Genomic DNA, 144,179 nt, shown 5'->3' on the forward strand with positions numbered 1-144,179 from the left:
ATAATATAATATAATATAATATAATATAATGTAATATAATCCTATCTTAATATGTTGGCCTATTGTTTCATCTGAAATAATATTTATTTTCATTTCATTTTATCCCGGTATATATCTGGCAATGCAGATTTAGAGCATAAAAAATACCTTTTCGTAATTAAATAAGCAAGCATTAGCAAATTCATCAGCATGTCAATGCTACGATTTATATTATTCTATTGATTTATTTATCTGTTTTGATAGCAAGTGTTCAAGCGGATAGATAGATAGATAGATAGATAGATAGATAGATAGATATGTTGTTAATGAGAGTTGCTGTGCATTTTATGTATTTTTTTTATAATTTCCGATGCCCAATTTATGCATCATTGTGCTCCTTTTCTTTTCCTGTTGTAATAATCTACTCTGATCTAATGCTGCACCACCAAACATATTTAAATGTTTAAAAAAATTAAATTAACATATTTTTTTCATCTGAGCTATGATATTCTCACCACTTTCCAACACAAAGTGAAGCCTTTTACCAGCAGATAGGCTAATTTCAGTCTGTCACACTCCCTCCAGTCAGGATTAAATTGAGATTTCACACAATTGTGCGTCGTCAACACTTCACATCATCTCTGACAACATTTTCAGTTATGTTGCAACCATTTGTCAGCACACTAAAGCAGAATAAGGCATGACTTTTGACATGGTTTGCAATTTATTCTTTGTAGAACATGAGACAAACTGTCTATCTATTGGTGTTTTAGGAGATGAAAAACGTAATTAACTGTCTAGAAAACCATAATTGTCTTTACCAAATTATGTGGATAAACACTGAATAGTTTCTGGGTTGCTATCTAAAACAATATAAATAAGAGATTTTAGATAATAATCGCAAAAAAAGAGAGGGAAAGAAAAGCAAGACGTGGCTCAAGTGGGAGTAACACCAGAAAACAAGACCAGGCAACTGGATAATCAGCTAAAGTGAGCGAGCAACCAGGAAATTATTAACCAGTCAATAAATCGGTAAATCCAATCAGCCGGTGACGTCAGAAGTCGCTGATTGAGTCAGTAAATTCAGAATGTCTGAGTGTAAATGGCCTGTGACTGATTACCTGAAAACCTTTTGTTGCTGCTGTGCTCAGTGTGGGGGTGATGTCAGATCTGTAAACACTGCATACTCCAGTGTTTACATGCAATCTGTAGATGATCTATATTGTGTTTGCAGAGGCTCCGTTTGATTAGGACGACAACAGAATAACTGGGAATAATGACTACAATGAGACACAAAATGACCACAGGGACGCCCACAACGAATAGAAAAAGATGCAGAGATGAAAAAGATGCAACACAATGACAAACGGATGCTAAAAGACCACAACGGGACCCAAAGCCACAACAAAGAGATGCGTAACAACTACACAAAGACCACAAGGAGAGCAAAACCTTAATGACGACAGCGAAAACAGCTACAAAAGGATACAAAATGATTACCAAGAGACCCCAAACTACTGCAAAGGAGCACGTAATGAACACAGAGTTATTAGAATTATTACAAAAGGATGCATAACAATGATAAAGGGAAGCAAAAAGACCAAAATGAGACTACAAAGTCGCACAAAACGACCACAGAGAGAACCAAAACGACTAGAAAAAGATACAAAACATTTACCAAGAGACCTGAAATGACTTTAAAAGATGCAAAACTACTACAAAGACATGCTAAAAGATTACACAGACACACAAGGCAGCTACAGGGAAATCTCAACAACAGTGGGTGCTTCAAAACAGCCACAAAGAGACCCCGTTTCCACCAACGTGGAGCTGGTTCTGTTTCGGTTCACACACCTAATTTCGAACTGTTTTGAGCGTTTCCGCCCAAAATAAATTGTAGATTCAAAAAGGTTGTGACCTGAAGTGCTGCTAAACACCCTCCGAGAGGACGCATGAGAGATTGCAATGGCTCCCTTCAAACCTGTTGGAAACGCAGAGAACAACAGGGTTCAAAGGATCTTGAGCTGAATTGGTGTAAATGGGGAGGTAAAAGAAAAAGATTACAGTCTGACAAAAGTACTAAAGAGTTGTTAAAAGACTACAGAGAGATTTATCTTGTATCTTTTAGTGATGTTATGTAGGAGCCGTTGGGGGGTATGTTAGGTTTTTGTAACCCGTCCGTGTGTTTATGGCTAGAAATGTTTATAACGCATCATAAATGAATATATTTCTGACCTGAGCCACAGTATATCTCGGTTTACCCTCCTGTGGTTTGGCTGCAGACGCCTCCAGCAAAATACATTATTAAAGCTCCAGATATCTCTGAACAAAACTCTGACACGGAGCGGCGGAAGGACTGCCGCTGAAATGCATTCTGGAAGTAAGATTTACGATGTTGACAAGCGACACTACAACGCCGCTGTGTGCAAATTCATCAGCAGGCTCCGGCTGAACCCAAAATTGCTGAGCCGGTGCAGGTGCGAGGATTAAAATGGTTTGTTCTCACTCAACTCCCTCACTTTGAAGTCAGACTAGAAGTCTGAACTAATCCAGTCTGAGCATTCATTCATATCTACCGCAGTCAGACTACGTTAACACCAAAAGTTAATCTGTTACCGGCCACTGGGGTTGTGCAACATGTCTTAAAAACCCTTGTCAGTGTACACATGTTTGGTATGAGAGGATTAAATTGGATTATTTAGCGTTGCCAGGATGTGTGCACGTGCTACTATGTATTGTTTCTGTCGGGACGATTGAACGCTGCTTTAATGCCTATTGGAGAAACTCCAATGTTAGACATTACATTTGATTAGATTTAATAAGCTTACTGCACAGACAAAAACCAACACCAGGCTGTGAATCAGCCAGTGCATATAGATAATACGGTAAATAAAGATGGATTATTAAACAGAAATGAACCATCATGTGTGTGTTTTGTACTGTAAAAGAGGTAAAATAAGACTCAAGGCTTCAGCTACAGCTATTCAATCAGATATTAACTCGATAGAAAATTAAACCTGCTCATAAACCTGCACATATTTACCATCCTAATGCATCTTTGTGTCGAAAAGTTTCCTCCAAAGTATCATCGAAGTGTAAAATCACCATTTACAGCAGCTGATCTCTAATATCAGCTGTTGTCATCGTTTCATTCTCAGCACCTTTATCTTCCTCTAAACTCTCCATGTCTGCATCTGCTGTTGTGTCTCCCGTGAGGTTCCTTCTTTTGTCTATTTCCTGATATGCGATACGTTATTTACACCGTCAATGTAATGATTTTGTAGCCTCTGGTAATGTTTGGGCGCACTACAATATTGATCAGCAGCAGGCAGCTGGTTCTGAACACCGTCAGTGTGCAGGAGAAACTTAAAGAGACACCAGACAGATGTTCGTCTTTCATGCCTCTGTCAATAAATGTCAAACTCAGGACATAAGATGGAGTGAAATGATGGTTGTGTTGCACTTGTCTGTGTTTCATTATAGTGTATGTGTATACAGGCAGTGTTGCATGTACCTGCTTATATCTACTGAACTGTTTGTATATTTATGCTGCAGGTCTACAGAAAAATAAAGTCATCTTAACTCTTAAATCTTGAAAGTTATCATGTTTTTATGGACTACTACTGCTGCAGTTATTCCCAAAGTGTGGGCAGCTGCCCCCTGCTGGACGGTGACGGTACTGCAGATGGGCAGAGAGAGGTCATTTTGCAGCAGACCAGTTTGCTGTGTCTCAATTCAGGGTCTGCATCCTTCGAAGGACCCGGCCTTTGCGGTCTTCAAAGGCGAGTCCTTCAGAGAGACCTTGTTAACCGCGTCAGCCGTTGTTAAATGGGACGGTCTCGCCTTTGCAGCATTTCCTGGTGACGATCTACGCCACGCGATGTCACCATTTTCTCTCTTTCTTTCTTCTTTTTCGGGCGCGCAAAGAATCTCGGGATATGTGAGGCCACCAAGGATAGTAGCGGTGCATCCTCCATAAAGAGGGAGAAGAAGGCGGCATTTAGAGGAGCCTTCAGATCGGGACAGCCTTCGTGCGGCATTGTGACGTAATTGGCCTTCAAATCTTCCTCTGAAGGATGCAGACCCTGGATTGAGACAGTGTTTGAGACTTGCTGTCTTTCTTTGTTCTGAGCTGATTTTTCCAAAATCCCTCAGGACTGATTGCGGTGAGGGTAGACTGACTCCTGATTAAGGGTTGGAAGCAGCTTGGGGCTTTTCCCTCTCAGCCAATCACGGTGGGATGACGCCCTTTTTGTGAGGCCTTAAAACACCCTCAGTCTGAATCTGCCTCTGGCCCGTTGAGAACCTCATTCCTCTTTGGCCCTATTAGGTTTTCTCGGGCTGCCCACATCTTTCTAGCGAGGAAACTGTGTTTATCCGGAAACCCCTTTAAAATCCAAGCACCTATACACCTTCAGCTTGACATTTTATTTCCCTGGAGCTTGTAGGAGGCATTTGTTTGTTATTTATTGTCCAAGTAGCGGACACTCGGCATTCCCCCCCGTGAGATTTTCCTGTTTTTTGTTTGTATTTTTATGCAGGTTGGGCTGGCCTGTAAGCAATCTACTGCCAGTACCACCACAATTTAGAATAAATAATTGTGTAGATAAGTTTTAAACCACCATAAGAATATTCAGGATAACATATTCACATTAAAAAAGTCTTCTGAACTGAGGAAAGGGAGTTAACTTGCATCCACTGACACGCTGAAATATTTCATGGCAGTCGTTCCAGCTGTGGTTGAAATAACCGCATGAGGTAAAAAAACATGCAAGTTCACAATTTGTTACATGAGTTTGGATGGATTATTAATTCTCACCGAAGAGTCGCAGGCCTACAGAATCTTTCTGTACATAAAATAGAAATAATCTTAGGGAAATAGTTCATCTTTCAGCGTTAGTATCATGTGTTTGGCCCCAGAAGATTTTCTGAATTCAATCTGGCTTGTTTGGGAACAGCTGCTCTACTGAATATAAAAACTGCAGATCAACAGCTTTAAAATATGTAAATATGTTCCCATTCTGTCCAAACAATATCAGGGGTGGGATTAAAAGAGGCAGGTGGTGTAACACTTGTTTTCTCTTCGCTCCTTTTTACGATTACGGCGTGTGTTTCACTATGTTGCACGTTATTGCTTATATTTTGTGAGCACCAGTATGTGTTGCTGTACCTCTCTCTCTCTCCAGGTGCATGCTGGGAAAATATTCTGCCCCTGAGCATCATAAGTGGTCGAGAAAAAAAGGATGAATGTGAGTCAGAGAATGAAAAAAAGAGCACAATAAAATTACTGACGAAGGAAAAAGAAGGAAATGATCTAACATTCAGTCTCGGTACCTCGCCGTCGCAGCCACTAGATGGCAGCACAGACTGCTGGTAGTTTTAATGTAGTTCAGCTCATCTCTTTAGGCTCCTGCAGTGACTTATTTCATAAAATATTATGTGAAATAATGTTGTGTAGTACATCATATTTATTCTTTATCATTTATTATTTCAGATAAAGTGTAAAATAAGGACTGAGCATACTTTAAATATTCTGTATGTACATGTAGAAACACTAGTCGCCCACAGGATGTTCAGCGTCAGAGTGTTTCATATATATTTATTTCCGTGTGTTCGTCTCTCTCGTCGTTGTACGCTGCAGACTGCAGGCTTCAAAAATCCTCAGCGCAATTCCTCAAAAGTTGAGCTGCTGCTCTCGTTTGAAGTTATGAGTCATCCTCAAACCTTCACTGAGTAAACAGCAACATTTTTGAGGACAGGAAGTTCTTTTTTTTTTTTTTTTTTTTTTTTTTTAAATAGACTATTGATGAATAAATCCAGATCAACCTTTTCCAATCTGGATGTAGAACATCTTGAGATTAAAGACTTCCTGCAGAGGAGGATGATGATGATGATGATGATGATGATCTATATTTAATACACTTCTGGGTCACAGTAAACTGGTTCTGCTGTCAGAGAAAAATGACAAACCAGAACATGTATTTTAGCATCTGCAGAGAAGAAGTGACAATCTAAAGACCTGGTTTATTTTCCACAAATTCTCAAACTTCTTGCTGCTGAATGCGGATCCATCAACCCATGAATCCGCAACCAGTTGAGTTTCAGAAGCTACATCAGCTCTCACACGGACATATAACTTCACATGCAGGTCAGGTTTTAATATGAAAGCTGTTGCACGTGTGCGAGTCTAACATGTCCATCTGACTCCTGAAAACATGTTGGCTGTGACATAAAGAGATTTAACTGATTCGCAACTGTTCAGGTGATTTTAAAATGTGCATAGATACTAAAATGCAGAAAAAGTTCCCCCTCAAATCCTTGTTTACATGATAAAACGCACTCTACGTCGGCCCGGTGTGATGGAAAATGTGCTGAATGGTCTTTACGTCTCTTACGCTACGTTACGTTACATCACGAGACTGAACGCAGTTATTTTAACTAAACGCGTGATCTTTTTCCTCAGCCAAACCAAGAAGACGAACCATTGAAAGAGTCATAATGTCATGATGTTTTTAAAATCTGACTTTTATAAATTTTGTCCAGACTGTCGGTCCGACTCCTGAATACATGCTGGCTGTGACATAAAGAGATTTAACTGTTTCGTCATTGTTCAGGTGATTTTAAAACGTGCATAGATACTAAAATGCAGCAAAAAGCGCCCCCTCGAACGCTTGTGTACATGATAAAATGCTCTCTACGGTGGCCCGGTGAGATGGAAAATGTGCTGAATGGTCCCTCTACTGGAGAAAATGTGATACAGTGCCATAAATAAAACAAAAAGTTTGAATCTATGAGCCTTGAAATGGTTAAATTGTTCCCTGTGCGTCGTTATTACAGAGGTGCAGCAGTCATACTTCAAATCTGAGTCAAGCCAGTGTTTGGACTTATTTGTGTGCTGGTTCTTATTCTTACGCTGTGTCATAGGCTTTTGTACAATGTGTAACAATGTAAATATTTTTGGAGTTTTATTTCGTATTTATATTGTTGTTACTGCATTTGTACTCATTTATTCTTGCTGTTTTATTTGATGCTCTCTATTTGTAGAATAGCTGTAGAAATACAAACCTCTCCACTGTGGGACTTATAAAGGATTATTTTATCTTATCACTCACCATATTGACATTTCTCCCCAAAAAAACAAACAAAAACAAACATGTAATATCACATTTACATCATAAATTATGACCTGACTGTCATATTAACAGATGGAGGGGGTTGTGGCCACTTAACATTTGATTTTTACGGAGCTCTCAGGAAGATTTCCAGCCGTGTTTGTGGTGACAAAGAGCGGATGTTTCCTAAGACCGCAGGATATCTCATGCTGTTTTTGTGGTGATCAAAACAGGTATTTAATCCAAACAATGATCTGTGTTTTTTGTGCCTAAACCCAACCAGATCCAGTCACGTTCTTACTCCCAAAGCGTCAAATACAGCAGCCCGGTCACTTCTTGAAGCACCCGAGTCCAAAATTCAGGGGTTAGTTGGGTCAAATCCTGGACTTTCCCTATGTAGACCGGCGTTCACCTCTCAATTGTGACATTTTTTTTTAGTTACAGTACACAAGACAGGTAATAGATGTTAATAACAGCACTCACGTTATGTCTTTACGTCCCTTAAGCTACGTTACGTTACATCACAGGACTCACACCTCAACCAAACCACACAAGAAGACGACAACCACAGCAGTCTGAGCCATAATGTTATAATATTTCTAAAGTCTAATCGTACGTAACATGTAAAAGTACGAACTCGGTTGCCGGAAGGACGCTGGTGGAATAAGTAGGGCGTCACAGTTTAGATGTCTCCTCCTGCAATGACTGAAGTGTATGACTAAGTGTTTATATATCTGACATTTTACACAGATCACAAAACAAACGTGTGTGTGTGTGTGTGTGAAGACTTGAAACGAGACACCGTACGTCTGCTCCTCAGGTAACCCTGGAGACACGAAATAAGGCGACGACAACACCGAGCTCGACACCTTTCAGGTCACTTAAGCACTTCAGTCACCATCAAACGAACCATTTCAGCCACTGAACACAAGAAGGTTCAGTGAATGGTGGAGACGAGCGGGAGCAGCATTGAAGTGCACGATAACGAGACGGCAGAACGTAACACCGACAACAAGTGATTTATAGAAAGACGCTGAAAGAAAAACAGGAAACACGAACAAATTCAGACGCGTAGAGAGAAGCAGCCGTTTCCAGGGGACATTAAAAAGTGAAACACACTGCACTGATTTTTGTTTTACATATAATTTAGCAAATATTTGACACATTTTAATACGTACATTTTCATTTCCCTGCATTCAACCTGACACATGTGGTTTCTTTGCACTTTGCCAGCTCTGTGGTTGGTGGTCGATCACAGTTAATTAGTTAATGATGGATCCACGGGTGGATTTTGTCCCAGAAGAGTTTGCGCTCGGTACGAAAAGACCCTGATCCTCCTGTTGAGGTTTCACTTCATCCAGGAGAGTGACTGAGAGCTGCCTCGCCTCCACGCGAGAGTCCGGTCTCTGCAGTCCTCAATCAACCTGACAGAGGTTTAATCAATACGTTATGAAGTTCTATAACTCAGGTCTTTGCCGTGGGGCTCCGAGCAGGAGAAAGATCTACTGAAAATCAATGGGGTCACAGTTTCTCTACACAGCCATTCGGTCCGCACGGTGACAGCTCCGGAAAAAATAACGGGGAACCGGAATCGAGAGAGAGAACGTGGAGAGACGCATTTATACAAGCTGTGTGGACACAAGACAACAGACGCAAAGGTTACAAAAAACAAATATAGGTGCTTGTGCTTATGGTCATGTTGGGTTTAGGCATGAAAAACTCTTTGTTAGGGCGAGGGAAACATCATGATTTGGCCTGAAATTACCTGGTGCCACAAACTCGGCTGGATGTTATTCAGACATCTTGGTTTTGGGCTGCAAAATGTCCTGATGTCTAATCAAAAAAGAAATGGTTTTGTCTTCACAAACAAGGCTGAAAAATATACCGAAGTCTCTCTCTGTGCAACTAAACAAATTGTACAGCTAATTTGTTAGCTTTAGATCACCTGTCCAAAGAAAGAGAGATTCTGATAAAAAAAAAAAAAAAAGCAGGAATTAAACACCAAAGACCTGCAGGGCTGAAAAGGATACGAGCCACTTTGGTTCGTACTGTATCTCTATTGTAAAAACAGAGCTCTCGCCTCGGTGTGTTTGCACACGGGTGTGTGTGTGTGCAACGTTGTCAACATGTTAGTTAATGGTCCTCGCCTCTGTGCAGCAGATTGGATCTCTATCGCATGTAGGGAAAAATCCCAGGAGAGCACAGGTTCAATCCCTCATGCCGGTCTTTTGTCAGCACTATCAGTCACTCTGACAGAGAGAGAGTGTGTGTGTGTGTGTGTGTGTGTGAGCGTGTCGGTGTGAAAGAGTGAGTGTGAGACTGTTTTTGACCATGTATGTGTGTTTTCTGTGTGTGTGTACAGATTTTGTGCAGGTGTGTGGTTGAGAGAGAGCACCCGTCTCCTGTCATTCAAGGTCTTTCAAGGTTTGTGTTAAATGTTTATGACAATATTAAACAATGCTACACATTAGCTCTAAGCAGGTGTAGTCAAAAACTGTGAGTGAGTGTGTTGTCGATGTACACAACAAGTTAAAGTCTATTCAAGACACATTTTTGTACAACTGATTTTGTGAAGCAGTTTTTACTGCGACTGTCGTAGTTTGAGTTTGAGTTTGTTATTTCCTGTTTTATTTTGAAGTTGTATCCTCCGGTGTCGTGTCTTGTTTTCCACTTCCTCCCTTTGTTTCCCTCCCTTTCTGCTCCTCACCTGTGATCAGTCTTGTCCTCCCTTCTCTTCGTCTTTTCCTCACGGTCAACCTGCATTTGCTGTCTGTGTCTTCGTGTCGTCCTGATTTGTACTTCATATGATATTTTGCTTTTATTTCCTGGATATCTCTGGTTTTGTTTTTGCCTTTGCCTGTCTTGTCTTTTTTTTTCTTTTTGGATTGAATGTTTTTTGTTTAATTGTTTCTTTTACATTTACATTTAAGGCATTGCTATGCGGGGTCGAGGTGAAGTCTGAACAAATGAGTCTTTTGTGGACATTTTGAGTGACTCTGCTCTCCTGACATTGGTCAAGAGTTCGTTCCACCACTGAGGCGCCAAAACAGAGAAGAGTCGCGACTGAAGCGCTCTTGCTGGGGCGTGAGGTCTGACGGGTGTTTGAAGGCACGCGGGTGCAGTTCTGTTGGCGGCCTTTTTCTGCCTGTCTGTTGTGCGTTTGTTTCCCATTCTGTGTCACCTGACGGCAATGGCTGAGGTTAAATAAAAGACGCAAAACAGCCAATAATACGTCCCAACTTCTCTAAAATCGGGTTTATATCAGTTCATCTGCCAAAGACATCCGAGCAGCATTTCAGTTTAATTTCAGCGTGCAGACTTTTAACTGCATAACTTGAACTGATGCATCAGAAAACATGTCTGGCAGCGATGACAAACCCTGATCAGGTGTCTACATGCTCCTGATTTCTGTGGAGGTCTCCAGGTTAACGTGGACGTGATGCTCCCATGTGCAGACACATACCTGCACGCTCCTAAGAAAACAGAGCATAACCAGAAAACCGCTGTGAGGATGTGAGCGCCGAGGCAAAAAAAAAACACATGTAAGGAATGCAGGAAATGAGCAGAACCTCCAGTGAGGCAGGAAAGTGTCCTTTGAGCAGCCTGTCTCTGTTTTCCCGCTTTGCCTCCTCAGATTAACAAGAACAGAACAGTTATTTATAGAGCATGGAGAACAGGGGATTAGAGCTATTCCTGTTGTGTTTTTGGATGCTTCTTTGATGACTCAAGGTGTGGAAGTGTGTGTCTATGGGCACAAATAAAAACCCTCCCTGCTCCCCACACAGCCCTGCTGTCTGCAGGAATGCAGCGTTTGTGCTTCCCCACCTGTGTGTTTGTGCATCGTGTGTGTATATGTGGTGTGAGAGTACATTTTCTGCTCATAAATGTGTCATCTGCATGTGTGAGAGCTGCATGCGTGTGTTTGAAACTCCCGTCACCATTAACTCCCTTTTTTTTTTTCTTCTTCTGGTGGATGAGTCGGACAAGCAGCAGGTTCCTGTTTATTTTGGGGACTGCTGTATACAGAAACAGGACAGGATCTGAAATAACTCACAGGAGGCTGCTTGTGGTGGAATTACGTGTGTGTGTGTGTGTGTGTGTACGAGTGACGACTGCCAACGTAACGGCATGGACTCAGTTGGCAAAATTCACAACACGTGCAGCAAAACTTTTTTTCTGCCCAAGAGCTAAAAAAAAAAAAAGATACCTGGCTATAAAAAGACTTCAAAGTAAGCAGACCTGTTGGCTTCAACACAAGCACGTCGTGTTGAAGTTTGGCAGGTGAATCTCGGCGGTAGCTGTAAGTAGATAGGCCGCCATCAACAACGTGGCACCCCACTAAAGGATTTCACATTTTTAAACCAGTTTTTATCAAGAAATCTGTCTTATCAGAAATATAAGATGAATACACTTTCACAAATGTCCTAAAATATCCTCACAGCACATTTCTCACGGTGAAACTCGACAGTTTTGTTGGACGTTTGGGTTTGTTAAAGCGGAGTTTTCTCAATTCTTAAAGGGATATTCCGGTGTAAGTTTAATCCATGGTCTAAATCACCGTGAAACTGTGTTAGACTCCCTCTCCAGAGATCAAGTTAGCAGACCGCTAATTTACAGAGTTTTATCAACCTCAGAAACGACCGCACGACAACAATACACTGCAGTAAATGGATCCAAATATAAACCGCCACCAAAAAGCCACAAATAATGTTCAGAACAGCACCAAACTTCAGCAACAGTACAAATAGGGTCTCAGCACATAGTCCGGGACATCTAACCTCCGCTAGCTTAGCTGGATTTCTATTGTGGAGCTAAAAACAGATTTCAACTCTCCTCCATCAGCTTCCGGGTCGGGGAAGTCCCGACGCGACGATTACCGAGTGCGGTTAGAAATGCTCAATTCTGTTCTTTTCCCTGTCCGCTCTCGATAATAACTGTTATAAACTGGCAGGTAAGACACATATGAACTTTGATTGCTTTTCCATGGAGTCATAATCATACATTTTCATCCATGAGCCGCGGAACTCTACTGCACTGCTCTACTGCTCGTCGGGACTTCCCGTCGACAGGAAGCTGCTGCAGAAGAGTGGTAAATTTAGTCAGCTTTTCAGTAGAAATCCAGCTAAGCTAGCGGAGGTTAGATGCCCCGGACTATGTGCTGAGACCCTATTTGTACTGTTGCTGAAGTTTGGTGCTGTTCTGAGCATTATTTGTGGCTTTTTGGTGGCGGTTTATATTTGGATCCATTTACTGCAGTGTGTTGTTGTCGTGCGGTCGTTTCTGAGGTTGATAAAACTCCATAAATTAGCGGTCTGCTAACTTGATCTATCGAGAGGGAGTCTAACACAGTTTCACGGTGATTTAGACCATGGATTAAACTTACGGAGTATCCCTTTAACTTGTAGTCTTCAGCCCCAGTCCACGTTGACTCAAGTTACATCACTTGAGGTCTTTAACACATTTTCCCAATCTCCTTCTGGAGCCAAAAGGCGTTCTACAACGTTTGGTTTGAGATGCGCAGTATTGCTTCCTACAAGCTGTAAAGTGACTGACTCTGACTCTCAGCGCTGCACCCAGGCTGTGACAGAATACGTTACGTCCGTGAAGCCAGTCTTGCTGCTCTGAACATTATTTCGGTCTAACAAGACCAGACCTGTCTCTAGATGAATGTGGAGCGAGCCAGAACTTCAACTTTAATGGTCACCAGGACATCTACTTACGTCTACTGTGTTTGCACACGGTTTCATGAAACTAACTTATTTTCCAGAGTGACACAGCTGCCCGTCCAACCACACGGCTCGAACAACTGCAAGTTTGATGTCTCATGTTTGAATCAACTCACCTTTCTCCCTGTAATCCTGTGCTTTCATGTGATTTCCTCCTCTATAAGAAGAACCACTGGCTGATCTGTTCCCCCGGTCTAAATGTGACAAAGCAGACGATTGGCTTTTGACGGGATGTGTATCATACGAGCACCGTCTCTGGCGTTTTCTATTCAAAATGCTTGAAGTGGTTTGCCTCCCAAAGCAAACATTCACTCTGTCTGTGTGCTATGTTACCACTTCTCCCCGAGGAGCGCCGGATCTCCCGCGGTAGAGCTCCTTAATCTCAGGACGGCGTCAGTGGCCTTCTGGGAAATCTGCAGGGACGAGCGGCGGCAGAACACGGAGCTGACGTCTCGTCGACTCAGCAGAAAACCCAATGAACTCCTGGAGAGGAGGAGCAGATGGAGGAGCGGGACAATCATCTCAACATCGAGTGTGTGTGTGTGTGTGGGTGTGTGTGTGTGGGTGTTTGTTTGTTTACTTGATGCTGATTGGTCGCGGGCATTGACTACACCGCTTACTGCTGCTTTCCAAGGAATTGCATCGTGATCTCCTGCATCAATAATCAGAAACGAGAAGCCGATGCAACAAATCGATTTGTCCGATTTTGGACAGACCTTCATTATTTTGGTCATCTTCTCCTGAACTTGTGTCTCTTTTAAACGACGTAGGAATGTTGAAAAATGTAAAAGACATTTCTGCAAAACGAACCAGGTGCTTGTAAGTAAAATGCAATTCTGCTTTTCAATAAATGTATCTAACAACTATACATAAATCTGCCTGCATAATACTGTAAGTCCTCCCTCTGCCCCATGAAGACTTGGGCACAGAACCTGTGGGGGTGTCCATGGATTGGATCTGTACCTGCCTGTCCCCCCGGATGCTGGATCTGCAGCGGTTCTGAACACCATTCTTTGGGGCTTTGACGCTTCAGTGAGAATTACCTGCGAGTATCTTAAGCTTGAGCGGCGGCCGGGGGGTCGTTACGATACAAAAAGCCATAAAATGTCCGCCAGGCAAAAAAAAATCCAGCTATTGCAGGACGGCTGAGCTGTAACTTTGAGTTTTCAGGTGATTAGCAGAACTCATACCGTAGTAATTTCTGTGATATGTCAGTTTTCCTTTGGCACATCTGACACTCTAATTTCTAATGGTCGTCTTTGAAATTATTCCAGAAGTTTAACTTTTTTTGACTTCTTGCTTTTCTTTGTAACTTGCTGGATTAGTCATTCGCCCCCCCCCCACACAAAAGATCCAGGTCAGACCAGCAATTTGCACGTCAGGACCTCCACCAGAACTTCCTCTGGCTTTCGCCCTGCACAGTTCACGTCTGGTGACTTTAGATGATGCGCGAGACAAAAACACACAGAAGCTGCGAAGCGATCGGTGTCAAGCGGCGTCCATGTGATCATGTGTCCGTGATCAAGCACCTTATTACCGCAGGGTACAAAGTGCTTTTCATCAACACCAGTACAGATGAGAGTGTGTGTGTGTGTGTGTGTGTGTGTGTGTGTGTGAGAGAGAGAAAGGAGGTGATCATTGTGAGTCTGAGCTCTAGTTTCTAGTTTCTATATAAGCTGTCTGTCTGAGGCCGCGGCCCACTTTTTCTCTCCAAACTAGGCTGAAAAGCCCTAAAAGGAAGTGACTGCTGCACTTCAGACACAAGAAGCAAGTTGTTGAGGTTTGACAGTCTGGGACACACACACACACACACACACACACAAACACATTTACACTTTCTATACCTCTAAGAAGCATCGTTGACGTTATACATTCAATAGTCCGTAAAACTATAACTTTCACAATCACAGCTGCACGCGGAATCCCGACTCTTCATATAGGACAAAAACTCAGATTAAGCCCCTTCCTCAGACTGCAGCCTCATGTCAACAAGTCTGCAAAGCCTCATAAGTTTAAGCAATTTAAAACAGAGAAGAGCGTGAGATCAGATTCGGCCTTACACAGGCATTCCCAGCAGCCACACGAGCGTCACTTCCAGGCCGAGCGTGGACGCGCGGAGCCGTGATCTCGCGAAGTCTGATCTCGAGAATCAGATCACAGCAATCAAAACCGAAATAACAAGCGCGGCCGCAGGCGATGACACAGAGCAGCGGCGCGCGAGAGGCCTCGGCTATGAGAGGAATGCATCCTGCAACATCTGCAACGTCTAACCTTTTACGATGGAAATGTCACACCGACAAATGACGACGGCCTGCGAGCTATTTATGGTGCGAAGTCGGAGCCACCTGCATTCTTTCAGCCGCCCGGGGAGGATCATCGCTTCGTCTGAGCAGATATTTACCTTTATATTCACGCTGACATTAACGGAGCTGAGGCTGCAGAAACTCTTGATTGTGGAGTCTCATCTGGTGTAATTAACACAAGTTAGCATGATGTTTATTAGCTCTAAAAAATAAAGTTGTTCCATACGACAAGTGCTGATGGAGTTTTGACCTATTTAGACTTTTTAGCGTCACCAGTCAGCTTTGGAAGTGAGAGAAGTTGTGCATGAAACCCAAAATCTGCTCCTGCAGACGTCAGGTGTCACGGCGCTGCAGCTGTGGTGTGTACGTGTGAGATTTTATGTGATATTTGAAGCTGACTCGCAGGTAAAACTAATTCATAACTGTTTTGTTCAGCTGCAGGTGACGTGTGCTGCACGAGGAGGATGACGATATACATCAAAAACTGCGTCATGAGGATGTTTCACGAGTGTTTTAAGATGCATGTTGTGTATCTGGCTGCGACCGTTTCCCCTTTAGAGGCACAACAAGCTAACTGGAACCACTTTTATACCAAAATATGCATCATATACAGGTTTTCTGAACGCTTGTAAACCTGCTAAAAATAGGGGATTGACTCTTTTCTTTGTGCCGGATAACAGGGCAGCAGATCGTACAAGTCGAGATGAAACAGTCTCACGATTCCTCTGATGCTCATAAATTACCTGTAACAGCAACGAGATTACCAGTGAAAAGACTATTTTTGACGTACTTATTAGCAACGCCTGTGTTCCTTTTCAGTCCGATCACATGTGTCGTACAGCTTTTGTCAACAGGGGCCGCTAGAATCAAGAAAAACTGAGAGTTCCTCGTCGTCACTTGTTTTAAAAGTCTGTATTAAAATCATTCTGAAATAGACACAACGACATCTCACTTCTGTCTGATCTCGGTTGAGTTGTATCGATCAGACAGCTGACTATAATATCTTTAACTTTAGTCTCTCTTTCAACCTCAGCGGTGTCTGAACGATGTTCAAGTGCTGCTTTACGGAGGCGGATAGAAAGATATCAACACGCTAACGGCCTTCACTTCAACATGCATCGTAGCATCACGCCTGCAAAGGAGAGTAAATTAGCGATGTCACCCGGGTCCATCACAGCTGAGCCGAGCCGGAGGTGATAAATACCCGTGATTACTGCCGGGTTAATTGATGTCCCGGTGTCCTGATTGTGCACATTGACATTGCACAGAAAAGCCAGATGTTAGTGGGAGTTGGACAGTATGCAGCGTGTATATGCTAACTGAGCTAGCTAACATTCCAGCTCCTCTGAGGAGGAGGACATTAATGTTTACATCCTCTGCTGTCAGACTTTCCTCTTGGCTGATGCAGAGCGGAAGAAAGAATTAGTTCCTACATGAAACTTCTCACGACGACGTCTGTGCATTATCCTGCGCTAAGTGGGTCATGATTCCTGTTTTTCAAATGCTCCTTTGTTGGTGCTGTGAGCGGCAAAAGTCGAGTGCTGTTGTGTTTGATTATACTGGAGAAGAAGCTGGCGTCTCTGCGGCCGATATCTCCAAACCTCAGCAACTCACATCAGAAGAATCCAGAGGGATTCAGATAAAAGGACAAATAGGAATCTTTGATTTTGGGGTGAACCGTCTCTGTGCTCGTATGTCAAACAGGAGCAGAGCTGGACTCTTACGATAGTGGCGGAGATGTTTGCATCTCCCTGGAGTTGGTTTTTGGATTATTGCAGAAAATAAACTCAGTTACAAACACAAGTTTATAGAAACATTTTGTTCAGCATCCTCACAGATGAACAAATACTTTTGTGATTTTTGAAGACTTTAAAGGACAGTGTGTAATACATCAAGTATTTAGCGCCATCTAGCTGTGAGGTTCTACATTGCAACACTCCTTTGCTCACCCCTCCCGTTCTGAAGACGTTGGAGACGTTCCGGAAGCTACGGTGGCCCTGACGGACAAGAAACTCATTTTCAAAATATGGACTCTTTCCCAACAGCGTCGAGTATTTCTACTGATTCAAGTAATGAGGTGAAGATGTAGTTAGTTATTAAGGCTATAAAACTAGAGGTTCCCTCTCAGTTCCGCAGTCAAGCTAGCTCTGAACAAAAACGCGTTTAGCCTTACTATGTAGTACCACGTAGTGCTTTGTGTCCCTCTCGGCAGTCCATAGTTTTTTTAAAACCGGAAAGACATGGCGGCCTCCATAGAGCTTGCCCGTGCTATGTACTGTATATTCAGATAGGTAATTCTTCGCTCAGGAGGATAAGTCAGATTGTTGGCAGAGGTATTTGTGCACCAATGACGACTTAGTTATGAACAAAGACGTTGATTTGAGTTAATAAATTACTTAAATCGTTACACACTGTCCCTTTAAGGCAAACACCAGAAGTAAAAATTGAATGTTTGGCTATAAACCAACCACATTGTGGTCACATGACGGCAGCGTCAGCACCTCTGAGCTTCCTACCACACTATATTATACACACTTAATTATAAACTGATCGATCTACAAGTTGGAAAGTCGAGTTAGAATAGTTTCAAAATAAAGTCCGCCTGTAAAGACGACCAGTGAGCAGATTTGTCCCGTCTGTAATCTGGACAGCTGTTAGGAACCACATTTATTAAAACACGTAAACGTTAATCACAAGGCAGGTGATCACGAGGCTGCCGGACAAAATGTGAGAAAGTCGCTGCATGCCGACATGTCGTGATGAAGGAGTCGCTTTTCTAACGTGTCACTGAGATGTTAAAGCGTCCTCAGTTCACATTCTGAGACTGAATCTCACATCAACACAACACAGCGCGGCCGTGAGCCTCTCGTAAGCTCCCCGGGATCATCAGTCATCTGCTGCCCGACCTGCACACTTCATGCTCCACACAGACTCAAACTGCAGCCTTCAGCCTTTCTGTGTGTGTGTGTGTGTGTGTGGAGGAAATACACTGAGCTGAATCCAATCCTGCAGATTTATGTCGTGTTAGGAACACTAGATCACAGTAATGCTGCTTACACACACACAAACCGTTCCGGGGTCTTTTTTCTTTTTCCCCTCTGTTTATTATTTCTTATTCGCCCTCTCAACCTTTCTGTCTTCACTCCATCATTCGCGTTGGTTCACTTCGCTCGGACTGTGATGCAAACAGACGCGGCTTTAATCCGCCGAACACTTTATAGTAAAGAGGATACTAATGATGATGATTCGTTTCCCTTTTTTTCTGTGATGTCATCGCGACATGAAAGTCCCGCGACCTTTGCAAAGTCTTTTATTTTACCTAAACTTAACGAAGCCTTCAGTGACATCACATCGTGAGACGTCTCTCTCTCCCTCTCTCGTCATCATTGTCTTCTTCACCGTTTCCCTCGCAGGTTTCCTCTTCACCTCCATCAATCTCTCTCCTTCCTCCTCCAATAACCCGTCTACATCGCTCACTCGCTCATTATCTCGCAAATCTTTTTGATCTCGCCGGTGTGATCGCGTCATTTCTTTCTTTCTTTCTTTCTGTGGAGATGAATTTGCTTCCTCCATTCAGCATTCTCTGCTGTTTCTAGAGAGGTCAGAAAACAGGCTGATATTATAAGAGATACAGTAAAAAAAAATGATTGAAACCTCTAATTAATATAGTAAACAAACAAACGAAAGGTAGGACGAGAAGGAGTGTGTGTGTGTGTGTGTGTGTGTGTGTGTGTGTCGGGGTGATCCAGTGTAAGTGGAACAGTTGGACAACATCTGCGTCCTTGACAAGGCAGTATGTTCCCTCCGACCCGACAGGACCTGCTCTCCCTTTGTACCTGCGGCACAGGACACACACTCATTAAGCGAACAAGAGGACAGACGGACGGACTGACACACACACACACACACACACAAACAGAAACACACACCTGCCTGCTACAGAATGCCGATGGGCGGGTCGTTGAACGTGAAGGTGAATTTTGTTCCAAGGATCTCGTCGTCGTCGTCGTTGTTGTTGGACTTTAGAAATAAACTTAAAGGGCCACGATCACAAACATTTAATAATCTTTCGTCTCTTTTGCCTTTGTAGAAAAATAGTGGATAATATCATCGGTCCAGTCGGTGTTTGCTGCGTTCAGGAGGGAAAATCTGTTTGGATCCTTTGCCAGCTGCAGAATGAGACAATATGATTATAGTCTGCCAAAGCACCAGTGTGGCTGCACGAGACGCTATTAAGGCTTTCTGTCTTCATCATCCTGGAACTCTACATGTTCTGTTTACTCGTGGAAACTAGGAGATGATCATACAAATCCACATCCTGTGCATTTAACTTTTATCGGTTTATCCAACTCTTTTGGTCCAGAGAGTGAATATTATGCTGTTTTTTACGCTAGAACTTTTGGCCAAGCTGAATCAAACCTTGCTTTTCCAGAGTTGAGCCGAGCTGCGCCAGCGACGGCCCTGCTCGGAGTACCGCCCGCCCCGTGCTGACCGCTTGTGACTTCAGGCAACAGGTAACCAGCACCTTGTCTGTGCAGGACACCTGAGAGAAAGACGTTTTTTAAAAGTCAGCGCGTTCAACTCTTGGAGTTCCTAAGTTTCTATCGTCCTGTTTGTGTTTTACAGTTTCATCATGTTCAAATTCAGCGGTCGTGTTTAGTCACTGCTGGTGAAAACACAACATTTCCCGTTATGTTGCTTCACTTTGTTAGCGGTGATTCTTCGACAGTGCCGCAGGGATCGAGACAAACCTGCTGACTGCAGGCCTAGCTAGCTGCCTTTAGCCAGTGAGGAGCCTAAAGCCCGGCACGAAAAGCTCCTTCCCTGACGTCCAATTAGCCTCCATCAGTGGAGCGCCTGTCGTTACCTGATACTATTGCTGTGTCTCAATTCAGGGTCTGCATCTTTTGGAGGAGTAGTTGGAGGGGCAATCTGAAGGCTCCTCCAGATGCTCTTTTCCCTGTTTTTGGAGGATGCACCGCTACTCTCCTTAGTGGCCTCACATATCCCAGGATTCTTTGCGCGCCTGAAAAAGAAGAAAGAAAGAGAGAAAATGGCGACATCGCATAGCGTAGATCGCACTTTCGCGGGCCTGGGCGGCAGAAATCGTGACGTAAGGGTAAAACATCTGGTGACGCAACCAGGAAATGCTCCAAAGGCTAGACCGTCACATTTAACAACAGCTGACGAGGTTAACGAGGTCTCTCTGAAGGACTCGCCTTCGAAGGATGCAGACCCTGAACTGAGACACAGCAGTTGTTGTGCAACTCACAACAGCGATGAAAAGGAGGCAAGATTCAGCTGTTTCCATCATCAGCTCCAGAATAAACAGTGTTTCATTTAGAAAGTTTGAACTCTTACTGTCATATCTTGGAGAAGTTTTTTAGTTAGGTCAGTAGAGATACAGAAAAAAATTCCTTTTGAGATTTCCTCATGTGATCTTCAGAACTGAAATACTTTCGCACACCCGTGAATCGACAGGTGTGTAGGAGATGAACACGGGTCCATAATATTATTTTAGGATAATCGTACGAAGCTCGGTGTACCGAGAAGTTACAGATTAAAAGTCTCTGGCAGGGAAGTGAAGAGGACGGTGTTTTTTCCTCTCGTTTGATCCTCAGAAGGGAACAAAATGAACCGAACGCGCACGAACACGACGCCTCAGATCGAACAGCCTGTCGCAGCCCACACGGCGACTGTATGACATCACCGAGACACCATCGGTGGGCCACGATGTTCGGTCAGGGCCGGTTGATGTGCGAGAGAGATATTTAAAGAGACAAACAGAGTGTGCGGCGTCTCTGTTCCAGTCAGGAGGGAGGAGGAAGGAGGCGCAGGCACAGATGGAGCAGAAGAAGAGAGCAGAGTGTTTGTTTGCTTTGTCTCGTGCCAAAAGCTTTTTTAATTTTTTTGGCAGACGTTAAATACCAACGGACTTTATTAATGATACAAATTCAAGCCAGCGAGCCAACTGTACGACAGCGAGGGAGGCGGCGATGACGCCGCTCTTCACCTGATGTTACCTGACGCCCGGGTAGCATCGGGTCAAACAGGGCGAGAGAAACTGAAGCGGTACGGCTAGAAGCTGCAAAAGTACAGAGAGCTGAAACGTTTTCCTCTCAGGTTTCCTGCACAGACACGAGCTGAGTATCGCTTTCAGGGGGAGACAGGTGTTTGTCAGCGGTTAGCTGCAGACATCCAACATTTTAGGTAACAATCTCGAAGAGTTTCGTGTAGATAAATATCTGTTAGGTCTCTTATCTATCGCCGAATGAGGTAACAGCGGTCGGGCAGCCAGTTTTCATGCAACATAACAGTTTTGTTTGTCCCGGTCTCTGCTAGCATTTATGGCCAAACAAACAAAGAAAAGACGGATAACAACTGACGACGAAACTTTATAAAAAGGTGCAACTCCAAAGAAAAAGAAAGCTATCAGGTAAACGTCTGAATAGGGAAAGCGACACATAAAGAAGGAAAGGGACTGAGGGGAGATTCGGACTGGAAGGTATTGTCAGGCTTGGGGGGGTTAAAGGGGGGACTATGGAAAGGGGAAGGTGGACCCAAATGCAGTTACAAACGAGAGGCAAGGATATGGGGAACAAAAGGCGAGCTTTATTAACAAAAGCTGAATTTCAAAAAAACCAAGGGAGTCAAAAGTCAAAGTAACAAAAGAAAGCAAGGCAAAGTAGCAACAAAAACAGCAAGACAAAGTACAAATCAAAGGCAAAGTTCAAATCAAGAATGCAAATGGCAAAATCCAAAATCCGAAAACACATACCAGAGACGGGAGAACAAGGGACAGACAGGAGCAGGAGCAGGAACATGGACGGGAGCATGGACGAGACAGACGCTGACAAGAACAATGACCAGACAGGGAGTGAAGGGAAACACACAGACTAAGTACACAAACACTGATGACAAGACGAGGAACAGGTGAGGTGGACCAACAGGTGAGATAACGAAGGGGAGGAGCACATGAGAACATGAAGGGACCAGGGCAATGGACAGAGGGAGCCAGAGGGAACATAGGAAAAACACAGGAGAACTTAAAGGACACATGAGGGCATGGGAAAAACAAGACACAAGACAAGATACAGAGACATGGAAATCAAATACAAGAAAACACAAGACAAAACCAGACAAGAACACGACAGACAGATCTACAGTCATGACAGTACCCCCCCCCTCAAGGGACAGCTCCAAGATGTCCCTCAAAACATGAGTCCAAGTGAGGCTGGGAGGGTGGAGGGGGGTCAGGAGGAGGGCCAAGGTCCAAACAAACAGGAGGGTGGAGGCGAGGACTGGAGCCCACTGGAGGCCGGGGGTGTGGACTGGGACCCTCTAGAGGCCGGGGACGTGGACTGGGACCCCCTAGAGGCCGGGGACGTGGACTGGGACCCCCTAGAGGCCGGGGACGTGGCCTGGGACGTGGACTGGGACCCCCTAGAGGCCGGGGACGTGGCCTGGGACGTGGACTGGGACCCCCTAGAGGCCGGCGACGAAGGCGTAGGCGTTCTGGAGGCCGGCGACGAAGTCGAAGGCGAAGGCGCTCTGGAGGCCGGCGACGAAGTCGAAGGCGTAGGCGCTCTGGAGGCCGGCGACGAAGTCGAAGGCGTTCTGGAGGCCGGCGGCGAAGGCGAAGGTGTGGGCTGGCACCCACTGGAGGCCGGCGGCGAAGACGTGGGCTGGGACCCACTGGAGGCCGGCGGCGAAGACGTGGGCTGGGACCCACTGGAGGCCGGCGGCGAAGACGTGGGCTGGGACCCACTGGAGGCCGGCGGCGAAGACGTGGGCTGGGACCCACTGGAGGCCGGCGGCGAAGACGTGGGCTGGGACCCACTGGAGGCCGGCGGCGAAGACGTGGGCTGGGACCCACTGGAGGCCGGCGGCGGAGGCGAAGGCTGAAGCCCTCTTGAGGCCGGATCGCTGACTGGGAAACCCTCCTGGGCCTTGGCCGGACCACCAACAGAGGTTCGCAGGGAGCTGGTGGCCTGTGAGCCAATAAAGGGTCGCTGGCGGCAGACGACCTCGGACTGGCCTCCGACCAAGGAGCTGGCACTGGACTTGGCGTGGGACTCGGCCGGGCCTCCGACCGAGGTGCAGGAACGGGCCTCGGCCGGGCCTCCGACCGAGGTGCAGGAACGGGCCTCGGCCGGGCCTCCGACCGAGGTGCAGGAACGGGCCTCGGCCGGGCCTCCGACCGAGGTGCAGGAACGGGCCTCGGCCGGGCCTCCGACCGAGGTGCAGGAACGGGCCTCGGCCGGGCCTCCGACCGAGGTGCAGGAACGGGCCTCGGCCGGGCCTCCGACCGAGGTGCAGGCGCTGGACTTGGCGTGGGACTCGGCCGGGCCTCCGACCGAGGTGCAGGGACGGGCCTCGGCCGGTCCTCCGACCGAGGCGCTGGGACGGGACTTGGCATGGGCCTCGGCCGGTCCTCCGACCGAGGAGCAGGGACGGGACTTGGCATGGGCCTCGGCCGGTCCTCCGACCGAGGTGCTGGGACAGGACTTGACATGGGCCTCGGACGGTCCTCCGACCGAGGAGCAGGGACGGGCCTCGGCCGGTCCTCCGACCGAGGAGCAGGGACGGGACTTGGCATGGGCCTCGGCCGGTCCTCCGACCGAGGTGCAGGGATGGGCCTCGGCCGGGCCTCCGACCGAGGTGCAGGGACGGGACTTGGCATGGGCCTCGGCCGGTCCTCCGACCGAGGTGCAGGGACGGGACTTGGCATGGGCCTCGGCCGGTCCTCCGACCGAGGAGCAGGGACAGGACTTGGCATGGGCCTCGGCCGGTCCTCCGACCGAGGTGCAGGGATGGGCCTCGGCCGGGCCTCCGACCGAGGTGCAGGGACGGGCCTCGGCCGGGCCTCCGACCGAGGTGCCGGGACGGGCCTCGGCCGGGCCTCCGACTGAGGAGCAGGGACAGGCGCCATCAGGTCCGCTGACTGAAGGCCACAGGCAGGAACAGGCGCCATCAGGTCCGCCGACTGAAGGCCACAGGCAGGAACAGGCGCCATCAGGTCCGCCGACTGGAGGCCACTGGCAGGTGTCGACCGGGCCGCCGACTGAAGGCCACTGGCAGGCGTCGACCGGGCCGCCGACTGAAGGCCACTGGCAGGCGTCGACCGGGCCGCCGACTGAAGGCCACTGGCAGGTGTCGACCGGGCCGCCGACTGAAGGCCACTGGCAGGTGTCGACCGGGCCGCCGACTGAAGGCCACTGGCAGGTGTCGACCGGGCCGCCGACTGAAGGCCACTGGCAGGTGTCGACCGGGCCGCCGACTGAAGGCCAGCTGGCATCGGCTGGGCAGCAAACATAGGAGCTGGGAATCGAGCCGAGGCATGGGCTGGTAGCTGTGCTGTGGCTGAGGCGTGGTCTGTGGCCGGAGCTGAGGCATGGTCTGTGGCCGGAGCCCCAGAACCTGACTTCAGGGAGCCAGGCCGCTGCCGAGAACGTCGCCTTTTAGGTCGGGGAGCCTTGTAGGCCAGGCGGGTTCCCCAGAACGGAGACACTTCAGCTGATGCTGGAGTTGAGACATGGGCTGAGGCATGGACTGAGGCTGGTAGCTTGGCTGTGGTGTGAAAAAAAAGGTTGCTAGCAGCAATCTGACGAGCCCTGCTAGCTGGATTAGTCATAAAGTCTTGGTACCATCGAATTATGGCTAAGCCATCAACTGCTGGGTCTATTTTTGTTCTGGTCATTCTGTCAGGCTTGGGGGGTTAAAGGGGGGACTATGGAAAGGGGAAGGTGGACCCAAATGCAGTTACAAACGAGAGGCAAGGATATGGGGAACAAAAGGCGAGCTTTATTAACAAAAGCTGAATTTCAAAAAAACCAAGGGAGTCAAAAGTCAAAGTAACAAAAGAAAGCAAGGCAAAGTAGCAACAAAAACAGCAAGACAAAGTACAAATCAAAGGCAAAGTTCAAATCAAGAATGCAAATGGCAAAATCCAAAATCCGAAAACACATACCAGAGACGGGAGAACAAGGGACAGACAGGAGCAGGAGCAGGAACATGGACGGGAGCATGGACGAGACAGACGCTGACAAGAACAATGACCAGACAGGGAGTGAAGGGAAACACACAGACTAAGTACACAAACACTGATGACAAGACGAGGAACAGGTGAGGTGGACCAACAGGTGAGATAACGAAGGGGAGGAGCACATGAGAACATGAAGGGACCAGGGCAATGGACAGAGGGAGCCAGAGGGAACATAGGAAAAACACAGGAGAACTTAAAGGACACATGAGGGCATGGGAAAAACAAGACACAAGACAAGATACAGAGACATGGAAATCAAATACAAGAAAACACAAGACAAAACCAGACAAGAACACGACAGACAGATCTACAGTCATGACAGGTATTGCCTAAAGGGATATTCCAGTGTAAGTTTAATCCATGTTCTAACACACCGTGACACCGAGTAGGACCCCCCCTCGAGAGATAAAGGTTGCAGAGCGCTAGCTCACGTAGCTTTAGCATCCTCAGAAACAACCGCATGGCAACAATACACTGCAGTAAATGGATCCAAATATAAACCGCCACCAAAAAGCCACAAATAATGCTCAGAACAGCACCAAACTTCAGCAACAGTACAAATAGGGTCTCAGCACATAGTCCGGGCCATTAAAACTCCGCTAGCTTAGCTGGATTTCTATTGGGAAGAAATCCCAATAAATCCCAATAAATCCCAATTAATGCCCCGGACTATGTGCTGAGACCCTATTTGTACTGTTGCTGAAGTTTGGTGCTGTTCTGAGCATTATTTGTGGCTTTTTGGTGGCGGTTTATATTTGGATCCATTTACTGCAGTGTATTGTTGTCGTGCGGTCGTTTCTGAGGTTGATAAAACTCCGTAAATTAGCGGTCTGCTAACTTGATCTCTCGAGAGGGAGTCTAACACAGTTTCACGGTGATTTAGACCATGGATTAAACTTACACCGGAATATCCCTTTAAATTCATGACGTCAAATCTAAAATCTACTCTACGTAAAAATGGTGGCGCTTGTTTTGAGGTATTATTAGTCACCACACCAACAGGACCGCTCCGTCTACATGTCACACAGTCAGCGGTCGGTACCTCTGCTTAACGCTGAAGAAGGCTGTGATCACAACATTAAGGTAAGCAGATGGTTCCGAGTCCTGTGTTGTGCGTTTCCCAACATGGAGCATATTTAACAGCTCTAATTTAGTTTTATTTTTTTTTCCCTCTCACCAGCTGCCAGCGGCTCTTCAGTTTTCACACTGGAACTGAAGCTCTGCAGGAGAAAATCAGTCAGTTGTTCCTCAGAAAAACGTTTCACCTTTAAAAAATTCAATGCGTTTTTTTTTCTCGTTTCTTCCTCCTTTACTTTGAATCCATCTCTTTCTCTTCCCCCCCCCCTGAAGACACACTCACAGTCGTGGTTGCAAAATCATTATTTAAACACACACACACACACACACACACACACAGATGAAAGGCGAGGAGCGAGGAATTGAACCTGCGCTCTCCTGGGACGCTCCCAACATGTGATTGGGATTCAGCCTGCAGCTCAGAGAGACCAGGAACCATTAACCACCATGTTCTGTTACACTATTCACACACACACTACGGCATTTAGCACATACGGTGTGTGTGTAGAGCTCAGTGAACGGTGTTTGTAGAGCACATTAGAGATGCTGAAGGAATAAATCTGTTTCCTTTCGCAGTTTCTGGGTCAGAGAGGGAGGGCGGGCGGAGAGAAGGAGTCGATGTCCGGCGCAGATACAGTCGTCTTTCTCCACTGAACTGATTTATTAAACCTAATTGGACAGGGGATTAGAGGAGGAGTTATGCTGGACTCTCCGGAGATGGTGATGGAGGACAGGTTCGCTGTATAACTTTGTTAGCATCCTCACACGACCTCATGTGGTGGAGGCATTATTAGAAACGGAGGACTGCAGTTTGAATCTGTGGGGACGTTTCCAAACCACGATGTCCTCAAAACACTAACCAGGTGGTTTTTGTGCCTAAACCTAAACCCAAGCAGAGGATGAGCACTGAGTTGTGACAGAAAATAAAGTTTAACCTGAACAAATGTAAAGTGGCAACATAAACAAGTGTTTTAAGTTATCTCGGGTTTTGCAGAAACTTACTTAGCTGACATCTATTCTGGAGATTGGGTTGTTTGTAGCATCCAAGGACGTCTCCAAAACGAACTAATCTCATTAGTTTATATAAAAGCTGAGACCAAAATGACTCGCCTATCTTCCACATAGCTTCCGATTTGTGTGCACTGGACACTTCTGCTGACCGAGCCGGCTGACTTCCTGTTTAGCGCCCGGCAAACTCGAATTGGGATGAAATAATCGAATCGTCTGGCTCTTCTAGACTTGCCAAATGTCACTGGCTGAATGGATTAAATATGAAAGTGAAACAAGTAATTTCTCGGTGGTTGTGACACTCCAAAAAATGTATCCACTGTTTCAGAAATGCTTTGTGGGACCAGGTGCATCACCTGACGTTGTAATTTCAAGGTTTGGCCACTACGACAGTTGGCGTCAAAGTCTAGCGCTCTTCCTGGTTCAGCTTGGTAGCAACGTGCATATCTACTGTATTCCCACAGAGGAAGCATCACAACTGTGCAAGATGTAGTCAAGAAACTAAAGGTGGAGTTCATCTAAATATTAAAGCTGAGACTGAACATCGATTGAGCATCGTTATCCAACTGCAAGATAGTCTTGATTGATTACAGATTATAGAAATTGTAAACTACCTCAATGTTCACTCTGTCCGTCCGTCTCTTTCTTGACTAAAACTGGAAGCCTACTTTTGTCGATCTGAAATCGAGGACTTACAATGTGTGACTGTGAGAGTCATCAATAGTCAAAACATAATTCCCAACATCAAACCAAATCCGCAGGATAATTACACTTTCCCAAACAATCCCAGCCCCAATAAATAAAACCACCTCCCTCCATCCAGCTGAAAAACAACAGATTCACTCTCCTGCTGCCGCTTCATCCTCCTTCCATCCGACCCGCTGAGGAGGAGCTGTTTCAAAGGGCTGAAGGCAAAATTACGTGTCTAATGTTTCAGCGATCACATCGTGATCAGAGATGAGAGGAAATGAGGATGGACAGAGTGACAGGAGACGGGTGACGACAACGGAGGGAGATGGAAGGTCTGAGGGTGGAGAAAAAGGAGGCGAGGACGAGGTTAGAGGGTTTGAGAAATAAAGACACGGAGCCACACAGGAAGGAACGCCTGATCCTCAAAGACAAATCAATGTCACCACACACACACACACACACACACACACACACGCACACAAAGACAAACAGCTGCAAACATCACGTGCTGGTGCAAACCTGCTGTGGATGAACACTCAATCAGACACACACAGTTTCTCAGTAGGTCACACACACACTCTCTCTCTCTCTTTCTCCTGTCTGTTTTTTTTTGCACTCATTTCTGTTGTGATCACTATTATATAATAGTGGATAAATAGATTCCTGTTAATGTATTTGTGTAAATGTGCATGTACAGATATCTAAGTAATGTGTCAGAGGATCTGCTTTATGTTTTCAGTACGATTATTTTATCATTTTAAGGGAAACTCTGACTTTAAACATTGAATTCTTTGAGCGGATCTTTTCGGGAGAGCTCGTGCTTTTGTAGCTCTGATAAACTGCCTCGGATGATGTCACTCGAGTCAGTGTCGGAAAATTAAACTACTCTAGCGGAAGTGAGGCTGCGAGACGTCTGTAGCCTCGTCACCTCTGCTCGAAGATCTATATGTCCCCTCCTGAGGTCCAGTGTTCCCGGTTCTGGTTAAGGTTCTGACTTGAGCACAATAGGAGGATTAATGTGTTTTAACAGATTATTGAACGGGGGAACATAGCCACACTCCCAGAATGCAACGCTAAATCGATACTGAAGTAGTAATCAGAACTAATTACTTCTGTCTCTCTGAGGGACCAATTTAATTTCCCGTTGTACAAATGTGAATTAATTCTATCCGAGTATCTTCGTTTAAACAAATCTGTAAACTTTTGTGAATAATTTAGCATTTACAGCTGCCGGTGCCGGCAGGATCATTATCAAACCACTTAACAGTCGACAGGATCGTGTTGCAAAGACGAGGATTCAGAGTTTGCTTCCACTTGCAGACGCGCTTGTGAGAAGAAACACACAAAGGCTGCAGATTAACCACAACAACAAAAAAATGGCAACGCAACAAAACTGCTGCTTTAAATGGCACTTAAAGAATCACGAGCGCCGGCTTTCTGATGTAACAAAGATTTGTTCTTTCACTTTGTGTGTGTGTGTAGATAGATGTGCCCTGACTGAGCCTACAATGACACACACACACACACACACACACACACACACACAGCTACCTGGTGATCCATCATGACACGGTTATATAAGACATTTATCTGTCCCCCTCCCTACGACTGCCCATGAACACACAGAGAGAAAATCATGGTGTCACAGAAGGACGAGCATAAATAAAGTAAAGCTCTTTGTGTGTCTTTATCAAACACACACACACACACACACACACACACACTGTGGTTGCTCAGTGGAGGTCTTTACCTCTGGCTGCTCAGCCTTCTGTCTCTTCCTGGATGGACCCCAGAGACACAGCAAGACTGACAGACTGACGTCAGCGTGTGTGTGTCAGTGTGTGTGTGTGTGTGTGTGTGTGTGTGTGTGTGTGTGCGACAGCATAACTGAGAAGCACCAGATTCCTGCCCGGTGCACGATCTGAAGCGTACTCCGCTGCCTGCTAGTCTTCAGATCAAATACCTGGTCTTTCATGAACTCGTGTTTGCAACCAAGGACAAAAATCTAATATCAACTTTGAAGGGGACTTAAAATGTTTTCAAGAGCAGCAGCTGAAGGGGAAACCTCACGCACTGCTGTAATTCTGTGAATGAACGCTCGGCCTGACAGCTTAGAACATTTTGAAAAATGATTTATACACGTATATAAAGATAATCTTCACATTAACTGCGAACAAAACAAAAAATGAGCCACCAGGATAAATGACGATCCGCTGAAATCCTTAAATTCCGATTCTGGACTTCATCATCGTCACCAGCTTAATAATAAGCAACGTTGGTTCACGTGCTGTTTTGTTTTCATGTTTCTTGAAATGCAAACATGTATCATTGTATGGTTATACAACATTGGTCAAACAGGGAGAATATAGAGAATATTAGTAAGATATTTAAAAGAAATACAGAAAAACTTGACAGATAAGGGATTTAAAAACCATTCCTACAAGTAGAATGGCATTCAGAAGAGCACATACCTCTGCAAGGGTCCGGCAGTCCCCTTTTTGTACTCACTCATAGATGTTAACTTCCTAAATATGCCTGATTTTTCAACGAGATACGTGCGTTACTCCCCGAGAAGTTGCCAAAAGTGCTGAAAGGCGACCGTTTCTCACAACGTTAAAGAAAGTGACCCTGGATCTCATCCTGTATCCGGATCCTTGATCCAAGTTTCGTTGAAATCTGACAAACCAACCAACAAATGGAAATGATAAAATGTAAAAATTGAACCTCCTTAGCAGAGATACGAGTTGTTTAGTTACTTTAAACTGAAAATGTGACTTAAATTCAAATGTTAGAGAGAAAAATTAAAAAAAGGAAACAAGACTTTCACCACAATTAAAACAATTTTTCACAACAAAAACAATAGAAATTGATAAATATGTATGAAAACAAATGATTTAATGTCCTGCATATATCTACAGGATCATACAACTAGCAAAGCTCAACTATAAAACGGTTTCCTCCCTAAATATTTATTGTCCTGATTTTTAGTCAGCTGCTTGACCTGCTTTGTTAATGTGAATAAAAACCTTCTTAAATCAAATATGATGCTGTTCTGTCAGTTTCTGATGTTACTGGTTCTTTCAACAAAGATATTTATGGACTTAACTCCAATGCAGTCCACTGAGAAGAGACTGGAAGTGTAAAGAAGTAAAAATAACAGATGTGGATGCAGATGAATGTTAAAGTCTCCTAGCTTTCATGTTGCTATCAGAACGAGTCTGCTCCAGATTTAATGTCACGGTCAACCTTAAGAATCTTCTTCTGGATGTTGACTGAAGTAATATCAACGCGTTCTCCAATGTTTTCACTTTTCCACTTAAGATAATCTCACAGAAAGTAAAGTTTTGTAAGCGACCAGGTGAATAAATTAAGTTTCTGAGTTTGTAAATGATTAATTCTGAGTGTGTGTGTGTGTGTGTGTGTGTGTGTGTGAGAGAGCGAGAAAAGATGAAGGCGATAAAGAAAATGAGAGAAAGAATAAGAAGAACACTTTTGACCTGCTCTACTCATAAAAGTTTCAATGTTAATGCTCAGCCAGGCAGGATTATGATGGAATAACACACATTCAGTTGCATAATCTCAGTGGACTACATGGCTGTGTGTGTGTGTGTGTGTGTGTGTGTGTGTGTGAGCTTAGGGGTTGGAGTGATTTGGAAACTGATTTGAGCGCTGACGAGCACCTCTGCACGTTATCTTCCATCTCCCCTCTTCTGTCCGTCTCACGCCATCGGTTTCCGTCTCGCAGCGCGTCATTTTGAATCTCCGTCATTAGAAAAATGTCCTCAAGTCTGTTGCCTTAATTATTTCTTTTTCCCTTCCCATCCACTCTCTCTCTCTCTCTCTCTGTTCCTCTCTGGGTGGTCTTGTCATCTCACATCAGTGTCAGCTGATCCTGACGTCGCTGCTTTGCAACTTGCAGTTGCCAAGACAACGCCGGGGATCGGTGGCGGGAGGGCGGGCGGGCAGCCGAGCAGGCGGGCAGACGTGACCTTTATGCCCCAAACCTGATCACACTCTCCAGGTCGGGGTTCAGTCAGGATGAATTTTATTCCCGTGGTATAAATAGGATCCGAGCCACCTGGAAAACCTGATCGTGGCAGACTGGAAGACAACGAAACAAACGTGGACGTACAGGCGGAGAATTCACTTTTAAAGGTGCAATCATATAAACTGATTCTCTGGCGAACGCGAACAGACGTGTTTTGTAACTTGGTTTCTGGGCTGACAGTCGCTTTTACTGAATACATCCGGAGAAGTCTGCCTGGAGTAGCTCCTAAACGACCTGAAGTAGCACTGTGACATTTCCATATAAATAAATGTCAGTTGTGCTGCTCTCTACACCTGCAGTTAATACAGCAGAACATTGTTTTGACCTACTGTTCTCAGACTCTGGGCGCACGCACACAGTTTGATTTTGTGCCAAGCTGTGTTTCATCCTAAAGGAAATGTTGCTCTCGTTGTTGTTTTCGATGCTTTCTAGGTAATTTCTGCAAAACGTTCATGACCGAACAAAAACTCAAACTTAAACCTGCAGACGTAAAACCTCTGTGCGGTCAAAAATAAGGTCTACATGTTGTTTTTTTATTAATAGTTTTGTTGTCCACTGGGAAATATCAGAAGGCTGCTTGTCATCTCAGCTGGCTGGAGGGGCGTGTCAGCGTCAGTGTTTAATGGAGAGCAGCTGGCAGGCTGAGCACCTGCAGGGGAGCGAGAGACAAAACATCAAACTTCTGCTGCTTCGCCTTCAAACTGGTGCAGGTAGCTTGCTGTTAACAGTCGTTTTAAGGAGTGAAGGAGCACACCAGCATCTAAATGGACCAAAGTGGTATTTGGAGGTATGTTTACATCATGTTTAATGAGCTGCAGCTGAGCAGCTAATTAGCTGTATGGCCTGCAAACCTAAGTGTTGTTTGTTCGGTAGCTTGTTCAACAAGATAAGGTGCCAACCCGATTGCCAGGATCAATAAAACCTTAAAACCTCACATCTATTTCTGTTGCAGCTTAACTTCAGTTCCAAAAAATATGTTGTGACAATCCTGTGCTTGAGTTTGGTTAGATTTAGGCACAAAAAACACTTGGTAAAGGTTAGAAAATGATCTTGTTTTGGCTTAAAGGCACAGTGTGCGACGATTTAAGTATTTTATTAACTCAAATCAACGTCTTCGTTCATAAGTAAGTCCTCATTGGTGTACAATTACCTCTGCCAACAATCTGACTTATCCTCCTGAGCGAAGATTTACCTATCTGAATATACAGTACATAGCACGGGCAAGCTCTATGGAGGCCGCCATGTCTTTCCGGTTTTAAAAAAACTATGGACTGCCGAGAGGGACACAAAGCACTATGTGGTACTACGTATTAAGGCTAAACGCGTTTTCGCTCCAAGCTAGCTTGACTGCGGAACTGAGAGGGAACCTCTAGTTTTATAGCCTTAATAACTAACTACATCTTTACCTCATTACTTGAATCAGTAGAAATACTCGACGCTGTTGGGAAAGAGTCCATATTTTGAAAATGAGTTTCTTGTCCGTCAGGGCCACCATAGCTTCCGGAACGTCTCCAACGTCTTCAGAACGGGTGGGGTGAGCAAAGGAGTGTTGCAATGTAGAACCTCACAGCTAGATGGCGCTAAATACTTGATATATTACACACTGTCCCTTTAAATGTCACCAGAAACACGGCTGTAGATATCTCAATGGTTCGTCAAACACACAAATTTGCTGAGGCTGGAGGTGTGCTGACATTTCGTCCAAAATGTCCAGTTTTACAGCCTGAATTGTCCTGAGGTCTCCTTAGAAATATCCAGTGGTCAAATGTTATTATAACATTGTGGAATCCATTTACCACAGGAGTCTGGCTCAGTGTCATCATCTGCTTAACACTGGATAACACAGAGATAACTGCTTTACGCAAATATGGTTTAAAGTCAAACATTTTGATTGGCTGTGCGGAAACAAGTATATTCAGTTGATTCTGATTTTAGACACATGGGTGATTGTGACGGTGGGAAAAGACGGGAAATAAAATTCAGACAGTGAAGGGGGGGAAAGTGTAGCGTGACTGTCAAGTAGACAAATTAACACAAGCAGACGCGTAAGGACAGCTGATGATAGCAGAAAGAAGACAAATGGAGACGCGAAAGAAGAAGACGGATAGTCTGACAGAGGAGCAGATGGAGGCAGAGAGACAGGCAGGGACATGAAAAAGGCGGAGACGGAGACGGAGGCAGGTACTTGTAGTAAAAGGTCAATGCTCCTGTGATAAGGTGTGCTTGGACAGCATGCTCACAGCGAGCGGCCGAACGCTTGTCAACACGATACCAGTGCACTTCACTGGCCACAGTAGACTCAGCAGAGCACACAAGGACGGAAGCATCGCAGTGTAAAGAGCCTTTTACAAAGGCTGCCGACTGAAAGTTACACAAACACGAACACTGGGAGGCCAAAATAAGACAACCATGATATAAAAAGGCCAGTGAGTAAAAGGTTTTACAGTCCCAGAGCAAAAAAAAAGGATGTTTGTACAGGGTTGAACAGGTAGTTTTAACAAATAACAGGATTCATTTGCTGCTTAATATTTCTGAATTGTTGCCTCGATATGTTTTTTTCTTTTTCGGTATTTGCTGAATGGAATACGTGGAGTAAGAAAAAATGCAACAACAATAGTGCTTCATGGTTTCAGTGCAAAGTTTTATGGCTCTACAGTGATGTCAGTCTCCTGGTCGGTCGAACACTGTGACCAAAACATCATGGCGACTCACCTGTCAGGCTGGGTATCGTTAAAAAAAATGTATTCCGGCACCAACACCTTACCTTCGATTACCAATTTCATGCTTAGTGTTTCTCCTACATGCCTTGAGACAGCCGATCACCAGCACCATTAGATCTTGGCACGACAAGCATGCTGCCAAGTGAAAAGACATCTTTGACATTTGATAGTTTCTAAGCAAAACCATTTGCAAGGTGCAGCAACACACCAACATCAGACAGTTGTAGCTAAATGTGGCAACTGTGGAATAATGAGTGAACTGAAATAATTACTCACACGTGTAGATATGAGGCAATTTTATTCTTCTTAAAGTGAAACTCTCGCCAAAAAGCAACAGAGGCTGTATTTGTGATTGAATATGAGACCTTTGTTTAAAGGCATAATTACAACGAAAGAGGCACTTTTAAGATTTACCGTAGTTTCGTTTTGGGCAAGCTAATTTTCAATGGGAGTGCTACGGGCACTTTTTACGCTAGCATCAAAATTGTTTGTTTATGCAGAAAATTGTTTGTGTATGTAGAGTTTACTAAAAATAAAGTTTTTGAACTTCTCACCGTAGGAGCTGGATCTCCGGCGCGTTACCATCATGGCAGACAAAAAGTGTCGATCCCTGAGTGCGGCCTAACAGGCAGGCTTGAGGTGTGGTCCACCATGACTCTCCTGACTGTTAGGTTGCACTCGGGGATCGACACTTTTTGTCTGCCATGATGGTAACGCGCCGGAGATCCAGCTCCTACGGTGAGAAGTTCAAAAACTTTATTTTTAGTAAACTCTGCGTACACAAGCAAAGTTCTCAATGCTCGTGTTCATGTGTAGAGACCCTGGTGATACTACGAGCAAAGTTTCATGTTGTGTCGAGCCTTCTTAGTGTTTTAAAAAAAGTGCCCGTAGCACTCCCATTGAAAATTACTTGCCCGAAAACGAAACTACGGTAAATCTTAAAAGTGCCTCTTTCGTCGTAAATATGCTTTTACACAAAGGTTTGACTCATATTCAATCGCAAATAAAACCTTGGTTGCTTTTTGGTGAGAGTTTCACTTGAAGTTAGCTTTTTTGATGTTGATTATTGTTGATGTGTTGTATTGAGAAGTTAACGTTAACGGTATTAAACTAACGTTATATCAGTCCTGTATAGCCACAGCACCGTGTCAGCTCTGGAGAAAAGTCTGTTTTTTTTACCGATTCTCATTCTGGTATCAAGGAAAAGAAAATCCCTCAGTCTTGTTTGCATGTCCTAATTGTTTGAGCCGTCGTTTCACGATGGTGCCCCCACCGATGAAGAAGTGGGAAACCTGGTTCACACACAGGCCGCTGTGATCCCTGCAAATAATAGGTAACAGCTGCTAGCTTGTTATGTTCGTACCATTAGCGAACAGTTTAGTGTTAGAGCAACTTACCAGTTTCAGCGTGAAGGTTTGGAGCTTGGAGGTTGTTGTTTCAGTGGCCAAGCGGAAGAAATTAGCTAATCGACGCCCAGTGACCGGTTTCATACCAACAGTCTACATCCGGTAAGTTAAACTAACATGTTAATGGACGAGAAAATGTTTTATTATTTAATTAAATTGTTAAGAGTTCAGCTGTAGGTTAATGTCACTGATAAGGCGGTAATGTTATTGGTGTTAACTGTAAAACATTAACAGGTAAGAGACTAATTGCCTGTTATGGTGCAGATTATTCCAAGATGGTGAACACAGTAAACATTACATCAGCACTTTATTTTGCCATGTTGATAGTGTTAGCATGTTGACGGCCCACTGTGACATTCACAGAGCTGCTCGCACGGCTGTTGACTCCTGTTAAACGTGGTAGCGCCGTGATAAGACAACTTTACTCTGCACATGTGTCTCAACCTGTGCAGTGTGTTTGTTTTCATTATGTGTGTGTCTGTGTGTGTGTCCCCTATGGCTTCTATCTATAGAAGCAGAGAGATGAATGGAGCCCTGTGAAGCTCCGGTGATTACACAGCCCATCTCCTCTCTGCTTCTCCTCTCTGCTTCACTGAAAAACAAGACGCAGAAGAACAGAGGGAGAGGAGTGCACAACGTGGCGACAAAGACGTGAAGAGACGCGAGGATGACGAGGTGAGAACGAGGGAGGGAATGAAAGAGTAAAATCACACGCGTACATACGAGCTTGAATAAAAGGTGAAAGAAAAAAATACCGTCAGTGTGTTCGTAGTGAATCTGTTAAGTCATTTTTCACCAGTCAGATCCGAATCCTCTCCCGTAGATGAACGAGGGTTTTATTTGCTGGCTCCTTGTCCACGCATACATGGGTATTGGCGCCACAACCGACTCTACGTCGACTTGGAAAGGCTTGAGCCGAAAGTGGCTAGGTGGCTTTACGGCGACACCCTGCCCTGACCTCGCCGTTTCCCGGGAAGCGGCGAGGTCAGGGCAGGGTGCAACTGTCGGACCGGTGCTTGACTGACTGCGTTTGTGTTTTCATACCGTTGGTGTAGACTGGTGTACGTAGAAAAAGGGTGAGATAACAGACAAAGGGAGGAGGTGGAAATTAAACCTTGACACATGAGGAGAGAACTACAAATTAAAACAGGAAATAACTCAACCAAAAACATCAACGTTTTATGACCTTAGAAGAAAAAAACCCAACTGTATTCAGCTAAAATGTGGTATTTGGCACAAGAGGTAAGACGCCACTTACTCTTTTTAAGTTGAAAGAAATCTAAATCGACAATTTGAGACATGGTCGATAAAATGTGAAAACTGATGTATGTACTTTATTCCCTCTGGGGCTCCTGTGAAGTGAAACATCTACAGGCAGCCGCTCAGAAAAACACAGATATCCTGCTGTTTAAACACGATGTGAAGTTTCTTGCAAAGATTGATGAAAACTCCCCAGATTCACGGCAGGATATCTGTTTTCACTGCGGGCATACGGAGCTGCAGCAGGTGTAAAGGGGGGAAATAATCAATACACAAAAAATAATGTTTTTGTTGTAAACTTCTCATGCAGCTCGTGTAAAAACAGTGTCAGTCGATTGAATCTCTGCCATCACTCAGATTTGTAAAGAGATCCCGACTAAGTACTGCATCACAGTTGTGAGGTATTACAAAAAACAACTGGTTGGTTGATAAAGTATGATGCATTGTTGTGTCGTAACTATCAAATGCACGTAAATTATTTAAAATAACACTCACACTTGCCGTCAGCTACAACATTAAAAATGCATCAGGGATCATCATCAAATTACAAAACAGTGACGAGAAGTGATTGTGCTGCATGGCTACTTGTTTACATTTAATAGGTAATACTTTTACTTCTTAATGCACATTAAGCAATTTAATCTTCTCAAGTCTCTCAATCAAAACAAAGAAAATAAGAGGCGTAGTTTGATGACATCATGAAGTAGCGTAGGATCGTCGGAGATGAACGATAACCACGTATGTCCAGCAAAAAATGTTTACAGACAAGGTATCAACGTTTTAATTCACGTTATATTTTGGTTATGTTCGCCTACATCATCTGGTGTTTCTCTGCAAGTTAAAGCGATACGCGACCACACGAAACGCACCGTCACCTTAAATTAAATTACAGATTTCTCTTGGTTTGAATATTGTTTGAAACATTTAGGATAATATGTACACAACTCCACAAATGTGTAACAAAGGTTTTAGTAATTTCTAGGAATTTTAATGCAGAAATGTTACATTTTAATTTCAGTATTTTTTCGCGGTGGTATGACCTATGATACGATGGATCTGAACACTTCCACCACTTTATGCTCTTAACTGTAGTTAGTTAAAACCAGCAGACATTCAACATGTCATGAACGAGTAAACGTCATGTTGTTGGATGGAAAACCACTAATGCTGCTTCCCAAAATTTTATTATGGCAGCTTGTTGCCACCACGACACTGGTCTGCCAACACAAACGTTGCTACCTCCGATCTCTTTTATAGATCTCTCTTTTCTCATACATCGCCAGTCATTTTGTCTTTGCCTCTCCTTTTTAGTCATTGCTTTAGTTTCACCCCGACAAAACACAACCAGTCAAATATTCCACCTCCCAACAAAAATACAGAAGGGGCGTCATCCAACATTGGATCACCTCTCCTTCTAGACTTTGATCCATGCATTTCTGATCATGTGTTGATGTTTGAGACACACAAGGAGGAAGAGAGAGAGAGAGAGAGAGAGATGGAGAGAGAGAGGCTGCAAACTTATCCTGCGTTGCATTACCTCCACTCTCCCCCCAAATCACGCCCATATTCCCTCATCCGCGTTGTGATTGGTCGGGCTGCCAGCAACAGTCTGCTCTCCATCCCCTCTGTTCCCCCTCCTCCCTCTCTTTCCCCCCTGCTCTCTCCCTCGCTCGCTCTCCCTGCAGCTCGTCAGTGAATGAGTTCAGTCAGACACAAGCTGTTAAACAGCACAGCCTCTCTCTCTCTCTCTCTCTCTCTCGCTCTCTGTGATTCTCTCTCATCATCTCTCTCTCGCTCTCTCGCTCTCCGTCCTCTCCCGTCTCAGGAGCAGACAGCCAGTGGAGCATCTGCACGGCAACGCAGCGGACACAGGACCGACGGAGGACGAGAGACGAATCCTCACAGCATCACAGCATCACAACGTTGCAGAACATTAACAGTGATACAGTTCAGATCAATGCAGAAGCAACAGATTGCCGCCCCCCCGCCACCACCACAGTCGAAATTGCTGCTGCAACTGATGCTCTCCCAGCTGATCTGGGCTCGGAAACGAAGCTGATTGCAGCCGACGTCTCCTGGGTTTTGAAACTCAGTTTATCTGGGTGAAAGAGAGGAAAAGCTTTTTGCTCTGTCAGAGCACCGGGGGGACATGACAGCGCTGAGCAGCAGAGGCGAAAAGCTTTGATTCAGTCGTGGGAAAAAGCAACACGTTTCAAGCTGGGCGTCAACATCACCCCGACCACCAGCGTCTCCTCCCATCCTCCTTCCTCCACCGGGATCGGAAGAAGAAGAAGAGGAAGAAGGAGACCAGGTAATTCGAGCTGTGAATGCACAAGCAGGAGGAGGATGTCAGATTGACATGCACGGTGCAGAGTTCAGGGAGTTTTTCTTTTGTCGTTCTGTGAAACAAACTGTGTGAGATCAAGTTTTATCAGCGTGAAGACTCACAACCAGACAACAACAGGTCCATCAGACTGTCACGTGGACTTCTGAGGACAAAAGGGGGATGAAGAGGAGGATGTACACCAGCTTCTTCTGCCTCGGAATGGAAGCAAAACAAGGATCCAGAAACTAGAGCAGAAATGACAGGAAGAGAGAGATTCGACTCTTCTACGCACCACCACAGATAGACGTTCAGTCATTGAGAAAGCATAAACAAAGGTATTATTTATAAGGACACTTAACCTCATCAAACGTGAGCAACCAAACGAGAGATATCTCACTTCACAAGGATGATATCGCACCGCTGGAGCTTTCATTTTGTCTAACAAACACAAACAAAGCAACACTCCTGCTGCCACTTGCTGAAAGTAAGTTGTTGCACCGATTTCCTTCGGTGTGTGCACCTCGGGGGTTCTTGCTCTACTCTTCTTTTTTCGGGGTGAGGTGGATCTGCCTCGGGGGCAGCTGACAGCCATCCAAGACGCCGCGAGCCGTACTCCGCGTGAAGAATGCCCAGCCGCGCTTGGCCAAGCCGGCCGACCCGGGCCCGACGGCGGGCCTGTACATGGAGAGATCGCAGAGCCGCATCAGCCTGTCGGCGTCCTTCGAGGCCCTCGCCATCTACTTCCCCTGCATGAACTCCTTCGATGAGGATGATGGAGGTAAGTGGGAATGACACACACACACTCACAGACACAGTAAGATTGATTGGGACACATGTTGTTTGTCACCTGTCTGCTGGAAAACTGATGTTTCCATCCACACGTCAGTCAGTCAGTCAGTCAGTGTGTTATGTAAATCTGTGCTGGCTCAGAGGAGCGACTCAGTGAATCACCCTCCAACATGTGCAAGCCTCTGTCACTGTTTACGTTTGTTAATGTAATAAATGCACATTTTAAATTATATTAAACATTGAATAATAAAATGTTAGCTCCAGTCTGATCCTGTGGTTTAACTAGTCCATCTAATAAATGATTCTACCATTCAGTCAACGTTTATCATAATCGATCAATGGTTTAAAAGTCATTTATCAACTAAGAATACCAAATATTCTCTTGGTTCAGCTTCTCAGATGTGATCACTGCTGCCTTTATGTCATTTAAGTTTAAAATGCTTGGTATTTAGACTGTTGGTTGAATTGTTATTGTCCTTTTCAGCCCTCTCCAATTTTTCTATAGTGAATGATTTATCCAGTATTTGAAAATGAACTAGACATATATTGAATGATAGTGGAAATATTTTGCTAGCTGCAGCCTTGATAACACTGCCGACATTTACGTATCCCTCTGATAAACATCACAGGGCTGATGTCCAAATGGTTAAATCCATCCAGTCCATTATATACTGCATGTGCTGTATTTAGTCTGAGAGGGATTTTGGTTATAAACAGTCAGTGACGAGAGTTTTAGTTTGATGCCAGTGTCCGTTTCACATCTGAAACAACAATTGATCCGAGCAGACTCAGTGGCTGAAGAAGTGATCCAGTAAAAATCTCCAGTAAAGACTCGATGTCCCAGAACTTCATGATGCCCAATAAACTAAGAAACTGAGGTGGCTCCTTTTTGCCCTTCTTAATCCACAAACACCAAAAAAACCTTGGGATGAGTTTCGATTCTGCATTTTAAGTTGACAAAGATTGAAAGCCCTTGATTCTGAAAAGGTAACCTGCACCTCCCACCTCAGCTACTGTACGTCTGCAGGTAACTACCGTCTGCTGTTCTGTTGACCTCGTTTTCTTCTACCTTTGTTTGTAAAGCAACTTGAGGCTGTGGTAGAAATACACATGACTTCACTACTACAGTGTACATATTTAAACAAAGTAAAATAGAGTAGTATTTACAAAAATTGGCCCATTTTGTGAAATTACGGAGCCTTTTCTTGCTGTTCTGAAAGATGACCTATTTTATTTTGTTAATCCTGTACACACAAGTTATCGTCACATGCGACACGATAAGATCTTTCCATGACTTCGGGGGATCTCATGTGAGTTTTCAGAATGAGATCATTGTTCGTGATGGCCTCCTTTTTAAAATCCAAGTGGAGCTTTACACATTTATAACCTGAGTTGGTGTCAGCAACGAAACTGAAAACATCTGTGAACATCTGTGGGGACTTTTATGATATTTAATAAGCTAATCATGTATTTTGTATTTAAAATCAAAGTGGAAAGAACAAGATTAGACTGAGATTGATGCATGTTTTTTTTATATGTGATGTTAATGTAGATGAGAGAGAACCTGTGCTCACCTGTGTGGTTACGTCAGGTGTTCATATGATGAGATTGTCAGTTGGATCGGATACATGAGATGATGTAATTCACGTTATTGCTACATTCCTCCTGATTTCGCACTAATCTCGTCTGGAAAACCGTAGCGCTGGATTGATTTTTCCATAGTTCAAAAGAAGGTTTATTGGAAGGATAAAGGTAGACTGACTTTTTAAATAAGAGGATCTCTGGAACGTGTTAGCTAGTGTTAAATAGGTCACAATCTTCTGAACAGATTGATTCAGATGTCTGAAGCCAGCTAACATGACAAATGGCAGCTAGTACAGGTAATAACACTTACCTGGACTACACAACATGTGGGTTCAACTTGTTAAAAATTATCTGATCCTACAGAATCTTTTAGGGTGGGCCTAAAGGAAACATAACTGCGCACACAGACATGTTGTTAGAGAGCTCATATCATGCACTTTACATACTTAATTTTCCAAAAAACACATTCTTTTTATATTCATTTTATCTTGTACACTCTGCTTTAACGACAGAGTGAGACTTCCTGTCTCTGCTCAACCTTTTGTTAAGAGTTGCGCAAGAAAGGTAGTGTGATCTAAAATAACGTGGCCACAGCAGTAGCAATTGTTTATCTGCTGGCTGACTGGAGTCTATAATAAACATATAAAAATATATATTTCTGCGATACCTGTTGCATAGTGACATACATACTTTATGGAAGTAAAAGGCTCAACTCCAAACCAGGCGTTTCAGACATTGTAGAAGCAGAGTTTTCTCCCTTTGGTGTGGACTTTTGACCTTTTACGTGCACCAAAATGCTTCATAACACAATAAAGGACAGGCAAAAACCCAAAAAGTGAAGTTGGCTGAACAGTTTTTTTTTACCCTTTGCACCCTCACAAATCAACTTAGTCATGGCTTCTTGGGTTATATCGAAAACCTTCACCCTTTAGGACATTTTTACTGTAATATCAGGAGTTTAAATGCTGCTCTACATTTTGTTATTATCAGTATAAAAAGGGAGCAAACAGCTGCAGCGTGGTCCGTCATGTCTCTTGGGATGTCTTTCACATAGTTGGAGCTTGTTGGAACAGCTGGGACATTATACCATGATACTAAATTGTTTGCTTGGCAGAAACAACCTGCTGTAGTTATTGTTACAGCAAATAAAAGTTAATCCAATCCAACACTTGCAGCCGCTTAATCTCAACTTCTGAGACGGCAGCTCATTTTTAGAAATACCTTGCACACCGTTTCTACCTGCTGCTTCACAGCTAGACACACGGTCGTGAGAAACTAATTGCTTTTGTGAAATCAGACAAAAAGCTAAGAAAGGAAGAATTTGAGGAGAAAACACTGAAGTGTGACCTGTTTTTTAAGCACATTAGTGTTGACACATTGACGTGTGTTAACAGATTATTCGTCCTGTACTCTCATCGACGGCCTGTAACGATCACAGATAACACTGCTGCTTGATTCACCCTGGTGAAAGTCAATATCTTACCTGTGCCATTTAAAAGCTCTTCCCTCCACATAATGCAGACTTCCCTGGGGTTAAGGTGCTCCGAAAAACCACAGGCTGACAGCTCTGTAATCTTCAGCTCTCACTGAGTTGTCCTTTCTGCGCTCTGGTGGCCGAGGAGTTTAATCACCAAGCGTGAACAGCCGCCTCCTGGTTCACATCCCACCAGGGACCTTTGCTGCATGACATTCCTCATCTCTGTCTTCTCTCATTCTCTCTCCTCTCTCCTGCACTTATGTAAGAAAGTCATAAAAATGCCCACAAGATTATTACTATGCGTGTAGCGACCATCAATTATTATTATTACTCGTGGCTTTTAGCAGCAAGTGGTGCTCACTGGTCCTATAAGGTCTGATGGAGTTTGTGTTACATGTTTGCAGCTCCTTCACTGTAGATGCTTGTTTCCGAACGTAAGGCTGCATTTAGACAGAATCAGGCATCGCAGTAGTTAGCTGCTGAGTTATAGCAAAAGGAGAAGCTGCTCTGTCTAAAAAAACAGGATATGAGGGACATCATTACGTCGGTTTTAAACTGCAGTACTAGACTAAAACTGAGTGATTTCAAATGTTGTGTTCTCCTCTGTTAGCAATGATATTGGTGCCCCGTGCGCGGCTCATGCGTCTGCTAGTGTACTGCAGGTTAAGCGTGCCGGGTCCACAGTGATTGTGGTGCACAAAGCCAAACTGAGCGAATACTCGTGGCACATTATATTGACAGCTTACGTAATTGGCAAACACAACGAGATGTCAGGTTGCATTTCCTGTTATTTTCAGCACCACTGCAGCCAAAACGTACCACTTTCATTCAGACGTTTGGGAGGACGTGCATTTGATCTGAATGTGGTCTAATGTACAGTAACAGCGGTGAAATCTTCTCTCTCTCGTTTCTTTATTATAAACCAGGAGAACGTCTCCCTCTGACTTTTCTTTGTAGCTCCACCATGAGGTCATATTTTTTTCATGATAAATGTATCCGCTGAGCTCCCAGACAACACTGTGCTTAATTTCAGTTAAAATAAACAACTATTATGGGTGCAGACTCTTAAGTTTTATTAAATGAGAAATCAAATCTTCTTTAAACAGCTTGATTTGACTTCTGAGGAGCTCAGTTTCAATATTTTAAATGTAAAATTCACCTTAAAATGTTGATAAAAAAGTAGCTACGTTTTGTTTCTACTTCGCTGAATAGATGCATCTGGAATAGAGACGCATATTATAAAGTATTGGGTCTGTTATCATACAGCATGTTTGTGAATTTAACAAACTTTCTGGAAAATTCCAGTGGCGTTTTAGGGGCACTTGAAATTCATACAGATCCTCACCTAGTTCACACAATCACCTGCTTCCAACGTGTGTGTGTGTGTGTGTGTGTGTGTGAATGACGCCAACCAAGAACATTGTGATGAAGGGCAGCATGCTGGGAACATCACCTGTGTGAAGGTGTGAATTTGTTTACATCCAGAAAACAGATTTCCAACCTGCTCTTTTGTTCCCCCTTTGACATCTTCTGTGAGAAAACACACCATCCCACATTCACCTGTGACGGCAGTGTGAACTGTACTGTACACCTGCTTTCACACGGAGAAGAAATATTTGTGTGAGCACTCATGCATTCAGAAATATAGGTTTTTCCCACTTGCACTTTTATACACACACACACTCTGATAGATACGAAGGCAGTGTGTGAGGTAATCAGAGCGAAGCGGCAGGCCGTGGTTTGTGGCTCTCAGTCTAATTAAATGCTAATATGGCTGCTGATTGTGGCTGACTGCAGCTAAATAGAGGCCTGATTGCAGGTTAATTCTCTCTCTCTCTCTCCCCTTTTCGTCTCAATGTCTCTCCATCAGGCTCTCGCTCTCTCTCTTCGACCCCGCTGTTTTTACAATCCTGTTTGCAGGTTAACTCTGCCTTTCCACCTTAAATTGTCTTTTAATCGTTTTCCATGCTGTTTTCACTCTCTCTCTCTTTTGTCCCGCCCACCTCGCTCTCTTTGTTTCATTCTTTCACTTCCAGTTTAATTCGGTATGTTTCACTGACAGAGCAGGGAGGCAGCAAAGCATCAAGTGAAGCAATACAAATAGAAAGTAGAGCACTTATGCCGCTTTTCCACCAAAATTAGCAGTTTTATGTGTTTTTTTTTAAACACGAGAATTGAAAATGACTCGTTTCAGTGTCACAATTTGAGCCATTCAGTCCAATAACATTTGGAAAGTCTACAAGAGAGGCACGATTAAATTATTTCGTCCCCATTCAGTTGGAAGTTAGCCGGCTCGCTTGGTGATCTGAGTGTTTTCAAAGCCGGGAAGACGAGCTTTTTGGGCTCCAGAACACCACAGAGCAGCTTTCATAGGAATGAACCGGACTCCCTCTACTGAATATTAACCACTCTGAATATTTTATAAAAGAAAAAGTGATATTGCTGTATGATATGAGAATAAAGGACATTATATCTGCAGTAGAAGGTTACTCCTTTAAGACAAATGTATGTTTACGGCGATAAGATGGGAGAATCGATGAGTCACCGTGCGAGCATCTTATTTTTCATGTTTTACATTCGCTGTTTAATGCAGAAGAATCGGCGCTCAGCTGTCAGTCTGCCACCACGAGCAGCGAAATATGACACCTGAGCTGCTAGATAACACATACATAAGTGTGTGTGTGTGTGTGTGTGTGTGTGTGTGTGTCCTGTCTGCTTCATCTGGGGAGACATGAGAACAGAGAAGAATAACAAAAAAATCGAAATTCAGGTCAAAGAGAAAGAAATGCTTTTTCTACCAATCAGACAGTAAAGAGTAAAAATCTGCTGACCTCACCTCACCTGCCTCTGGATTTTAAAAGGTTACTTACCTTTGAAGGTGGACATATATCTTTACAATATACAATCACTGCCGTTCACTAACCACAATGAAACGCAGATGTCAGTTTATTATTCCAACGGTTTCATAATTAAGATGACGAATCATCCGTCTGTTAAAGCCGAAAGCCGAATCAGGGCTGCGAGAAATGAGGTACGCTTCAGATCGTTCTGCACGTGAGAAATTTCAATCTAAGTGGGTAAAAAAACAAAAAACAATATGTATTGAATATTTCACAATGTAGGGTTCTGTATCACAGTCGGTGCTTACGATAAAATGATTAAAATTGACTATCTTTGGACACACTGGGCTCTAATGACAGTTGATTTCCTTGAAGGGCACGTCTCACCGCTGCTGCTGTTTTGAGATGAGCGTCATTGTCTCAGTTCAGCTGAACCTGTTGACCCGCTCAGATCGACTGCCAGCGCACTGATTTGTGTCACTTAACGTACTTGCTGAGGAGTCGGTCCTCTCGCTGTGTTTACACAGTGATTTATGCGGTTCATCAACCCTCCGTGTACCGCTGGCTGCTGCAGACTTCATGCACCGATGCCGCCGGCAGGATAAATGTTGTATGCATGGTAGCTTCCTGCAAACTGTGGATGAATGTTGGAACTTTATTTTTCTTTATGTTCATTGTTATGTTGTCACAGTGCTGTGTGGAGGTTTGGACTCAGTTAGGGTTGAGACACTCATGACGTCTGCGTGTATGAAACCAACCCAATCACCAAAATAAATTTTAGCTAAGTATATTTGCAACACCACAGATACGAATTAAAACTGGACGTTTCTTTGTGTTGGAAGTTTATATTTGTTCAGGTTGAATTTTTTCTGTTACACTCTTCTACCTCTATAATTTAGTTTTGATTCACTTTTATTAGCATGAAAGTTGACAATATTCAGATATTTTGTGAAGGTGAGCGATAGATTTGGAGCCACAATTGCATAATTTCTCGGGGATATTCATTCTAAAATTGCAATACTTTTCCCCGGAAAAATAAAGTCTTTCTTTTATGCTGTGTGGCGATTGAATTTACTCAGACCCAGTGACGTCATAAGTTTTCCCTTTATTACCACACCTTAATTATTCAAATAAACCTTGTAGTTGCAGAGAAGCACTCTGTTAATTATGGGCATGTACTTTTCGAGTAGAGACCCAAAATAGAAGAAGTTAAGGACACCTCAAGTCAATTCTAGTCTGTTTTGACGCCACAAAACTGTCTGGAAACGACTCTAGTTTGTCTTAAAAATATCCAGTGTGGTGAGTTGTTAATATGTCATATAAAATGAACATGATAAAGTGCATTTGGTACAAATATTAACCTTGGACTGCTAACATTATATCCTTGCGACGAGCTTAAAAGCAACGTACAATGCCAATACTTATTTTTGTCGACGGGGCTGCATGTACAAAAATAACAATCATACGTTAATGCCTCCGTATATTTCTGTTATACTCACTCGTAACATAGTTATTGTAGTTGCCGTACTGCTACTTATTTTTCAAGAATCAAATTCTCGAAATTAACTTGTACGTTCACGTTATCGTAGCCGAACACAAGTACAGAACAGAAAGCACAGGTACGTTTCCAGTAACCTGTTCTTATAGTTGAAGTGATTTAGGAAGGATTTTTCTTTTTCCTTGTTCGTTCTGATCTTTCCATTAATCAGGTGGAGAAAAAAATAATTCTCTAATATAGAAACTGAACAGGCGCTGCTGCTGCTGCTGCTCAGGGAGACTAATTGAGTCTATATTTCTTTGTGTGAGACTCTGCTGCTGCTGTAATTCTCTGCTCGTAGGGACCAAATGTTCTCACAGGAAGAGAAAAATGAGGGAAATCTTCCAAAGTGATGATTTCGTTTTCAGCCCCTTGCTAATTTAGGACTAAACCTTTTTCGCTTGTGGTCAAAGATTAGAACGAGGATCAAGTTTGTTTCGAAGGTAAGGTGATGATTTATGGACTCATGAATGACGGCGTCATGTGTAGAAGTGTGAGTGCGCACCGGGTCATACGACGTCGTCGTGGTAAATGAGATGTCAGTGATTGTGGGCGGATTGGGAACATTAGCCCTTCGACGAATCAGAGGACGGATCGGAAAAAAGGAGGGATGAAGAGGAAGGCGGATGATGGATGTTGGAGCTGAGGTGGAGGGAGGAGAGAGAAAGAGAGAGAAAGGAGTAGATGTGGCGAGAAGAAAGCAGCATCAATCATATATCAACCAGGAGTCAGAGTAGATGGAGGGATAGGAAAAGGATGGAGAGAAGAGTGATGGAGGTGAAATGACAGCAGGGGGAGGGAGGGAGGGAGGAAGTGAGAATTGAAAAATTAGAATGGCTCAGTAGGACTCTTTTCCCCCTCCTCGCTCGTTACCCTCGTCTTTTATCCTTCCCCTCCTTCCTGTCATCGTACAATCACTCCATCTCCCGGCCTCCATTCCTGCTGCGGAGTCAAACAGAGGCCAAGCACAGGAAGGACGAACGGAAGACGGCAAAGTTAATCTAATGAGTTGTGTTTTTAATGAAAATCTTAATGACAGAAATAAAAAAAAAAAGGGCAGTGAAGTGATTTCTACCTGCGGGGTCGCTGCGACCGCGGCCACAATAATGTTTAATACCCGACGACGAGGCAGAGACGGATGCACGGAGGGCGACGTCAAACGATATGAGTTATGGAGGAGAACGAGGGGAGACCGGAGAGGAGGAGAGAAAAGGTCTCTGGTGAGCTTCTGAGCTGGAGAGATGACCCAGAAAAGTCAGGACTGCCAGAAAAGGAGGTCTATTCTATAGGGAGGAGGAGGCAGAGGAGGAGGAGGAGGAGGAGGAGGAGGAGGAGGAGGAGGAGGAGGTGAAGGCTGCAGGTGTTCATTTGTTATACTGAGCAATGTGGGAGCAGGAACAGCAGCTGTGCTGGTGTTTTAATACAGTCGACGTGGACAAGAAGTAGAAAAAAGTGATGCAGACGTGCACATCAGCAGCACTACGTGTCAGGGAGGAGGTTGATTAATGAGCATTTATTACCCAGAGAGCATAAAATAATATGACGTCAGACATTACGCTCATCTTTACCAAAGAAGAAGAACGAAAGAGCTGTGAGAGGACGAAGAGTTAATGTTGAACAGTTCCCTCTTAACGGGACATTCAGACGGAAATCAGAGTGTAAAATTGACTTTTTGCCATTTGTTAAAGTTTTTTCAGACACTGATCCAAAACAGACCCAATGGAAATAAATAAATTAATGTATAAATTAATATTCAAACAAGATGGATCCAATCCATGAGTCACAAGGACGGTCAGCGCCAATCAGAACTGACCATTGCGGAGTTAATCAGATCCTTTAATTAGGTAGAGGTACAAATATTCTATTACAAGTATAAATCCTGCATGGAAAAGGTTACGCAAGTACCGTAAGGACTCAAAAGTACTATTATTTATTATATAATTAGATTATTCCTCATGTATAAGTTTAATATAAGACTACAGCTGATGATTATTTTCATTAGAGATAAATCTGCTTATTATTTCGTCGACGTAAAACAAAATTCAGCGCATAAAATCACATCTGTGGTCTCGTCGTGCACCTATTTAACAATATACGTCAAAATGAATTTACAAAACATCAATTTCTGTATAATTTTATGGCAAAATCGAACGATCGATCGTCAACTGTAAGCGGTGAGCGAGTGGGACAGAGCGAAGAGTTAATATCTGTCGAAACCTTGAAATAGCAAAAAAAATGAATAAAGATAATTAAAAACGAATCGTCACATCGGTGCAGACGCAACCAGGGAATGGTTTTGCAGGGAAAATCTAATCTAATGGATTAATCGACGATTTGTTTGAGCTGTTTGAGCCGAAATAAATATGAGAAAAATCTGTTGAAACGTTGCGTTACAGTTTGGGCAGAAAAAAACACCTGACCTGTTAGTCAGCACAGCCGCGGCTTTCTAGTTGTTTCACACTTGCAAATGTTAGAACGACGTCTTCAGCTTTGGTCACTTGTTTGGCGACCGTCTCTCCAGGCTGTCAGTCCTCCGGGAACGACCTGTCGAGGCACGTCTGGTGCCGGGGAGGTGGTTCCACGGATCTGGCGTGTTCTGGCTCGTCCCACAGATGCACGATCAGATTGGGTTATTAGAAAGTAGGACACCGGGCTGACACCTTGACCTCCTTGTCACGTTCTTTGGAAAATCCTGAGTGTTTTGTGGAGTGGCTCGGGAGGCCATGATTGTTTTTATTTGGTCTGCAACAGCGTTTGGACGGACAGACGGAGGTTGTAACGTAACGATCATTGTTTGGATCTTTTTGCCTGATCAGTGTATATTTTGTGCCCCAAACGAGATCCAAATAGAGGCGCAGACACTCAATGTGGGAGACAAGTAAAGGACTTGAAGATGGAGGAGGGATAAAGAGGCTGAGAAATGAAGATCGGTGAGATGAAAAGAGAGTCAGCGTGACTGATGCTCCTCTAACAGAGCCGACCGTCCTGACAGGCTGCATTGTGCCTGACAGAGAGGCAGGAAGTCGAGTTGTCATGTGGGCTTCAAGTGCAGACAAAGGCCACACGAGACGAGCTCCACGACGGCTCTTCAAACATACCATTACATAATGAATGAGAGTGTGATTTCACTCTTAATGCCGCGGCCGGGCTAACAGCCGTGCTTTGTGCGGTAATGACAGGAAATCACTGAGAGGCAATTCTGGATGTGTTGATCCGCCGAGCCCTGACAGCCACCTCCCTTTGTTTCTGATGACAGGTTAAATCCTCCCATCCGGCTCCGGCGGCTCGCGCATTGTTCCCATTACGAGTGTCTGTTAGTCAGGAAATGGAAATATTAGTTAGGAGGGAAGAAAAGAGGAACCCAAAAATGTCTCTTTGACCTTTTTTGCTTTCCCTCGTCTCACTCCGTCTCGTTGCGCATCTCCTCCTCGTCCGTCGTCGACTTTCTAATCAGCTCTTTTTCTCTCCAGCTCGTCTTCGCCCCTCTTCTTCACGCCTGTTTACTCTCCTCTCCTCGCTATTCCATTTCCCTTTTCATTCATCTTCTCCACCGTCTCTCCCACTGCGCCTCTCCTCTTCCGTCTTCACCCCTCATCACCTCTTATTTTCTGCCTTCTCCTTCACCTCCCGTCTTCATCTCTCCAACTTATCTTTCCTCGCGCTCTTATCTTTCCTCCGTTCTCTCTGCACTCAAAGGAAAATTGTGTTTAACATCATCTTGGCGTTGTTTTTAAGTCACGGCAACATCGTACTCACTGCGATGAAGAAGGGGCATTTCTCACGGCAACACATTTGGACTTTTCGTCGTAAGAAAAAGCCCGAATGGAACTAATAACATCAGCTCTGTTTGATTCAAGCACTTGGTGGGAAATGTATTCCTCTGAAAGTTTGATTGAAGTCGAGCCAAGAAAGAAACGCTCATCAAACGCGCATCAATGTGTCACGATCGCGCTCCGTTTAATAGACACAAGATAGAAAAGTTATATTATGACGGCACTTTTATAAGCTTCTTGAAGTCTCCATAAGGTTGCTTTTTTAATAGTGTGTTATAAAGTGTTGTATAATATACTCAGAGGATCCATTCACTTCTTTAAATGTTTAAGCAAAAACATAATTTTCTTAATATTCATGAAACTTTATTGAACTATTTGAGCGAAGCAGCGGCAACAGAACACAAAGAAAAGAAGGCAAATTGTGCCGGTGAGTTCAGAAAAACCCTGCGAGGCTTATAAAAGGAATGCATGGTTAGAAAAATACAAGCGTAACGTAGACAAGATCATACCTGTCCGTTAAATATGACAGTAAAGCCCGACGGGGTCAGAATTAGGTCTTGTGTTCCTACATTTCCCTTCAATTTAATGGTTAGGGTTAGGGGTTAAGGAAACCCTAACCCCAAGGAAATGTGGGAACATAGGGCCTAATTCTGGAAAATAAATCTTAGAAATGTGGGAACACGGGCACGCTCCCGAGCTGGCTGACGTGGAGTTAGCTTAGCATAGAGACAGGAAACAACATACATTACTGGAGCTCATTATTAACCTATTGTGTGTTGAAATTTTGCTTCAAGTTGCCATCAGACACGCGAAAATCAACATTCACCTCCGGTTCACTTGGGCAAAAAAACAAAAAAAGCCTTTGCTGACCTTAGACCAATCGCAGAGATGTGTGTGTGTGTGTGTGTGTGTGTGTGTGTGTGTGGTTGACCCCTGAAACTGACCACCGACCAGCAAAAGCATTCATGTATATGTGACTACGACCTTTTTTAGTCGACCGAACTCCAGTCTCCAGCGTCAGAGTCTGATGACCTGTGTGCTCATCCTTAAACCAAAATTTCACCATCATCATCACCATCCTCTGCGGTTGGACGTCTGCTTCCCTATAGTTTATTGACTACGCTACAACAAACGTGTAGAATCCGTCCCACAACTGGACTCCAGGACGAAGTGTAAACAGAACCACCACCACCCAATTTGAAGCCTGTTTGGGAGTAAATCCAGGGCGATATAAAGATGTGTCACGCTTCCCTCCAGTATATAAACGTGATTTGTAACAGACAGGGTTGAATTCTGACACTGTAAACACACTTCCTGGTATGAAATTTGTATTTTTGATGCACTGATTTGCGCTCAAAGCCGCGACGAGCATCCAAGAACTGTGCAGCCAACCACACCGTCCCTCCACCTCTTGTTTCACTGGTGCATGACGCTTGTCTTTTATTTCACGACAGATCGACAATGAAGATAAAACACACGATACACGTAAACCGAGCTCGCCCCTCTTGTAATTCAGCTGTAATGCACTTGTTCCTCTCTCGGTGTCGTGTTGCTAATTAGATTGAATTGTAAATACAGAAAAAAAGTGTTAATGGAATTTAGTTTGTGTAATTATCTTACAGCGACTATTAGGTCTCACTAATCGCATCAGACACAGTCATAATGTGCTGACATCACACTTCTGATACCTTCCCATGAACCTGAAGTCAGAATAATTGAACGTGAAGCTGCACGTTGGCTCTAATTTAATACTCGGTTTAATTTCTTGATGTGATCATCGTGTAGGAAAAGTGCACCAGCAACTTAATAGAGTTACAAAATCTCTAATGACACCTGCCTGCTGTAGATAATGTCTCTCGTAGCTTCATTATGTTAATTAAACGACTGTGAGGACGTACGTACGGCGCTGAGTGAAGGTGTCTTTACGACGAGGCATAAAGCCGAAGGAGGCCGAGCAGTAAAAGAAGCTCTTTTCTCCACATGCGGCACTTTACAGCCTCGTCCCGTCTCAGTCTGACAGGAGGCCGTTTGTTTCTCGTCGTGCTTATGAGCGTTTTGGGGGGAATGTTCATTGTTCGAGACACAGATTTGCCAGAGTTACTATATTTAAACGTACACTCTGTAAATTCTGTTATTGCTCTCGGTAGAGACGCCACATTTTTCTCTCAGCTGAATGTTGAGAGTTTGAAACGGATCACATTGTAGTTTCTGTGTTTGGGGATTGTACTGTAACGGTTTAGACTCTGCAAAGGTGATAAGATGACTGATGTTGGTATTTTGAGGACATAATGCGTCTTATTTTGAGGTTCGGTCAATCATTTCTTCGGGATAGAACACAGAAACTTCCATTTTCTGAACTCTAAAAGGACTTTTTTGGTGCTGTAGGAAAACAGAGTGACTAAAACTTTACATAAATGATTTACACAACAATATAACACAACTCTCAAAAGAAAAATGATCAGCAAGTCACAAATTCTTTTGTTATAAAATGCTTTAGCTGCTGTAGAAATTAGGAGGGAGATGCTGACAGTTGACGTTGATGGATGGGTCGTTAAACATCGCAAGGCTGCTCTTCATTTCTTCTGTCTTAGAGCCAGTTGACTTTCTTTTTCTTACCTTGACCCGGTGCTAATTACTCTCATCAAACAACCCTTATATTAGTGAAAAAAAGGATCTTTCACTAAGTAGTTTGAACCTGATCCCTAATCTCTGGCTAACTCTATGGTTTTGGGAAGCACAGGCAAACTATTTCTTTTAGTTCGGTGGGGCATCAGATTAGAAAAACACTCGATCAAAATCATCAGTATGATCAAAAATATGCAACCAACTCTCCTCTAAAAGTTTCCTGTTGGTCACCAGAAACTCCGACATGTAAGTCGCCCGGGCAGGGAGCTTATTACGATCCATAATTATGTTAATTGTTACGATGATGGGAGGAAAGGAGGTGATATAGAGTCCACATATGGAGGACAACACGATTCAGACTTTCGCCCACGAGACTGCTGCTCATGTCACGTGTGAAACCAAAGGCAATCTTATTTTAAATGACGTAACGCGACTGAACTGACGTCAGGTACGTCATGTGACTTAAATTATGTAATGTACTCATTTTAAACAATAGTACGATCTTTAACTGAACCTGACTCGGTAGTTTCAGCATCCAAACCTTAGCAAACTGCGACCGTGATGACGAAGATTCGGTACGTCTGTCATCAGAGTGTGTTGTGATATTTCTTATTAATGTGGGGGATCTTTTTAAAGGGATATTCCGTTTAAAGGGATATGCTCGTTGTGGGGAAGCCCTGACGAGTCGATTACTGAGTGCGGTTAAAAATGCTCAATTCCGTTCTTTTCCCTGTCCGCTCTCGATAATAACTGTTACAAACTGGTAGGCAAGACACATATGAACATTTCCATGGAGTAACAATAATACATTTTCATCCTTGAGCTGTGAAACTCTACTGCACTCGGTAATCGACTCGTCAGGGCTTCCCCACGACGAGCAAGCTGCTGCAGGAGAGTGGTGAGCTGTGTGAAATCCAGCAAAGCTAGCAGATGTTTGATGCTTTGAACTATGTGCTGGAACTCTATTTGTACTGTTGCTGAAGTTTGGTGCTATTCTGAGCGTCATTTGAGGCTATGAGTGGCTTTTTGATGGCGGTTTCTTGTTGGAGGCATAGACTGCAGTGTGTTATCGTGCAGTCTTTTCTGAGGTTGCTAAAACTACATAAGCTAGTGGCCAGAAAACTTGATCTCTCGAGGGGGGGTCTTACTCGGTGTCACGGTGTGTTAGACCATGGGTTAAATTTACACAGTGATATCCATTTAAGAGGGAGTTTTCCAAGCGGAGCCACACAGTGAATTAACAAGAATCACAGCCGGAGCAACTTCGACATGTTGTCATCCAATCCAATAAAAAATTTAAACTGCAGCCGTCTGAGGGTGTGAAGCACTCAGAGGGAAGGGGGGGTTAGGTAATTAAACTTTGAAAATAACTCCATTGATGGTTATTGCTTGTAATAAAGAAAATGTGCTTTTGAAAGTAAAAATGACGTCTCAGGAATATTACATCCTGTCCTCTGGATTACAGTGTTAATATTTACTTGGCTTCAGGAGCTCTTTTTGGAGCCCTTCCTTAATTTAATCAAGTCTTTGTTATGGGTGAGTTTTCAGAGTCGTCTTTTCGTTTCCAAAAGTCCTTGCTCAGACATTTTCCTCATTTAAAAAGGTCTTTGTTGGAGCCTCGTCCCTCATTTTGGATGCGTTAGTCCATCGCCTCAATACAGACCTTGGCGGGAAGAAATCGCCACAGTGCCAACTGTGATACGGGATCGAGGACTCTGTTGTGTGTGTGTGTGTGTGTGTGTGTGTGTGTGTGTGAGCGAGTGCTAACACAAGGGCTTTCGTTTGTGTTGTCAGTCAAGGATCCAGCCAAAATCATCTTAAATTTATTTCATTGGACTCACCAACAGAACTGGTCCCCTTAAGGTGACTTGTTCTCCCTGCAGCGACACAGTAGAACTGTCCAGTCATTGAAGAAGAAGAAGAAGAAGACAGACACAAACGCCAAAAGATGGTTGCTGTACAAAGTTAAACGGGTTTTGTCACGAGCATGTCAATGTGTCACTTAGGTTTAACCTTCAAGACTTTAGGGAGAAATATCTGAGTTTTTGTTGAATTGATTTACAGAGCGTATGAGGAGTTTCTCTGATCGGACTTTTACGTGCGTTCGCTGCAGCTCCGGTCCGTGTTTGTCTCGTCTTAGCAAGAAGACTGAAAGCAGAAGGAAACTGTTTCGTGTTGCTCTCTCAAAGGTGGCTTCCTGAAATACACTTGTATAGTTTTGAAGCAATCTTATTTGATGCAGAGTTACTACTGGATAAATTACCGTGATATCCTGTGCAGACATTAATTATTGAATGAGGCTGAATCCTACAAAGTGTCCTTTTCATCTAAGACTCCTAAACCACAAACGTGACTCCCAACACGGCATTAGACTGTTAAGAAACAACGTCAAGATACGTTGCTGATTTTGCAATTTTGCGATCCACCTGAACCGCTTCCGTATTCAGACTTTCCCCCTTTTTAAACTATGTTGCCTGACTTCCTCTTTTGCTGCTGTCATAATTACTGCAGCCACTAGAGGTCACTGCAGACGTAAACGTTGGTAATTTTAATCCCCACCAACAACCCGCCAGTAACGACTGGCTGGGATGGATTGCGCCAAAATTTCTATAAACACATTAATGTCACAGACAGTGATGTGCACAAGGGGGGGGCAATTGTTGAAAAACGCGCACTAAAGTGCCCTCCTCAGAGCCAAAACGCACGCTAAAGTGCCCTCCTGAGAGCCAAAAAAGCGTGCCAAAGTGCCCTCTTGGTTGGCAAAACACACTAAACTGCCCCCTTGGCTGGTTAGAACATGATAAACTGCCCTCTTGGGAGCCAAAACACGTGCTAAAGTGCCCTCTTGGAGCCAAAACGTGTGCTAAAGTGCCCTTCTTTTCGCCCCTGCCCTTCAAAAAGTCTGCGCACGCCACTGGTCACAGACCTTGTTGTACTGTGTGTTTTGTGCTAATTATAACTTGCTAGCCAGTTTAGCTAACATACTTAATGAAGATGGTGATCCTGCCTTAACGTTGAAGTTGTTGACTTTTTAATACTCGCAACAAATGCCAGTTTATTTTTTAACACATTTGTAACTTCCCAGTTTGCTAAATGTATAAATAAATCAGTTTACAGTTGGCAGGAAGGTGTCTTATTTTCTTTGGAGTTAAGCCAACACATTTAAATCCACTTGCTCCTGATGCTGGCCTGGATCGCTCATCGCTGTGCTGGATACTCCACGCAAACATTAAACTGATATCGATCTACTGATTTTATTCTGGCAGGCACACAAACAAATTTATATTTACTGCATATCTTAATTTCTGCAAATCAGGAAGGACATAAAATATCATCTTAAACAAACAAATGACGAACAACCCCGGTTTGAATCAAGGAAAAGATGAAGATAATATTGATAGAATAATATATTCTGATTCTGGTTGATTATTTAGTTTAATAGTAATTCTGAGCACGATCCGACATCTTTACTCTGTGATAAACAACATATTTAAGACCTCTTTGACTTTTATCGAGGAGCAGAGAAACACAATGAAGATAAATATCAGCGTTTTTTAATCCACTGGAAAAATAGTTTATCAGTTTGTGTTACTGCTTCAGCGACACAGCACTTAATGTTCGGAGGAGCTGAAATATGTCATCTTTCTGTCTCCAGCTGTGACGGTCGCTTCTCATTCTTATCTCTTCTGTCTCTCGTTGCCATCACTCACGCTCTCTCTCGTTATTTTTAATTCTGTCTTCTTCCCTTTTGTGCCTTGACAGATTTTTTTCCCTCCCTCTTCTTTTTCTCTTCTGCTTCCTCTCAATCACTCCTCGTCTCTTCCGCCAAATGGATCAAAGTTCGTTCAGCAAACGCAGTGAAAGTCACCGTACATCGGACCACAAGTGTATTTAAATCAGCGCAATAAGACGCGCCGGTTTGCGTTGAATAGAGACGCACTGGAGATATTTAAGTTCGTCTCTGTAAATAATGTATAAACCTCCTGACGTGAGCGTCCTCAGATCCTTCCTGCTGCCACCTCGCTGAACACATCCCAGAGGGAAGCAATCAGCCAGCTGACTGCGGCTCAGCCGATGTCCTCGCAGTGTTACAGATTCACGGCCGGCTCACAATCTGTGCTTACATTTATATTTTACTCCTGTAAGTGTTCAGCCGCCCTGATGCAGAGCGACTTAAGTAGATTAAAACCGCATTAAGTTAATTTACTGCCGATATCGACCTCCGCTGGGGGTCAGCAGGATTTTACAGTGGACGAAGTGGAAGCACACAATCCGTACTTTATATTGTGTTTGTTTTTACTGACAGAAACATGTAGTGTGCATTTGTTAATCTCTTTGCTCCAGACTGAAATATCTCTGTGGACTGTTGGAGAGGATTTTGATTGCATGTGGCGACCCCCACTGACTTTACAGATAGTAGAGCACTCACCAGAATAAACTGTTGTGCATTGTACATTTTTGCAAACCACTGATACATTGAATAATCATAACTTCTCTTCAAAACGTGTCATATTATTTGCAGATTATCAGCTTGTTCTCGCTCCTAACGGTGGAGCGATGCTTTCTAAAGTTTGACGCTGCAGTTTAAAGAGCGAGGGAAGTCGAAGTGGAGGTTAGACGGGTCAAACACGGGACTTTCCCCTCCAGAAACCTGGGTTTGCATCCCGTTTGTGTCCAAAGGTCAAGAGTGATTTGTTTTTAGGTTAATGTCCCTCATGTTACGTGGCGTGAGTGTCATCATTAACGCAACTTCTGCTGCATACAAGTAGTTTTCGGTCTGAACAAAACCGCGCCGCTTGGCAACGCTTTTAACAGTCTAAAAGTCAGAAATTGTGATTGTGATTCTGGTAATTTTAGCAACATGTCTAACATTTTCTAGCCATGTTTGATATTTTGAGATAACACATCTCTCCCTGATCCTAACCAAGTGGTTTTTGTGCCTAATTCCAACCTAAATAAACGTAAAGGAATGTAAAAAGGGGGCAAAATTAAAAATACAAATATGCACGATTCTCCGAACGATTTGTCCTAAAAACGTATGCAATCCCCTGAATATATCCGTAGCACGAACCGACAGGTTAACATCAATGATTTTGAATAAATATCTCATCAGCTAGTAGATTAATTGCCACAAAATTGGGCACAAACGTTCATGACATCCTCCATGTTCATTAAAAATTACCTTGGTGATCCCTTAACTTCTTTAACATCACTGTCCAAAACCTCCTACAGGTGAGAATTTGAATTATGACCTGATTTAAGGATTCCCATCAGCCTCAGCTGTTCAGTGAACATGGTTGTTGTCATTCCCATTTAAAATGAGGGTTATACTGATTGTAATAGATGTAACTTAGTACCTCCAGCTCAGCGTTTTCCTTCCTCTGTGTTAATGTAACGGTTTATTGGAAACAAAGGCATGTTGTGCGTCGTTACCTTCACATTAAAGATGAGCAAACATCTCTCGTGTCCACTAACGACCGCTCTTAAGTGCCTCGCGTGAGTGAACAGCAGGTCAGACTCAGTGCAGCAGGTCAAAAGGTCACTAATGAACCAATGACGGATGAAGATTTCTTACGACAGAGATGTTCAATCAATGCAAAGGTTTAACCAGAGTATTGGCAGCTTGCGGGCTGCGCGATCGATAACCCTCCCACAGGTCACCGTGAAGCTCTATTTACCCTGAGTGGAGCGCAGACGAGAGGAAATGCATCCACTTCAATCTGCCAGGGAAATGTTTCTGTGGGAGGGAGGAGAAGGAAGTGATCAGGAGATGGACACACACACACACACACACACACACACACACACACACACACACACACACACACACACACACACACACACAGCAATTTGATTAACGGTGTGTTGTTGCTGCTTGACCGGCATATGGCGCAAATATATAAATATATTTCCTTTGTTTCCTCGTCCACTGCCTTTCTCTTACCGCAATTTATGTCACGCATACCAAAGATTACGTTACATTTCTTTACGTCAATGTTTCAGTTTTATGTTGTACTTATAATCTGGTTAGATTGAGGCACAAAAACTACTCGGCTAGTGTAAGAACATAATCATGTCTTGGCTTAACCTCTTAAAGAACGCCCCCATTTTAAGGTTCTTTTTCCAAAATGATATACCGAAATTAAAAGCATGCCAGCTCCCACATTGTTTGAGACTCAGGGATGTGCTTGGTACCATTGGAAAGGTAACACCCCCAAGTTTTTTCTAAAATTGTAAGTGTGATTCTATGACATACTGACACAGAGTTACAGAGCTTGGAACACAGGTTTTGGTTTCCGTCCAAACACAAGGGTGTTCCTATGTTGGAACGGTGTTCCTTAAGGGGTTCAGACACAGCTGGAAACATCCCGATGTCTAATTATTAATATCCAGTGTTTATTTTAGGCTGACAAAGAAAAGAAACCGCTTCTTGAAAACAGCGCTCTCTCTCACTTGGCAGCCATCTTGCCTAGCTGTCACGCCACTTCCTGCTCGGCCGCCTCTCGACAAGAAAAGTCAGCTCATAGACACGTAATAAAACGTCCAAATTTTAATGTAACTGTTTGCAGAAACGTAGAAATACCAACATTTTATTCTGCCCCGCCTGCTACTAATGGTCACGTGTGAAACTTTGGTAAATGATGTAACAATATCCTGGAAGATAGAGGAGCTACCTACAGATGGCCAATATTAATAAAGGTAAGACAGATAGAGACTCTTGGTGCTTGAACCTGGATCACCTTTGTGCACTGGTCACACATGTTCTGGACCAGTGGTTGTTGGTTTGATGTCAAACAGAGAAAAGATAAAACTTGATTGGATAAAAAGACTCGGTTCAAGCTGCCATCTTTATCCATTACAGCATCAAGAATACACCTTGAAAAATATCTAACTTGATGTGTCCTTGAACAAAAGCATTTAAACCCCCCCGGCTTTCCTGTGCCAACTGTACAGCATACGCCTGCGACTGTAATTGTTCCGGTAGCTCCCAGGTGTTCAAAAATAGCACGTCGCACTCAGCAAAAGCCTTCATTTGGAGAAAAAGGTTAAGAAATGCTTATCTACCAATAAAGTAATTAGCTCTGACTTTGTCTTCCGGCCCGCGAACCGCTCTGCTTTGCCTTGCCTGTCGTTCGCGGTGCCAAGAGGTTTTCAAAAAAGCAGCATCTTAGTCATCGCTCGTCATCGTCTGAAGCGCCTCTACAGGAAAGTCATTCTTCAAATAAATGCAACTCTTTCAGCGCCTCCCAGGATCTTCCTTCTCCTCTGTCTTGCTCTGAATCCACCTCATGCCAGATTCTCTCTCTCTCTCTCTCTGTGTAATGAATGGGCTGATGGTGAGAGAGCAATTCCACTCACTGGATATTGCAGTACATCCATTTTATTTTATTTAACCATTCATTCATCCGTGGGGAGGTTTTTTTTTTTTCAGGACGTGCCTGGGCTCCTCCCGGCACAGTTTTGCTTCATCTTGAAACTCAGGGAAAGGAGAGATAAAAAAGAAAGTTTGAGCCAATGATGATACAAGAAGCAGAACAATGACAGACAGAAATGTTCCAAAACTTGTCTGCAGATTTAATATAGAGGCGCAGATGTTTCAAGGTGGTTAGAGTTAAACATAGGAAGGCCAGCGTCCACGAAACGATCTGTGTCTCACCCCGAGAAGCATTTTTAGACGTCTGAGACTGAGTATATGAAATTAAGCCGAGCTAAAATGCATCAGGATGTTTTATCCTCCTCTTTTTTTTTTTCTTTTCCTGCGTCACCCAGAGGAGCAGATGTACCCTCGACAGTCTTCATTAGCTTTTTTCCTGTGACAAACTCAGTGTGGAGGTACGGGAGGGTGGGTGGGTGGGCGCAGGGATTACGTCACAAAGCTCCCAGCGTGGCACGGGAGGCAAATGGAGCCTCAGATGTGTGTGAAGTCGGGAAGTTTGGAAACTTTACAAAGGCGTCGTGAGGAGAGAGGAGGGGGTTCGTCGAGGAGTGTGGCGTTAACCCCTCCATGTTTGAGTCCCGGTTTTTCGTGCTAGAGGAGGATGTAGTCGCTCGGCTGTTCTGCACCAAACGATGGCCGCGATAAAGGTTGCTGAGAGGTGGAATAAACATCGAAATGACCTCATTGACATCTCAATCCGCACACCGTCCTCAAACATATCCTGAGGTTCACCTTTCCTCTAAAACTCTTTGTCTTCCCTGCTTTTTTGTCAGATCTCTCTCTCAGACAGGATGCTATTAGACTATCTCTCTTCCTGTTCTCGATGTGACGACGGTGTGAGTCATGGGTTGATGGATGTAAATGTCATTGATCGCTTAAGTAGTCTAGACACCCCATAAATCAGGATTTGTTTATGGTGAGGGGAGTTAAAGGTTTATTGGATTCTGTGTGATCAAGCGAGAAAAGGTAATAACGGAGATATACTTGGTTTTTGAATAGGAGTTTACGTAGACGAGAGGCTGTCCGGTGAATTTAGTTGTTCAGATGCTTGTCTTTGTATTACATGTGTTACCAGAGGACTAAGGGCGCACTCCTTGGCCCAGTTGCTCCGTGTGGTACCGAATAATGATTATCAGTCCCAACCAGGCCTGAGCACAGTTACCTTCTTGTGCATACGTCATCATGTCATAGGATGCTGGAGAACAGCGCTAAAACACGACTTTTCAGACTTTTTTGTGGTGTATTTTGTGTCGTTTCAGTCACAGGCGGTTCTCTGATATTCCTGGATTTTCTTGTTAAAGCAAAGTGGCATAATATGCATGATTATACTCACCAACCGTACCGTGATGAAGCGCACGGTACGGCACGAAGACAGTGCTCAAAGTGAAACTCTCGCCAAAATACAAACTAGGCTTTTTTTGTGAATGTCTCGAGTCAAACCTTTGTGTAAAAGCATAATTACGACGAAAGAGGCACTTTTAAGATTTACCGTATTTTCGTTTTCAGGTCAAACTCACTTTCAATGGGAGTGCTACGGGCACTTTTACGATAGCATCTAAATCTCTATATTTAAAACACTAAGAAGTCTCGACACAGCATGAAACTTTGCTCGTAGTATCACCAGGGTCTCTACACATGAACACGAGCATTGAGAACATTGTTTGTGTTCACAGAGTTTACTCAAAAGAAGGTTTTTGAACAACTCATGTTAGCAGTAGCTTGTTCCGCTCGCCGCCGTCCTGCCAGTGGAGAAGTGTCGATCTCAGAATGTGACGTAACCTGGAGGACAGTTAAGGTGGAACGCTCCTAAAGCTTAGTTCCATATAAATGCAGGATAATTTGTTGTTTTGTCGTTAGCGAAAAACAATATTGACCTTGACGTTGAAAAAAGAGCCTCATATAAGAAACAATGCTAAAATAAAAAGCCAGAAAAGTCACGTGAGATCTCGCGTGGATAGTTGTCGCTTGAAGACAGTAGTTCCACCTTAACTGTCCTCCAGGTTACGTCACATTCAGAGATCGACACTTCTCCACTGGCAGGACGGCGGCGAGCGGAACAAGCTACTGCTAACGTGAGTTGTTCAAAAACCTTCTTTTTAGTAAACTCTGTGTACACAAATGTTGTGTCGAGACTTCTTAGTGTTTTAAAAATTTGTAAAAGTGCCCGAAGCACTCCCATTGAAAATGAGTTTGACCCAAAAACGAAACCACGGTAAATCTTTAAAGTGCCTCTTTTGTCATAATTATGCTTTTACACGAAGTCTCAGTCATATCATAGAATTACTTCTGTATTATGGGCCGTAGATCATGTGAACTAGAGCCTGGTTTATCCACCTCTCTGCAGCCACTTCTTTCTCAATGTAAGCTTGAGGGAACAAGTCTTTTTGGGGGGCCAGTGTAAATCATGTGACATAGTAATTACACAGTTTGGCCTCTACGTTATGTTGGCTTCACGGCCTGGCGCTCGTCCTGGGGGGTTTGGCACGGCTCTGACGGCTCGGCCTTTTCCAACATCATCCACCGTGGACGGAAATAACAGCTTCGGACTGATGCTGATCTCGGCAAGTGTGTTTGTCATCGTGCAGCGGCAATTACACAGATGTGACACTGTACAGATGGGGACTTGATCTGCTAGCTTGCCTTTAAATGTTTCCTCCATTGTTGCTGCTAACCAGGATCTCTTGGAAAACGCAAGAAGGCTCCTGTATATTTCTGGCCTACAATTTCACAGACAAATGGTATGATTTTAGCGAGCTGGGTATGTAATTTATACTAATTACAGAACGCTAACTGCTAAGACGCACAGTTATTAGCAGCACAGATGCCACAAATGGTAGAATAATAATAATCGTGGAGGCTGAGATGGCTCGAATCACAGACTGAAGTCCACCGGGTAAAGTCTGTATACTGCAGACTTCAAGGCTCGCTGTTTTGTTGGTCTCTAGCTTTTTTTTTTGTGATTTTTTTTTTGTGTGGAAATGTTCCTGCTGGCTTCTCTCTGAAGAGTTTGTTCAGGTAAACTGCTCCAACATGTGAGTGTCTAGCAAAACATTCTCAAGGGGACAATTATGGAAAAGCTGCTTGAGAATATCGTCTCTTGATGGCATGCGGCTTCTGTTTCTGTCCCATATATTTGTCTTATGAGTCATTTGGGCCACCAGGTATGACCTACCTTTCCCACCAGTCTGTCTGTCTGTCTGTCTGTCTGCGTGTTGGCCACAGACGTCGAGCTGAATGGGGAGCAGCTATTTCCGGCGTCTGTTCTGCTTTCATTAATACCTCTCTGCTGGGAGACAAACTAATGAGTCCTGGCTCTCTGATTGCTACATCACAACTTTTGTGAGTCACATCAGACACTTTTTTCGTGCTACATCACAGTGGGCGCTCCACATCACATGCTGCGAGCTACATTCGCTACAAACAGTGGTCTATTTCAGACTGGAGAGGGATTTTTCAGCGCACAGAGGGAACAAGTAGGAGGAGACGCTCGTGCTCACATTCGAACAGGATGTTTTTTAATTCTCAAAACATATGTGACGATGATATTATAACGGTTTTATTCCGTGCTGTCGTCTGACCTTTATGTGACACTCATGGAGGGCTTGAGATGAGTTGGCGGGCGTGGCGGCGGGAAAGAGGAGAAATCAAGTTGATCCTGCGCGAGTCCTCTGACACACTGACAAACTGGACTTAAGACGCCGAACATCTGGAAACAAATAAACAACAGCAGCTGGTCGCAGAGGGAGAAAGTGGTGCAGCTCGGCTTTCCAAGCAGATGCTGACGGTCCGAACATCTGTCCGCCCCGTCCACCCGTAAACATTTGTGCTTCGGGGTCACTACCTGTGGCTGCTGCGGCTGCTCACTGTGATGAATGAACGCATCACTTACACTGCAACAGCTTCACAGATGTGATTATTGGCAGAAATTCAACATGGTGGCTTTAGATTCGGTGTCAAAATTGAATAAATGCCTCTAAAGATGTTCAGTATGAACACAGTTTAATTATTTTTACTGCATCTTTCCTTAATTCTGGAGTTAAGATATATTTTATTTCATAATTCAAAATAAAAGCCTGTTATGCTCCTATATGTAGAAATAATGCATAAAATATCATTAATGTTTATAACCTGTGTTTATTTCTTCTCTGAGGTCGTTCCGCGTACTGAACAGTTATAATTTGAGGGTAATAACAAACTCTCATTCCGCAATGGAATGTAACTAAGTACATTTACTCAAAAAGTGCAATTTTGAGGTACTTGAGTATTAAATATTGCATGCTGCATCAGAGCCAAAGTCGTTTATTAATTGATTTTATCAGCAGTCAGATGAAAAAAACAAACAAAACACTGATTCTGTCAGGCAGAGACTAGAAGGAGGACTCAGAAGCAGAGGGGCGAACGGTTCAGACAAGCTTTATTTCAGGACTAACTGTCCCCTCGTCAAAATGAGCGACAAATCAAACAGGCTTTTAAACACTTCCTGAATCTATGGGAGGAAAACAAGAACAAAAGAAAATAACAAAAAATCACTCTCACGAGGAAAACTAGGACTACTGTCTACACTGATCTAAATAGCAAAACTTCGTATGAAACATTAACAACAAAAATTCACTCACCATGAGGAGAAACAAAAGGCTATCAAAATTAACTGCACTGCACTAAGGTTGAAAAGGATGTAAAGAAAAGGCACTCCAACGGAGGCAAGCAAGGCAACAACACAATTCTAGCTCAAAAGGCTGACCAAAAAATTACAAACAAAAAATCACTCTTTCTCAGAGGCGAACAGAAAATCAGGCACAAACTTGAAACTTGGCGTGGCACTGGCAAGACTTGGAGCGAAGGCTGGAGGTACACGAACAGTGACGAACGAAATACTCTGGCGACGAGGACAGGGAAGACAAAGACTATATACACATGAGGTGGGATGACACAGGTGGAAACAATCAGGGATCAGGGGAGACGCCAGACTGGTGACACAGGAGGAAGGGCAAGTGACCTGAAACGAGAGGAGAGTTACTTTTCAAAATAAAACTGGAAATTCACAGGACAAAACCCAAAGACAGGACATCCCTCACCGCGGTGTGACAGTACCCCTCCCTCTAGGGCCGACACCTGACGGCCCAGGCAGTTCAGGATGGTCCCTGTAAAAGTCATCAATAAGGGTGGGATCAACAATGTGTCGAGATGGAACCCACTGTCTCTCCTCCGGCCCGTAACCTTCCCAGTCCACGAGGAACTGTCTGCCCCGGCCCCTGTTGCGTACAGCCAACAACCTCTTTACTTTGTAGACCGGACCTCCTTCGACCACCTCGGGCGGTGGTGGGGACGTGGTGGCTGGAACCATCAGACTCTCCTTGACCGGTTTAATCTGGCTTACATGGAACGTTGGGTGTACACGAAGGGACCGAGGCAGACGAAGACGGACAGCTGCGGGTCCGACCATCCTGGTGACGGGGAACGGGCCCACAAATCGTGGCGCCAGCTTTTTGGATGGGACCTTAAGATGCAAGTCTTTAGCTGACAACCACACTCTCTGTCCTGGCTGATAGTCGGGAGCCGGTCGTCTCCTACGGTCGGCCGCCTTTTTAACCCGGTCCCCTTGTCGGATCAGAACCTGGCGGGCGGCCATCCAGATGCGTCTGCAACGTCGGATCAGGGCATGGGCAGAGGGGACCGACACTTCTGGCTCGTTATCTGGAAAGACTGGTGGTTGATAACCGTAAACACATTTAAAGGGCGATAAACCTGTGGCAGATGTAGGTAAGGAGTTATGCGCATACTCAACCCAGACCAGGTGCTTGCTCCATGTGGAGGGGTTCTGGTACACCACGCACCGGAGGCCGGTTTCCAGTTGTTGATTCAGGCGTTCAGTCTGGCCGTTGGCTTCCGGGTGGTAACCTGAGGTCAGGCTGGCCTTGGCTCCGATGAGTCGGCAGAACTCCCTCCAGAACCGGGACACAAATTGGGGCCCCCGGTCAGAGACAATGTCCTTGGGGAAGCCATGAACCTTGAAAACGTTGGTCATCATGACTTCTGCCGTCTCCTTGGCAGACGGCAGCTTTGGCAGAGCAATGAACCGGACCATTTTAGAGAACCGGTCAACCACCGTGAGGACGGTGGTGTTGCCTTGAGAGACCGGGAGCCCCGTGACGAAGTCGAGAGAGATGTCAGACCACGGTCTGGAGGGGATGGGGAGCGGTTGCAAGAGGCCCATACGAGCCCCGGAAGACGTCTTATTCCTGGCGCAGACTGAACATGCCTCTACGTACTCCCGGACCTCCGTCTCCATTGATGGCCACCAGAACCGCCGGGAGATGACGAACATCGTCCGTTTGACTCCCGGATGACATGAAAGCTGCGTGGTGTGAGCCCAATGGATCACCTGTGGGCGTAGCTCGGTAGGAACAAACAAACGGTTAGCAGGACACCCACTAGGTGACGGAGCACCACCAATAGCTCGCTTTACCTCTGTTTCTATGGGCCAAGTGACCGCTCCAACCACATGGGTTAGTGGGAGGATAGTCTCTGGTTCTTTGGCCTCAGGCTCGGGGTCGAACAGTCGGGAGAGAACGTCTGGCTTGACATTCCGGGACCCCGGCCTATAGGAAAGGGAGAAGGAAAAGCGGTTAAAAAAGAGCGCCCACCTGGCCTGGCGAGAGTTGAGGCGCTTAGCTTTTCTAATGTACTCAAGGTTTTTGTGGTCTGTCCAGACTATGAATGGATGGTCGGCCCCCTCTAGCCAGTGCCTCCACTCTTCCAAGGCGAGCTTAACAGCTAGCAGCTCCCGGTTACCAACATCGTAGTTACGCTCCGCTCTGGACAGTCGCCTTGACAGGAAGGCGCAGGGGTGCATCTTGCCGTCCCGTTCTGAGCGTTGCGACAGCACGGCTCCGATTCCCTCGTTGGATGCGTCCACTTCCACCACAAATTGGCGCGTAGGGTCTGGCAAGGTGAGGATGGGAGCAGAGGTGAATCGATGCTTGAGTGTTTTGAACGCCTTCTCTGCTTCTGGGGACCAATGGAACTGCACCTGTGTAGACGTGAGAGCATGAAGAGGAGCTGCTATTGCGCTGAAGCCTCTGACAAACCGCCTGTAAAAGTTAGCAAATCCTAAGAACTGCTGAACCTTTTTGCGGCTATCAGGTGTGGGCCACTCGGCCACAGCGCTAACTTTAGCCGGGTCCATCTGCACACTTCCAGGGGCTACGATGAAGCCCAGGAAGGAGACAGTGTCGGCATGAAACACACTTTTCTCAGCTTTAACGTACAGGTGATTAGCCAGTAGTCTCTTAAGCACCTGGTTCACATGATCGCGGTGAGTATCTAGGTCAGGGGAGTAAATGAGAATATCATCGAGGTAAACATAGACAAAATGATCAAGAAAATCTCTTAACACATCGTTAATCATGGCCTGAAACACGGCGGGTGCGTTAGTGAGTCCGAAAGGCATGACTCGATACTCGTAGTGGCCACTGGGGGTGTTGAACCCAGTCTTCCACTCGTCCCCCTCTCTGATACGGATCAAATGATAGGCATTACGAAGGTCTAATTTGGTGAAGACTTTAGCCTGTTGGAGCTGATCGAAGACAGAGGACATGAGGGGAAGGGGGTAACGATTCTTTATTGTGATGTCATTCAATGGGCTGTAGTCGATGCAGGGTCTTAGTGAGCCATCCTTTTTTCCCACAAAGAAAAAACCAGCGCCTGCTGGAGATGAAGAGGGACGGATCAGGCCTGCCTTTAGTGACGCTGTGATGTACTCCTTCATCGCTTCCTTCTCCGGTCCAGAGACGGAGTACAGGCGGCCCTTGGGGATGGTGGATCCCGGAATCAGGTCAATGGCGCAGTCGTAAGGGCGGTGTGGGGGCAGTGACAGGGCTTTAGTTTTACTAAAGACCTGCCTGAGGTGGTGATAGCAGGTTGGCACAGAGTTCAGGTCCGGGAATTCGGCGTCTGTGGCGGGGTGAGTAGAAAACAGGTTAATTTCTGTGACTTCATCTTTCTGGTAGGGGGGTTCAAGGCATGTTTTGGTGCAGCTGTCCCCCCATCCTCTGATCTCTCCCGTTCTCCAGTCAATGTGAGGGTTATGAGTCAGCAACCATGACTGCCCCAGTATCAGAGAATGGGAGGAGGATTTGAACAGGTAAAAGCGTATCACCTCCTTATGATTATTGATTTGTAGAGGAACTGGTTCACTGACGTGAGTAATAGAAAAGAGTTCCAAACCATTAAGGGATCTGGCTCTGATGGGTCTTTCTAGCAGTTCGACATCGAGCCCCAATTTTCTGGCTAATCCCCAGTCCATCAGACTCTCATCTGCCCCTGAGTCAATGAGGGCTTCGAGTTCAGTGTCGGTGTGATGCTTTACCTGGACCTTGGTGAGCGTGCGTGGTGGGGAGGTCGATGCCGAGACGAGACTCACCACCAGGGACTTCTTAGTAGGGCAGGCGGCGACGAGGTGACCGGTCTCTCCACAATAAAAGCACCGCCCCTCCAGTTGGCGTTTTCTCCGCTCCTCCGGAGTCAGTCGAGCTCTCCCCAGCTGCATGGGTTCCTCCTCCCTCTCCGCAGAAGGTGGATGACGCTGCTCCTGCGGTGAGTGGTGACGAGCTGAGCCCGCCGGAGCTTGAGTACGCAGGTGACTCTCTGCCGTCGCTGGTCCCCTGCCTCGTTGTCGCTGAAGCTGAGTGAGCCTGTTGTCCGTCCGGATCGCGAGGGCGATGAGGGAATCCACGTCCGTTGGCAAGTCCAAGGGAACGAGCAGATCTTGTATGTGGGTTGATAGTCCCTTCAAAAAAATGTCATAAAGAGCGGTAGCATTCCACCCACTTTCCACCGCTAACGTGCGAAAGCGGATGGCGTAATCACACACAGAGCTGCTACCTTGCTTTAAGCTACTCAGCTCTTGCGCCTTCTCCCGGCTCGTGGTTACTGGATCAAAGGTTCTGGTGAGCGCTGCTTGAAAATCAGTGAGAGAGAGACATGTGGATGAACCTCTCCCCCATTCTGCTGACGCCCAAGCCTTAGCTCTGCCAGCCAGGTGCGTTATCATAAACGCTATCTTTGACCGGTCTGTGGGAAAAGCAAGAGGGTTCAGTTCAAAATGTATAGAACAGTCGATTAGGAAAGTCTTGCACTGCCCTGGCTCTCCGGTGTATTGAGCTGGGGGAGCCAACTTACTGCCCGCCCCGAAAGGCGGCATGGTGGGTGTCGGTGTCGCTTCTGGTGCCGGGAGCGGTGCAGGGGCGGTCTGTCGGGCGAGCTGGCCAAGGAGATCCTGCAGTTGAGTCGAGATATGCCCCATTTGCGAAGCCATCGCCGTCTGGAATTCTTCCTGGCGGTTGAGACGGGCTTCTTGGGTGCGCAGGACATCTGACACGCGTTCCACCTCTGCTGGGTCCATGTCTGGCCAGAGTATTCTGTCAGGCAGAGACTAGAAGGAGGACTCAGAAGCAGAGGGGCGAACGGTTCAGACAAGCTTTATTTCAGGACTAACTGTCCCCTCGTCAAAATGAGCGACAAATCAAACAGGCTTTTAAACACTTCCTGAATCTATGGGAGGAAAACAAGAACAAAAGAAAATAACAAAAAATCACTCTCACGAGGAAAACTAGGACTACTGTCTACACTGATCTAAATAGCAAAACTTCGTATGAAACATTAACAACAAAAATTCACTCACCATGAGGAGAAACAAAAGGCTATCAAAATTAACTGCACTGCACTAAGGTTGAAAAGGATGTAAAGAAAAGGCACTCCAACGGAGGCAAGCAAGGCAACAACACAATTCTAGCTCAAAAGGCTGACCAAAAAATTACAAACAAAAAATCACTCTTTCTCAGAGGCGAACAGAAAATCAGGCACAAACTTGAAACTTGGCGTGGCACTGGCAAGACTTGGAGCGAAGGCTGGAGGTACACGAACAGTGACGAACGAAATACTCTGGCGACGAGGACAGGGAAGACAAAGACTATATACACATGAGGTGGGATGACACAGGTGGAAACAATCAGGGATCAGGGGAGACGCCAGACTGGTGACACAGGAGGAAGGGCAAGTGACCTGAAACGAGAGGAGAGTTACTTTTCAAAATAAAACTGGAAATTCACAGGACAAAACCCAAAGACAGGACATCCCTCACCGCGGTGTGACAGATTCTGAAATTCTGATTATCTGATCAGTCTACAGAACATTCATGTAAATATATGTATACTTTACTTTTACTAACTCAAGTAGTAATCATATTTTTAACATGACATCTTTAACTTTTAACTTTTGGTCATGGTTACTTCTTTTACAATGCAGCTGTAGAGTATTAATCATGAGTTAGAGAGAAAAAGGAATCTGACACGAAGCATTTTGATGTGAGAAAAGGAAAAGAAAGAGAAATGTTCGTTCAGAAAGAATCAAGATAAATCAAGACAGGCAGAAAAAGCAGGACCACTGTGATGTTAATGCAGCGGGGACAGGTTTGATGATTAACATAATGTTTTTCTCGTCTCCTAACCTGAAGTAGTTCTTGAATTGAATTGACCGAGGGCTCACATGTGACTGCACCAAGTTTTCTGACGTTTTCTGGGACTTTCCAGGGTGGAATAATGCTGACTGCAGGAGAAAAAGAAAGATGCAGATGGGACAAAGAAAACGAGGAATCTAATTTTAGTGTCGGAGACGTTCGCTGTAGAGATGCTGTAAATAAGACAAACTGTCAGTCTTCTGAAATTTTAATCTTTCATCTTGATCGCCGGGGAAGATTGCCTCTCGCTCTGCAGGGAGATGAAGCACTGCGAGCGGGATTGCACCGAGCGGAGATGATAATAAGCCATTAGCGCATTGGAAGGGTCGCAGGGAAGCAGAGTGTCTCCAGCCATTATCCACCTGCTGATTCAGTTATGTAACTGTACTCCGCCTCAATACACCGGCGCTGACAAGAGATGACAGCGTGGCTGCACACACACACACACACACACACACACACACACACACACACACACGCTAATGTAGAAAACAACATGCCTCTGTGTTAAAAGGCTCCCGGAAGATTTGGATTCCAGCGTGGTCTCCGTAGAAACAACATCATGTCCATGGCAACGGTGTCTGTGTCGCCGCCGATGGCACGAGCCGTGTCCGACATCACTTCCTGTTCTTTTTCTAAAGTGCTGTGCAGAACAGCAAGTGGACTCGCTTGAAGTATGTTTCACCTCTCGTCGGTTCTGGTTCAGAACTGATGAAGCCTCTTGGACTTTTTGTTTTGCACACACAAAAACACAGAATTTCAGTGTTCAAACAAGCAAAATTGTTTGGTATAGCTTCTTCTTGTCTGTTTCATATTTTAAAGGGGCTCTGTGTATCTTCTGTGTTGTTCTGGTAGTCCATTTTTTTTGTAATTCAAGTTGTAATTGTGTTTCTCTTTGGTGCGTAATAACCTCGTTATTAACCATTTTCAGGAGAAGAGACATGGTCAGGTAGATAAATACAATCAGAAGTGCAGAGGAAACATTGTAAAAACATGTAGCATCATGTGACAGAGTTCATACAACGGCCATGATGTCATACGAGTCCAGAAAACATCCCACATCGGTGCTTTTCTGTCGATGCCGTCACTCATCCTGTTGCAGAAATGATGTTTTCCAAAGTGTGATCCTAGTGGAAACCATGATCCCTGGATATTCTCCATCTGAGATGTTGTGTATTCAGGTTCTGTCTAGTAAACACAGCCTTGGTGAGGAAGGGAAGAGTGGTAAATTTAGTCAACTTTTCAGTAGAAATCCAGCTAAGCTAGTGGAGGTTAGATGCCCCGGACTATGTGCTGAGACCCTATTTGTACTGTTGCTGAAGTTTGGTGCTGTTCTGAGCATTATTTGTGGCTTTTTGGTGGCGGTTTATATTTGGATCCATTTACTGCAGTGTATTGTTGTCCTGCGGTCGTTTCTGAGGTTGATAAAACTCCGTAAATTAGCGGTCTGCTAACTTGATCTCTCAAGAGGGAGTCTGACACAGTTTCACGGTGTGTTAGACCATGGATTAAACTTACACCGGAATATCCCTTTAAGTGGACTAACGTTTAGTGAGCGGAGCGCAGAACATCCTGTGGTCTCTCGCAGAAGAATCGACCCGAGTCCTTCACGTAGAAATCCACCGACCAAAAGCGTTAAACAACTTCAACAAAGGTCCCATTTTAAGTACAATACACACACATAAAGATATGTGTTATCTTTACGAAAGGAGCTTTACAAGTTTAGTTTCATCGAGGCTGTTTGTGCGGACGACTCCGCTGAGCGTGAAGGGGCTCGCTGTCACGCTGTCTGGATTATTGCAGCCGTTAATGGCGATAATGTCTGCGTCACTGTCCTGAGGTGATCTTCTGTTTTTAGCAGTCCAACAAACGAGACGCGCCTGAGCCTCGGTGTGGTAATCGTACGGACTTCTACTGTCTCCAGACTGTGAAGCATGTCATTCTGTTAGATGCAGTAATTTGTCTTCTGCTGAGGGGGCTCAGACTGCAGAGTTTCACTTGAGCCTGAGCAGAGAACAAAATCCATGTTTTGTGTGATTCAGAGGCTGCTGAAAGTCGTCTGATACCGCGGAAAAATGTGACGATTTACAACTTTTAAATGTTCGATTAGATCCCTACGACCTACGACTGGTCTTATCACAATAGTGCGCACGCTGGGGCCGCCGGAGTGAGACTGAAGCAGATTTGGGGGCTTGTAAATCCAGATGCAGGACAAGATTAGGATTAGGAATTGTGTTTTACAAATTGTGGCTGTTTAGGTTGTTCACCGGGGCTCAAAAGCAATAAAAAGTGCATCCTGACCCAATTTTTTTTGGTTGTGGGTCGTAATCCTGCAGGAGTTTGAGGCTTAAGCCTCTTTAGAAGTGTTCATGCGCGTTTATATGTTGAAAACATCGAAGTGATGGTGTCCCAGGTAGTTTGTAGAGTTGAGACAAAAGCAGGTCATTATCTGGCTGCCTGATTTCATTTTGGTTCTTTAGCGCCTGAGCTAGTTTTGAGTCAGTGTTGGTCCCTGGAAATGTTTCACAATCTGTACTGCGAGTCTCGCTTGAGTCACTTTCGGCCCGCGTTGGGGCCCCAGCAGAAGTAATGAAGTACAAATACTTACAGATAATTCAGGTATCTGTTCTTTACACAAACAGACAGAGAGGGAGACTGGAACGAGGAGAAAATACATGTTAGTGTCTCGTATCTGCAGAGAGTTTCTGATTTTCTCTCTTTGTTGCTGCTTGGGACGCTTTACCGACCCAACATGTGTCTGTTTTACGTCCTGGGAATGAGACTCAACAATCAACTGTCTTTGTGGTGCGTTCAGGAACAGCTGGGACAAAATCGTACTGATTCTACCTTTAACTTTAATAGTCTTTGAGTTATAGTAATATGACGTGAGCTTCAGTTAGCTTTGACCACAAATGTCCTTCAGAGGGAGACTTTTTACTCTGATACTCTGAGTACATGTCAGAGCCTGTAATCTATTACTTTTACTGGAGTAAAGGAGTGGAATCAGTATCGTGCTCAAATGAAATAGGAATGTTTCGCTATGTCGCAAACTCCACATGAAACGACATTATTTAAGACGATAAATCCTCTCGGAACAGTTGATTAAAAAAAGAGACAGAGAAAAAAAAAAACATTTCACACTGCGAGCAAATCAATCAGACAGTAAAGTCAGACACCGGCGTCTGTAAACCTACAGTTGGTAAAGTTGAAACTGGACAAACACATCGGGATTAAGGGCGATAAGGGATGTGGCTGCAATCACAGATTTATTTAAAACACGGATGCTGTGATTTCCGTGTGCACCTTTGACCCCCCCGAGGCCAAAGGTGCACACAGAAATCACAGCATCCGTGTTTTAAATCCACCAAAAGACTTCTTTTGCACGTCCCCTTCCTGCTTAATATCTGTTGGACATGACTTTAAACTACTTTTGGGCGTCAACAAATCCACAACTCTTCTCTGGAGCTGAAGCTATTCTGGGAAATACAGGAAAGCTCAGACGGAGGTGGAAGAAACAAGCTGAGAGAAAGTGGGTGACATCGCCTCAAACACGCTGGAGAGCGCCGAGGAGATCTTAGAGGGTTCATCTGTAAGAGGAATACCTTTGTGATTAAATAATGGTTGTTGTGACCTTCGTTCTGGTCCGTAGAGTCCGTAGTATCGACGTGTGACGGCTACAAACACAGCAGTCAACTGATCGTATGAAGCCAGTCGCGAAGCAGAAGCACTAACCCAGATCTGCCAGCGACCCATCCCCACATGAACGATAGAAATAGCACGGTTCTAGGTCGCTCTTTAATAACCGCAGAACTAACTTCATGTGCCGGAGTGTGTGTGTGTGTGTGAGGCCGTATGTGTGTCAGTCTTTCTAAAAGCATGTATCATTTCATTAAGGTGATTGAAACTGTCTGTGGAGAACGAGAGCGTGCGACGCGGTCCGGATTTGTCATTTAACAGCCTCGTTGGAGACGGGAGCGCCGCGCCGTTTCTTCTGCTGCGACGCGTGAAAAGTACGGAGACGGAATCGAGGACGTTGTTTGGCATCCTTTGAAGCGGCGGTGGAGGAAGTTACAGATCCGAATCGACGTCGAGCGAGACCGTAAAGCCGAGAGTGACGTTTTGACGACGTGTTGTGTGTGCGACCCACAACTGGAAGGCTAGCAGCAGTTAGCGGCTAATTTCGACGAGAAGAAGAAGAAGAAGAATAGCAACCAAAAATGTTTGCACACTGGGGAGACAACGCGATGTCCGGGAGCGCCTTGACCTCCGAGAAGAGGACGAGATCGACCATCTTATATGACAAAGACGGTAAACGGTTGTTGTTCCACGTTGTTGTGCTGTCGTTGTTTGTTTAGAAGGCGCCGCCCGACGCTCGTCTTAGACGTCACGCCCTCAAACCTCACGCCGCTTTAACTTCCAGAAAAACGCGGTTTCTGTGTGATGAAAGGTTTCTGTTGTGGCAGGTTTGTGTGATCTGTATGTCGAGCAAAGGGCGGGAAAACAAAATGTGTTTTTTAACGCGGAGAAGTGGAACAAAAATCTGAATTTCAGTTGATTGATTTGAACTTTAATCCACTCATTAGATGAATTTACGTATTCTTTCAGTCAGATTACATTAAAAAACAATCCCTGTCACATGGTCTAAGGACATTTCAGGCTTGTTAGTGTGTGTGTGTGTGTGTGTGTGTGTGTGTGTGTGCGCCTTTACGTCCCTGTGTGTCCTCGCTATTAAAGGAAAACAACTTTCCTGTCCCGTCCTAAAAACAAGGTCAAAGACCTCCTGCAAGAGCACTTCATTATATGATCAGCCTCCATCAACACACACACACACACACACACACACACACACACTCAGGACACCTTGCAGCCACAGATACGTCCCATAAAGTGCGCCGTGCATCGATTTTGTGGTCTATTTTGCAACAAGATGTATGTCTCTGCTCTGAGGAGGGAATGGAGTGCTTTTGTCCTTGGCCTTGTTAAAGTGATTTCTCATCACCGCGGTCGTCCTTTTTTTTCTTACCGACACTGACGAGGTCGCAGCAGGACAAACGCATAAAAACGGCGGCGGCTGAGCAGTTCAGGTGCAGAAATGTTGGGGATGCTTTGGTGTTATTTGGAAGGAAACCTGATTTAATTTGTTGTTTTGTTGAATTTTCACGAGGTTGAAGTGAAAGACCTGATCTTATATTCACAGAGGGTACACTTTTCATTTTCACTTCAGTTCACAGTTTATTTTTAATTTGTTTTTTTTTATTTGTGTAACTAATCTGCAGAATAATTAGCATTATTCATCCTTAACTCTGTCTCTCCCTGGGAAAAAAGCAGGAAGCAAATGATTTTTAAGTTGTTTAGACATGCGAATAATAAATAACTTGACTATTATTTTAAAAAGTCATGTTTTTTATTTTCAGTACCTGGTAGTGTGAGTTCTGTACCCCGTGTGCTCGGTCAGAGCATCGTGCAGATGGATGTAAAGCTCTCCAACAGTCGGATAAAGATCCGAGTGTAACAGCAGCTGGATTTATTCCTGTCTTGTCTTTCTCCCTAATAGTCGACACAGAGGGCAGGAAGCTCAAAGGAGGCATCCAGCGGAGCACGGAGACGGGTCTGGCCGTGGAGATGCCGAGTCGGACCGTCCGCCAGGCGAGCCACGAGTCTATAGAGGACAGCATGAACAGCTACGGCTCCGAGGGCAAGTGAGTAACTCGTCCTGCGCCGCCACACGACCCACAGCAGTTTCTTAATCCTCCTTCTTCTATTTTTGATAGTTTATTGGAAAGCTGACAGTCGAGGCAGCAGGAAACAAGAGGAGAGGGAGACGTACATGATCCCACGAAGGCCCACCATCAGGATCCAGCTGTGCACATTGTGGTCATGTGCCCAAACCATTCGGCTACTGAGGTGTTCAGTGCAGTTGTTTAGTTGTCTGATAGTTAGCAGGATTCATTTTCAAAACTGTGAACCAAATCCAGTTAAATCTGGTCACAGTTAAGAAACAACAACAACATCACAAGTGCTGTGAGCGCTCAAACACAAGCACAAGCACAGAGAAAGTTTCTCAGGCTTCAGCAGCGATGAGCAGACAAACAAAAACCTCGTCAGGGAACATTCAGTATCAGCAATTTGCCAGATATGTTAATGAACAACATTTCCTCATTATGTTTCATAGGAAAAAAAAAAACATAATCGGTGTGCAGTTAATTTCTCTCAAAGCCTATTTGCAGCTTCAAATTAAATTTCAAATCTGTAAACATGATTTCTAAAAGACGGGGCGAGAGTTAAAGACTGCGGCCGGACAGAGCGCGTGATCGGTTGGTGTTTTTTAGCTTTGATGAAGAGGAGGAGGAGGAAACGGTGTGAAACTTTGAACTATGCTTCCTCATTTTTTCTTTGCGTTTCTTCACGTGTACTTTAATATTCTGAATATTAACCTCAATCTGATCGTTACAACCCTCGAGGGAAGCAACATGAAGGAAGATTCAGAGTTAGTTAAACCGAATGTAGGTGATGTGCGGTGAGGAGAGAGTCTGCCCCTGCACGTCAGTCTTGCATGCCGTCCGGAGATGATGAAGAAATGCGATGATGATAACGCACAAACAGCTGATCAGTCATGTGAGCTGCATGTTCGCTACGTCAGAGTTCATTCAGCTGTTTCCATCCGACATTTTGCACATTTACTCTGACAAAAACACCTCAAGCGAGCAAACAAACAAACTTTTACGGAATTAGAGGATCTTTCTTTCAAATTTTGCCGTTTCCACAAGATTTCTAATGCCACAATTTCCAGAATGCTTTGATGGAAACACGGCTGCTTTGACAAGGAAAGACAACTTTGTGTTGCACATTTCAAACACTGGCACCATTCAGACTGTTTGACAGACTAATGAAGATACAGTAAAGGTAAAAAACACAGTGAAAACCAAGCGACATCACAACGAAAACGCCTCTTTTAGATGCACTTTGATCGTGAACTTGTGTGTTTTTCTTAAACATACATCTGAATTTTATCTCCAGCCTCCTCTGCCTACAGCAACTGAAACAGTTTAACAACGTTCAAGCGTAAAGACGAGCTGGTGTCATCACATCTGAGCTGTCAAATTCTTATTTTTGTGTTAATTCAGTGTGCAACATTTTCATGCAGCCGCCCGTAAACAGAGTATTTACACGTTCCAAATATAAAAATGGAATATTAATATGCATGCAAACACACCGAGTGATGCAATCATCCTCCCCTCTCTGCGTCTCCACCTCTCCCCGTTCTCCTCCCTCGTCTGTCTCCCTCCCAGCTCCACCAGCCAGTCAGTCAGCCTGTCTGTCAGCCTGTCTGTCAGCCTGTCTGTCAGCCTGTCTGTCTGTCTGACTCTTTCTTGTTACGCAACTGCAGGAATTCAAGCTGGTAGCCAGGTTGGCACTGATCAGCCTGTGTCCGTGTGTGTGTGTGTCGGTAGTACTACACTCGCATCGCTGATGTCATAGCTGCTTTTCCACCGGGCTTTACTGTACACTCTCTCTCTCTCTCTCTCCTGCTGACTGGTTCTGTTGGATGGATGGATGGATGGATGGATGGATGGATGATAGAAACAGTTGCAGGAGAAGAAAGAAGGAAAATAAAACGGAGCCACAACAAATGTTAATTTGACGGGACTTTGTTATGGATGCATGACATTGGATTTTAGCTCCAATCCGATATTTTGAAACTCATCTCGGCTGTTTGCTGATGCAGATAAACACAGTACACGCATTTATTTTTTTTTCGACGATGGCAGATCTCTCCTGTAGTGGAATAAAGAGATTTTTGATCCGCACATGAATGTTAAAAAGCACAAGTAAGGCACCATCTTATCAACCTGTTGTGCTTCAACCCCTTGTAAATTAATTTGATTTGATGTTAAACATGTAGCCACCGTTTCACGACAAACTTAAAGAAACAAACTCAGGTCATTATCCACTCCGTGCTGACAGAAAGGTGGAGTTTCATCGTCCACAGAACATTTCTGGAGCTTCACAGCAACAAAACGTTGCAGCATTCTGCTAAACAACTGTTTCAAAACGTAAATGAACAGCCACAAACAAAACTGTTCGAGTGTCCAGATTCCAAATTGATCTGTAAAGACGTTTTGTTCACACTGACTTCTGTCAAAATCTTCACCAGAGCAGCTAAGCTAAAAGTTTTAGCACGCGTGGGTGCACGAGTCTGACTGTGCGTTGAGGGTTCATTAGCAATTTGGGATCTTGTGGCTTCTTGGATTAGCTGGAACAGCTGTTTGTTTCTTGGTTGATTTTCTTTGACATCTGAAAACAAGTCCTCCTCTTCTTCAGTTGTTCAATGGAACGCTGCAACGCTGTTTCGCTGTGAAGCTCCAGAAACGTTTTGTTGACGAGGAAACTTCACCCGACTCAGTAGAAAAAGAGCGAGATTGCTTTTTTTTTTTTTTTTGGGATCCTGAACTTTGAGTTCATTCACGGTGAACCTGCACAAAGATAAGCTGGTATAGATTATGGATTGATAGATGAAAACTACTAGGAAACCGGTGTTTGTTAATCTACCGCATCCTGGAAGCATCACAATACAAACATCTGACTGTTGTTACATAACTTTTTATTATCTCCTGGATCTCTCCGCTGGAGGAGCTGAACGGTTAAGTTGTGTTGATGCTCTAAGCTACGAGCTGCACCGCACGGAGGGGGAAACGACAGTGGGATCATTAAACGGAGCCGCAGCAGCACATTATTTAAATCGGCAGCGGCGAACGGCTGCTGGTCTTCCTGCTCGTGTTGCGTTTCCGTCAGCTGTTTGGCCGTTTGGCTCGGGCGGCTGATTGAAAGAGGCTCTGTGCCTGCGTATGCATGATCCATGAATAAGCACTTTGTTAGCTAACACCATCCAATCACACTTATGAGCTTATTGATTTATGGTTCGGCCAATTCAGGACTCTGCAACTCTGTGTGTGTGTGTGTGTGTGTGTGTGTGTGAAGGCGATGATGGGGCCCAAATGAAAAAACGGTCCGGTCGGGATGATACACACAGTTAGCTCATCTGACTCCGTCATACGAGGTCCAGGAGCGTGAAACCGGGCCGTCTTATATAATACTGTATGGAATTTAGGATATATTATACAATACGGGACCTTGAGTATTTGAAACATCGGTGTCCTCCGGCCTGCAGCACGCAGGTTTACATTGAAGCGTCACATTTCTGTGAACCGGCGGCGTAATCCCCAGATGTGCCTCACACACACACACACCAATATTCTAATCTAAAGCTCAGGATTTTATCACCCAGTAATACCCACTCGGCTAATGTTCCCCTGACTTATGACTTATTGCATGTCAGCACACACACACACACACACAGATACACACATGCAGGATTTTACCTCGTTGTATTTATTCCCGAGCTAATATGTCGATTCACACACACGCAGGAACGATGGAAACGTATACATGCAACCAAAGTTGGAATATGTAAAATTTTACATACACACATTACTTAAAAAGTAATTAAACATCAGCGGCATAATTGATATTAAATATTAAAAATGACCCGTGATAATTTAATGTTTAATGACTAATCCAGGCTAAGTGATTTTGCGCGTTAATGATATCGGAGAAAGACGCCGGGCTTCGTTGGAACGATCTCGTAAATATTTCAACACTTTCCTTCCTTCGCGTGACGATGAAGACGCAAAGCTGTTCGGGTGATTTCGTCCTCGTGGAAGTGACTGTTGACTTTTCAAAATAACACACCTGCTTCCTGTTTTCCTTAAGTGTGCAGCTGAGGAAACTCTCATCAGAGCAGGGAATATTAAAGTGGAGTCAGGAGAGGAAAATGAAGGTTATACAGCAATGTGATAAACAAACTCAGCAGAGTAACGGGTTTGAATATTCTGGATGCAGGATGTGCTCAGTCATGCCTGGAGGTGGATGTTTGGGGATGTAGGTCTTGGAAAGATTTGGGCAAAGAGACGGGGAAGGACTTTCCTTTGGTCGCAAATAAAACAACCAGGAGAGTTGGAGGGATGCAAATCAGTCACAGTAACACAATCTTCAGAGGAGGTTTAATGAACCGGAGTAAAGTGGAGGCTGTGCGGTTGGACGGCGGCTGCAGGACTCTCCAGCTAAAAGCCGTTCACCCGTGACAACCTGAATCGTGTCGCCCGTTAACTTCAGGAACAGAAAACCTGCTGCTCCGTCCGAGCCGTCGCTCTGCCGTCCTGCCGTCCCGCCTCAGACACACATGGACACTCAGAGGCTGATGATACATCGGCTTCAGAACATGTTCGAATGGATTTGTCCTTCCACCGAACACACACACACACACACACGGTCACGTTATAGTATACCTGGCCCGCTGCCACCAAAGCACTCTGAGCTGATTCCTTTTGCACAATCACACACAGACACACACAAAATGAGGACACGGGGTCAAACTTGAAAAAAAAACCCAGCAGACTGAGTTTAGTTTCAGGAGGCTAATTAGAATTTTGGGGAGTTTAACCAAGTTGAAACGGTTCATTTCTGTCCTGTTTTTTTTAATTCCTCCAGACTGTTTTTTGTCTCGGCTCGTCCCTCTCTCCTTTCTCGCATCGAAGCCTTTTATCTTCCAGACTCTGACTCACTTCTTCCTCTAATTGAAGCACAATGTGAACTACCTTGGTCGTGTTTTAACCGGCTGTCTCTCTGTCTGCCTTCCTTTCGCTCTGCAGCCTCAACTACAGCGGCATGTGTCTGGCGTCGGACGCGCAGTTCAGCGACTTCCTGGACGGGATGGGACCCGCCCAGTTCGTCGGGCGACAGACGCTGGCGACGACGTCGATGGGTGAGAGACGACGAGCGCCTTCACTTGCACAGCCGTTATTTTGTGAAGCCTTTCAGGAGCCAGTCATTCGTCAGCAATTTTGTCTCTGATGTTAAAGGGATATTCTGGTGTAAATTTAATCCATGGTCTAACACATGGTGAAACTGTGTCAGACTCCCTCTCGAGAAATCAAGTTAGCAGACCGCTAATTTACAGAGTTTTATCAACCTCAGAAACGACCGCACGACAACAATACACTGCAGTGAATGGATCCAAATATAAACCGCCACCAAAAAGCCACAAATAATGCTCAGAACAGCACCAAACTTCAGCAACAGTACAAATAGGGTCTCAGCACATAGTCCGGGGCATCTAACCTCCGCTAGCTTAGCTGGATTTCTACTGAAAAGCTGACTAAATTTACCACTCTTCTGCAGCAGCTTCCTGTTGACGGGAAGTCCCGACGAGTCGATTACCGAGTGCAGTAGAGTTCCGCGGCTCATGGATAAAAATGTGTGATTATGACTCCATGGAAAAGCAATCAAAGTTCATATGTGTCTTACCTGCCAGTTTATAACAGTTATTATCGAGAGCGGACAGGGAAAAGAACAGAATTGAGCATTTCTAACCGCACTCGGTAATCGTCGCGTCGGGACTTCCCCGACCCGGAAGCTGATGGAGGAGAGTTGAAATCTGTTTTTAGCTTCCCAATAGAAATCCAGCTAAGCTAGCGGAGGTTAGATGCCCCGGACCATGTGCTGAGACCCTATTTGTACTGTTGCTGAAGTTTGGTGCTGTTCTGAGCATTATTTGTGGCTTTTTGGTGGCGGTTTATATTTGGATCCATTTACTGCAGTGTATTGTTGTCGTGCGGTCGTTTCTGAGGATGCTAAAGCTACATGAGCTAGCGCTCTGCAAACTTTATCTCTCGAGGGGAGGGGGGGGTCCTACTCAGTGTCACGGTATGTTAGAACATGGATTAAATTTACACCGGAATATCCCTTTAAGAAAGATGACTCACACAGCACTAAAGTCTGTCCCTCCCTGCTTAATTATCTCCAAGTTGGGAAGGAAAATTATGAATATTTGTGGAGTCTGTTTATGAAGCTGCCCTAAAAAACAGATCACACCAAGATCTCCTCGTGAAAAATGGGTCTGAAAATGGTGAAAACAGCTCATTCCCCTCATAAAACTGAAACCAAACGACTGCTGGAATAATTTCACACCGGCAACAGAAAGTGCCCCATAAATCCGAGCCGCGTCCTCCTGCAGAGTGTTTCTCCTCCGTCCTCCTGCACTTACTCATCTTCCAGGCTGTATATATACTGGATATATTGTGCGGCAGCCCGGCCCTCCGCAGCAGTGATCTACTGTAAGTGGGTCAGTTTCTTCGCTGGCAGCCAGACGGTGTCCTTGGCCCGACAACAGTGACACCGACTGGACCCGCTCCACTCCAAACCTGCTGTCCAGTTCCAACATTATATAATATCAAGAGAACTCAGAATAACTTGGCCGTCATCTGCTCTCTGTCACTTTCAGATGGAATGCGTTTGTCGTTTTTCGGGGACATTCAGCTGAAGCCAGTTTGACTTTCAGTGAGCGGAATGAAGAAAAAGTTTAATTTCCCGGATCACAACAGGCACTGAACACAGATTGTGATCTGAAAGAAAGACGAGCGCTAACACAGAGAGAGCAACTTTAGCATTTTGGGGTTGTGGGAGTGTATTATTCTCACTCCTGGCTTCAGTTTGGTTTCCAGCAACTCTTGACAAACATTATTTGTCCCGTAGATGTTCCACTATCTTGTCCTTAGTCATTAAGTGTAAGAAGAGCAGGTTTAAAAGAGCTTACTTGCTAGAAAGCTGCCTGCTGCTGCTACAAACACAGCTGATGTGACTTTATCACACAGTAAAGATGCAATAAAACCAAAACAATAAGCTAAAACGGGTAAAGAGCTGACTGGATTTGGTGTAACGCTCCTAATATTCATATTAAGGATGCTGAAGTCGAGAGAAATAAGCCTCAAAATGTTTCTGTATCCACGTTATATTAGCCATTTTTCATTGTTTCTGTTATTAACAGATGGACATCGAACTTTATTAAAGATACACAACAGGTGAGACATTCTAAGAGCTCTGTGGCCTCAAGACTCTGATGTCTATGACCTGTTTTGTTTGAAGCTGCTGTTTAATTTCCTTTTTCGCCCCTTGTCCATCTTAAAAGTCTTCTCTTAATCTTCTTAAAAGAAAATACAGGACTCATAGGACTGTTATCTACCTTTAGAGAGACTTTTTTGCCTTTTTGGTGACATTCAGCACTTGGTCCTCGGTCCTGCGTGGACATTTGATGTAGCTACTTAATGTATCAGAACAGCTCTTATTTTTCTGAGGCTTCTTGGTACAAAAGCAGACAAAAAGATAACAAGTTTAGAGATTCAAACAAGCAAATCTTATAGCCTACGAGTGATGTTACATTTCCTGTGTCTCAATTCAGAGTCTGCATCCTTTCAGAGGATTGTTGAAGGCCAATTACGTCACAACGCCGCATGAAGGCTGTCCCAATAAATGCTCCTTCTTTTCTCTCTTTTTGGACGACTATCCTTCGTGGCCTCACATATCATATAAGATTATTTGCGCCCGAAAAAAAAGAAAGAAAGAGAGAAAATGGCGACATCACATGGTGTAGATCGTCACTTTCGCGGGCCTGGGCGGCAGAAATCGTGACGCAAGGGTAAAACATCTGGTGACACAACCAGGAAATGCTACAAAGGCTAGACCGTCCCATTTAACAACGGCTGACGAGGTTAACAAGGTCTCTCTGAAGGACTCGCCTTCGAAAACCGCAAAAGCCGGGTCCTTCAGAGGCAGTAGTGGACAGAGATCTGAACCCTGGGGCAGCCTTCTCAGGGAGTGTAGATGACTGGTCCACAGAGGAAATGCTAAATTGGAAATTAGTGATAAAATTATCTTAAATTGTCACGCTGGAGGAGGGAAGGTGGAGCAATGGAGGGATCATAGCAGTGCAAGGAACCAACAAACACAATGGAACATCGGGGAAACAGAACCACAATGGATGACTCGGCAGTAACTGGAACAAAAGATTGGACTTAAACACAAACTGAGCTAACGAGGGGACGAGGTGCAGGTGGGGCGAGATGGAGAAACACAGGTGGGGGACAGGGAGGAGCCAATGAGGGAGATGTAGCGCAGGTGTGGAGGGAAGAAGCAGACTGGAGAAGAGCTCAGGTGAACAGGGAGGGGATGATTTAACTGATACAAGACAGGTGCATAGGTAAAGGTGACAGGTACAATAACTTCTGATTGACACCTCCTCCATTCTCATTGTTAAGGTACGTGTGTGTGTGTTGTTGTGAATCCCAGGTGACATAGAGATCGGTCTGATGGAGAGGAACGGGGGCCTGGAGGTGGAGGTCGTCCAGGCCAGAGGACTCACCATGAAACCAGGTTCAAAGACACCTCCAGGTCAGTGTGACGGTCGGCTGTTTCTCCACAGGATGTTCAGAGTCGAGCAACACAAGTTAAATATCGGGATCTTTTAATTTATTTATCAAAAAAAACAACAGAACTTGGGAGTTTTCCCACGACACACGAAACCACCACAGAAACACAAACAGAACAGCCTGCAGCGCACATTTGAAACCTAATGGGATACATCCCTCCCAAAAAAACAATTACGGTCCCTCGAAGACATGAAATATGCATGAGTGACGAAGAGGAAATGCTGTTTTCAGCGTGCGGGGAGTTTTCACACAGAGCAGAGAGACGCGATGAATAAGTGAAGGGCCATGTTTACTCCAAACATGCAGCGTGTCGCCGCTCGTTTGTATCTGCACAGTCAAAAAAGACAACACAGTTGCTGGATTGTCCGATTTCTTTTAGATCAATCAGGAAATTGTTTCGGCCGCCATCTCGTCATCAGATGGAAAAATCAGTGATCAACGCAGACGGACAACACTGCGTCCTGTTTGGGGAACATTTGAGGTCGCGAGTCCGAAAACATTTCCACAGTAAAGCCTGAGAAATGTTTCAACGACCACGTTCTCCACATTGATGTAAAGACACCATGTGGAGGTTTTACTCACTTAGCAACACTACTGAATAATGTCCCTGTACTGGTTAGTCCAGCGCACATGGACCAGGACAGACATGCACATGCAGGGTTGTGACGTGATGCACACTCCTGCCGATAATTTCACACTTCTCCTACTAATGGTTGGTGGAAATGAGCCAGGAAATGCAGCAATGCACCATCGAAGCCTGCAGGAGGACGAGGGAACACCGCTAGCAGGGTAAACACAAACAATGCAGGTTTTTTAAATACGATAAAATCAGCAATTGTTTCACGAAGAAGGGAAAACCTCACATGAGGATATTTCCAGCAACTGTTTCCAGTTGTTCACAAGTTGAAGTGAAAGATTTGAGACTTTAAATGCAAACGAGATAATAATTTCTGTCTGATTTTTGAGCAGAAATGTGTTTAAATCCTTGTTCGAAGGTGCTGATTAAACAGCATGATCATTACACAGGTATGCTTTGCGCTGGTCACAATCGAAGGCTCCTCTAATAAGTGCAGTTTTATCACATCATGGCACTGAATTGTCCCTCTGGACTTGCTGTCTGAACCCTCCCGGTCTTAAACCGTATATATTTTGATGCGTTCAGTGTCATCACGTCAAGTCTGCGAGGGCTTGAGACGGCGAGGCTGCTGATAAACAGACCCACAGACTATATTAAGTATTAATGAGCTCTATATAAACTGTACTTTGACATATTTGTGTATGGTGCTGTGGGGGGAAGTAATATTTCTGGCCTCCATGATTCAAGTAATATTTTAGAAAATTAGTTGTTTAACATATTCATGAGAAGTTCTTTTCCTTTTGCAGTGGATTGTGGGTAATTAAATACAGTTTGGTAAAGTATGCACTCCAAGCAGACTCTCTGTAAGTCTGCAGAAAGTCCACTCAGGTCCCTTGTGGACTGAATAAATTGCAGTTGCAGTTTTCCCCCCACGAATGCACCTGCAAACCTGCCTCACAGCTGCGGACCACATGTAGCCACGCTGACCCCCAGGACCTCCTCATCCGGCGCCTCCACCCGCATGAACATCTGGGACCGGCCTGCTGGACAGCTGTGGCTGTGGAGTTATGGTATAGGCAGGCATGAGCGTCAGGTGCATTATATTGTTGGGATTGTTGTGACGTCCATAGTTAAGAGGCTGCATCCAAATCCCCCACGCTCCAAACTCCTGGACTCATGTCGTACCGTGATGTGTTCAGTGTCATCTCGTCAAGTCTGCGAGTGATGCTGATAGACAGGCCTGAAGACTACGATGATGAAATCAATCTGGACAGCACTCAAGACTCGCAGACTTCCTGCGAGCGCGCCTGCAAAGTCTGCAGCCTAAAAAGAAAATGACTCTCTTCAGGCTTGTGATATGACACACCTGACAGCTGGATCAGCTGGTTTTATTTTAACACACTTGTACTCAAAATCTGAGAGAATTTATGTATTTGTTGGTAAAAAAAAGTCTTAAATCTTACTTTGAGTGTCACTTATATAAAAGTCAAAACGTACTTAAAGATCAATATATGAGCCGATCAAGCAAAGAATCAGCTCATTAATCAGATTAATTACCTCGATCTTTAACGTGACGGAGGATCAGAAGTGCTCAGAGGAAACAGAAGCAGGACCGGCACAACATCCACATGACTGCACTTAATTTATTTATTTATTCCTGCAAGTTAGATTGTGTAACAACAACCTATTAACTCTGATTGTAGTCTCCCCCCCCCCCCCCCCCCCCCGTGTGGTTGCATAATATTAAAGCAGCCATTGATCCTAATTGCATAAGAAACAAAAACGGCGTCAGCGAATAAGGAGAAAGAAAAATAATCTGGGAGAAACTACGAGAGCGGGAGATAAAAGCAGAGAGGATAATGAAAAGCACAAACAGGAGAGTGGAGCTGAGTGGAGAGCAGTTCAGCGTGAATGAAAAGGAAAAAAAAAAAACATGCGAGCGAATCCAGAGATGAGAGGAAATACACATACAGCCGAGCGTCGAAGGAGGAGAACCTTGCTCCACATTTCAGTGTGCCGGGGTCGAATCTTTAATCTCGTCACGTAACACACACCGGACTGAGAGCTGTGTGTGTGTGTGTGTGTGTGTGTGTGTGTCAGTCAAAGTCCGGTCTCTGATATTGTTTCGGCTCGTGTTACCAGGCAACAAAGTTTCATTCCAGGAAATAAAGTCAGAGCAACATGGCCGATGACGGCCACATTATGAGTCATGTTTTAAAGCTTGCGCCGCGTGAAAAAGAAAACAAGACACCGACGTTCAGACCGACTGCTGACAGATAATTGATTTGCGGGAAATCTTTATTAAAGAGCCTCGGCCTGCAGGTTTTAACGGTCCTTTGAACGTTTCCAGTCTATTTAATTCTTGTTTCAATGCTCAGTGAGTTTTAGGGAGCCACGTCTTAAAACACAGCCTTGGATCATCGCCGTCAGCCTCCTCGGGGAGTCCGAGGATGCAGATATTGTTCTCCAAGTCATCAACGTACTCGCTCAAGTCGGGATCCTTTCTTTTCAAATGAAGTCAGCGTGCTCTCCACCTGCTCTGTAACATCCTCCAAAACCCAAATAATCGCGTCTGCCTCCGTTAAGCGCTTTTCACAACTGTCTAGCTCCTCGAGGTGCACTTGTAGAAGTTGGGCGATGTTGCCTGTAATCTCACTAACGACCTCACGATGTGCAGGTTCAAATTAGCTCATGTTAGCTTTAGCTCCGGCTCCAGTGCTAGCCTCGCTAGTTAGCCGGCTGGACTCCTCGGTGGTGTTGGAAACTGTGTTTTTCTTGAGTGGCATGATGTCGGACTGCCTCAAAAAGTAGCTGTTAATGCTCATTATATTCCTCTGTCTTGTAGCTTCTTCTAGCTCTACTAAACACAACCTCCCTTCAAGCTGCCATCTTTGAAAACCCCTCTCTATACAATTTCTACCCCAAATATACCAGCTCTCAATTTCTTAACTCACTAAAGTTGGAAAGCAAAGCTGCAGAGAACTATGAGGAGGTGAAGACTGAGTCCAGGATTAAAGTTGGGGTTGGGAAGATCGCAAAAACGAGCAAGAGCAAGGCTAAACTCCTCCGTCCGGCCTCCATCCACTCCGTCGAAACACCTGAATATGCGCTGCCCGATTGCACTAACTGCCCTGTAGCGCTCGCTAGCCAGCGGTGATGTTTGTTAGCAGCTAATTTGCTACATTCAACAAGATCTTTCAGCTTTTTTAGTCTCATAAATGCATACAAACAAGAACTCTGGTTGATGCCATGTCCATAAAAGCTACCAGGGGCGACAGTTACTCTTTACTGATTTACCTTTTCCCATGTCTGTTATCGTTTCAGCGGCCTACATCAAAGTTTACCTCCTGGAGAACGGGATCTGTGTGGCCAAGAAGAAGACCAAGTCGGTGAGGAAGTCTCTGGACCCCCTCTACAACCAGGTCCTGGTCTTCTCAGAGAGCCCGCAGGGGAAAGTGGTGCAGGTGAGAAACACTGTTGAGTTATTACTGGACAGACTGGATTTTCGAACCTGAGATGAAATGTCAGGCGATCTCCAAAATGTTACCAAGTCGCCCCCCGAGAGGGAAATTAATGTGTTTACCAAATTTCATGGCGATCGATCCATCATTTGACTTGTCAGTAGCAGAAATCTCTGAGAAATGACTTTGTTCCCATCAGTCTAATAAACGCTTAGATATTTCACATTGAGTCTGTCAGATTCATCCTCGTGGGACCAAGAATGTCTCGGACAAAATGTCACAGCAATCCATCCGATGGTAGAAGAGATGTTTGTCGTCTGGACCAGAGTAGACGACCGACCGACCGACCGACCGACGAGCATCGTATTGTTTTTCCTCAGAGCCGCATTACGACAACAAAAGAACAGCAAGCTGGTGGAGGAGACACAATTCATCAGCTGAGTTATAAACCGACGGGTGGATGGATTTAGGTTCGGCCGTCAGAAGCTCGGACGAAGAGTTTGACATTTACAGTGAGAGGCCGGCCGGAGGGACCGCAGGGCTGATCTTTGTTCTTTCTCTTGTTTGAGCTTCAGCTGCTCTCCGGATCAAAAATGTCACAAAAGAAAAGACTTATTATAACATTCAGAGCTCCGTCAGCCTGTTCCCTCATTCCTCTTTTCATTTCTATTATTTCAGTGCAATTCTGCTTCTCGTCTTTTTCTCGTTTTCTCTTTCTACCACCTTGGATTCTTAATTTTTCTTCCATTTTCTGCTTTTCTACCCGGTAACTGCTTCATTTTTCTGTCTTTGTCACCCATCCCCGTATTTGAGCCGCTCTAGCCTCCGTCCTTCATTTTCTCCTTCCCTTCTTTCTTTCTTTCTTTCTTTCTTTCTTTCTTTCTTTCTTTCTTTCTTTCTTCTTTCCTGCCTCCTTCTTACTTACTTTCTTCTGTCTCTCAGCTTGACGTGTCATGTTGCCTTCATGAGTCTGTGATAACACACAACACCGACGTGCCCTCATGTGTTGGAACCCGACATGTGTTTGAACTTGACGTGTGTTTGAACCCGGCGTGTGTTTGAACCCGGCGTGTGTTTGAACCCGGCGTGTGTTTGAACTTGATGTGTGTTTGAACCAGGCGTGTGTTTGAACTTGACGTGTGTTTGAACTTGATGTGTGTTTGAACCCGACGAGTGTTTGAACTTGATGTGTGTTTGAACCCGACGTGTGTTTGAACCCGGCGTGTGTTTGAACCCGACGTGTGTTTGAACTTGACGTGTGTTTGAACTTGATGTGTGTTTGAACCCGACGAGTGTTTGAACTTGATGTGTGTTTGAACCCGACGAGTGTTTGAACTTGATGTGTGTTTGAACCCGACGTGTGTTTGAACTTGATGTGTGTTTGAACCCGACGTGTGTTTGAACTTGATGTGTGTTTGAACCCGACGTGTGTTTGAACTTGATGTGTGTTTGAACCCGACGAGTGTTTGAACTTGATGTGTGTTTGAACTTGATGTGTGTTTGAACCCGACGAGTGTTTGAACCCGGCGTGTGTTTGAACCAGGCGTGTGTTTGAACCCGACGTGTGTTTGAACCCGACGTGTGTTTGAACCCAACGAGTGTTTCAACCCGACGTGTGTTTGAACCCGACGAGTGTTTGAACCCGGCGTGTGTTTGAACCCGGCGTGTGTTTGAACCCGACGTGTGTTTGAACCCGACGAGTGTTTGAACCCGACGTGTGTTTGAACCCGACGAGTGTTTGAACCCGGCGTGTGTTTGAACCAGGCGTGTGTTTGAACCCGACGTGTGTTTGAACCCGACGAGTGTTTGAACCCGACGTGTGTTTGAACCCAACGAGTGTTTGAACCCGACGTGTGTTTGAACCCGACGAGTGTTTGAACCCGGCGTGGTTCCCGTCAGTGACCAGCAGGTGTGAGCGGTCGTACATTCGGACGCCTGCAGCTCTGCCTCGGGCTGCTCTGCTGCTGCTGTCGCTGTGTAATTAGCCACTAAACGCCTCCCTCTTAATTATCTGCTGTCTGCGCCGCTGTCCTCCAAGTTTCATCAAACTCATTCACACCGGATAATGAAAATCGCTGAAATCAGCACTGCTTTTCAATTTGCCACTTCCTGATTTAGCAAAGCAGAGCGCAGAGAATTCATTCAGGATCCGTCCTCATAATGACTCCATGACTAATTCACCTTTTTTAAAAAAAACAAAAGTCACGTGAGAAAACCAAACACGTTCACTCAGAGCACGTGTTTATAAAGTGTCTAAACAGCTTTTTGGTCCCCATGTATTCTGAAGTTGTACTTTTCCTAGAATTAAATATAAAATATCTCTTTTTAAAGTAATCCCTCACCCTAATGGGGTAAAAGGTAGAGCAGTCTCTCATAAAATCAGAAATTACAGCTGGAATCACCTGCTGTATCATTGCTGTGTATTATTATTTTTATTCTGAAAATGGAAACAATATATTATGTCAGTGTGTAATGAAAAAGAACTAAAACAAGTTTTTTTAAGAGCCTTTTCCAATAAATCCACACAGATCCATCAGGTCCTGTATAACCAGTCGTGTGCTGGAAAACAAATATTTAAATTCTATTAAAGTAAATGTAATAAATCTACCAAACAAAGACATTTTGACTGTATTAATAAAGATAACTGAAATCTTGTCCAACAACAAACATTTGGGGGGAAAGGAGAGTAAACAACAACAATCCTCAGCTTCATGAAATCCATTTAACTTTCCTGAATCTGCATCATTATTATTATTATTATTATTATTATTATTATTATTAAATCCACATTGTTTGATGCAGTCTGACTAACAAAGGACCCAGAAGAGACCCAAGGAAAGGAATGTCGTGTGTTACATCTCTTGCTATCTTGGTACTTTCATTTATCTACTCTGACCATTTGGATTGAAGTCAGTTTTGACAGGGATTTAAGTCTTTGTGACCAGGTGTGTGTGTGTGTGTGTGTGTGTGTGTGTGTGAGAGGTTTGAAGGTTTCTCTGTGTGTTCGGTGAAAACGCCTTCAGAATGTCCCGAAGCCGCTCCGCTGCCATCGCTGAGTAATTAGCCACTAAACGCCTCCCTTCTAATTATCGGCTGTGCGTCTTTTCTCCTCTCATCTCATTTTCTCTCTTATCTCGTGCTCTCCGACGACTCGCCTGTAATCCTTTGTAATGTTGGTTTGTTTTCCGTGTGCTGTTGTGTGTTTGGTTGGTGTTGTCTGGTGTTAGCTCGAGCTAAATGATGGTTTATTTCTGTAATACTGTGTGTGCATGTACGTACACGCTAAAGACTGTGTTTCGTTGTCACATTGTCACGTTATTGTCGCCATTCTTGCAAAATTAAATACATGACAGAGGGCCAGACAATCAATGCTGACCAGCGATAGAAAAAAATAAGAGAATTTGACATTTAGAATAACTTTTCTTTTGAAATTTCTCTTAATGTGTGGCAGCTTTTCTCCGTCCACGTCCTGATTTTTTCAAAATATGTCTGACTCTTTCATTATTCTTTATCATTCGGTCTCTTCTAACCAACACTGTCAAGACTGAGTGGCTCAGATAGAGACACGCTGAGCATTTGAAGTAACGTGCAGGCCAGTTTCAAGTTTTTGTAACGGCAAACTTGAAACCTTTATTAGCAGATCGGAGACTCGGAGTTTGACACGGGACACAAACAAAAAGTCTTACAGAATCGCACACACTTGAAGCAAACAAATTGCGGCTATGAGTTGACAAAATGCAAAAACCAGAGAGCTTTAAGAAGTACGAAACCCTAGAAAGTTATAATGAGGAAGACGCCGTAAAGCGCCCAACTCACAAGGACAAACCAGGAGTTTTAAACTAGTTCACGTCTTTTTATTTTGTTCGTTTTCCCGAGCTGCTCCACGCTGTTCTCTTCCAACGGAGCCTCCTCTTACTCATCCATACCGTGAATCATTCCCACCAGTGTCGAGCTGCAGTACCAGATTACTTCAAGCATAGTAACGAAGTAGAATAACGAATAGGAGTTCTGTGCTCATTCATTTAGCTTTGAAAGGTTTTGAAAAAACATGATTGTTGAAGAGATTACCAATCATGAGGACGGCAAGAGAAATTGATAAAACTCTTACAGCGGGTTTGCTTGTTTTCTGGGGTTGATGACGTTGCATATATAATAAAATCATGTCGTGCAGATGGAAAACTAATCCTTAATTTGACCTGGAATTTAATGCTGATTGTTTACAAACTCTTTTCAGACAAAAACACAAATGTTTGTGGGGTATTTTTCGTCCAGTGTGAGAGGAGTATTAAGTATTTTTGAGCGTGTCGTGTCCAAATGAATTCTGCTGTCCTACTTTCTGGTGTGACTGAGCACTCACAGTTCTTCTTCTTCCAATTCAAGTTCATCCACCCGTCGTCTGCGCTCCACTCATCCTCACTTCAATGCAACAAAGCGCTTTTTTTTTTTCTCCTTTCTTTCCAACAGCACCTGTGTGTGTTTGTTCATCTGTGTTTGTGAGGAGGATCTAGGACATCGTACTTCCAATCCATCTTCCAAACTTAACGCTGATCCAGTTTCTCTGGTTCTGGCTCACATCTCTCTCAATCTCTCTGCTCCGCTGTGGTGTTTGAGGTCAGGACCTTGTTTGGAGAACCGATGGTGCGCAGACAGAAAGAGAGATAGATTCTCCTCCTTTTAAAGATGGAGGGGAATAGACTGGAGCAGATTTTGGCCTCTGTGTCTCTGTGGAAATCACTTCACTTGACGCACACACACACACATATGCACCCGAAACAAATTGGTATGCTGCCATGCACAGACACACAGGACCAACACACGAGCCGACGGATATTGATTATTTTGTCCGCCGCTTGACAAGATGCTGAGGCCCGTCTGAGATGAGCCCTGATGTTATCAGGATGTCAGGAGACAGAGGACGCCCAACGTACAAACACACACACACCGGTCTCTGAGCACATCGCACCGCCACCTCCCTCGCTCCCTCGCTCCCCCAAACACACACACACACACACAATCCCTCTCCATTTACTTTAATTGAAACCTCAGCCTGCTCTGTGCTACTCTAACACAGACAGAGAAACCGTCAGGATCCAGTACTGCCTGAGACCAGATTTCCAAACCATCTGGATTAATGTTAATTAACCCCACACTCTTAACCCGATCACTCTGTCAATTAATCTGCCTGATCCTCCGGTACCACCCAGATTGTTTTACGTACGTGATTCAAGTCCCTCTGAAGCCATGCTGAGGCTCTAAATCCCCTTGAAATAAAGCTTCCGCGGGCGGGAAAACGCCGAGCGGAGCATTAATTACATCCACCTGTAGACACAACTGTGCTTATCAAACTCCTCCATCTTAATCATAATATATTAACACGGATTGTAAAGTCCGACTCCGGTCTCATTTCACTCCTGCAGGTCTCTCAGAATTCATTCAATGTGCACCTATTGTTTGCTGAATGTTATTAAAAACATCAACTTCCAGCGCTAATATTTCACTCAGCAGCTCATTGTGAGACTTTGGTAAACGGGGAAATCTCAGCTGTCTGCTGGTCCGGACTGAAATATCTTGACAACTATAAGATTGCAATACGTTTTTCAAATTCACGTCCTTTAGAGGATGAACCCTGCCAACTTTGGCGACCGCTGCAGCTCCGTCTGTAATCAGAGGGAAATATCTTGACAACAATCGGAATATACGACAGACATTCAAGATCCAGCGAGGATACGTTATGTGACTTTACCTCTACCGCCATCAAGTTTTCACATATCCTGTCAGATATCTCAACATCTCGCGTGAGTCGGCTCCAAATCACGTACAGATATCGATGGTGCCGCGACATCCTGAGGTCTATTTTTTTGAATATCTGACAGTAAATAAGCTAACTGTTTGCATGCTCATGTACTGAACCAGCATATGAACGTGTTTTAAACATTTGACCAGGTAAAAATCAACGTGCTACAACAGTTTTATCATTGGAATCATGTTAACTCATCAATGTGGGCGTTTAGCTCAAGTGCAGCCTCACAGATCCTCTATGTGACTGTAGACTCCCAGTTTTGTTTTCTAAGATATGTTGGTGACAACTGAAGCGTGTTTTCTGTTTTTATTGTTTATCTATATTCTCTTTCCTTAACCAAGTGTATTAGTAACCCTAATCTCACATTGGATACACGTTGTGAACTCTGGTCTCTCATCGTCAACGTCCTGAGCTTCCAGAGCATCCTCAATGATCTCCTCGACATTTCTTGCAATACGTCACACATCTGAAATGAGCAAAACACTGACAGAGACTGTGTGGTTGTATGATTTTGAGGTCAAGCTGAATTTGTAAAAAGGAATGCAAGTGCAAAATGGATTGAATGATTGTTATTATTGTGGTTTGAGGACCAGTCACCATTTATGTCTTGCTCTTTTGTAGGTGATCGTTTGGGGCAACTACGGACGGATGGACCGCAAATGCTTCATGGGCGTCGCTCGAATCCTATTGGAGGAGCTGGACCTCAGCACAATGGTGATTGGCTGGTACAAGCTCTTCCCTACCTCCTCCATGGTGGACCCAACGATGGCGCCGCTCATCCGCCACTCCTCTCAGATGTCCCTGGAGAGCACCATTGGGCCCTGCTGTGAGCGATCCTAAGACTCGCGCCAAAATATAAAGTTTTGTTGTTGCGACTAAGATTTCATTCACGTCTCAACAGAATCCTAGGACAAGTTTTTTTTTATAAATCCTGTAGCCCCGCGCCCGGGTCAGCCAGGGGATGATCCCCCCTGGAGCAGATACCTGTTGGTATCTCACTCAAGGGCCCGTTGACAGGTCCGACCACTCTTGGGGCCGAACCACTCCACTCATTGGAAACGTACTGTAATTCTTTTGATATTTTATAAGACTGTTTCCCCCCCCGAGACTTATGGGAAGCACATTTCTTTTGTTGTTGCAACCGACCAGCCTCTCAGACTCGCAGGAACATTTTGCTCTCTTCAGATCTCTGATGGAAAAAAAAAAACTAAAAAAAACCTGCTTAATGAGGAAACTTCAAAGGAGGCCTCGGTTGCCGACATTGATCACATCCTATGGGGACCACAATACACGGCGGGCTCGGCTTCGCTTCAGCTACGCGCCTTCTTCACAGCCTACATTCGATTCTCATTCCCAGGACTGCTTATTGTCTCGCTGTGTCCTCATTAGGGGACTGGACGGCTCCTCAGTGTTTTCTGTCGAATCCACGAGTCCGGAGAAGGAAAGTGGGACTGCCCTCGTACTGTTTGAGACACCAGCCTCCCATTTTGCAGGAGCGTGGGGGACAGCAGAGGACTTTTAAAAGAAATACTTAGCTTATTTGTTTTAAACCAGCCAAGACGTCTTGGTTTCGAACACTCTGACGAGAGTTTTTATTGGTTTTGTGTCACACATTTGGCCCTTCAGTGTTCAGATCATTTATGTGTACGCGAAGAGAGTCGGGATGAATAAAAACAGCCATTCTGTCCCCCCGAAAGGATCTATATCTCGACCTGATCTTGGGAATCCAGAGCTCTGCTGCGTTTCTGTCCTACCAGTTAGTGCAGGCTGCAGTTAATTACATTCATCTGCAGTGTAAAGTATCAATCAGTTACGATCAGTTATCAGGATTCAGGCTCTGAGTTCCCAAAGACCATTTTGCCAGTTCGACCCAAGAGCCATTTGTATTATCAATCACGACATTAGCCAGTTTTACTGATTGTTTCATCTCTTGTGGAAGGTGATTATCAGATAAATCAGCGAGGGTTGTGTTTGTTAGGGAAAACGATCTTCAGACCCATTTTACCTGCTTGTTTCTTGAATCTGTAGCAACTTGATTTAATCCAAGAAGAGATTTTCAGCTTGCAACACAACTAAAGATGCATCCTAAAGTGGAAACATGGTGTGTGGAGACACAATCACCACAATAAATGTTGGTAAAGTTGTTCTGCAAACCACGTTGAACCTTTCTTTAGGATCAATTTTCAATTTCATGTTCTGACAACACTGTGCTTATGTTCTGGTTAGGTTTGGGCACAGAACCAGTTGGTTAGGGTTGGGAAATGTGTATTGGCTTAAAGAGAATTTTCAGTACATGTTTTGGTGTATAAATTTATATTTACCAAAAGGTTGGCAATCGTGGCTGCGATGTAATCCTTTGGGACAACTACGTCCCTCAATGTCACGGCCACTAAAATTGCTTGTTTTTGCCACCAACAGGCTGAGGTTGTTTTTTTTTAAATGTCTGACAACCTTACAGAAACATTTTACACTCAGATATACTGTGTTGATCAAAGGTAAGATCCTCTTTATCACCAGAAACACACGTTTGAGTCTGAAACAGTCATTTACACATCAAAACATGTAAATAACATGGAGTCTAGTTTTAAAAAAAATACCAGATTTCCCCTTTAAAATACCTGGAACCTCTTTTAAAATGTTCCAGAGTCTCATTAAAATATTTAGCGGTTTCACGCTTACAAATTTTGAAGCACTGTCTTGAACAGTGGTGTCTGGCTTCCTCAAACTGAAGTCAGCTCATATATATGTGCTGTGAAGATGATAGATTAGACCTATTGTAAAGATAAAGATGTTTGAAATGCTACTATGACTCGTACATATCTGATGGTTTGCAGAAATGTAAAAATACCAACGTGTTATTCTTGCAACCTGGCTGGACAAGCAGCTATCTGGTGTCACCACCAAAATTGATTGAATTTGATGCGTCCAATTTATTGTTTTAGATCATGATCAGAAGTCATAGCAGCTAATCAAAGATGCATGTAATTATATTGTCTAAATGTGATATATGTAACCTTTTATTGAGGTAAATCTGGCATGAAACAGGCAGGTAGAATCGGGGTCCGAAGACCAAAATGGGTGTTTGACCTCATTTGATTCTGTTCTGTTTTTTGTTTTTTCTAAATGTTCACACCCACCTGGTGGTGCAGGTCACATCAAGTGTAGGGGGGGGGCGAGTATTGTACCTGTGCTGTAGCACTGACACATGATGCCAATACAAAAACAAATGTCTCCAAAAGCATCGAGGACAGCCTGAGTAGCCTGGCTGACAGTGTAGGGCTGAACACTTGCTGTATATCCCAGTTTAATTGTAGTTCGTAAACACTGAAATGTAGAAGTAGATTTTTCTAGATTTCCTCCTCCTCTCTCTCTCTCTCTCTCTCTCTCTTTCTTTTTTTTTAAGCTTTGGCTAACAATAACAGTTTCTACTGTGCCAATTTCTACCAGCAAGTGTCTTCTCCTTCCTCTTCTTCAGTTACCTTGCGGCATGCGCTATCGTGAGGGAGGAACAAGAAACAACCACTCGCAGCATCTGACAGCAGCATTCAGGCTGTGCAGAGAGGCGTCCCTTTTTATTCTAAATTACAGCCCTAATCCTCAGACCGCCGCGGCACCTGCTGATTAGCCATGCCACGACTCAGTACGGAGAGAGAGAGAGAGAAGGAAGAGAGGGAGGAAAAGGAAAGAGAGAGGACGGAAGCATGAAATGTACTTTGCATCATCCAAACAAAAGGAATCTGTCCGGACTGACGTCAGGTTTCAAAATAAAAAGGAAACGACAATAGGATGAACTTAAAGGGAACACAATGTGCACACTGTAGAGAAATGTATAGTTTGTTAAGGAAAAAAAAAAAAAAAGAACATTTCATTTGGGCACTTTATGATTCTTAATGTCTTTTTTTTTTTTTTTAAATGTGTAAATATTCTGGTTGTCAGTGTCTTTTGGAGTGAGCCAAAGTGAATCTATAACAATTTTAGATGATTAATGTTAAAATCTGAGGGAGGAGAAAAGGGATAACCTTTCGCTAGTTACCGTAAGATTGTAGCATTAGCTGGTAGCATCCGCATGACTGATTAATAACTTCTAATTAATTAGCAGACCACTTGATAAGAGTAAGCATGAGCTATACGCTACTAAAGACAGAGGAGAAGTGAAAATGAGAGCGATGGGAGACATATGTAGCAAATTAATTCAGATTCTGAGTTTACTTTTGGGCTTTTCCTTTCACAGAACACAACAACTGAGATCTCTTATGTTTCTTTTTGTTTAGTTTTTTTGGACGTTGAGACAAGATTTCAGAACAAAATCAAATAATAAATTAATATATTAAATATAACAGACCATTTGGAGTAACTTTACTCTAAAAAAACAAACAAACTGAAAGCAAAATAGGCCTCTGTTTTGCTGGTAGCAGTGTTGCAGGGATATTAAATTAGCTACATTCTGCAAAGCAATAATCACAAAAACATCCAGTCATTGCAGTTTATGTTGTTCAGTGGAAATGACCCGCAGAGCCAGTGATCGTTTTCACTCCTGTCAGATTTATTATGAAATTCAACGTCGCTTCTGGCATATATTTTGGATATTTCCAACATTGTTTGAAAAGATCTTCTGGACTAAGTTCACTAATGTAACCAATTTATTAGCAAGGCCAGAATAAATATGTAAAACTGAGATTCGGCAACAGTGTCCTGAAGATCTTTCTCAGCGCCACCTTTGCTCCTTTGTGAATTGGATGTTGGAACTACTTTATGTCTGGTTTAGCGTCCTGAACACATCCTTATCCCTAAACGACGAAAAAGGTAAACTGCCAGTGACTTCCAATACAACAGCCATTGACCCTGGGACGGGTATACCCAACAGTCAAAGGTAAAGTTAATAAAACATTGTGGTTTGGCCTAAAATACCTACACTGGTGAGTTAAAATAACTTACCGTTAATTCCTCCTTTGCTGCTGTAGTAATTATTATGGCCAGTAGAGGTCGCCGCCTAGCAAGAAACAAAAATACGAGTCGCAATCAAACCTTTCTCAGTCGACCTATATGGTCGTTTTTCTGATGATGACAACCAAAATACTGAAAAGGAGCAACATTTTCATGTCAAGTCATCAAAAAACAAAGCAGCAGGATTTTTATGATTTAAAAAGTTCTGAAGACAGGAAGTGAAAATCACTGGTGATGTCTCTGAGGTCATTTTATCACAGCGTTCGTGTTTAGTTTCCATAACTTATTCCAGGGAGAGTTGTGTTGTAGTCTCTGAGGAATCTCTGTTTACAGAAGGAGCAGGAGGAGATAAACCTGTGTAAAATATAACAATTTTGATTTGACAAATGCAGGGTCATTTTTCACGACCTGAAACTTTCCCTGAATTGCATGGATCTTAAAATCTAATGATGACGACGAACTGCCTGGTAGTTAGAACAAACAAAGACTGTTTTCAAAAATGAGGTGATATGATATGAGTTGTACAAATCAAATATATACATATATAATATAAACAAAAATCTATTTAAGAATAATGAACTCTTACTGTGACCCGAGGAATGTTTTGTCAGTGTTCTTTTGTGCCAAAATTTGAACATATTTCGAGGGCTGATTTCCCGACCGAGGACCAATGAAAGAGGAAAGTTTACACACTTCAGCGACCCAAAAACAGAGTCCATCATGTTTTAAAAAAACGACTTTGCATCCAAGAAGTAATATTGCATGACGACGATGATCTTAGACTTAGCGACGAGAGATCACAGAGCGAGTTTGAAGTATAAAGTCGCGGTGGCAACCATCATAGAAGTTTCCCGCCTACTTACATCTGAGCTGCAGCGGCTGCCTGTGCAACATAAGTGTCGTTAAGTATTAATTAATGTTAACAAAGAGCTGATTGTTCATTGTAGCATTTTAAGAGCTATCAAAAAACATTCCTAATAGATCGTCTCGAGGGTGGAGCAGCGGCAGCGTGGCGTGCATGCAGTGGCTGATGGGTTTTCTATGATGGCTGCAGATTCGGGCGTTCGGCGCGAATTTGTTGTAAACGCTCGCAAGACAACATTCCGCTCTAATTGTTCGGGAGAGAGACGAAATATACGCCAACATCACTAGCAGGAATAAGAGTTAATTAATGTTTGTTTTAATTAAAAACTGATTGTGTGATTTCGCTCATCGAAAAGCTTCTCGTTCACCGAAAATCTGTTTGTGCCATTCTTTTGCAACTTCGAGGGCAAACGGATGAGCTGTGTAGATGTTCTAGTTGTTCAGCACTAAAAAAATGTACGTTTCTCTTTTTGCGTTCACCCATGTTTTGATTGTGTCAGCCACATGGATGTTTAATTATGTACTACTATCAACTGTAATGTAAGTAGAGGCCTTAAAAACACCGATATACATTTTTTGTCAGGGCTAAGGACTAAGAAATGTCACACAAAGTCATCAAAATGACGCAAAAAAAACAAAAGTTTTACAGTGTCGCCATTTCAACCCCCATTTACTCCCATTCATTTAAGTTTCATCTAAGGGAAATAATTATATTTGCGTATGTTCTTAATGAATTTCTGATATTTCAACTGACTCTTTGTGTATTCTCTCCCACTCCTTCACGTGGGCTTAATTGAACAAACTGAGCAAAAAAAAAAACAACAAAAACAAACAAAAAACATTTTTTGCAGAGTCGATATTCAAACATTCTGACCTGTTTCTTAACAAGACTTATTTTCTAAACTTAGATCCAACACTATGTCACACTAGTGTTTATTTATTGATGTTTGAATGCACATAATGGTACTTTGTGGTTTAAATCAAGTAGAAATAAATGATAATAAATACAAAAAAAAAAGGATATTCGCAATTTAGCCATCTGTAAGAAATGTACTGGAGTCCTTTTTTCCACCCAAACTGCCTTTTAGGTCGTCATTCTGCAAAAACAGACATTTTCTCTTTTCCCTCATCAGTTGTTCTCAGTTCTACGGCGCCGTCAGGAGCCATTGACCGAGATACAGAGAGGAAACTCTTGGTGGGCAGTCGTGCTACGTTTATTGCGCAGCTTTTGTGTTTAGCTAATAGCTTCTAAATGTGAAACAATGGTAAGATGTCTGTATCCAAGGTTTCCCCCCTCAGTTATCTCTGTCAACGCTTTTCATTGATAAGCTTCTCTCGATCTCATGAACAAATCTTCACAACTCAGCCGGCAGAATGAATGTTGGCATTGTGTGTTTCAGCAAATTGAAAGTTTTTGATTATGTTGCAACCTTATTTCTTTAGGTTCAATTAAAAATGTTAACTAATGACAACACTGTGCTTATGTTCTGCTTAGATTTACATATAAATGGTTGGGTTTAGGAAAAGATCACGTTATGGCTGAAAATACTTGGTTTTGTCAGCACAGATAAAGCTTAAAAATGTGCAGACGTCTCGTTGAAATGTCAGAAACACAGTCTCGAGCAGTGGTCTCTGGCTTGGCGGCCATCTTGTACCACTGCCATCGCCTCCACCGCCCGACATGACATGGACACGGAAACATTTGAGCGTATCCATGGCGTGCAGAGACGTAAAATGCCAACAGTTCATTCTGGTGACGAGGCAGCTCAATCGACATGTAAACAGATGTTAAAACAGCCGTAACTGAAAGCGCCAAGCTAATTTCGTTTCAGGTTACATGAACAATACATTTTATTGGATCCAAACATTCAAATGATTTGATTTTACGGGTCTCTAAGCTAAATGTTCCAGACTGAATCAAAACATTTGTCTGCTCCTCCTTTTTGTCCCAATGTATCGATTGATCCATTGATGATTGTGTTGGGTCTTGGATGGTGTAATCGGTAATAACCTGATTATTCACACGAAGTCTGCAGCTGTAAAGTTTCTGTCTGTTTTCGCAGATCGGCCTCAGAAGTGAATCTGGGTAGAATTTCCCTTTGAAGTTCTTTACAAAGAAAAACCTGTTACCTGAGCTTAAATTGTTCATATCATTCTTCCTCTTGATTTCACAGGGTTTAACTAATTAGAAAGAAGGAGAGCACTGTTTGTGTCCTTTTTCTTCTGTCTGGAGTGACAGTGTGAACATTTCAGGACACATATCATATCGTATTCTCTCCTGGGGGGGGGGTGGAGGAGGTGGAGGAGTGGGAGGATGAAAGGCGAGATGCAGCTCCTCTGCGGATGTTATGAAACGGTGGCTGTTGGATCCCAAAAGCAACACATCTCCTCCGGTCTGCTGTGCCGCAGAGGCAGCGGTTCCCAAACTTTTTTGTCCCCCCCCTCGGAGGCTCGTCCTCCAAACCCAACCCGCATGAAAGTGCTCCCCCACATGCCATCTGGTGCCCCACATAGAGCGAATGCATTTTTAAGGTTGGGCGACCCCAGTGTGAATCAGAGTGCCGCTGAGTTTCATAACTTGTGCTTCTCGGCACCGTTCTGCTTCCTCTACGAGCTCACATGTTTTGTGAATCGCTGGTTTGAACTCATTTGGTCCCGAATTTGAAATCCGTCTAATATATTCTCCTTTTAATTTCTGGTTAAGTCATTTATCTACAGCATTCACAGCCTTAAATTCTCATCTGTAAACCGTCGTTTGAGGCCTTTGGAGGACACATTTTCCAAACGTGGCATGTTCCGTAACTCCCCTGAAATACTACGTAAGAAGCAGAAGGCGATGTTTTGGTTTTGGGATGCCGGACGGGACAGTTTTAACAGGCCTTCTCATGCTGTCAGGAAACATGCAATATGGGCAACTGTTGGAAGCAATGCTGATGGAAAATGTGTCAGTGATACGAATTCATCCAGGAAATTGTTTTTTTTTTATAAGCAAACTGTATTTGGCATCAGTGTTTAAACTCCACATTTTAAGAGTCGCCGAGCCATTTAAGGGATCTCAAACTCTCATTCCGTCTGTAGATTAGCGTCGGGGAATGTTAGCGTAAACTAAGCAGCACTAGCAAAGCATTAAGCGGCAGACGCCCATCTGCATTGCTCTCCATTTGTTGCTCATGTATTACTGCCTTGAGGAACCTGAATGTTATCAGACGAGTGACAACGTGGTGTAACTTTAGTTTTATTCACCGCACTGTCATTTAAAAAAACACGAGTATATTTGCAGATTCTTTGGCAAACTGTTATATTGTTGAGTAAATGCACAATTTGGTGTATTGTTATTCTATTCCAGCTGTCAATAAAATAGTTTAACTCCATCATGATGCTGAAATGTTTGTTCTTTCTTCTTGTTTTGCACCAGAGACAACAGAGACATACGATTACTGAAAGATGTCACTTCATCTCAGGATAACACAGTGCAGTGTCCAACTTTTGCCATTTAAACTCAAGAAACCATCATTGAAATGCTGATAAAAACCACTTCCATTGGAAAAACCATTAAGTTACAGAAGCTAACATAACTGAAGATCCGGCTTACAAGCACGAGTGATCACAAGACCAATGAATGTGTCTAGCTTCATACTGACACCCTTGGAGGCAAGCAAGAACAACTTCTGACTGTTGTGACCCGCTGCAACCTTGCCTGGTTCTGCCTTGTTAATCACCGTGATTCTCAGCCAGAGACCGTCCTCCAGGGCACAGTGGGAGGCCAAAGAGGCTGACGATGCAAAAAAGCTGGCTTGGCAGTGTAAAAGAGCGGACGGGTCGAGCCCTTGACTCACTGTAGGACTAAACTCCTCGTGCTGAAAGTAAACTGCTTTGTTGTGCACGACTTCAAACAAGTTTGGATTACTTTTCGTTGGTTAGACTGTCTTATACGTAACAATATGTGGCTTTCTAGAGAACATAGTTGATTGTCGATGTAGGTAGATTGGTGCTGACATCAAACCAACATGATGGTATTTGACAACCTGGGAATGAAAGACAATAATTGACTTTCTTTTGTCATAAAACTGCATCAAGGGGTGGTTGGCTGGTCAGGTCATTCGTAGGACTTTCCCTACAGGGACCAGGGTTTGCGTTGGGTTTGTGATCAAGAGTTACGTCACTTACATTACGAGACTGAATGTCGTTGTTAACCAAGTCGTTTTTGTGCCTAAATCAATGCAAAAAAGCTGTCTTGGCAGTGTGAAAGAGCAGACGGGTCGAGCTCTTGACTCACTGTAGGACTAAACTCCTCGTGCTGAAAGTAAACTGCTTTGTTGTGCACTACTTTTAAACAAGTTGAAATGACTTTCTGTTGTGTTAGACTGTCTTACGGAGCGTATATGTAACAATATGTGGCTTTCTAGAGAACATAGTTGATTGTCGATGTGGGTAGACTGGTGCTGACATCAAACCAACACGGTGGTATTGGGAATGAAAGAAAATGATCAACTTTCTTTTGTCATAAAACTGCATCAAGGGGTGGTTGGCTGGTCGGGTCATTCGTAGGACTTTCCCTACAGGGACCAGGGTTTGTGTCGCGTTTGTGATCAAGAGTTACGTCACTTACATTACGAGACTGAATGTCGTTGATTACCAAGTAGTTTTTGTGCCTAAATCAATGCAAAAAAGCTGTCTTGGCAGTGTGAAAGAGCGGATGGGTCGAGCCCTTTACTCACTGTAGAACTAAACTCCTCGTGCTGAAAGAAAACTACTTTGTTGTGCACGACTTTAAACAAGTTGAAATGACTTTCTGTTGTGTTAGACTGTCTTACGGAGCGTATACGTAACAATATGTGGCTTTCTAGAGAAAAATAGTTGATTGTTGATGAACCCCAAACGGTGAATTTGACAACCTGGGAATGAAAGTAAATAATTGACTTTCTTTTGTCATAAAACTGCATCAAGTGGTAGTTGGCTGGTCGTGTCATTCGCAGGGCTTTCCCTACAGAGACCAGGATCAAGTAGATTTTGTGCCTAAACTTAACCAAACTGCAGGGTTAATAACAAAGCATGTTAGTGTAAATATATCTGCATGCTTTTTTAGGAAAGTTTAACCAGACGTTTCATATAACAAACCTTTTTCTTGTCGTCCAGATCTGATGGGAATCGTACAGGATCATCTGCGTATATATTCCAACGCTGGCATTGTCCAGAATGCCACACTTCACTGCTTATAGAATAACTGTCTGTGTGTAAGTGAGATTATTTTTTTGTCATGCAGCAGAAAAAAGCAGCAGTGTCAACAAGCTCTTTGGGGTTTTTCTTTTCAAAACGTTTCACCGTTGTTGGTGTTCGTGCTGTCAAACACTTCTGCCGCCTTCATGAATAAACAGTCAACTGACCAGCGGCTGGATTTCCTGCAAAACTTTCCCGAAACCTCAATAAGCTTCAAACCGCTTGTGGGAACAGATGAGAGAAGACAGACATCAGGGAGGAGGAGGAGGAGAAAGAGGAGGAGGGAAAAAAACACAATAATATCAAAGATGGAGGAAGAGAATGAGGCGGGGAGCTGGAGAGGGAAACAGAGGAGAGGAGGGATTCATTTTGTTTGACAGTCAGCAGCGAAGGACGACCGAGTGTGAAGCTTTCGCCCGTCTGTGCAGACGGAATACTCTCCGTCTCCACATCCGGCGCTTTACACCTCCTTTTTCGAGCTCTTTCTACGTCTCTTTTTCTTTCTTTTATGGTATCTCTCTGGCTCTCAATCTTTCTCCTCCCATCACTCACTATTTTCCCTCCCACTGTCTCTCTCTCTCTGGCAGACGTCCAGACTCCCTGGCGACCAAACTGATCAGCTTGTATTAAGGTCTCTCTCTCACTCTCTCTCTCTTTCTCTCACACACACACACACACACACACACACACACACAGACAAAGCAATTGCGTGACAGCAAGTCAGGTCACACTAGGCGCACACACACACACACACACACTCACCGAGGCAAAGGCATGACTTGCATGCACATGCGCAGACTGACGGATGGAGAAGACACCACATCACACACACGCACACACACACATACACACATACGTATGCACACACATGCGAGAGTGCTAACGTGACTTGCATACACAAGGCTAGAAAAGACAAATTTCGCACACTAAATTTGGTGTGAAAGCAGCAGGAGGCCGTCAGATGCTGCAAAAAAAGCAAATTGAGACATAAATCATTTTTTCCTCGACGGGGGAAATTCCAATTCCAAACAACAGCATGTTCCACCTCACTCAAACACTGACACCATACAGGAAAAGAGTTGTGCTTCGACACACACACACACGCACGCTCTCCTCCGCCCAACGGGCTGTCGCTGTAGCGCCCCCTGCTGCATCACTGTCTGGTAGTTTGACATTTAAAGGTTTCGAACACAGAGAAAATGAGGAAATGTGGCGGGGAATTCTTCTGCCATCATCCCTCTGCGTCCTCCTCTCCTCCACTCGACACCCCTTTGCGCAAATACTGCAAATTAATCACTATAGTCCCGCTTCGTATCGCCTTTCTCTTCCTCCTCTACGTACGCCTCCACTCCTATTTCATATCTTAACGACTTGTAAGGGGATTCGAAGCTGCTGTAAGTGATATTTTTTATAATCATTTTATGCCCTGCTCATACAGTAAACAAGAAAATACATGTTTGGCGATTACCGCTCTGGGTTCATGAGGTGACGGAGAGACGAGGGGATTGTTCACTGCAACACAACAGACAGGAAGTTAGCTAAAATGTCGACAACGCTTACATCGGCGTTAACTTGCCTAAGTCAAAACTATAATGTCAAAAAAAACAGCCTGCTAATTAGCAAAAATTGTGTAAAATAAACAATCAGTTCTTCTGGAATATACATTGCAGGTCCTCTTTGTGTGCCCTTGTGTCCAAACACAATAATATTCAGCTACAGGTGATTTTTGGGCTGTTATTATGACAGTGACAACCAAAGATTATGATGGAAAGAGAGGACGGAGACATGCAGCAAAGACCGACTGGTTGGATACAAAACATTAACTTTACACTACCAGTCTCACACATGACAGCAGGCAGACACAGCGATGAATACAGTGGAGAGAGAGTTAAACAGCTACAGAGAAAATATTTCCCCCAGGACCAAAAAGAAAAAACTGCCAGGCGGCCAGAAAGAACCTCTAATGAATAATAATGTCGCTGTGTTTCTGTGTAAACGGGCACATATTTGCCAAATTCACAGAATCACCTTAAAAGGTAACGATATGCCAGTGTTTGTTTTTTAATTCGCTCAAAAGAACCTCAGTTATTGCAGGTGGTATTATAAACTGAACCTGAACTCTTAAGACTTTCTGCCGCATGACAGCATCGTGCTACTTCGACCTTTGTTGTGTAGAGAGGAGTCATTAACGATGTAGACGATGCATTTTGGTAAAAAAAAAAAAAAATGTATGTGAATAAATGTAAATTTGATGAAAGCTGCACTCTAAGCTGTGGACAACCTGCAGACATCAGGTTTTAATAACACAGTTTAACAGTGCTGCTTTCTGCTGCAGGTGTGATCTTACCACTGAGGGCCCATCATCATGGAAACGCTTTTGTGTGTAAACTCACATGTTTTGCACAGTTTTGGCCGATCGTCCACATGGATCCTGTAAACACACTCTTTTGAAACCTGGTCTCAGGTTGGGAAAATCCGAAAACACCACCCTTGCGTTCTCGTGCGGACGGCAAATCTGCATACTTTGCATATCAATGACGCCTCGACCTCTAGCCTTTGACCTCTTAACCCCGCGACGTCTCATAACAACAACAACAACAACAATGGCGGACTACATGCTTGTGTTCGTGCTGCAGAAGATATTGAGCCTTGTAGTCGAGTGCAGCAGTTCGACCTCATTAAAGGTCCTCACAAACAATTCTGGTTTCCTTGCACGAGCCATTTTCTTCTTGTTGTGCTCGGTTTCTTCTTCTACTGTATTGTTTACAGCGCGCAAGCTTTATGCACATGCTCCGTCTCTTCTTCTCTGTTTTCGGTGAATTTCAAGCGCCAACTATAGGCCGGGAATATGAACTACAGCGTGTTGAGTCGTTTCCAATGGATCCGTTTGGATGCAAATATTCTTGAAATGATGCCGAGGAAGACGGAGGAAAAAAAGATAATTTTGGTACGTGTGGACATGGTCTTAGTCAATGGGACAAATGGCCTTCTCTATGCCTCCACACCTCCTCGACTCGACTCCTCTCCCTCCCCCTGGTCTCCACGGAGGGACGTCCTGGTAGTAAAGGGGAGAGTTGTGATGATGGAGGGGGTGAGGTCGGTGAAAAAAAACCTCTGCGATTTGCTCGCAGTGTCTGGACTGACAAGCCACAGAGTCCACGAGGGCTTAAGACTGTCTCACTGCAGTATCAGCGAGCGCTTAAGGGCTCTGGCACGAACTTCTGGAAACGTCCCCGAGGATTTTTTTTTTTGCAGCTCCTCTCAGAGCATGTCGCCCGGATTTCACTGCAACAGCGACATCAGTGAGTGAGAACGCCGGGGACGCATCCAAGACACCGAAGTTTATCAAGCTGCCATGTAGGAATATATAGTTAGAACTCTTAACGACACATTTTATATGTATTTTATTTTTCTGCTGTTTGTGGTTGTTGTGGTATTTATGATTTCAGCATAAATTAAAGCGCTATACTAGAATTAAATCTGCGGATGGAACCTGTCGAGGCAGCCGTCTGTCAGCAATCTCAAAAGGAAAACAGGATCAGAACTTAAATTGTTTTATTGATTCACATGTAGCCTGTGTTCACACTCAGCAAAACGACAGAATTTCACAGTCTCGACACTAAAAGACACATTTTTTTTTTTTTTACAAAATGGTTCTTCTGAAGAAGACGCGCGGGGCTTTCACTTTGAAAGAAGAAAATATTTCCAAAGCACCTCTAAGTTTAATTTAACACAGTTCCGACAATAATACAGCGTATACATGTTCAAAATGTTAAAATGAGGTAAAATAAAATGTCACTATACAATCGTTTGCGTCAACGATATCACACATCGAACATAAACTCAACAGACAAAATGTTTTCAGACATAAATAAAGAGTTAAGATTTCTGTTTCTGAGCTCGAGCTTCTCATCGGTACCATCAGAACCAGACAAAGTGTCAGCGGTGGAAGAATTAACCAGGTCCTTTAATAGCAATACCACAATTTCAAAATAAAAGACCTGCACACACAATTGTACTGGAGTAAACCTAAAAATATTTTAGTTGTTGTGAGAGGGATTGCAACTTGATCCTTGACCTCATATACATCCCATAACTCCCTCAGCTTCAAACTGGACCGGTCCAAACAGTGTGATTGCATATGCATCGCCTTAATTTAACCCAAAATAATGCCTCACTTTTTAATGTTTAAATCAAAGTAAATAGAAAAAAGCAAAATAAAGTCTTTTTTGGATGTGATGGAGGTGAATTTCAAATCCTCAAGGATGTAAAAATGAGATATATTTATATAACGTCTCCAAAGACGGCAAGATTGTGTAGTCGCTTTGATAAACGTGCACTTATTTCTCGATCAATATTTTGGAAAGAGCTGATTTTTTAATTTAATTTAAAATTTAATAACATACATTTAAATCACAAACAAAATTAGCATGTAATAATAAGAAAAATTAAATCGTAAATGAGTCTTAATTTATCCTTCGTTCATTTATTCTACCAATTTTCACAAATGACCAAAAAAAGGAAGAAAAAGAGGAAGAAAAACAAAACGTTGGTCACATTTGCTGCTTCGTTTTTTCATCTATCTGAAACACCAGAAAGTTCAGATGTTCTGTGACGAGGACCTTTTTAGCGTAGAGGACCGAACAGAGCGTCTGAAGCTCGAGTGTGTCTGTGATTGATGAGTTTCTGCAGTCACAGTCTGAGTCGAGCTCTCCGGCGTGACTGACATCGTGGAGGATTGTCGTGGCTTCTAGTATGAAGCGTGGTTAGCAAGGCGAGCATGGTTAGCATGCTATAGATAGCTTCCCTTTCACCGGATGACCTGTCAGGTATATGAGAAGAACTAATGAGTCTGCTGAGTGTGTGTGTGTGTGTGTGTGTGTGTGTGTGTAGCCTCCACGTGTGCACTCACATGCCTTTTAATAATTTATGACTAGTTTTGTTTCCAGTGTTTCTGCTAGTAAATCTAAAATTTCCACACAGATTTCTCCCTCTTCCTTCCCTTTTCTCCTGTGTAGCATCACTGTTAGCACTGCTAGCATTATTCCTCCCGACGAGCTCGTGTGTGGCGTGTTTGCATGTGTGTTAATTGTTCGTAAGACATCCTGTCCGTCCTCAGTCCCTCACTGTGATGATGACGTGGTCGTCCTGTCCCTTCCACAGCATCTCCCCTTCGAAGTCCACCATCTTGTGTTTGCGGCAGCGCAGCAGGATGCCCACCACCTTGTCCGAGATCTTCACGTAGCGATCGAAGAGTCGGCCGAAGGATATGACGGTCCTCCCCTCCTTGTCCTTGAAGCCCATGTCTCTGATGATCCACACCATCTCCTCCATCTCCCTGTGGATGTGTTTCTGCGCCCTGTCGCCCCTCTCCGCCGTCCTGGACCCCTCTTTGGGCCGACCGTAGCCGGAGTCGCCCTTGCGGAGGCGCTGGGCCATGGAGAAATCGTGGTCGAACTCCTCGCTGAAGGGGTTGAGCTTCTGGCCCTCCATGTGCTGCTCCGACCACTGCTGCCAGCGGTTTTTGATGTCGCCCGTAGTGGCAATCTTGATCTGCAGATAAAGGATGGTGGAAGGTTAACATCACAGTTTAAAGAGCAGCTGATCATTTTATTACGAACAAACAAACAAAGCACAACTGATTTTGTTGCCTTTCCTAACTTGCATTTTGTATTTTTGTATTTTGTGTTTGGACCTCAGCTTGCCGGCTTTCGAAAGAGCTCTGTCACGTCTGAGGAAATACCCCTGGTGATGTCACAGTGATGTCATGAGGGTAACTTTGACTAGACCTTAATTAACACAAACCTTGAGCAGAAAACTGTAGCGCTGAGAATATGGAGCTCGAAAAGAGTGCATTTACATCGCAGGGGGATTTCGATGAAGGAGACGGTGTTGCATTATGGGAAATGTAGGATCCAGCGTTTCTGTGGCTTTAAACATACTAGAGACTAAAGACAGAATTATGGAATTATGCTCGCTTGATGGAAATGGCATGTTTTCACTTTCCACACTTTCTTTCGTGTCATGTCGTCTAAAGAATTTCGTCATGTCAAGAACAACGCCATATTTTGTCGGGGAGTGTGATAGGACTACACACAAAGTTATCAAACGGATATACAAACCAATCAGGATGATATAGTGCAACTAAACAAACCAGCAGCCTGGTAATCATGGAGACTGACTGAAACCTTTTGTGGCAGCAAAAATGTAATTTCTGCCGGGAGGTTCTCGTCAAAAGTGTCGAGCACTCGTCCAATAAATGAGTCTAAACATTCAGGATATCTGTGACTCTGCTGCAAAAACTTGCACATTGCACGCGTCTTTTTAAAATGTATCTCCTGCAGAACTGACAATTGTGCAAAACAAGTATGTGAGTAAGCGTTTCTTTATTATGGACTACATATCCCATAACCCCTGCTGTTTCGTTCCCTGCCTTGAACAGCTTGTTGCGTTCTCTGTTCAAACTATTTTGCTGTCATTTCTCTCAGATCGAGTCTGCATTGGCCCCGCCCCCTCTTGCCGGTGTATAAACATTGATTAATGACCCCCACAATCTTTAAATAAACTCGTCGCTGTAATTGATCCCCATGTTGGCCTTTGCTCTGCACTCGGCCACATACACTCACGGAAAAACATCTGTGTCTGGTCATGTACACAAGCAGGCACGAACACGTTTACATCCTCTGGATCCATTAATAGGTTTTATGAAAGCCAAAGCTGGCTGTGTTGGTTCTGAACGGCTCGTCGGTGATTTTTTTAATGCACCGTTGTAACTTTTAATGATCTCAGATCTCATCCCTCCTTCCTCCTGTCTTCCCCGTCCTCTGTCATCAAAATCTTCTTCTTCTGCTTCCTATTTAATCTTTTCTCCCCCCTCTGTCCCTCCTCCTCCTCCTCCTCCTCTGGTTCTCCCCCTCCTTCCACCCTCTCCTGGTATTTTCCACAGCATGTCCGGCCTTCAGATCAGTGTCACCGTATCTCTTTGGAATTTGCTCCGTGAAAAGTGAAGACCTTCGTCGAAACTCTGTGAACCTTTACAGTTATAATGCTCCTGATCCCCCTTTTTTTTATTTTACCGATATCTTTAGTTCTCAGCATTTCTTGCGGTGATCTTTCTGCTGCCCGATAGTAACATATATTAAAAGTACTCGTGTGTTACTTTACTCAAGTATTTCCATTGTAAGGTTGTTTAAACATCAACCTTTATAGCGAAACATGACATTTTCCTGCTGGTTGAAGTGACTTGTTGTCTCTCAGATAAAAGTTTTCATTCAAAACATATGGCTTATATAATATAAACAATAATACTAGAATATTCTACTCAACAATATATTAAATACATTCAAATGCTGCTTATGACATCAGTATAATTCAAGTATTACATGCTTTATACTAATTAGATGTTCAAGTGGACGTCACTCCTGATTCTGTGGATTTGCTAAAGTGAAATCATTTATCAAATCAGCTAAATTTGACTTTTGTTGTGTTTTAAATGCACAGTTTCATAATGGAGTATTTTACATGATGGTCTCTGTAGTCTCGGGGAAGACGAAGAGAAAGATCGTCGCTGACTGAATAAACGAGCTGACCTTAAAGGACAGGGTTCGTACGGGTGCTTGAAATCCTTGAAAGTGCTTGAATTTCAATGTTGTGTTTTCAAGGTCTGAAAAGTGCTTGGATTTTAGTTTAAGTGCTTGAAAGTGCTTGACATTATAACTCTGTGGCTTTCTCAAAATTGGGATCAGACTGGATAGTTAATTTCTGAAGTTTTTGCTATTATGAATATAATTTTAGATGTTTACAGCATAATACAATTTACATAATTGTTATAAAAAGTGAAGAAAAAAAATCACAAGTATATATATTCCTTTAGATACGTATTTACCCCAGCCATTAGGTGCTGGAAAATCTTTAAAATGACCCTTAAAAGTGCTTGAAAAGTGCTTGAATTTGACCTTGAAAAATGTGTACGAACCCTGAAAGGACAACACAATTTCATACTGTTGTGGCGGACCCTGCCACCGTATTTTCCTCTGAGAAAAAGCTTGTTTTCTTCACGTAGGGAAGCATGCATGTTTTCTGAGTTGGTGTTAGTGTTTAGAGTTTAAATTTCATCTCCAAAACCACAGAGTGCCTCTTTGACGCTGAATCATTAATATATTCATTGATACATGGAGATAAAACCATGTGTGGCACGAGCGGAGTTTGTCAAGTCAGAGTCAGAGCTTCTTACTGTCTCATTTTGTGCTACTTGACTGTTTTGTGTTCATCAAAATTGTTTCCAGGAGCAAAATCTTTTGGAGAATAGGGCAAAAATTAAACCATTGAGTGCAACAGGCCCAGCAACAAACAGTGGAAAAGCAATATGTTGGTGAAGATACTCAGACAAGCGCTGTACAGAGGCGTTTGGACCTGTAAGAAGTAAATCCAGCTGCATCTTTAAAACTCTTAGACAGTGAAAAAAGACAAAGTTAACGACTAGCTGGTGAAGAAGTCGAGCATCCTGACTAACATATGTTAAAATCTAGATTGCCAAGAAATGCCAAGATGCATCAGTTGTAATAAAACAGTACTGATGGACTGATTGACTACTCATACAAATATGATATATAAGATAAAAGCATAATAACTATAAATAAGTATCTTTAAATTCTGTCGAGGGTTCCTCATCTTTCTCTGAATTATTCCCGTCACAGTGTCGGTCTCTCGTCCACGTCCCTCTCTGCCTTCACCCCGCTCCACCTGAAGGTCAGGGTGGCGGACGCGTCGGAGACTATTTTTATTTACGTATATTGCGTTGCCGCTCCGTCCAGCTCGTGCCTTTTTACGAGTTGGACTCGCTCTCTGGCGATCCCCCTCGACATGTGTTCTGGCTCCTCTGCCTTTTTTAGGAGACAGTTTAGAGTCGGAGTTATGAAACTGTTCTGCTGCTTGGTTTTGGATTTCTTCAGGTGACATCAAAGAGACTTCTGATGAAACTTGTTTGTGGATATTTGTGCTCTGATTTAACGGGTTTGTCCTCCACTTTGGGACGGGAGCTTTGCTTATTGTGGTTGTAGAGAAAGCAGGAAGTCTCTGGTGAAAACACTGTCTCATACTTTTAAAATAATGAAAGGGGAATCATGTAAGGTTTGACTTCTGTAGCTGTGCTCCTCAGGTCGTCTATAAGCCTGTCACCAACAACACTAAACGGTACAAAGGACCAATTCTCTAACGACCTCTTTCCCGGCAGAAGAGGTTTGGATGTTAGCCAGAGATGAAGTGTTTGGCCTTTTCTGCCATCGCTGTGTCTCCGCTTGTCTTTCTCTTCTTTGTAAGGACGAATTACGAAAAAGGGAGCTCCCCCGAGCAGCTTTCAGTGAAATCTGCAACAGATGTGAGCTGCATGCTGACAAATGTTGAATATTTTTTAAATACTTTTTTTTTATCCCATTTGTATCCATTTTAATGTCATCAGTGCCATCTTTAGAAAAACAAATAACTGGAATATGTCACGACATATCTACACAGGTGGAAAATGCTAATTGGAAATTGCAGGACAGAACAAATATAAATCATGCCTGAGTATCTCTGGCAGGCCGGCTAGTTCAAGTGCTTGTCTCATATTCACTCGCATTAAATCAATTTTGTCATGACTGCTATTTTAAGTTGATTTAAAGCTGCAGCGGAACAGACAGAGTACAACAGTGACGTATCGTTATCTACAAAGTTGCCTGTTTTTACTAAATCTCCTGTTTTTTCTTTAGCGGCTAAATTCTCCACTGTGATCACCAGCTAGCTGCTGTTTTTTTGTGCTAAACTGGTACATTTGATTTATTTAGTTGAGCAGTTGTCTCTTGTTGACGGACGCCATGTTGATAAGAGCACAGAGACCAAACCAAACAGTGACTTGTACTGTAAAATCTAAACAATATGGTAAAAGAGGCTAAAAAGCTGGGTCATTATTATTAAGGATCATCAAGGAGCCTTTTTCGAATTAGCCACAATTATTTGATGCATTATTAAATTGAACTAAAACAGTCTGGACAGTGATATCTTGGTGGGTTAGCATACTAACCAGCTAGCTTGTCCTTGTGCTAGTGGTGTAAACACTAGCACTTCCACTCAGAACTGCTATCTGCATGGCTAACTGGGCTAACATGCTAAGCCTAGCTTACCAGCTACAGTTTGCAGGAGTTAGCAGTCACTCTGGTGATGTGTTGACAGGTGACCAATTATTACATATTGTACCTTTAGTATGAAAATATGGTTGGTGTAGCCTTAAAGGTCCACTGAAGGATTAAAGGCGGGTATCTGGGCAGAAATGGGATATTATATTTGTGTGTTTAATGACCTGATACTAAGAATTGTTGTGCTTTTGTTAGCTAACACTGTATATCTGCAGTGTGAGCCGTCCCTTCACACCATGTTTGTTTCTACAACAGCCCAAAACGGACAAATCACACGCTGGTTCTGGGGAGGTTCTGTCACTCTACCTTGGGCCTGTTGCTCTGTTTCTTGGGCTGGATGTCGCCCGGCTCAGATTTCAGTTCACTGTTGTCGTTGACCTCCTCTCCCAGCCCGCTGTCCTCCGTGTCAACACTGCTGCTCCTCGACCCCAGCTTCTTCTCCTGGAGCAGCAGCTTCCTGTCTTGGATGACGCCTATGCTTGCTCCTGCGCTCTGTAGAGCCCTCATTTGGCGCCGCCGCGTTGGCGACTCATTCCCGAGGAAGGGCTTGCTCTCCTCGGGACCGGACTCCATCTTGCCTCTGATGGCGTTGACCAAGTCGATGCTGCCGCACTCGCTGAGTTTGGGCTGGATGGTCTTGGTCACAGAACAGGCTCGGATCTTACTCCCGCTGTCGTCGCCGGCGTCTACCGTGATGACACGCGGGGTGACGGTAAGTTTGACCACGTGGTCTTTTTTGTCTGCCTCATCAACCGATGAAGGCATCCAGCCGGTCGGGATGGTTTCCTGTTTGTTGCTGTGTTCGTTGGCCCAGCCCTGCCAGCTCTTGGCCAAGTTGGCCACCATGGCTGCACATTTTATCTTCCGCACCGCCCGTTTGAAAGCCTGCGGCTCCTTTGGTGAAACTGTGGCGGTCCCACCGCTGCTCATGATGACGGGATGCTAGAAATTAATATTGTTGTTGAAAGTTTTTGATAAAACCTTGCAAAGTATTCCCACGTCTTTCGTCTTTAGATGTCCAAAGTACGACAAGTCCAACGTCACGCTGTTTTTTAAAACTGGTTCTGGCAAAAACTACTTTTGTCTGAACGGATATTTAGATTACTTGTGTTCCAGACTTGAATCTCAAGAACTCCTCACTCGCGCAAGTCCGTTCGTCTCAGCCTTTATAGGATCCTCACAGAAACATCCGGAGCCTTCCAGATCGTCAGTCGGTCAGTGGGTGAGCGGCTGGTGTGAAGAGTGTGAGGACTTTGGTTTAATCCCCCTGATGAAGCCCCTCTGGCTCCACACCGGCCTTTAAATAGGGAAAGGTCGTAAAGGAAGTGATGTCGCATGGCGTCCACGTGAGACAGAAAAGTCCGGTGTCAACATTCTTGTTACTGACACAGGTTCACGCACACACACACACACACACACACACACACACACACACACACACACACACACGGTGACTGAGGAGTGGAATTTCTCCCAGTGGGATCCAGGGAACAGGTGTCCAGTGTTTTTAGCCCGGAGGTTTCTGTCCTTACACACAAATACTCTGAAACACAAACAGGCCATCGCTCTGAGTCAGCCTGCTATACTTGAGGGACCAGTGTGTGTGTGTGTGTGTGTGTGTGTTTGTACTGTATGCGTTCATTGTGTATATTTAGGGATGTTATCATTCAAATACACAACTTTCCTTTGTGGCTCGACCGGTAATGCTTTGATCACTTCGCTGCGTGAGTGTGAGTTCTCACATTGTGTGTCACACGCCAGGCGTCCGGATCGTGTGTGTTTTGTCGGCGTGTCTGTGCATGCAGCGCTGCAACTATTTCAGTCTCAGCGTATATTTGTAAATATGTGAGTGTGAAATCTGATTATGATTCATGTAGGGCAGCGCGGTGGTGCAACGGTTAGAGCCGCAGGCCGAGCCGCCAGGATGAAATGTTAGCTAACGTTTCTGCAAACCACTGATGCGTCAATACAGAAAGAAACGTCATGTCAACTTCACATCACATGTTTATAACCTGAATTTCATATCGGGAGTCGCAGAAGATGGTGGAGAAGAAAGTGAAGATGTATCCAAACCAGTCAATGCAGTTTGTGTCTGCTCTTTGATATTTGTAAATGTGAACACACTCGATATCTGTGATGAGGGACGAGTGACGTTTCAAATTTCGTGCACATCGTACCACTGAATATTTTAAAGGACACCTCGGGAGAATTTCCAGCCACGTTTTTCAAAACGGGTACTATAAGCTAAAATATGAAGTTTTCCTCACGCTAATCGAGTGGTTCTTGAGCCTAAAGCTGATCACAGCATTGTGACGGGAGAGAAATAGAAGTGTGAGCATAAAAAAACGTAAAGTTCCGACAGAAACACACTCTACTACCATTTACTCTGGCGTTTGGGTCGAGAACTGTCGCCTCTCAGCAAGAATGTTTAAAAACCAACTGGATCTTTATGTTCTCACGGTGTCTGTGTGGGTTTCTTCAGGTGGTACGGCTTCCTCCCACTGGCCTGAAACAGCTGGGTTAGACTCAGTGGCGTGCACAGACTTTTTGAAGGGCAGGGGCGAAAAGAAGGGCACTTTAGCATGCATTTTGGATCCCAAGAGGGCAGTTTATCATGTTTTAACCAGCCAAGGGGGCAGTTTAGTGTGTTTTGCCAACCAAGAGGGCACTTTGGCACGCTTTTTTGGCTCCAAAGAGGGCACTTTAGCATGCGTTTTGGTTCCCAGGAGGGCACTTTAGCCTGCATTTTTCAACAATTTGCCCCCCCCTTGTGCACATCACTGGTTAGACTTGAACTGCCCACAACCCTCTGAAAATATAAAAAGTTATAGATAATAGATGGTTTATTGATTCCTATTCTGCGTGTTATTCAGGTGTTAAAATCATTCTTTTCACTGATGGATTGTTGATCTGAGGTCATGATATCTCGTGAACCATCTTTGAGGTTGTTCTCAGACTATTTATTGGAAGCTGTGTTGCAGAAATCTTCAATAACTTGGACACTGAATTCCAAAAACAAGAGAGGAAACACAACCAAAAAGCCAGATGTTTATCCTGACATGGAGCTTTTTTTTCCTAATTTCTTAAGGTTTCTCAAAGTAACTGGCTAATGTAAATGTTTCGCTTGTAAAACAGCCAGCTTTAGTCTTTGTGCATCTTCCATAATCACAAAATCAGTTTCTGCCCAATCAAGCTAAACAAAGACTTTACTGTTCCCAGTAAAACAAATGATATAAAATAAAAAAAGGACATGTGGAATAAGATGATACCCACTTTCTAGATCATGAAATCTGCCTTTGTTTTCAGTTTAGACATTTTTTGGGAAGAAACAGAACAAGCTACCCACTCTAACACTGACATAACTATATGCAGAGGTCATGGCTTACATGTAATTATGTTTAACATTAAACAATCAGTTTTTCTCCCAAAATAACATCTTAAATTGGAACCAAATTAATTTATGTTATATGAATATCAAGTATCTGAAACGAGGTTGTTGGTGTCTGTTATGTACAAAGAGTTTCTCCCACAAACTAATGAACCTGTTTATATTTCAGCACATATTCCCCACTGATTTACTCTCATATCGCCTCGTTACATAATATGTAAAGCGTGAATATGTAAAGTTTTCTTTCTCGGCAGAGCTCATTAGCGACCGTCAACGCAAACGCAGAGGACGGTGTATTAACAAAAAAAATCAGCACCGACTGTCGATCGGGTGACGGAATGACTGAGAGATTTATCCTGCGATTACTTTACTCATTAGCACGAATCATCATTAGTGTTCATTATTGGAAAGAAATCTGAGTGAACGTCCAACTACGGCTCTAATTCTTTAGTTTTTACTGCTGCTGTCACCTTTATGCTCATATTTTATGGCTTTTAATAAAAACTTATGGAGCAGAAACATGTCGATACCCGTCTGCAAAGCCAGAACACCATGAAGAAGCTTTTTTTAGTTGTTTATCACGACATTTAGTTCGTTAAAATAAAATGTAAATACCGGCCACTCCAGGTATCGTTGACGGAGCTTACCAACCAGAGTTATGAGGAAGCAAATGTTGGATCATGATAATAAATATCTTTCAGTTTGTATCAGCCAGACAAAAGCCTCAAAGAGTCTCTCTGCGGACTGAAATAACCAACCAGGGGCCGTCAGCGGCTCAGGTTTCTGCCATATAAATGTGTGTGTGTGTGCGTGTGTGTGTGTGTGTGTGTGTGTGTGTGTGCTTCAGGTTCCCGGGTCTCTTGCCAGCAGCTGCCTCACGTGCACACTCCCCACTGTGCACGGCACACGGCTCGCACGGAAATAGACTCGCATCGAGAAAGGTGCGAGAGCGCTGCCTGTAATGATACGAGTGTTTTGAACGACACCTAATCAGAGGAAATGTGCTTTTTTTGCGCCGCTTGTGAACTGTGAGACGCCGGCTGAATAATAACGTGGGGTTCTGTTCTGTTCTGTCCGTCTGTTCTGTCCGTCCCCGCAGGAAAAACTCTCTGTGTTTGCTCACCTGCAGGTTTTAGGATGACAGACTTTCTTCACTCCAGAAACAATGTTCACATGTTTAATCAGAATTCACATGTAGAAATTGTCTTCGTGTTTTGAAAGCGTTCTTCTTCCCATCTTTTTGCATTATGAGCACTGTCTTTTTCTTGAGTTTTTGGTTTAGTTGTTTGATATTTTATTTTGTAGTTCTCTCCTCATGTGTCATATTTCACTTTCCACTTCCTCCCTTTGTCTGTTTTCCCGCCTTTTCTCAGTGCACACCTGCGTCTCGTTAGTTACAACGAAACTCTCGCCAAAATGCAACCTGGGCTTTTTTTTTGTGAATGTACCCGAGTCAAACCTTCATTTAAAAGCATAATTAGGACGAAAGAGGCACTTTTAAGATTTACCGTATTTTGGTTTTCGGGTCAAACTCATTTTCAATGGGAGTGCTACGGGCACTTTTACGATTGCATCAAAATCTCTATTTTTAAAACAGTAAGAAGTCTCAACACAACAGGAAACTTTGCTCGTAGTATCACCAGGGTCTCTACACATGAACACGAGCATTGAGAACATTGTTTATGTACACAGAGTTTACTAAAAAGAAGGTTTTTGAACAACTCATGTTAGCAGTAGCTTGTTCCGCTCGCCGCCGTCCTGCCAGTGGAGAAGTGTCGATCTCAGAATGTGACGTAACCTGGAGGACAGTTAAGGTGGAACTACTGTCTTCCAGCAACAACTATCCACGCGAGATCTCACGTGACTTTTCCGGCTTTTGACTTTAGTATTGTTTCTTATATGAGGCTCCTTTTTCAACTTCAAGGTCAATATTGTTTTTCGCTAACGACAAAACAACAAATTATCCTGCATTTATGTGGAACTAAGCTTTAGGAGCGTTCCACCTTAACTGTCCTCCAGGTTACGTCACATTCTGAGATCGACACTTCTCCACTGGCAGGACGGCGGCGAGCGGAACAAGCTACTGCTAACGTGAGTTGCTCAAAAACCTTCTTTTTAGTAAACTCTGTGTACACAAACAATGTTCTCAATGCTCGTGTTCATGTGCAGAGACCCTGGTGATACTACGAGCAAAGTTTCATGTTGTGTCGAGACTTCTTAGTGTTTTAAATATAGAGATTTTGATGCTATCGTAAAAGTGCCCGTAGCACTCCCATTGAAAATGAGTTTGACCTGAAAATTAAAAATACGGTAAATCTTAAAATTGCCTCTTTTGTCACAATTATGCTTTTACACGAAGGTGTGACTCGCGTACATTCACAAAAAAAGCCTAGGTTGCATTTTGGCGAGTTTCACTTTAACACAAGGCGATGGTGTGTTTCATTCATTCGCCTGTGCTGTAACTGTAGGGAGAGATAAAACATTTGCTTTTTCATGAACACCTCTGTCAGAGACAAGTTGTTAGATTTTCCTGGGCTATAATGGTTTTGAAGACAACATCTCCCATGATCCCAAGCTGCTTATCTTGTGTCTTTTGTTTAGTTTTGATTGACAGACTCTTCACGGCCTCTGGGCGACAAAACGCTCATATTTGGGAAAAAAACAGCAAAAATCGTCCTCTTAGATGCCCTGATGGCACATAAAACATGATAAAGTGCCCTCCGAGGTGCCCAGCTGCATACTGGTGCCATTTTATGTGCTGTTTTTACCTCCAACATCCTGAGTCCACAAGCCCTCAGGGCAGAAAACTGTGCATGAAATAACACCTAAACTCTGTTGAGCTGGAGAGACGAGCTTCTTGGGTGAGAAATGAAGCGAAACAACACAAACATGGCATTAAAGCAACAAACTTACACATCATATGAGCACAATATGCATATATCACTGTGCCAGTTCCACAAACATCCCCTAAATATGTACCGTGATGCTGTATTTGATTTGACTGGAGTGTAAAATCTTAATCTCACAGAGCCAGGCCTCCGTCTGCTCACACTCATGATGATAAGCTGTTGGTTTTACAGGCTGGAGCAACAAAGCCGGGACATTTGGGGCAAAGCAAACTTTCTAAAAAATCTATCAATCAGTCTTTGGAGTTTGCATGAATTGAAGTTTTCAGAGACCGATTGATCAGATGTATTTGTAGTTTTGAGAGGATTTATGAGCCGAACTCAGATGTTACGTGTAAAATCCATCTGCAATCTTTCCAAGCAGACGTCAGGAGTTCATTCTTTAATCCGTTTTTAGTCAGATTCTTAAATATGACTGATGACAACCTGAAGCTGCAGTGAAGACTGATGGGAGATCTTCATCAGCTGCTGCAGCGTCATCGTTGCTGACTTAGATCGCTTCCCTCAGTGCTAATCACGACATCGTTACAGATAGTTCTCACCTTTCCCAGCCGCTTTATGTTTCTAGAGTGACTCGGATCGTTAATAAAAAAAGAAGCCGAGCGTTAAAGCGTCCAAGACAGATTGATATCTGATGTCTGAAGCCAGCTCCAGAGGAGGCTCAGTGATTCAGCGCTTCCTGCCAAATTGCTCCTCGGGAGTCGGGAGTTAAGTTCCACATCAAAGTTATTATGTACTCAGGCTCGCTCCCCCACCAGAGAAAAGATATTTTCTAACACCGTTGTTAATCATTTGTATCGATGATTTCACTCGGAGAGCTTCACGCTGATCCAAGTCGTAAGAAGCGCTCCAACAGTGAGTCGTACGACTCAAGAATATTAATGAGAGTTTCATTTCCAGAGTCACCTGAAATAGCTTATTGTGTATATTTCTCTACACACCAGGAAATGTTGTCTAACATAAAAAAAAAACATGTCCCGTGCACCTGCTGTACTTTTTATTATTATTAAATTACATTTTGTATTTTCCACTTTACACTCATTGAGTCCAGACCCGCGACTAATACTGGAGACGCAATTTACGACTTTTAATAATAAAAGGAGCAAAAAACTAAAAGTACTTTCAAAACTTTTGCACTCAGACATCTGAATGTACTTTATGGCAGTGTGAGAAAAAGATGGTACTATAAGGGAAACAGTTATAGCAGATAAAATCAAGATAATCACTGCATTTACTAAAATAATAAAATAAATAATAATATAAATAGAATATTTCATAAAACACAATTTCTGGTGACTGGACACATCTTTCTGAAGAGACGGGGTGATACTGGAGAAAACATGGAGTCATGACATCACATCATGGATATTGTAATGTTATGAAAAGTTAAATTAAGTTAAAATTCACAGTTTTTTTTATACATTCATTGTCATTAAAAGTCCTACATGATGTAAAAACAACAGACATGTGACTGAAATCAATAAGTCCAAAGTCAAGTCACTTTTTCCTTAGACAAGAAACTTCAGTCTTACATCCGGTCTTATATAATATATATAATAACACAATGATCATAATATTAGTAATCAATTTATATAATCTGTTTAAAAAGTGTGACTTAGAATTGAATTACTTTTTTTTATATTGTCATGACTCTGTTTTTCTTTTGTTCTCTTATTTCCTGTTTTATTTTGAAATAAAATGTGTCGCTTTTCAGTTCCTCCCTCCTTCCACTGTTTTTCAGTTCCTTTTCCCTCACCTGTCCTCACTCCACCTGTACCTCATCCCCTCATTAGTGTGTGTGTGTGTAAGGTCTTTGTCAGTTCGTCCTGTGTTACTCACCTGTGTTACTCACCTGTGTTATTTCCTGAACCTGTTCTTTCGGCTTTATGTTCTGCTTTATTCCTCGTTTGATGCTTTGTTTTAGCTTTTGAGTTGCTACTTTGTGTTTTGGGTGTTTTTGCTCTTATTCTTTTTTGGGGGGATTATAGGATTGTTGGATTTCGGTTTCCATTAAATAAATCTTGCTTTTTGTTGCCTGCGTCCCGAGTGTTTCTGCAGTCGAGTCTTCACCTTTTTGTTGAACCGTACCGTGACGTAACAAGCGTATCTGGGATTTCCTCTCATTCAATAAAATGTTCCTTCCCTTCACTTTCAAAGAGTGAATTACTGACAGCCGGATACAAAAAACTAAACTGAAAAAACAAAATGAACGCAAACAAGTCGTTTGAGTCATCATGTCTCGAGTCAAGAGTCTTTTCTTTCTACGACGGTGAGTTGAGTTGACAAATTTCACGTCTCTGATCGATATACAGACTAATAATTCTCTCCTACACATAATTAATTTAATATTTATTTCTTTGCTGTATTTCTACTGTGAACAACTCGACTTGACTTGTACAGACTTTTATTTGTGTTGCTGATCAGGGATTAGTTTTTTTTTCACAGCCCTCTGACCTTCTTTATTCTCTCCCATCCTCAACTGTCTTTGATTTGTTCAGTTTCTGTTGCGCTCGTTATCGGCTTCATTGGAAAATAATGAAAAGCTGGAGTCAGATTTCTTGTATCTGTACTAGCTCATGTAACTTTGACACTCCTGACCTGATTATCCGTCCTCACCTCAGCAGGAGGAAAGAATACGGATCGTACAACCCAACAAAACAACTAATTATCCATGAATGGTTTCTTTTCACAAACAAAACATTCTCACGCCGATCACAGTGTCTATATTTTTGCCCTGTGCATGTTTCTCTCTTGCATTATGGATATTTTTGTGTCTAATTGGAGGATGTCTTTTTTCTGTGTGTGCTGACGCCACGGCTGCAGGGAGGAGAGCCAGGAGTGAGATCTCATTACTGGGTTTGGTTCTTCTGGCCCGGCCGAGTGTCAGTCCTGGCAGAGCGAGACTCACACACACACACACACACACACACACTGCGACCTCACAGCCTGCGACACACTCACATTCTCACACACTTCTATACTTGTGAGGGTTTGTCGGTGACTCAATGCGATCCCCCTCACACATAGCCCCGAAACCTCAATCACCACAGATACGCGGTTAAATTTATCCCTTACGTTAACCTACAACGATTCTAATATCAGTGCTACACGCAAGTGTCGACCCTCAAATAACCATTTATAGACGTGTAGAAAGACAGGAACCAAACACATCCACGCATACAGGAGAGAGAGTAGGTGAACACACACACACACACACACACACACACACGCTTGCTTTATGAGCCGGTCCAAGTCCGACTGTGAGAAAACAGATTGGAGTCAGTGTGAGAGGAGAACGTTTTTCTGGCTGCCCGTGATGGTGGTGACATCATAGCGCAGCCGCGGCGATGAACAATGTGTTTGTGATCTGTCTCTGGTGGAAAAGAGCAACTGTCTCTGGCTCTGGACGCTCGTCAGGCCGGATCAGACGAGGAAACTGTTAACTGCTGCAGTGTGCGACGAAAAAAAACTGCTCACACACACTGAAAACCTGAGTTTTGTCTCTTTTTTATGCAATAAATGACTTTTATTTTGAAATTCACTATACAGCATTATAAGTTCTGTTTGTTTAAAGGTCCCTTTAGACACAACAACATCAACCTAACATGTAAACAAATAAATGTGAGCATGTTAACAGTATATTTTTTATTAAACCACAGACACTGGTCAAGGTTTGGACCAAATATAATAACTGCAGCGAGACCAAAAGACAATAATTTGCCATCAATTTCAAAATGTGTCATGTCGTACAATGAAAACCACAACCATCAGAGAGAGGAAACAATAATAAAACAATAACGTAATAAACTGAATCAGCACCAAAATGCTGGTAAAATGGACAAAACGTCTGCAGGCAGATGAGATTTCTGCAAACCACAGACACGTGCGAGGTTACCACATTCGCATTTTTAAGGAGGCATCTTGACATTTTCCAGACATTTTATATGACAACCAAAACTATGGCAATTTTTCATGGGAAGTCTGAACAGTGATGTCTTCTAAACCCTAAACAAGTGGATTTCATACTTAAACCTAGGCACAGCGACACGACATATTCGTTCGGTCTCTGGTTTGAATACTTCAGAGGATTAGTTATTTCCTGTTTTATTTTGTAGTTCTCTCCTCTCGTGTCATTTTTTTGCTTTTCACTTCCTCCCTTTGTCCTTTTTCCACCTTTTTCCCTCTTCTATTAATTAGTCCCTGTTTCTCGTATTCTGGAGTCACTGGATTTTGGTATAACGCTTTATTTTAATAAAGCTCGCTTGTCGTTTTCACTCGTCTGTCTTTTTGTTTGAGTCCCTTTTTTGTTTAAAGTTAACACAGTCAACCTGTTACAGTGGTAATGAGCTCCAGGTCAGCAAGTTTAGGGCCACAGAGATTTTAATGAAGTGTTGATTTCAACAAATTAACAATCAAACAACCCAAATATCATCACAAAGGCATCTGATATAATATTTCTTGCAGGAATAACACGTTTACAGACAAAAACAAACCTGCTAAAGTAATGTAAAAATATCATCATGCTCCTGGACACATGCTGAATGTCACGACGCCCCTGTTTTCCAGTTCTTCCTGCTGATGCCTTTTACCTGCCTCACTTCTGTTTTTCAGATCGGCAGCGTATAAAAACTCTCGGTTTCTTTACCCCGTCCCTAGCACAAAAGTCTCTGCATGGCTGCTTTCTGGGGTTATTTTTCTGTTGTTTGCTAGCAGACGGAAATGTCACAGAGACAAAGTCACTCAGTGGAAGTCAACAGAGAGCGATGAGGGTGGAACTTATTTGTGCTCTGTCGTCATACGGCGGGAACATTGCTTGTTTTTGGTTAACGGCAAACTCTTAAATGCCTTCAGTCCCACAAGAGGTCATGAAATGTGGACAAATAGTGGACGCGTCCTGTTGCTGAATGCCGCAGCACTCGTCTTTTGTTGATAGTTTTTTTTTTATTATTGCCATTATGCAGGAAAGCAGAGAGCGGGAGAGAGGGAGGACGGGGAAGTGGGACAGCAGCAGATCAGAGCACGAAGCGCCGCTCGCAGCCGCGCCGTCGCCCGGGCGAGAGGCAGAAAGAGACAGAAATAAACCTGACAGGCGTTTCTTTAGTTCTGCACTCCTCGCTCTGTTCCCTCTCTACTGTGAATATGACACGGCTGAGTCACACAACGACGAGTGTGACACATACAGAGAGAGAGAGAGAGAGAGATTGTTAATGTGCAGCTAATTTGCATGCATGCATGTTTGTGTGTGAAGCGCGTTCAGCTCGCTCTGGTGCGACAAAGACACCTAAGAGGATCAGTCGACTTCAATCTTATGTCGATTGATAATACACCAGTGCACCTACGCACAAACTCTCTTTGAAGTGTGCTTGTGTGAGTGTGTGTGTGTGTGTTGAATTAAAACCCCTCCACGTGTCCTTACTTCCTGCTATAGGCGAAGTTAAGCCGATTAAAGAGGTTTACCATCTCACCACTGTCGCCTCCGATGCGACCTATCCACTGACGCGATGGAGCAGACAATGCAGACGCTGATTTGTTCGACTTGTTTATTCAACTGTTATTAAATTCTTCTGTTGCGGCGTCAGCACAGCGGATTAATACATTTGTTCTGCTATTTTATTAATTTCCCATCTTTCTCCCCCTCCCGTCTCTCCTCTCCCTCCATTAATTTTCATTTTTTTATACTTCCTTATCAGCGTGCAACAATAAACCGCTATATAACTGATTTGTATGCCTCTTTACGCTCTCTGTACGACTGTCTTTTTTTTCTCCTCTCACTCTCTATACATTAGCCATTATTTCTGCACAGCTTGCTCTCCGCTGGACCTCCATGCTGCGGCTGACAGATTTGTAATGCAGTTGCAAAACTTTTTTCCGGCCTGTGATAAAGTGTGATATCGCCGGTAATCTTGCCAACATGTGCCCCCCCATCTTTCTCCTCCTCTCCTTCGTCCTCTGCCCTTTGTGGAGGATGGTGAAAAGTAGGTGAACAGCTGTGCAGAAGGCTCAGATAAGACTTATGTGAGGGGTATTAGCAGTCACATACGGGACATGTGCATTTTTTTTGTTTTAGTCGGGGATCATCTGAGCCTTTCGTGGAGAAACATTGTGTGTTTTTTTATTTGTGGCGTCTCTGCTACGTCTTTTCTGAGAGGAGCTTCAATCTTGGGCCAAGGGTGATAAGCAATAGTGGCAACAGTGAACGTACGCTAAGCTTCATGCTCTACTAAGATGCCAGGGACCAGAGTTTGCATCCTGTTGCAGAACAACAGTTACTGTCTGCTTCTTTAAAGTAATCGCAAATGTTTCCTCTATCAGGACGGGAAAGAGGAAACTCTACAGAGGAAGCAGAAACTTTTAGCCTCAGGGAATACATTTTTTTTACACAGATGGAGCTCAGGATTTATCAGGGGGACAGCAGCTTTACTCCCGAACACTGTCACTGTATGTGTTTGGATTTGTAGGAGAACATGAAACATTAACAAACGTTAGATCCTGACTGATCTCCTCGTTGTGTCGGTGGAATCTAAATTATCACTGAGGTTGAGCTGCTGTGGCTCTTAATGGAGAGACGCACTTACAGTTTGGCAACGCCCCTGTAAAACAGACTTTATGCCGTACATGATATATTGTGTAAATTAGACCCTAAGAGTCAACAGCCATGTTAGCTAAGCTAAGCTAGGTGCTAACAGCAAAATAATAGCATGCTCAAAATACTGATGCTAACATCCTGACTGAGGCATAACATTAATTTTACAGGAATATCACTAATCTCATTCAACTCATCTCGCAACTATAAACGTCTGCGCGGAATTCTGCGCTGATACTTCACAGAATAGGTGAAAAATTTGACCTTTTGGTGGCACAAGATGAAAAGTCAGAGGATGAAGAAAGTCAAAATGATTCATCCTATTGAGACCATGAAGATGTGGACTAAATTTCAGGGCAATGCAATCAGCAGTCGGTGAGATCTTTCATTTGATGGACCATCAAACTTATCCAGAATCTTGCAGAATTGTCCAACTTCAACTTCCTGTCTGGTTATAAGGTATGCAGCTACACACACAAACACACATTTGCCATGATAATACGCCCTGAACAGTGTTTTGCCATGAAATTTCCTTAGTTAAGTGAAATTTGCACGTTTGCCAACAGTCATTCGTCTTCTGTTCCCTCTCTTTCTCACCTCCCTGTCGCTCTGTCCGATTTCCCATCTTGCTGTTGTGATAACAGGGAAAATGAGTCTGCGTTCTCATAATGGAGATGAATAAATGATATTAGAAAAACAGTATTGCCAACATTTATCACTTCCCTCCCTGCTTTCTTCTCCCTCTCTCTCTCGTTTCTTCCCTCCTTCTCTCGCAATAATCAACCCAATAAGTGAGTCTGTAATGGTGGGAGATATTTTTGATGACACACAGTGCTGAAGCAGACGGGCTGTAAGTGCAGCAGCAGCAGCGCAGTCATATCCAAACCCATTAGATAATGAGCTAATATTGTGATGGAGTCGATAACGCCGTCCTCAGCTCGATTTTTTTTCTATACACAATGTGGAATATATAGATTTGATACGTTTCCTGGACGGCCACACTCAGTTTTAATTGGCTCGGAAACATCAATAACATTTCAGTTTTATTACCGCTCTTTAAAAAAAACAAAAAAAAAACAACTGACCATTGCATATTATTTGAAAAACTGAGTGAAAATTTGTGAAAAGCGAGACGTGCTGCTAACTCATCGTCTTCTACGTTCCCTCTGGAATCGTAATGAGCCGGTGACCTAATGCACAGGGGAGGATGTCTGCAGCGGCTCCCAGCGAGCACTATACCACCCGATATATGCAGATTACATGCAGGCCGGATAGAAACAACTGCTCTTGGCCTAACAAGCTGTGTAATAAATGATCCTCTCATTCTGCAACAGGCTCCGCTGCACAGAAAAATATTGCCACTGTCAAGTCTGGTTTTAATATATTCATCATGTGCAGCTACAGCACAGCCGTATGCAGCCTCTTCTTCTGTGGTGCTTATCGGTCACCGACGCTCTGTTTTTAATGAGGGGACCCGCGTCAGGCGTCTCCTGGATCGGTGCCTGTCCTCATTGTTTTGGTTTGGGCTCGATCTGACAAAAATCTGAGATAAATGATGTGTTTGTTTTTTACATAAGTGGACTAAAATACTGCTGCTGTCGTGTGTTGTTTGATGAATGGTTGTTTGGGTTCTGTGGATGGCAGCGTCAGTCGGTCAGTATAACAATCATTGAACAGGCTGCCCTGAAATATGTCACACCTCAGGATATCAGGTTAATAACTTTGGTGTTTATTTACCGTTTTCTCTCGGACCATCATCAGTTTAACGTACCACTTTCTCCAATATTTACGATTATGGTTACGACTCAATATACCCACGAAACGAGTGACACCACATGTGGTTTGTGTTGCGTACTAAATAGCTAATATTAACATGCTAACATGCTAAACTTAGATGGTAAATATGGTTACCATTGTATCGGCTAAACTTTGAGCCTCTCCTCCTCAGGAAATGACCGTACAGGTTAAAAAAGTCCAGCAGGTGATTGCGACCCATTTTTATGTTTGTTGTTGGGCTGCATTGATATTTCAGCAGTACAGGAGGAAGTGATGAGGAGTGGTGTTAAGAGCAGCAACGAGGTTCAGTGGAAGTGTCAAACAAGGTCGGGACTATAACTTGGTGAGTTATCTTAACTTACTAACATAGTGAAGTGAGGTCATGTACATCACGTAACATCAGTTACTGAGCAATGTTTATAAATGAAGTTAAAAAAGTAATGCAGTGATTCAAGTCCATACCATGACGTTTTTTGTATAATGTTCTTGCTTAACTATGATATAATTTTCTTTCCAATACAGCAACTACGGAAGCGCACTGCATTCATTTCTCATAATTACGGTAATTTTACCATAATTACTCCCTGTAATATACTGAAGGTATCACGGAGGTATCCTTCCGAATTTCAAAGTAAAGGATGACGTGAGAAAAACAAACAAACTAAAAAAAAACATTGTTTCCATAAGTAGTTCAAGATACTGCTGGACTTAGTACTTCCTAGACTACTTAAGTGCATAATATGAAGTACTTTTACTGTGTACTTTTCGAGTCATCCTGTGTAAAAATCCTTATCCTCGTATGTTTCATGGGTTTGATTGTGAGACTACAGTCTGACCAGCAGCTCCTCAGAGCAGTTTCACTACAGTCACCGTAAATGCTAGTAGATTCGCGCACTAGAAAAAACAGTGCGGCTGATTTGACCAAGCAAACACAAACCACGGCTGGCTTGACCACAGTCAACAGTGGCACCTTTTCTCATCTCGTAATTCCGAGATCTTTTCTCATAATTACGAGATAAGGTGTCAAATTTATTTATTTTTTATCCAGTGAATGCAAGGCGCTTCCGTTAGCAACCGTACAACGAAGGTCCGCTATGTGTGTCGCTGTTACACTTCAAGGGTCATGTTGTTTTGAGAATGTTGATATATGTTGTTTTGGGAGATGCTGACAATCGACCAATCCAGTTGTTGATAGATATGAGCATTTAGCTCAAAACTGCAGGCATGGCTGCACCAACAATCTAATGTTCAGCAGACCTGAGACTGACTTATTTTTTTCTTGGAGTAAAGCTGGATTTAAAAAAAAAAACAGCATAAGGTGTAGAAAGTAGAGAAAGGAAGGTCGTAGTAAAGGCAAATGAGTGTGAAAAAATGTTATGCCCAGAATTACTGTTACATGTTTCACGCGGTCACAGTAGTGTCACTTCATTTTTCAGTCTTAACAAGTCCTTTCTGTGTCTTTTCTCTCTGCAAGAAGAAAGCCAACAAGCTCAAACTATGAACCTCACAGTGCTGAATGTGTTATTCATTAATTAGTTTACAATAACTGTCATCAGATCCAGCCCATCCTCATCCTGACATGAACTGTGTTGGTTTAACATCGTGGTTTCAATGTTCGGCACATACAGAAAGAGAGAACTCTTTGTCTTTCAAAAGCTGAGAAGATATTTCTAAACTGATTTCATAACTAATCTCTTCTTATTGGCGACACGTGCGCCCGGTCGACGCTCGGTGATGGATGAATGTGTTAGCAGAGCCGTCGCTCCGTGGAGACGTGCTGCTGCTCTCCATTAGTTTTCATTGTGTCGCCCCTCCTGGCCGATAACTGTTTGGTCTCTGCTGCGAGGAGTCGCTCCACTGGCCGACTCTCTGATATATTAATTGGTCTGGATAACGAGCTTTCATTATAACAAGAGCCACCGCACGTGTTCTGACTCACACAGAGTTCTGCATGTGTCAGCGTATCTGTAGAGTGTGTGATGATCTGTACATGTGTTTACTTCAACTGCATTTTGCCTTTGTGGTCAGTGAAATGCATGCAGTACAAACATGTGCCTGATGTATTGTCCGTCCTGACTGTTTTCCTTTGCAGCGCGCTGGTCTATTTCTGAGTTCACCTCTGAGTGTCTGGCTTTGACATTGCTGGAGCACATTACCATGACAAAGAGCCAGTTAATGTCCGCGTGTCCTGCCGCGGCTCCTCGGAGATGAGCCTCTGACCCACTAACAAGTCCTTGATTCACAAACACACACACACACAGATATTATTAACTCGCCGATGCACTGCGGTGTAACAACAGCTAACATCGTGTCCATTGTTCTCCACCTGCAGGCCGCGTTTACAATGTGTAGAAGGACACGTGACTCACCAGAAGGATTTTAAAATGAAAGACTAATGAAAACTACTTTAAATTTTTATCCTGAAGGACGGAAAATTGACAAAACTAGTCAAAAATCATGTTTCTAATCTTTCACACATCCCTCATAAACAGAACATTTGAACGAAATCTAGCTGAACACATCCTCAGACCTGAACGACTGAACGGGTCGACGACCAGTGTGCCACCTACCAAGCATACCGGACCTTCATTGTACTGTTGTAGTTTGGTTAGGTTTAGGAAATACATTGTGGGTTTAGGTTAAAATAAGTAAGTTACTTCTTTAAAGAAGTGCAGAACATAAGCAGAGCACGTAAGATGTCTCTCTGACATCTATTTTTATGTTTACTGCATTACTAACCCCGAATTTCCACCGGATACGTGTCCGCTGCGTTACGGCTCCGATCCGGTTTTGCTCCGCCGTCTGACAATCCCCACCGGTTGCGTTTTGAGTCCGCCACGGCACAGTACGGTAGACAGCTGGCGTCGCGAGGCCGAGGAGTTCCCGCGATAATCACATAATCACTTGCGACCACAATTATAGGTCTGTGTTGTAAAAACAACACACGAAGTGTTCCCAACCGAAGAATTTGCAGAAGAGCTTGTGTTTGTCTCTTTTTTGAGATTTGTGTGCTGGTGTCAACACGGAGTGTTTTATTTTGAAAAGTAACCGGATGTTATATTGTTGTTTCCGGGCTTGACTTCCTGTCTGCTCGGTGCTAAATTCGGCTGAATTGCTGCTTCATGCTCCGGCATCTGCCAGAAATAGAAGTCCTGCGTATCTGCTCAGTCCCAGCAGATATGCAGCGCAGCGGACCTGGTGGAAATTGACACATAGACTAAAGTGAAACCTATAAGCTGGCGTGGCGGAGACGGAACGCAGTCGACACGTATCCAGTGGAAATTGGCCGTAAGTTAAATCAACTCACAGCGGTCTCCTGGGTGAAAGTCCTCACTGCGTTTGTTTTATCCGTTCACCCCTCATGCAGACTTGACTGACAGGTGATGTGACTTCCTTCTTTGCTCCGGCCACCAGAGGTCGCTGCCTAACAAGCAATAAAAACATGGGGGGTAATAAGCTGCTTGCAAAGACGACCTATATGTTCTTTTTTCTGATGAGTAGAAGTTGCTCAAGTTAAATAATTTTTCAGCACATATAAACAATGTTAAACCAGCAGTAATGGATTTTTTTTAGCATCTTTATAGTCGTCTGCCTGTCCAGTTGGTCAGTGTTAGTCCAACATTCACTCTCTTTTAGCTCTGTTTTGGTCTCAACATCCAGTCTGGTTTTTGTCCAGCTACTTAAACAAGGTCCTGTTGAAGAGAAGAATCAAGAGAAAGCAAACTAAGTTTTCTAAATTTGAAATCAATTTATGAGCCTTTTAGATTAATTAGTTATATCACCTAATGTCAACATCTTGACACAGACATTTTTATTTATGATGTTAGGTAAATAACATAACTGCTCAATTTGGGGATACAAACGATGTATAGTAAAGCTGTGAATCTCCAGGCCTCCTCTCATCCTTTCCTTTCCTTTCCTGTCCCTGACATCCATCCTCTCCCTTGCAGCTCTCCATTTCATGTCACTTGTTCTCCTGCCATGTCGTCTTTATCTTCATTTCCTCGTTCCCCCCTCTGTTCATTTCCCTTTATTCCTCTCCTTTTTCTCTCCTCGGTAGCACTGGGTGTGATAGCGGTCCAGCCTCGTGATAGATAGCTATGCTCTAATTCACATTGCTTCAAATAGCCAGCAGTGGGTCGCAGCCTAAATTGCTGTAACTCTCCGTCTCTGTAATGGGTTTCTGTCACAGAAAGGAAACGGACACAGAAGAGTTCAAGCAAAAGGACCCAGAAACTTGCCCTGGTGCAAAACTTCAGTGGCACCACAGTGTTTTGCGGGGTTTCGTTGCCTCTGCTGCAATGTTTAAAAGAAGTTAACGGCGTAAAAACTGATGCAAGAGGAAAGTAACTGAAGAATTTCCCATTAATTTTGTCCCTTGTGCAAATACAGCTAATCTCCAATTTGTAACATTGACTCTGCAGAAGATGTACTTTGGTGCATACGTGGATACAAGCGGTTGTTTCTCTGCGAACACTAAATAAGCTAATGAACATATTTCAACCCAGTTGTTGCTCCTCTCTTTATCTGAGCAGCCTAATTTGCACACACATGCACAAATCCATATAAACGTCAGCTGTTATCCAATGGAACTTAGGCCGACTTTCAATCTTCACCTCCGGTTCTGCAGTGCAAACCTTGAACCTTTGGAAACAACTCTGTGTGAGAAAAGCTTGCAAGGTTAAATCTCAGTGTTGTGTCGAGGATCTAAATCATTCATGAAGGTGTCTGCACTTTGCCAGCTTGTGCATAAATACACAACACGCTGGTCTGAGTAGAAGGTGTGTAAATGTTGGTATGGAGTGCATGCAGGCTGAAACTTTTGTAGTCCGTCCATGCAAGTCGTCCATGTGATGACGGTCCAACTGTCCGAAGTCTCTGAGCGCTGTCCAAACCCACGGTTCATCCAGTCCACAAGGGCCCTCGAGCACCTTCCCCGCAGACTTCTGGAGTGTCTGCTTGGGGTGCACACTTTTCAGAGCTTCACAGATTTGATGGACAATATGGACGCTAATATATAGACGTGAAGGCTGTAGAGTCGAGTCTTTCGGCCTGTCTGTCAGCAGCTCACATCGCCTTGCAGCTTCAGACCCTCAAAGACGGCGAACACCTCACAGTACGTACGAATGAGAACGTAAGGACTGACTGTGCGTTCCTGTGCTGTAAGAATTATTGGAAAAAAAAAATGTTTTTGCCGATTCAGAGTGCCCTCTCAAGTCGGAACAACAACTCTGAAAGTTGGAGGAATTTTTGGCATGAGTTGCCCAAATAAAAAAAAAAGTAAACATTGGGTTGATGGTAAGAAAGTTTTCCTTTGCTCTCCCTTGTCACTCAAATACTGGAAACAACTGTCGAAAAAAGCAAAACAACCTCTTTTCCGCGAACGTGTTGCTCCCACATTGCAACGCAAACAACCTCGGGAAGTTGGACCATCCGAGGAGTCCATGAGTGCAGCGTCAGTCCCCAAGTCATTGGACTCAGCCAAACTGCCGAGGGTTTTAGATGGTACCAAACAGCTTCAGTTGTACCTCCATCACCCTCTGGAGTGGAGTGGAGCTGGTCCTGAGTCAGACGTAGCCTGGGAAATCCAAGACGGATCAATGAGATACGGGACGTAGCCAAAGGAGACGTACGTATACGGCTTAGTTTAAACACAAGTGTGTTAAACGTCTCTGGACAACAGTACAGATGGACGGCTGTGGCTCAGGGGTAGAGTCACCATCTTGTTATCGGAAAGTCGCTGGTTTGATTCCCCTGGTCTGCATGTCGAAGTGTCGTTGGGCAAGATACTGAACCCTTAACTGCTCCTGATGTGCTGGTCGGCACCTTGCATGGCAGCCACCACTATCAGTGTATGAAAGTCACTTTGGACAAAAGCGTCTGATAAACGTAAACCTTCATTAATAAGTACTACATGTCCTGGACATTACAGTGACACTCAGTCCCGTGTCCTCATCTGTGTCTCCATGATTTGCTGTTGCTCGTTACCAAAGGACGATGTTTTGAAGTGAATAATGAAGAGTGGATGTAAATGGATCATGTGTGTTTTTCCCCCGGCAGTCCTGTGCAGGCCCCCATCGTCCTCATCTCCTCCTCAGCCGGTGTTTTAAATAGATCCGGTGGAAAATAGCTACAGAGCAGACAAACTGCTCCCGCCGGGCGTGTTTGTGACTTTGTATTCGCGTGTTTCGTGCCCAGTGCATACATATCGGGATCTGCATGTGTAAATGTGTCTGTGTTTTTTTTAGATTGCGCCATTGACTTTGTCTTCATCTATAATTAAATCCATATAAATCAGTCTGTCAGTCACCGCCGCAGTGTAAAAAGGGCTGAATGGCATTTTAACGACTGCGGGGGCTATTCTCGGGTCACGGCGACCTAACAGGTACGCACTTTCCATCATTCACTCTGAACAATTCATTATTCCTCTGTACCCTTCCCTCCAGATTTCGACTTTCATCTCTCGGCCCTTCCTCGTCGCGCCAGTGTGTATTTTTAAACCCCCTCGGATGGAACAGAAAATCTCATCTGTTTCGAAAGTAGATGTGATTTTGCAGATGAATACGGAGCACTAATAAACAGCTAGTCACACGCGGTGTAAAGACGCCCTCGGCCTCTTTGTCATATTGTGTTTGTGCTTCTGATGGAGGACGACGGAAAATCATCAGTGTCAGCTCTGGTTGATCTGCATGAAATAAAGGTCAAATAAAGCTGATGTGGGTGTTTTTTTTCTGTTTATGCTCATATTGAAAAGAAAAAGGTGCAGCTGATACAAAGCTTTTCTTAATTTTTACTTGAATGTTAACTTCAGGTCAATATGCACAAGACTGACTGTTCACAGGGAGCGTTCAGCCTGTTTCCAGACTGGAGGGCCATCGCCCACATCCTCCAGTTTCTTTACTGATTTCAAATCGGTCTGGTGTTGTGCTCATCGACAACTGTTTCCCCAGTTGGAAAAACAAATGAGCCGAATGTTGGGACTATAAATGGGGGGACGTCATCGCTCTTTCTTTTGCCAGAGCCGCACATTTGGCCACGAGTGTGAATGACATCAGCGCAGCTATTCGCGTTGTTGCGGTCGACCTACTGAAATAGCTGTTGAAATGCCAAATGTCTCGTTGTCCAGGGCGAAGACAAAGCATGATGTCAGACGGAAAAATGAAAGTTGTCGCATTTCAGTCTGATTATTAAGGTCTAGGATATCTAAACTGACACATAGACTCCAGTTACATCTGGTATTGACATGTTTTCTAGGAACCAGGGACACGGAAAGTCAGCCACAGTTGTGGATGCTGAGGGGTCAGTCCATATAATGATGTCATAGCAAACTGTACATGCCATTCATTTGAAATATATATATATATATTTTGAATGACCAGGATAACATGTATCTGATTGTTATTAACAACAATTCACAACATTTTGAGAACATTTTACTCTACAGCAGAAGGCAAACTTGAAAATCACTTCAAATGAACCAGACTCCCTTATAAAATCGCTCAATTTTGTAAATTGTTGAGTAAGAACAGACTTTATAGACTTTATGAAGCGCGGTTTCTAACAATTTCTTAATCATTTGGGCCCTCTTGTAAATTCGGCATATGTTATCTCCTCAGTTAAGGAGGTTAAGAACCGTTAATGCGTCTTGTGCTAGCTTTAATACTTTATTTTTGTGTTTTTTTGTTTTCGTCAGCCTGATGATACTTCTGCAATAGACCCATATTAGTTTCAGTCCATCCAGTCTATTAAAAAGATCAACGCATTATAGCAGTTTTCTTGGCACGTAATTGGATGAACCATCTGTCTGTCACTTCAACCAATCAGATCAACAGTCAGTGGTAGTCTGGTGATAAATCCACCTCGCTGAATCTTTTCCTGTGCTTTTCAATGAGACATACCGCCCAGTTCTGATGAAACTGATGCTACAGAAGCATCTATGCTAATCAGTGGCGGTTCTAGACCAGTTTTAATAGGGGGGCCAGGTCGGGGCCGGCTTTTTTTGGTAGGGGGCACATACAACCCGGGAAAAAAAGATAAATCCCTCATTCAGACAAAGCAGTGTTTACAATTTCGGCAATTTTGATTGGGTAGTAAACTGCTGAGACACTTTATTTCAACCTTTCTCTTCAAAACAAAATCATTGCAAGAAATCTGTCATTGTATTATTGATGCAGACTCCCTGTTGGGGGGGCCACAGGGGGGTCCAGACTCAGAGTTACGGGGGCACTGGCCCCTGTTGCCCCCCCCCCCCCAGAACCGCCCCTGATGCTAATCTGAGGAGCCCCAAATGACCAGCCGCTTCTCTCGCTGGATGTCATCCCTACACCAGGCCTGTAGCTGCTGGTAGTTTCTGCATTTGTACTCTATATTCATGACAACAGCTCAGTAGCATAGGCGGCAGCTTTCATACAAATTCAAGTATAACATTTAGGTGGTGAAACAGCGACTTCCTGTTTTGGCCCGGCCACAGTGTGTTAGAGATTTCCAGCAGGAGATGACGCAGGAGAACAGACTGACTTACGGCTGCGGGTCTGTGATCAGACTGAGCAGGAACAGACACATGCTGATGTCACTACACTACTGACTTCTGTCTGGGGGGGTCGCCATGTTGTGAACGCCATGTTTTATTATGTCATTCGTCTGGATGGAAACGTTCTGTTGCGTAACCTTCAGTCAGTGCGAAAACTAAAACTGCGAGTGCACTTTAACTTCATCAAATGAAATCAGTTCCACCTTGAAGCTGCCAGCGTAGGAAGTTGCTTAGCGCGGCTGTAAGTGAGCTGATATCCTTTAAAGAAAAAAAAAAAAAGCCATAATGTTTAATTATGTCTGATCAATCATTCTGTCAGAGAGGGGTTTTTTTTAACGTGTCTCTCAGAAAACCTTTTTTTTATTTGACCTCCCAGCAGCTCTGTGATAAAACACGACTGGAAACTGTGTTGTGCATCTTTTTTAACACGATAATCAGAAGATGCTGTTTTTTTTTTTTTTTCTGGAGTGTTGTCTTAACTGGGTCAGCGTTCAGAACATTACAGTCCAATATAAATAGAGGCACACAGAGAGATGAGTCTCTGAGCGGCGAGAGCTGCTGGCAGATTTCTTAAGCTGTTCTCTGTCCTCTTCCAGACGGAGAAGATGTTATTCATGTAAATGTGTCGGAGTGAGTAATCTTCACGAAACAATGCAGAGGAGCAGTTCTGGTGATGAGGTGAGAATCTACTGTGTGTGTGTGTGTGAGTGTTGACAGGATGATGACCCGAGACAGCTGCAGCTAGTTTAGACTCCTATAGAGGGCCAAACTCAAGATCCATTCTCTCAAAGGACCTTATTTTGGAGAAAAAGATGTGGACAGTAACATGTTTGTGAACTAAAACGACATTTTTTCAAGTCAATAAAGTTGATTACAGATTGTAAGATATCTTGTAGTTTTGTGTTAAACCGCTCAGTGAACTACGTCGCCCTGCTCAACACGTCCCTGCTGGAAAAACCAGCATAGACCAGCACCCGAACACAACATAGCATAGCTGGTGACCAGCAAGACCAGCCTATGTTGTGTTTGGTTGCTGGTCTATGCTGGTTTTTCCAGCATGGACGTCAACAACGCCAACATGGCCGCCGCTTCAGCACAGGAAAAGGTGAGAATCACGATAAAACTGGCCATAATGTCAACTGCAGTTACATGAAAGGGTGGTTTTACAAGTTCACAATCTTTTTTTATTTAACAAACATCAGCATCAGTAAGTTTAAAACTTGTTACATGGTAAAAGAAATATGCTTCACATCTCGTCTTCAAACTCACTTTTTTCTGTATGACATTCTCTTAACTGCTCAACTTAATGTTTAATTAGAAGGAACTTTGTGAAAGGTATTAAATAAATAAAGGTATTGTTACAATATTCAAGTTAAGATGAAGGGAAGTCAGTAATATGGGAGACAATATTGTGCTTCCTCTGACATGTTTTCTACTATAAAATGTATTTTTCTCCACACAGAAATGGTTTTCACAGTTCGGTGTGGAGAACCCAGATCTCAACCCGATCAACACCTTCAACACCTTCGAACAGGGGCACGTCTGCATCCTCTGGTTCTGGAATGATTTGTTCCTTCAGTAATTGGATCTGGGGGTGAAGTGCCACACTGTTAAATACATATACAGACATTCTTCACTGAGCTGGTTTGATTTTTTAACCTCAACTTTCCTGCACAGTTGAAATCTACTGGCAGACTACAATTGTCCAGGCAGGGGAATGTTGCATTTTATTTTAGTTTCGTAGTCCAACACTGACCTCCTGTGGACGCTGACGAAATTGCAAATCAGCCCAACAAATACCTTAAAATAATGTTCGGTTCACGGTTCAGTTAGAAATTAATAGTTTATTAGTCGCCTAAGAAAATTTTTATATGCTTGATTTTATATTCTATTGATTTATTTTTGAAATAGATCAGCGAATATAAATACTGAGCATCCGACTTAATAACAATAAACTGCAGTGCCTATTTAGCTGATAAACATCAGACTAAGATTAAGTATTTCCCTAAAAATAAAGAATAACAACTAATCTAACTGCCTCGTTTCATCATTTCTGATTACTTTGTTTCATCAGCGATATTTTATTGTGATTTTAATCTAATGACATCATAGGAATTTAAAAATGTTTTTAAAAAAGCTAAATATGGAATATAAGGATTGGTTTTTGAACTATGTTGTCCAGTAAAAAATTCTCCTACGACGGCTTTGTGCAACAGATGAATTCAGACATCTATCAGAAGTCTCTCTTTGTGAAACTAGTGCGATTCTTGCAAGTTTCTCTGACGATCTTAATCTTTAGGGGGTGTCAGTATCAGTATTTCTGATAAAACTGATCTCTGAACTGATATCTGCTTGCAATTTTTAGCTTTTTATTCCCGGTATTCTCTCACCAACAATGAAAGCTCAGAAACATGTCAAGGTGATTAAAAATGTGCCTTTATTGAAATCAATGGTTACAACGTGCATCAAATTCAGGCATGTGCAGTCAGCTTACACCGGTTAACCACGACTATTTCCAATGACCACAATGGACATCTTGGTTGCTCTGATTCACTGGGCACTGATCGTTATTGGCCGATGAATGCTGTGAAAAGTTTAATCAGTGGTCTCTATAGAACTGCTGCTCACCGGCTGCTAACAGGTAACTAACTTTCCTCTGGCCAATATCAACACAGATCTTCAGCGGTTTAACCAGTGCAACATATCAGCATACTGTTTATGACAGAGGGGATAGACGGACCGGTGATGTAGGACAATTCTCATAACGTTGGCCTCGTGTAGAGAGGTCAGCCTGTGATTATTACTAGCGCTGAATCGGTACTGAGGAGAGAGAGATAACAAACAGCGTTAACAACAGGAGAAGAAGTAGAACATTCAATTTATCATTTGGGATTATCTGTTTGTGAAAAGTATACAAATACACAAATACATCAGTACAAAGGCCGAGACACAGAATTATTCCCAAATTCAAGTGAGTGAATTCTGTGTCCTATTTCCTTTTTTACTAAATATTATTATTTATTCCCTCAACAATTAATGCTACTTAACTCAACTATGCCACTAATAACTAACAACTTCAGATGACGATAAAGTACGGAAGTATCCTTTTGATCGGTGGTCAGGATCGGCCTGATACTGCTTCCATCAGTTGGTGATCGGTCCCAAAAATCCTGATTGGTGCGCCTTTAATTTCCAAAGGCCAGAATGGAAACACGCTTCCTCGTGGCCAGTCTCTCCAGTGCCTCCCACTTTGGATCCTGCAGGATGTGATCATGGAGAAAAGAGTCATGGAGGAGAAAAGAGAGGGAGGAGAAAACGGACGAATACGTTACCAATCTGACGGTAGTCGTATTATTGCACCATC

The 144,179-nt window shown here is 43.8% G+C and overlaps 2 protein-coding genes and 1 long non-coding RNA gene across 4 annotated transcripts in view; 1 reads left to right on the top strand and 2 right to left on the bottom strand.

Moving 5' to 3' along the window:
• Positions 1 to 39,016: 39,016 nt before the first annotated feature.
• Positions 39,017 to 105,617, top strand: rims4 (regulating synaptic membrane exocytosis 4). 2 transcript variants are annotated; one of them, XM_030419201.1, is made up of 6 exons: positions 39,017 to 40,478; positions 77,834 to 77,978; positions 82,989 to 83,101; positions 86,461 to 86,562; positions 90,502 to 90,641; positions 97,060 to 105,617. In XM_030419201.1, the coding sequence occupies exons 1-6, from the start codon at positions 40,382 to 40,384 to the stop codon at positions 97,276 to 97,278; spliced, it is 816 nt and encodes a 271-aa protein (XP_030275061.1). In that variant the 5' UTR covers positions 39,017 to 40,381; the 3' UTR covers positions 97,279 to 105,617. The 2 variants fall into 2 exon arrangements, with proteins under 2 accessions (XP_030275061.1, XP_030275063.1); XM_030419203.1 differs by lacking the exon at positions 39,017 to 40,478 and adding an exon at positions 76,044 to 76,587.
• Positions 105,618 to 112,033: 6,416 nt separating this feature from the next.
• Positions 112,034 to 118,993, bottom strand: LOC115582720 (actin-binding Rho-activating protein-like). Its single transcript, XM_030418856.1, has 2 exons — positions 117,939 to 118,993; positions 112,034 to 113,016 (listed from the first exon to the last, which is right to left on the bottom strand). Exons 1-2 carry the CDS (start codon positions 118,560 to 118,562, stop codon positions 112,579 to 112,581), a joined length of 1,062 nt encoding a protein of 353 aa, XP_030274716.1. The 5' UTR covers positions 118,563 to 118,993; the 3' UTR covers positions 112,034 to 112,578.
• A 24,236-nt stretch (positions 118,994 to 143,229) lies between these two features.
• The window catches only part of LOC115582799 (uncharacterized), a 2,920-nt gene continuing 1,970 nt past the window's right edge, over positions 143,230 to 144,179 (bottom strand). The window contains exon 2 of the long non-coding RNA XR_003984255.1: positions 143,230 to 144,072. This is a non-coding gene — a long non-coding RNA (uncharacterized LOC115582799). The remainder of the gene's footprint in view (positions 144,073 to 144,179) is intronic.

This window comes from Sparus aurata, chromosome 6, assembly GCF_900880675.1.
Source record: "Sparus aurata chromosome 6, fSpaAur1.1, whole genome shotgun sequence".
Lineage (NCBI taxonomy): Eukaryota > Metazoa > Chordata > Actinopteri > Spariformes > Sparidae > Sparus > Sparus aurata.

Excerpts from the sequence above, each read along its gene's own strand:
- rims4 (XM_030419201.1), top strand. The coding sequence starts at position 40,382 with ATGGAGAGATCGCAGAGCCGCATCAGCCTGTCGGCGTCCTTCGAGGCC. Across the intron at positions 77,979-82,988 it reads AGCTACGGCTCCGAGGGCAA|CCTCAACTACAGCGGCATGT; the intron begins GTGAGTAACTCG and ends TTCGCTCTGCAG. Across the intron at positions 90,642-97,059 it reads CGCAGGGGAAAGTGGTGCAG|GTGATCGTTTGGGGCAACTA; the intron begins GTGAGAAACACT and ends GCTCTTTTGTAG.
- LOC115582720 (XM_030418856.1), bottom strand. The coding sequence starts at position 118,562 with ATGAGCAGCGGTGGGACCGCCACAGTTTCACCAAAGGAGCCGCAGGCT. Across the intron at positions 113,017-117,938 it reads AACAGAGCAACAGGCCCAAG|ATCAAGATTGCCACTACGGG; the intron begins GTAGAGTGACAG and ends CTTTATCTGCAG.